Source organism: Elephas maximus, chromosome X (genome assembly GCF_024166365.1).
Source record: "Elephas maximus indicus isolate mEleMax1 chromosome X, mEleMax1 primary haplotype, whole genome shotgun sequence".
NCBI classification, from domain to species: Eukaryota; Metazoa; Chordata; class Mammalia; order Proboscidea; family Elephantidae; genus Elephas; species Elephas maximus.
The window spans coordinates 129855187-129999365 of NC_064846.1; the positions used below are offsets into that span (position 1 = coordinate 129855187).

The following is a 144179-nucleotide window of genomic DNA, read 5'->3' on the forward strand; positions in this document are numbered from 1 at the left end:
GTTGTTTAGAGTCAGGTGAGTTCTCAGGAGAGCACAGCAGGCCACATTCTTCATAGATCAATGTCCAGGCGAAAGGGGTTTCTGCACAACTAGTCCCTCTGAGATAGGGAGAAGGAGCTCAAACCTGGGGCAAGCTCCTCTCTTCGAGTGGAGGCAATATCGTGGGGTGGCCAGTGTTAGCAAAGGGAAACAATAGCCTCAGTGGTCAGGGGATATTCAGGGGAAAGGGTAGGCTTGGCATACAAGGCCCAGCCATCCTTAGTCTTGGTTCCAGGCTAACAGGTCTAGGGTGCCTCAGAGGGAAGGCAGAGGATAATAATAGGAAATCTGGGGGCAGGAAACAATTTCAATCTCAAGCCAGAAAGCCCTACCCACAAGGAGGAGAAGCTGGGCCTCCTGTGGAATTCCTGGGGGGCTGCTGATGGCTCCTGGGCCAGTCCTTTCCCCTGAGGCACCTATCTTCATGGTCTGTACTGGGCATTAAAACTACCCTGTTCTTCCCCACATCTCCCTGTAGGGCAGTGATATGACTGGAGCCCAGCGGTTGCCGATCTCCTCCATTGCTGAATAGGGCCCTTCATACCCCTGCCGAGAGCTGGGCCCCTGAATCCATCCAGACCTGCTTCCTCAGAACAATCAAATCAAATCACCTGCCAGCCCCACCTGGGATCCTGCTGCTTTGCCCTGCCCATCCATTCGGGTCACCCTATCATATCTGTATACGGTGTGAATGTCACTTCAAAGAAGAGCCATGCTGGGCCCAGCTGACTGTCCTCTCCTTGGCTTACTGAAGTAGAAAATTCTGGAGCTGCCAGAAGTTCAAGCCAGATTCAGAAGAGGACACGAAGCAAGCGATATCACTGTTGATGTCAGATAGATTTTGGCTGAAAGCAGAAAATACCAGAAAGATATCAGAAACCTGTGTTTTATTGACTGTGAAAAAGGCATTCAACTGTGTGGGTCATAACAAATTAAGGATAACATTGCGAAGAATGGGAATTCCAGAACATTTAATTGTGCTCATTTGGAACCTGTACCTAGACCCAGAGGCAGTTGTTGGAACAGAACAAGGTGATACTGTGAGGTTTAAAATCAGGAAAGGTGTGCATCAGGGTTGTATCCTTTCACCATTAATGATATTGTCTGATAATTTATGCATTCTGTTGGATCACCTTTCTTTGGAATGGGCACAAATATGGATCCCTTCCAGTCAGATTATCTTGGTGCATCCAATGTAATCACAAGGGTCCTTATAAGAGGGAGGCAGTAGGGTCAGAGTCAAAGAAGGAAATGTGATGATGGAAGCAGAGGCTGGAATGATGTGGTTATGAGCCAAGGAATGCTGGAAGCCTCTAGAAGCTAGAAGAGGCAAGGAACAGATTCTCCCCTGGAGCCTCTAGAAGGAATCAGACATGCCAATACCTTGACTTTAGCCTAGTAAGACTCATTTTAAACTTTTTATCTCCAAAATGGTAAGATAATAAATTCATGTTATTTTAAGCCACTAAGTTTCTGGTAATATGTTATAGTGGCAACAGGAAATTAATACAACCCATTAAATTAAAATGGCTGACATAGCAAAGGTTGCCAGGTTGCTTGTGGGAGAAGTGGATCTGCCCTCATTCCTTTGAACTCTGTGTGAAATTCTTCCAGCTTCTAGGGAACTTGCCTTTGGGATGCACACTCTGGCCTGCCTCTGCACAGTTCAAATACGAGGCCCATCTAGAGGGTCCGCATCTGTATCTCCCATGTTTGCTGATTGATGCTGATGCAATGACCCTTACAGTCTGCTGAATACAAACACTGAGCAAGCACACCTCCTTTGCTCATTTTCTTAAATAGAATTTCCTTTCAGATGTATTAGTGTGTATCCAGCCTGGAGTGGACAGTTTGCCAGCTTAGGTGTTGATCTTTTCGGGGCAGTGTTGCTGAGGCTCTTTCTGTGTAGTTCCACCAAGATCCCATAAGCGGAACAAACAAGACCCTTGGGCACCATTAAAGATGCCAGGCACTATTAGCTGCATTTTTTTTTTCTGAATTTGTACATTCCAAAAAAATCTAGGTTGCTTTAGGGAGCTCTAAATTGGCCCCATGAGGCAGTGATGGTTGAGTAGTAGAATTCTCGCCTTCCATGGGGGAAGCCACCTCCTGTCAGTGGAGGCTTGCATGTTTCTATGATGCTGAACAGGTTTCAGTAGAGTTTCAAGACTAAGACAGACTAGGAAGAAAGGCCTGGTGATCTACTTCTGAAAATCAGCCGAAGAAAACCTTATGGATAACAATGGTCTGATTCCCAACTGATCATGGGGATGGCATAGGACCTAGGAGTATTTCGTTCTATTGTGCTTAGGGTCAATATGAGTGGGGGGCTGACACAATGGCAACTAACAACAAGGTGGTCCCAGTACAATACGATGTCTAAAAGAAACACAATTTTGACTCCCAAAGCTCAAAGAATCATGTTATAGATTGAATTGCGTCTCCTAAAAAGATTACTCTAATCCCTGAACCTGTGAAATGTGACCTTGTTTGTAAATAGGGTCTTTGAAGATGTTATCTGTTGATACGAGGTCATAGTGGAGTAGGGTGAGTCTTCATCAAATCTGAGTGGTACCCTATAAAAGAGGAGAAGAGACACAGAGACAGAGGAAGGATGCTGCATGATGGTGCAGCCGTAAACCAAGGAATGCCTGGGGCTACCAGAAGCTAGGAGAGGGGCATGGGGCAGATTGCCTCTCAGAGCTTCAGAAGGAATCAACGCAGCCAACACCCTGATCTTGGACTCTCAGCATCCACAACTGTAAGACAATAAATTTCTGTTCCTAAAAGTCATCTAATTTGTGATATTTTGTTACAGCAGCCCTCAGAAACTAATATAAGTAATGGCAAGTTTTACTATGCCACACGGCCCCTAGATAAAGTTCCTAAAACCCTCCCCACTTTGTCTACCTAGGTTGTCAAGGAAGCTTTTGAAACCTTCTCTTCCACTGCACACCACAGCTCCAAGCTGACTTTCTGAAACTTTCTCTTCCTCTCCCCAGCCCCTTTCTCCTGCTTTCTCCAGATTAGTTCCCCAGTCCTATCTAAAGTAAAACCAATTCCACGTCTCTCACCCTCCATCAGTTTTCCTCTTCACCCATCACCCAGATGGATACAACAGAGGCTGAAGAATCAAGCCATTATCACAAAGAATCTTCCTGGGAGATTAGGGCAGAGGAAAGACTGTAAATATTAGACACTAATACTTTTGAGCCCAGTCACAACTGGAAAGAAAGTAAGAGAATGCTAGCAAGTGTGTTTGGAGGAAACTCTGGATGGAAGTGGCAACTCTTCACTTCCCCTAGCAGGGACCAAACCTGTTGCCGTCGAGTCGATTCCGATTCATAGCGACCCTATGACAGAGCAGAACCGCCCCATACGGTTTTCAAGGAGCTGTCGGTGGATTCGAAATGCCGACCTTGGGGTTAGCAGCTGTAGCTCTTAAGCACTATGCCACTAGGGCTTTTGGAAGCTCTCTCGAATACGTTAGATTTCCATTGGAAGGAAACTGCAGTGTTTGGCCAGAAGATGGCACTCTTTTAAAACGAATTCAGGCGGCTCCATAAGCACAGGCGAGGAAACCCTGGTGGCGTAGAGGTTAAGGGCTAAGGCTGCTAACCAGAAGGTCAGCAGTTCGAATCCACCAGGCGCTCCTTAGGAACTCTAGCGGGCAGTTCTACTCTGTCCTATTGGGTCACTGTGAGTCGACGGCAATGGATTGGGTTTATAGCACAGGAGACTGGGAGATGGTAAGTCACAGATGAAAGAGATCTCAAAGTGAAGAGAAGGGCTGGGTAGACAGCGAAAGAGGAAAAGACTGGTGGAGTGAACGATGGTCGATGAACAAATGGAACTTAGCATTCAGCACATATTGATGATACCTGTGTTTTTTTTTTACCATTTAGCCATGGCATTGCCCTTTTATTTCCTTTTTCTGTCCTATGCAGTGTCTTTACTGAGTTGACACACACTGGTGCTTATGGAGGCTCGAGGACAAATCCTAGTAACCTCCCCTTGAATCTTACTTTCTCACCGATATTTACTCTGCATTCATAGAATCCTCTGCTCTTTAATAGCACTTACAAAAAAAAAAAAACTTACCAGAGCTATGATTAATGTGCTGCTTGGCGTTTTGCCATAGACTGCGTGCTCCACAATGGTGGGCTCTGTCTTGTTCACTACTGAATCACAGCATGGTGCCTACCTAGCACACAGTAGGTACTCAATAAATGTATTGAATGACTGCAAGAAATTTCAGGTGGATATCTACTCATGAAATTAAAAAAGTGCCTTCTGCCTGCTTCTATTCTAAAAGGTCAATGGATAATAGCTAATATTTGGTGGTACAAATGGTTAACATGCTCGGCTGCTAAACAAAGATGTTGGAGATTCAAGTCCACTCTGAGGTGCCTTGGAAGAAAGGCCTGGTGATCTACTTCCTAAAAATCCGCCATTGAAAACCCCATGAAGCACAGTTTTACTTTGACATACATGGGGTCGCCATGAGTTGGAACCAACTCTAAGGCAACTGAGAAAAAAAATTGAGTGTTTATTATTCCAATACCTTTGCATGCATCATCTTACTTTTCCCAACAACTTTATAAGGGAGGTATAAGGAGTCACAGAGTGCTTATCTAAACCCATTGCCATTGAGTTGATTGTGGCTCATAGTGACTCTGTAGGAGAGTAGAACTGCCCCACAGAGTTTCCAAGGCTGTAATCTTTACAGAAACAGGCTGCCACATCTTTCTCCTGTGGAGCAGCTGGGTGAGTTCCAACCACTGACCTAAGCAGCCAAGGGCTTAACTACTGTGCCACCAGTACTCCTTAGTGGTTACCTAAGGGCACATAAATAGTAAATGACACAAGGTTCAGGAGAGCCCTGTTCACCTCAGTGGTATCAACCCATCAAGATTTCCATCACTGTGTTGCTCTGGGGATCTTTAAGCAATCCTCTCATTTCCCTCCTCTTTGCTCCCAAACTGCCCCCAGCATGCACCCACGCGCCCCGCCCCACACTTCACCACCACTTCATCCATGGATCTTGGTGGTTCTTGGAAAGTATCGGAGGTTCATTAATAGGAAAACCTGGTTCCTACTGAGGTGATTATAAAGGAGTGTAAATAAATAATAGTCCTGTACGGGTCATAAAGGCTTTAAAGGAATCTTGCTTGAGTGGCCTATGGTCCACCTTGAAGGAACTGCAAGTTCCAAAGCTACCTGCAGAAAGCTAGTCCCAGGCTAAGGACAATTTGTTCACACCAGCTGTCACTGAGACCTGCTTTAAACTGAAGGGAATGGCCTTTGCCAAGGAAGGCAACCAAACCCTGAGCTTTGATATAGAACTGTTACTGTTAGTACCTTCGTTTGTTTCTGTAGCCAGCATCTTTAGGCTAAAGGATCTGCCATGCATTTTTACCACCACCTCAGTGTCAAGTGAATGGTATAATTTTTAAAAATTAATCAATTCAATGCTCATGTCCTGTTTACTGGAATTATAGTCAGTACAGATTAAATGCTGACAGAACTACAATTTCTACCTCACTGTGAGCATGCGGTTTTTCCAATAAAGTTTGGCATTGCTCAGTCAATCACGATACTTAAATAGCAGGAGATAAGCGTGCTCTGCAATGGGTTTGTGGGAAGGGTTATTTTTTAGGGAGGTTTCTGGTCTAAGAGGGCTTTATTTTCTGGGTTTTTTTTTTTTTCCCTCTCCAAACCAAGTCTCTTTTGCCTGTTCCAGGTAGTTTTTCAAAATGGTTGGTAGTCTCAGTGCTCATTTCTCAGAAAATCGAAAGCATTCAAAAATAACGTCATTTAAATGATACAAAACGAAACCTTGCGTTTATTTTTCAGGGGCTTGAGAACAATCTGGGCATGGAGGGAAAGCCTTCAAATGTGTTTTGATTGGTCAGTAATCTTTTAAAGACATTTGAACACAAATATCCTTCAGAAGGGCAGATACTAACCAGGTCAGCCAAAATCCCTACTACTCCCTGATGCTAACGCCTGCCGCTGTTCATCTTTAGCTACCTGCTCCTGAAGACATTGGGTGTTGGATTCCTGTTGGTAAATTTTTTCTTTATTAATATTATCTTTCTGTAGCAGGTGTTCCTTCTTTGAGAAGACAGTTAAAATTGTTTCCAGGATGCCTTCCAACTGATTTTTTTTCTTCCATATAAATAATAGTGCAGAAATACAAGCTTTTAAAAGCAGCTCCCTTACCTAATAGGGATAGATAGGTTCAGACATAGTTCCATCCCATCTGTAAAACCAAAGCCCAAGTCCACAATGTCTTTTATGTGACAAAGGCAACTTTTTATTCCCTGGAGTAGAGTGGCTACTGTGGGCCTGTCCTAGACTCCTCAGCCCATACTCTTGGTCTCAGGTCACATCTGTGGTCCCTCACTAGGAACTGGCCTTGGTCATAGGGTCCTGCTTCACTCAAGGTAACATCCCCTCTCAGGGGATGGCTGATGAAGGGATACAGATTCTAGATTCCTTTGCCTCAATGGAAAACAACTCTGAAGGGCCCTCCCAGCTCCCCATTAGGATCTACTGAGGCTTCAGTTGCAATTACCTCGTAACTCAGCTTTTCTCCTGCTTCAACCTGCCTTCCTCACCCACCCCCTTAGGTGTATTTCCTGAGAACTGTTCCCAATAAGCTTTCTGCCCAGACTCTGCATTTCAGAGTCTGCTTCCAGAGAACTCACGCTAAGATAAGGAGTTAACTAGCATACAGAAAGGCCAAGTCTTTTACCCCTGGCCATCACAATAGGCAAAAAATAGGCAGCAATGGCAACCAAATTCATAAATCATGTAATGCTGCCATGAAAAAAATATCCTTAGAGGTTATCTAGTGCAACCCACTCCTTTTCTAGATGGGGAATCTGAGGCAGAGAACCTCAAGGTATTTGCTGAAGGTATCATAGCTAGTTAGGTAAGAAAACCTGAGTCAGAATCCAGATCTTCTGCGGCTCAGTCAGGCAGATTACAATATTCTACCACTTTAATCACTTCCCAGGAAACCTCAGCAACATGTGAGAATCAAACCAAACTTTGAGAATCTGGAGTCAATACCAAGTGGCTTTGGAAGCCTATCCTCCGTGGACAATGCCTCACTGAGACCTCCTGCTCTAAAAAGCCATTTAACCTTCTGACCATCCACTGAATAGAAAAGTCAGGGCTGAATCATGGTGGTAGTACACTTTATTAACAAACAAAACAGTACCATAGGGAGAATCTCACTTTAATGGCAAAACACACACATGTAGAACTGGTGCAATTTCAGACATAAAATACTAGGCGTCGAGTTCACAAGCAAACTAAACATAGTTCACAATCCTTCAATATTTTTTCTTCAATGTAGTATAAGATCTTACTTAACAGTTAAGTGTGACCAAAAAAAAAAAAAAAAAGGTTAACTTTTAAGATCTATTTCTCAGTCTTACTGTGGAGTGAGGCAGATTCAGCCTTCAGAACTGTGAAGTGGATGTCCTAACAGGCCAGGCCCTATTAATTTCTTAAAACAACTTTAGTTTCTCTGGTTTGGACAAAAAGACCTATGGCATCTTCATGTTAGACAACCTCATATACGATAGTTCTCTGTTCCAATTTCATGTCTAGGCACACCCGAACTCGCATTTATTTTGATACCAAATCTGAAGCTTCACAGGGTTGATCTAACTAGGATAAACTGGTTTTCTAAATCTTTAAGACAGTAAATCACACGCCCAGAAGTTTCTCAACATTTAAGACTTAACTATGTTAACAACCTGATTACTATTAAAACTGTTGCCAGTTCAGAAGTTTAAATCAGGATTTTTCAGAAGGTGTGTCAGGGCTGAGTTAATCAGTACATGAACAGAAACAACTGAAAAGGATTAGGAATGAGATTTCTCAAAGTACTTTGCTAATATACAGCAACTCCTTATATACTGGAGTGCACCCAAGACATTACCCAAACTCCCAAGTTAGTGAAAAATCCTGCCCTTTGCTCTTAGGAAAGGCGATGCTTTGGAAGACCTTAAGTCCTCATAGGTCTTAAGGTCTAGTGGCTTAATTTTGGGCTTACGATAAGATTAATGATGCAATAAACTTGGTTGACTGGTTTCATCTGGCAATCATTAATTTCCATTAAATAAAAAAAGGAAATTAGGGCAAGAGGTATTGGGAAATGGATATGAAATAAAACACTGAAAATGGGCTAACATAGAAGGAGCAGTAGGCTTATCAGCTATAAAACAACTTTGGGACATTCAGTACAGAGGCAAACACAAATGGTATCATAAAAGTATAAAATAATTGAGGCACATAATGATTAACCTGAATAATAAAGATATGAATCTAGTTTATTTAATAATGTATGGAAATATGTCCATCAAAATTTGTATTTAAAATTCTTGGCACATAAAAGAGTAAGCTTCAGTTATCTAGAAATTCCATTTAAAATGAAATGCCTCACTCATCAAGGATGCAAGGTTTTACTGCATATATACCACATGTGTACCCAAACCTACTGAATCTTCTCAACTGCTTTATTTGATCCCATTTCTGTTGATTTTTTCCAGATATTTATATTAAAGAAGAATTTTATGGCTGGAACATCTGGAAGGGATTTTTAGAAACCTGACAATTTTTAAATGGGGAGATAAGAGGTGGGCATTATTCTGGGCTCACATTACTCCTGGGATAGAGAACATAGTCTTCATATATAAAACCACTATTTCATGTCTCTTATAAAATTAAATAACTAAAGCAAGTGAGGTTAAACTATAGAACCCTCAGTTTCCTTTCTATATTTGATCATTGCAACAAATAATCAGAAATTTCTTATGTGTGTTTTAGTACTTGAGAGAAATTGGCATGTTAATATTTCCTCAAAGGTTACCATGTTGAAGACATCCAAACCCAAATCAAACTCAGCACCGTCGAGTCGATTCCGACTCATAGTGACCCTATAGGACAGAGTAGAACTGCCCCATAGAGTTTCCAAGGAGCGCCTGGGTGGATTTGAACTGCCAATCCTTTGGTTAGCAGCCGTAGTACTTAACCACTATGCCACCAGGGTTTCTGCTGAAGACATATTTAAGTTAAAATTATCTGCCCACTTCTACTATAGCCATTAAAAAAATGAAAAAAATATATGCCACCAGGGGCCTTCAGATAGCCAGGATTTACCTGAAAAAAGGACAATACTGCTTTCCTGAAATGGGTATAGAATGTTACCATGGACAATGAGGGAACTGATGTCCAGCCACCTTCCATGAGGAAGAGAATATACCTGCTGCAGTTGGTCTCATGCAAAGATAGAGAGGTCTCCTGGGGGCCAGTCCTGGCACTATTTTACTCTGCTCACCTGGGGGCCTAAAGACCCAGGAAGTCAATTTAAGCATTCCAACTTAGGAAACACTTTATGAAGCAAAAGAGGAAAACATACAAATAAGCTGACGTTAAGACTGAATGTCTAGAAAATTCACAGGAATTAGAAGTGGTCAGGATATTCCCGAGGTGGCAGCCCACAAGATGTCCTCCTACTTGGTCTGAGGGTCTGGTAGGACCCCACCTCCAAATGCTTTTAAGTACTATTCCTAGATCCAAAGTGGAGGCTGCTCACCCCAGGAAGCTTGGAGCCTCCAGGCTCTGTACCAACGCATCACCATTTCCTCAGGACTAGGAAAAGCACTCACAGGCTAGGCCTTTAAACCTACTCAGCCTTTACAGAGAGAAAGTTTAATGCTTTATTTCTGAAATCATTAGGTATTTTGCGTTAATGGAGAGAAAAAACAGGACACAGAAATAGTTTCTGATGAGCACTTTAACTTCGTGAAATGAAGATATCGCTCACAAGGTTTTATTCTATCAGCAACGCGAATTATTTTACACAGACTAGTAAGAGATGTAACTTGGTCTTACTGACATGAATTAGGTGATTCTTTTGGTGGTTTTTACTTTAAAATTGATGGAAACTAAATCGATGGGTTAAATCTAGTGCATTTAAAGATGGTCCAAGTAACTGCCTTTGATTTGCCAGTATTTTCCTTGTTAGAAGGAAGGCCGGGGAAAGGGCAGCATAAAGCGTGAGAATGCAGCTTCAGGGGCGGTTCAGCAGTTTGCATTTGTACACCACAACACACATGGCAGTTATTGATGTTGAAAAGCCAATGATCTTCAGCAGGCCTGCCACTGAAGGCAGGTTCCTTTCCCAGAAGGAGTGGGTGATCTCAATAGATGGTACATCCTAGATGAATGAACACATAATATTAGCAGAAATCTCTTGTATTGACACGGAGGAGTGAAACATATCTGTAGAAATAGCACATGGATAGCTAGACTTACAATTGAATCACAGGCCAGTAGAAGAGAGATGAAATTGGAGTTTTATATTTGGTTACTGGTCTATGGAGACAGAGCCACCAAACGTACCTGTGATTCCGGTTCTGGGACCCAGATGTCTTTCTTTGCTACCTTCCCCAGAGCATTCAAGATCTGAAAGAAAGTGATCATGGTATTACGAAATGAGGCTCTGTGGTTTTGACAGATTCAAGGATCTGCTGGACATGGAGAAGCCCCAGGAGTGAGGGGCAGAGAAGTAGACAGATTCTATCAGGGTCAAGAACTAGAAAGACCAGATGCCAGCAGCACTGCTGTGACTCAGGAGCGAGAGGGACTTGGTTTCCTCCTTACCTCTCTAGCTGCCCTTTCCCCGGCCTCGACTGCTCCTTCCATGTACCCGCTCCACTGTGTGGCTGTCTCAGTTCCAGCAAAGTAAATCTTGCCCACTGGTTGTCGAATCACCCTTGAAGGGAACAGACAAGTCACACTGAGTTCCCTGGGAAGGTGCTCAGGGTGAATGAGTTAATCACTGCTTTTGTTTATCCCACAGAAGACATGGAAACTCAAATTGTTTAAAAACCACCCGCAAAGTTCAGCTGAAGGTGAAAAGCTACTTCCTGTTTCCTGGGCCTGCATCCCAGGATCTGAACTTTCAAGCCAGATGGACTCAAGCTGTCAGATCATCAATCACTAAAGGTGATGCTGACCTTTTTCAAGCCAGCCAAATTGTAATATAAGCACATGCACTGAATCTATAATCAGATTTATTTGCTGTGTGCTTCCTGTCTGAGGTCCATTCTGCTCCCTACGCTGTGTCATGCCTGCCTTGACGAGAGCCTCGTCCATCACAAGATCACATCTGACTGCAGATCCCAACCCTGCAGGCCCTCCCAGTGTCAGGAGTACCTGGAGTGGGGGTGGGGAAAAAGGGGAGATGAATTGTCATTTCTGGCAGAGGAGAGACCTGAGGGGTTATATGGGTCTGTCTCCTTAAAAATAGCCTCTATATTGTTAGCTTCCATAAACTTATCTGGGGACTGGATGAGGACAGGGGAATTGTCTTCTTACAAAGAGGTCTTGGCAAAGAGAACCAAGAAAGGGCTGGGCTGAGTGGGCAACTGTCCCCTCCTACCTTCTCAGATTTGCCTCCTGCCATGTCTGCAGTCACTTTTATGAAATCTCCCAAGATGTATACTCCCACCCCAAAGGCCTTCACCTAAACCCCCGGTCACCCCTTTTTCCAATTCAGGAATTCTTACTTTCATCTATTGCTGATCCTAGTCATATCTTTTAGACTTCTACTTTGATTCTAGAGCTAAACCAATAAATCAATCCTGTTATCACTACCAAAGGCTATTTGACTCAATTAAGAAAAAAGGATCTTTAAAAAGCTAATATAGGGAAAAACCCACTGCCGTCGAGTTCCTTGTCTTCCTTCTCTGTGGACAAATTTGACCTTGAGGTAACTTTCTAGCTTTTCTCCTCTGGAAATCTGATAAAGGTATATTGTATCTATGTTACTATACAACATTGCTAATGCTAAAAATGAGCTCCTGCCCCCATTGATAAATTGCATCTGGGCTGGGAGGTCTGTAAAAGATGTAAATGTAAATACCTGGCATGAGGGCATCTTTTGGGGGCTTCCCTGAGTGTGGTGACTCTTGTAACTGGGTATGTCCCTTGTAGGGACACTGGATGCTATGCCTATGAGACTGCTACAAGAGGTAATGGCTCCGAAGGGTGATGGGGCTTCTAAACCAAGGTGGACCTCCCCTGCCCCCTGTGTGGATTTCATTCCCTCACACTTTAACTGTATACAGTGAGGTCTCCTCCCACTGAAGAGGAACATTTGTTGCTGCTCTGTTCACAAGATGTCTTTATACTATATCCTTCTGAGTAGACGGGTACCAAGTAGTTACGTGAGATTTATGTCTAGTTGAGCTCAAGAAGGCCCCTTGGTGGACACTGCAGGCTGCTTCCTTTTCACATGTACTGCTGACGTCTCAAATCCTCTCCAGTGTTCAGCTATTGTTATAGGTACTGACAATAAGTACATACTTAAGTATCTATGGACATCCACTGATATACAAACTATGAAAGATATTAGAAATAGGAATGATGACTACTATTTATAATAGAAATAAGAATGATGACTACTATTTCACTGAACTTTGATTATCTTTTAAATATGGTTCATGGCTTTTGTTAATCAGTGTAGTATTTTGACAGTACCTTCCATATTGAGTCATGATCCCAGGGGGGAAGTAAGCTGTATAGCAGCCCCCAGAGTACTGCTCCTCACACCAGTTCTTCTCTTCATAGTGCACGGGCTGCAGTTGAGTGGGGAGAAAATTCCAAAGGGAAAAAAAGCTGAAATGCTGCCAGTCAACAAGGAAGGCTTTTGTGCATTTTACTTTAATAAAAAGTTCACACTACAAAAAAAGAAGAAGTCCCTGAACTCATTTGAGGGGAAACATGATAGCGCCAAGTAATGGCCTTTTGTGAGGTACCAAGTGATAAGAGATGTACAATTTTGTTTTTCTCAATCTGGTACACATGGAGTATTCCATTATCTGGAAGAAAGGACATCTTTATATGGATTTTAAGGTCTTGGAATCAACTTGACAGCAACGGTTTTTTTTTTGGGGGGGGGGTTATACCTAAACCTACAGGAAGCCCCATCAACAAATAACAAAATATACATCCCCATCTACTCAGGCACTACTGCTGAGCAAATGGTGGGAGGGAGGAAAGAGATGTTAAGCACACTTGTCTGAGAAACGTTTTTTTCACAATCACTTCTCTAAGCAGTAAAAATGAATGATGGGAATCCTGCTAAAAAGTGGACAAGATGAAAAATGCGACATAAGAGAATCTTCTTTGATTTCTCTAACACACTTTGAAGGTTTATTATTTGTAAAATTCACAGATAATGCCCTGACAGGGCATTTAGAAATAATTTCATTCTCATAATTTCTTTTAGTAGTGGACTCAAGCACTGAAATTCCTTAAATGAGTTGTGAACCGAGTCTACAGAAGGAAAAAATTAGTATGGGAAGAGAATCTAGATTCTGCCTATTTTGTTCAAAAAAAAAAAATTTGTTTAGGTATATACTATTGTGCCTTCACTAACAAATGATGATATATCTGGAATTTTATTTTGTAGCAGCCAGTTGACACTGACCAGAGGGCAGAATCTCTGTTCCAGGGAACCTATTTTACCCAAACTTAAGATAATACCTGCAGCTCCAGGCACTAACTACAATTGGCTGCAGGTTATCAGTGAGCATTACAGCCCAAAGGAACCCCTTTATCAGAAATTCGATGCATGTCATCAGCTTTTAAAAGCCTTTTGCAATAGCTGTAGTTAATCCTTCAAGTTAAGCATGTCCCTTTATACCCTCTTCATAAGACAGTCAAGAAACCAGACTGTCTTGCTTTACCACTTAGAGTAAACACAGCAGAACCTGCTGTGTTTGTAAAGCTTACTTGTAAAGCTTCTTGGGATCCCAGTACTTTGGCATAGAGCTCACAGATTTTCCTCTTCCTATGAGAAAGAACAACAAAAAATAAATGCTAAGGAAGTAATAACTGGTGGGTATAGAATAAATACAGTCAGCTCCGGGGCTCCTGCCACACAGCCAAATTTATTAAGGAAAAATTAAAATCAATGGCCTTCTGTAGCTACACAAAACATACAGTTCCACTAATTTCTGCACTCAAATTAACCCTCTTTAATGCAGTCATTTGATTTGAAGATTTAACACATTTTTTTTTTACACTATGCCTCTCTCACTAATCAATGAGATATCTGAGATTAAAATGGGGAAAATGAGATTAAATCAAACTTAGTTTTAGGAAGTGATTCTAAGTCACTTTTCTGGAATCTGTAGAATTCAGAAATTTCTATTTTTGAGCGCTGGTGGTGCAGTGGTTAAGATCTACAGCTGCTAACCAAACGGTGGGCAGTTCAAATCCACGAGGCCCACCTAGGAAGCCCTATGGGGAAGTTCTACTCTGTCCTATAGGGTTGCTATGAGTTGGAATCCATTCGAAGGCAATGGGTTTGGTTTCTGACAGTTAAGTATGAAGGTGGGGGTCTTCTAACAACCCTACACTGGGTTCTAGATATATATGAACATGTAAAGCTCATTTAATCTTTTAAGCATAGTGTAAGATATGCCATGCTAGGAAAGGACTATGGTCAATACCCGTCTAGTAACCTTGCACATGGTAGCATGGTCTATAAAGCACGGTACTCCAAAGGGCATTAGGTGGGTGGGTACAATGCGTTCTGTGATGTTACCTTAAACACAGTCTTTGGTTCCCCTCCTAATTCGTTATTTAAATGACTAGCACAGAACAGGGCACATATTAGGTCTTAAACATTAGTAGCTTAATTTATCTAAGCCCTTTTTGAAACAAGATACATTTTAAACTCACAACCACTCTTTTGTGTGTGTGTCCGTGTGTTATGAGTTTTATTTAAGTCTAGTTGAATCAGGGTTGGGGGAGTTGGGATAACTACTCTTGGCTAAATAAAAAAGTTCTAACTTACTAAAATCACCCATTTTAGAAATTAATGGTTCTATAAAAAAAAATTTTATTATTTCAAGATTTGTTTGAACAGGTTCACACAGATCCACATGTACTTTTCATATTTACCTTCTTTATTCTTCATATAGTTTAAATATTGAAAGTGCTCCAAAATATTTGATAAAGGCTAATAACCAACTGGAAACATATTTGCTAAGAAATATGGCAAAGGGTTTAATTTAAATCTGTAAACAAGCATAAAAGCTGAAGAGACAAGTGGCCAAAAATATGTGTATGTGTGTGAGAGCAGGGTCAGGCTTAGTAGTAACAGAAGAAGTACATTAAAAAAGATAAAATTTTACATTGACAATTACCTTAGAAAGAGGTTTTTAAAACATATCCCCAATTTCTCTGAATAATATGGAACAAAATAAAAACCTTATAAATTTACCCAAATCCTCACTTACACCATTTACATAACTCCCAGAACTTCTTATGCCTATAGAACATTAAGTCAGGAGGAGGAAATGAAATTATAAAATGTTGCTTACTGCTACCATTTTATCATGGAAGGTTTTAAGGGAGAGACAAATGCTATTCCTGATATGATGTCACACAACATTTTTAGGTGGGTATTTAGATTCCAGAACAGTCAGGAAAAGTTTAATTTCCTTCAAAGAGCTGTTTATGCTACAGTTAAAAAATCATAAAGGAAAGAAAGAACTGGAAGAAATTTCAAGACTGCTGTCTGTGTCTGTTTGTCTCTATCTAATCCAAGACACTTACTTCAGAGATGAGGAAACTAAGGCTCTGTGAGCTGAAGAGATTCATCTGACATTGTTCAGCTAATTTAGCAGGGTCAAGGTTCTACTCTTCTTGAGTATCCTGCCCATAGTAGGTGTGCAATAAATATTTGTTAAATCAAAATCAATCTTTAGCCTAGTATGGTACTCTTTTTCCTACACTATGAAGAGATGACTCATTCTTACCTACTTCACATGGGTGTTAGAAGGAATAATTCAGACGTTTTGTGTCAATAAGAAAATAAAAGTATTAATCATTATTCTGAAAAATTTAATGGTGCTTAGCTGATTTTCATACCTTTATACTTATTAAAACAAAGTAAAACCTAAAATCCAATTCACACTTAACTACACTGTAGTTAATTTTTCATTCATAAATGATAAAACCAATTGCAATAGAAATATGTCAGTATTTACTGTATTTCATATTATTAGATGAGTCAAGGGCATGTCTGCACAAATACATCAGGAAATTATTTTCCCCTTACTTTCCTCCCTTTAAAGTCTAAGTTTTGGAAGAGATTTTTAAGAGAAGGTTGTTGGAGCAATATACTGATTGATTAATTTGGCCCTAAAAATAACATAATTTGAACACTGGCCAAAAGACATCACCATGCAAATCATCTTGCAGTTGAATTTATCCTGGTCTCTAAATCTGAAGCTTATCATAATTACCTTAAAAGCTTATTAAAAAATACATATATTCAGGTCCCATCCCATAATCTACAGAAAAATATATTTTCAAAACATTTTTTGGAAGATTTTGATGCAGTCAGTTCTGGGAACTGCTACTCTAGTCAATGACATGCTGAGAGTTCTAAGGAATTGTGAGAAGTTCAGCCACTGTGTAGAAACAACCAGTGTCTACATCTAGGGTGCTGTTTATTTTACTAAAAAAGGGGGGAGGGACAGGAAATCCAAGAGAAAATGTCAAGCTTAAAGCGGTGTTAATTAAAGAGTATGCATGAGAGGTGACTCCTGACTTTGTCCCAAGCCAGCTGTGGATCCTTGGACAAACCACTTCCTGTCACTGGACCCCAAACTTCCCCTCTATTGAGTGAGTAGGTGGACATTAAAATAGTTCCCTTCCTGACATCAAGTCTCATGGTGGCTCAAATAAACAAATCTGTGTACAAATGTGGGAACTCTTCTGTAGTCTTTTCCTGACTTGCAAAATCATCAAAGTAACTTTTTCAAAGCAAGAGCTTGCTAATACATTTGCTGTTTAATTTACTCTGCTTAGAACCTGTTAGAAATAAGTAGGCCTTTGTGTGTACTAAAAACCAGTTGCCTTCAAGTTGACCCCAACTCATGGTGATCCCAGTGTGTCAGAGTAAAACTGTGCTCCATAGGATTTTTAATGGTTGATTTTTTTAAGGTAGATCACTTTTTGAAAGTAGGCCCTTCTTTGAAGGTGCTTTGGGATGGGTTTGAACCTTCCACCTTTCTGTTAGTAGCCAAGTGCGTTAACAGTTTGCACCACCAGGGACTCTTTTGTGTATTAGTCCTCTTCAAAGGTTAGCTAGCAGAGGATTTTTTTTCTAAAATGGGAAGAGCCCTGGTGGCACAGTGGTTAAGAGCTCAGCTGCTAACCAAAAGGTCAGCAGTTCAAATGCACCAACTGCTCCTTGGAAACCCTATGGGGCAGTTCTACTCTCTCCTATAGAATCGCTATGAGTTGGAATTGACTCGAGAGCAACGAGTTTTTTTTTTTTCCTAAAGTAAGAAAAAAAAAAAGAAGGCCTGGAAATTCCCAGAGGCCTCCCCCAACAGTCAAACGACTCTGATATTAAAAGGCTTGCCCTTCTAGGTAAGATTTTATTTGAGCAAAGAATTCCAAGGCAAAACAAAACAAATTCAGCAAGGCAGAAAGAAAAAAAGGGAAAAAGAAAGAGAAGAATGCCACAGTTCTAAAATAACTGTTTTATACTAGGAAGCTTTCAGGAAAGCGGACATCAGTGATGGGTCCCAGATAATCAGTGGGGATTACTTTTACGTGCACACGTTGCTACAGTTAAAACACATACAGATCGATATGCTTAGCACACAATACATGTCAGAGAACCTTTGAAAAGGCATAATGGCCTTGCAAGGGGATCAGGACTTGGTCTCTAAAACTCTTTCCACAGTTAATGTTTTCTATGAATTTTCTCCATCCATCTTACAGGGAAACCTGACCTCTATATTATAGAATGAACACAAATATGGAAAATTAATGTGTGTATAGAGCAAGGACTGGGTCAAGGGGGTCATAGCAAATACAAAAAGGGTATTTTGTTGGGATTTTGAGAATTTTTTTTTTAATGAATTACTTGCTTTTTCAAAAAAAATTTTTTTTTATTATTACTGCTGTTAGTGCAATTAACATAATGTCAAGCTAACCCTTTATATGTTTTTCAGATGTAAATTCTTACCTTATTTCTTTATGGAGTTTAGCGAATCGATGAGATTTTCGGGCAAGGATAAAGCTGAGGAGAGAGGTTACATTTGAATTGTCAGTTTATAGCTGCACATCGTAAGAGTCCCCGTTTGTCTCTGAAGTGTTCTTGCCTCCACCTACTCAGCATTAATGAACTCTCTTCAGGCCCTCCCAGTATTTCCCTCTCTGTGAGCAAATCCATGCTGTCGTCAGTCTGCCTCTGTGTCCAAAAGGCTCTGAAATGGCAAGTCACCTCTTAAGTCTATATTTTATCCCCAAAGTTTACCACAGTTTTTGGCATACAGTAGGAAACCAAATGTTGGATGCTGCATTATTTGCCTTCTGCCAGATACTTGATAAAAGCTGGAAAACAAATGTAAGTGCACGCCTACAGTGGATGCCAGGGTGTGCCACTCAGATGCCCATTCAGGACAAAGGCAATCGAATCGGGTCCCTTAGCTGAAAGCTGAATTCTTTCCTGGCAATTGCATTTGTGGCAGAGATCTGCTTTGTTCAAGGTCCCACCCTTTCCCAGGGGTAGTCCTCACCCAGTGATTGGCCCTGGGGTGGGGTGGGTACAAAGGCCCATCCCCTTGCCTCAGTTAAGGACAACTCTGAAGGGTCATCCTAGTTCCACACCCCCTCATGGACTGCTGAGACTTTGTTGGGACAACAGTGCAGTTTAACTTTCTCCCTCTGGCCAATCCTGCTCCCCTTTCTCTCTCTCACAGGTGGTGAATCTGTGAGCACTTCCCAATAAACCTCCTGCACCCTAATCTCCACCTCAAGTCCATTTCCTGGGAAAGTGACTAAACACAGTCCGGAAATTGAGTTAAGTCAGTACAACTCCATTATAATCTGTCGGCATCTTGTAATCAAACATTCTCGTTGTTGATAGGTGGCACTGAGTTGGTTCCGACTCATAAAAACCCTGTGTACAAAAGAGTGCCACGGCTGCTAACCAAGAGGTCAGCAGTTCAAATCCGCCAGGCGCTCCTTGGAAACTCTATGGGGCAGTTCTACTCTGTCCTATAGGGTCGCTATGAGTCGGAATTGACTCGACAGCAGTGGGGTTTTTTTTTTTTTAGAATAGAATGAAAACGCTACCCGGTCCTGCACCATCCTCACAAATGTTGTTATGCCTGGGCTCATTGTTGCAGCCACTGTGTCAATCCATCTTGTTGAGGGTCTTCCTCTTTTTTGCTAACCCTCTACTTTACCAAACATGATGTCCTTCCCAGGGACTGGTCCCTTCTGATAACAAGTCCAAAGTACTCGAGGTGAAGTCTTGCCATCCTCACTTCTAAGGAATATTCTGGTTGTACTTCTTCCAAGACAGATTTGTTCTTTCTTCTGGCAGTCCATGGTATATTCAATATTCTCCACCAACGCCATACTTCAGAGGTGTCAATTCTTCTTCGGTCTTCCTTATTCACTGTCCAGCTTTTGCATGCATATGAGACAATTGAAAATATCATGGCTTGGGTCAGGCACACCTTAGTCTTCAAGGTGACATCTTTGCTTCCTAATATTTTAGAGAGGTCTTCTGCGGCAGATTTGCCCAACGCAATACATCCTCTGATATCCACTCCCCTGTTTTTTTCATTGTGCTTTAGGTGAAAGTTTACAGCTCAAGTTAATTTCTAATACAAAATTTATATACATATTGTTATATAATCCTAGCTGCAATCCATATAAATGTGACAGCACACTCCCCTTTTCCACCCAGCCTTTTCTGTGTCCATTCAACCAGCTCCTGTCCCTCTCTGCCTTCTCATCCCACCTCTGGACAGGAGCTGCCCATTTAGTCTCATATATCTACTTGAACTAAGAAGTACATTCTTTACGACTACTATGTTTTATAGTCCAGTCTAGTCTTTGTCTGAAGAGTTGACTTCTGGAATGGTTTTAGTCTAGATTAACAGAGAGTCCAGGGGGTCATGTCTTCTGGGGTTCCTCTGGTCACAGTCAGACAATTAAGTCTGGTCTTTTTATGTGAATTTTAATTCTGCAACACACTTTTTTCCTGCTCTGTCAGGGACTCTCTGTTGTGTTCCTTGACAAGGCAGTCACTGGTGGTAGCCAGGCACCATCTAGTTCTTCCAGTCTCAGGCTGATGGAGTCTCTGGTTTATGTGGACCTTTTGTCTCTTGGGCTAACATTTTCCTTGCGTCTTTGGTGTTCTTCATTTTGGATGTTCTGTCCTTCACTGAAAGTAGTATACTGAAGTCTCTCACTATTATTGTGGAGCTGTCTATCTCTCTCTTCAATGCTTTTAGAGTTTGTTTTATGTATTTTGGAGCCCTGTCGCTGGGTGTGTAAATATTTATTACGGTTATGTCCTCCTGGTGTACTGACCCTCTAACCATTATATAGTGTCCTTCCTTATCCTTTGTGGTGGATTTTGCCTTAAAGTCTATTTTGTCAGAGATTAATATTGCCACTCCTGCTCTTTTTTTTATTGTTTCCTTGATATATACATATTTCCATTCTTTGAGTTTTTGTTTGTGTCTTTGAGTCTAAGGCATGTCTCTTGTAAGCAACGTATAGAAGGATTGTGTTTTTTAATCCATTCTGCCACTCTCTGTCTCTTTATTGGTGCATTTAGTCCATTTACATTCAGCATAATTATTAATAGGTATGAGTTTAGTGCTATCATTCTAATGTTTTGTGTGTGTGGCATGCTGTTGACAGTTTCTTTGTTCCACTTAATTTTCTGTGCTGAGTCATTTTTCTTTATGTATTTTCATCGTTGTTGATTTTATATTTGCTGAGTCTTTATTTTTTCTTTTTTCTTTTGATGTGTAGGATTGTTAGTTTCCTTTGTGGTTACCTCAGTATTTACCTCTATTTTTCTAAGTTTAAGCCAATCTTTTATTTCTTTATAACACCTTGACTTCCTCTCTATATGAAAGTTCTGTGAGTACATTATTTAGTTCCTTTTTTTGTTTTAATGTTGTCATCTTTTACATATCAACTTCTCTGTTTCCCTATTTTCAGTGTTTTAGCTTTATTTTTTTTACTTCCCTGTCTGGGCTGGTATCTGCTTGGTCTGTCCTGTGTTCTAGTCTTGGGTTGTTATCTGATGTTATTGATTGTCTAATCAGAGGACTCTCTTTAGTGTTTCTTGTAATTTTGGTTTGGTTTTTACAAATCCCCTAAACTTCTGTTTTTCTGGAAATGCTCTAATTTTGCCATCATATATGAGAGACAGTTTTGTTGGGTATATAATTCTTGGCAAGAAATTTTTTTCCTTCAGGGCTTTATATATGTCATCCCATTGCCTTCTTGCCTGCATGGTTTCGAGTAGTCAGAGGTTATTCTTATTTACTCTCCTGAAATGGTTGAAAGTTGACTATTCTTTTTGGTACAGTGACTCTGTGCATTCTTTCCATCTTCTTATGATGCTTCCTGTGCTGTTCAATATTCTGCCATCAATTCCTTCAATATTGCAACTAGAAGTTTGAATTTTTTTTTTCTTCAGTTCTTTCAGCTTGAGAAATGCTGACAGTGTTCTTTCCCTTTTGGTTTTCTAACTCCAGGTCTCTGCACAGTTCATTATAATACTTTACTTTGTCTTCCTGAGCCACCCTTTGAAATCTTTTCTTCGGCTCTTTTTTACATCATCATTTTTTCCATTTGCTTTAGCTACTCTACATTCAAAAGGAAGTTTCAGAGACTCTTCTACACTGATATCACTAATTGCATGTATATTTTAAAGAATTGAATAGTGACATGAAGTCCTTAATTATACTGTTACTAGAAAGCTTTCAAAAAATCCAAATAAGCTAACAGACAATGAAATTGTTTTCCATCAAAAAAAAGTTTTAAAATTGTATTAATTTTGTTTTAGGCAAGAAAGACAAGTACATCAGGACTTAAAATACAAGGGCTGAAAATGGATACTTCCCTTCCTGCCCCAATTAACTGTTCCTCAATTCAATTGGTAATTCCTTTAGGACTACTATTTGAAAGAATCCTGGGAGGCAAAGATACAAAAGGTATGTGTGCTAATCCAGAGAACAGTATTTCAGAGGAAGCTGCAGATTACTGATTTAAGAAATTCTGAATTACTGAACTTTATGGGATATACTCATAATTTTGCCTAATTTAACATATGTTACAGCTTGCTATTAACGATTTTAGTTAAATTTTGGTTTTTGCAAGAATTACTAATTTTAGATTTATTCAGTGTTTAAATGAAAACGAACATATGATGAAAGATTAAAATACTTCATCTGGAAACCTTTTTAGTCAACTCATCTTGCATGGTTTTTACAGCTCCTTTTTCAAAAGTCTGGCTATTTCTGTCAAATCTCAAATCACAAATGACATAACCTCTTTTATGTAACTATATGGACAAATATTCTTTAACTATCTTTGGTGTTTTATTGAGGAAATTCACACACTGGCTTTTGTGTTGGGTACATGTTACAGTTCTAAAGTACAAGGTCCTTTACAGTTTCCAAAAGGTGCTGGTTATCACAAACACAGTGCTGGGCAATTACCATCCCTATTTTTTTTTTTTTTTATCTTCAAGGCTTTTATAAAGAGCAAAGAGCAGGGTGGAGGCATTTGTCCATATAAAATAGATAAGAATATTTCTTTCTACCAAAAAAAAAAAAAAAGCATTGCCACTGAGTTGATTCTGACTCATAGTGACCCTACAGGACAGAGTAGACTGCCTCATAAGGTTTCCAAGGAGCAGCTGGTGGATTCGAACTGCTGAGCTTTTTGGGGGGAGGGGTGGGGGTTAGCAGCCGAGCTCTTAACCACTGTGCCACCAGGGCTCCTTCTAGGAACTACCTAAATAATGCCATTAATATCTATCTGGAAGGGTTCTGCTATACAATGTCCTAGTTATAAAGCCAAAGAAAGAACAGAAAGGCAGGTACCACTATTATCTAATTCCCAGGACAAGAAGAACATCAATGTTCTTCCATCCATAGTTACATTGGTCTTGACTGATATTTTCTGAAAACTTAAACCTCAATCTCCTGCTTCCCTTTGGCATAAAGTAGGTGGTGTCAAAATGCCAAAGCAACCTGTATCCTTTCTTGCCCAATGGGTTTAGAGGTGAAAAGGATGTGTTGTTTCTATGGTCATTATGTTGTAAGTCTTTGCAGGCAGGCTGGTGTTATTTCCTACATTTTACAGAATGTCTTGTTAGCATAGCAGTGTCACAGCTGCTTTGTAAGTCCCTTGAGACATGGGTCTGCTACTTTGTGCTTGTAATTTTCCTTCAGTAATTCAATGCTCATGAGCTCAACTTACCCTCTGCCCCTGAAAAAGACATGAGGTATGCATTTCCCAGGGGTGGAGGAAAAAACTACTGACCTCCTCAAGTCACTTGCCTGCTACAGAAGCTGTGCTCTTTTGTGGCGTTATGGAGAACAAATAGCCCCTTTATTTGTATGGTTTTTGAGGGGGGCTAAAAGGCTTTTTTTTTTTTAAAGGCAGGGCAACTGGGAGGCTGTGTCACTGCTTAGCAATTCTTTTGTGACGGTCTCACTTCCTTCTCTGGATCCCTAATCCCCAAAGGACAGAGATGGGAGGAAAGGGATAGAGCTCTCCCCCTCCATAAACAGAACTATGCCCTAGACCAGCCTGCACTTCAGACAGAGGGGAAGGAACGCAATGCTGGTCAAGGAGAGCTGCATAGTGACCTAATGGAAAAAGTGCCATCCACTCAGGCCTGGCTTGACTTAGAAGTGTGACTCCTAACCGGCCATCCATCTTATCTCTCAGGGGATCTACCATTTGCTATTTAGCAGATGTTTGCAATGGAGAAAAGGATAAAGCCTAGAAACCCTAAATTCTGAAGGTTTTACAGGATAAAACGGTCAGTTCTCATTCCAGAATGATTGTGGACATTCTGCCTCTAAGCAGGGTTGTCTACCATACTGCCTGTCTAGATGCTTTTTTACTCTATCCTCGACATGTAAGTTTATGGGGGAAAATGGTGTTCATTTTAGTAAAGTTTCCTAGGATTCCTGTGTCACATATAAAACATTACTGCACTACTTTAGTACATGAAAATATGATATATTTTATAAGGTGGTTGTGTCATTGCTTTAGCTTGATGCCAAAAAAGTATTCTCTGCCAGCACCCACACCAGTACCCCAACATAATTTGGAAAATGCAAAGTGCCCAATTCTCACATACCCCATGATGGCAGGCAGCGATCCATCTGGTTTGGTGTCATCCAGGGTTATTGATATTGGGGCTTCTTCATCTTCAATGATCATGCAGCCACAGTAATCTTAGCCAGGAGAAAATCAATAGTAGAATGAGACCAACCTCTTCAGAGATTTAAGGGTAAACACACACACACACACACACACAATTTTGCTATGAAGAAGGCAAATCTTAAACTTTTTCCTCCAACCCAAAAGTTATTTCCTATTAAGCACACACTCATTATACAAGGATGTCTATTCACCCACACACATGGAAAATGATCCATGTCTGTGATCTTTACATAAAGGGCTGATGACCAATACATGAGAAAAATGATACGATGGCTCTCGAGTTCTGGAATACATGGGAAAAGAGAGGGGATATGTCAAAGGGAATTGCCTCCACCCATGGAATGTGTGGTAGGAAGGAATCCTGTGAACATGAACAGAAGGCTTATTAACAGTATCCCCTGTATCCTGAGAGTCTACTATGTCCCAGTCTCTGTCTCATTTACTGCTTGTAACACTCTGCACAGTAGGTATTACTGTCACCATTTTACATGAAAAGACTTTTTTTCTATTTCCACGGTGCCCCTTTGCCTCACTTTGTTCATGAAGAGTAAGTGGCAGGACGTAAGTGAGGAGCCAGGGTAATGGAGGCCCTGCGGTAGGGGTGATCTCTTCCTTCTCCCCATTGCCAACATGTGGTCTTGGGATCATTTTGTGTTGCAAGGAGTTATGAGGAAATCAACGGACTAAGATTTCTGACCCTTTCTCTTTACCAATTTGAAAACACTTATCTTTTTCTTTTCAGTGCTTGACACAATGTTCTTAAAGAGTGTGTTTCCTGCATGTAATACAGTTTAAATATGAACAAGAGCAGCCTACCCTTCTTCTTCCAAAAGGCTTCCCTGTAATACATCATGCACTTAATGATAGACCCCATCGGAAGACGCTGAATTAATTGGTTTCTTTCTGATGGAAGTTCCGGTCTGAAGTGGATCTTAGAAGTCAAGGGTGGCGGGATGGCACTAATTACGTATCTGCACTAAAATACACAGACACACAAAAAAAAAAACACTTCAAACTGTGAGTCTTTGAAGAAGGGCTGAAATATTCTTATCATTTGGAATGACGCGGAGCAGCAATAACATACAAGATGAGACAACTGTCGGTAAACAAAACAGAACACGGCAAGTCAACTGAGGGTGATAACTGGAAGACTGAGTCAGAAACAGGCCAGCAGTAATTCTGCCACTGCTTGGATTCTATTTGGTTAAAAGCTGTTAGAAGACACAATGCCTATTCAATATATACTTTTAACTAAATTAAGTTACCTCGTAGACTTCATGATTTAACGTCTCTATGATGATATTTTCGCCCGACTGATCAATAGAGCTGACAGGGCACCTCAGCTTCACTCGTTCCCCAAGAAGATCCATTATCCGCTCGCTCACCTGACCAGATCCGCCCACAAACTTCCGTTCCTACAGAAGGAGGCAAGAAGGAAAGTAAATTTATTGAAGCCCAAGAAAGGAAAATCATAATATTTGCCACTGCTCAGAACAATCTCCAGAAAGGCACCTCTACTCTCTGCAAACTTAACTGTTGGATTCTTCATTAGTACAGAGGCAGAGTTGGCCAAGGCACTTCAATTATCATTCTCTGCATGGCTTCCAGCAATGAAAAGCCATCGCTAGTTTATAAAATTATAGAACCAGAGGAAAAGTTCACCTATACCATTGCCAGTGGCACCTAACCAAATGACAATAGCAACAAGCCTTGGGCTTTGAATGCCCAGGAGTGCGGTGCATGGAGGGAGGCCTGTGAAAAGGGAGAGTGCTGCACTTCTCCCAGGGGATGCAGTTTCTGACTATCCTTATCTTCTCATAGCCATGGGCTATGGTTGTCTAGGAAGGTAAAGATGGAGACAGCACCATATTATACACAATGCTACTCTAAGATAACAGTTCAGGGTGTTCTCAGGGAGAGTCGACTCTACTAGTCATCACCAAATGATGTTCTAGAAAGGAATCTCAGATCTCAAGTACTCTTGTACAAAAATGTCTAGGAGTTTCACTGCAGAGGCAGAGGAGTGAAGGCTAAGTGCCTGCTTGTCCCTTCAGATACTGTGAATTGGTTCCCTTGAGTAGTCCTCTAAGGCCATGAGTGCTCTGCCCCACTGTGATCTGCTACACTCACCATGGATACAGTTCCAAATTAATCTAAGAAGGTAGGGCCTTAATACAGTGCATTTTGGAAGAATGGGGGAATATTTTTAGCCTGTTGTAGAAGATTTTTTGAAAGGTAAGGAAAGCATGTAGATAGACTGAGGCACATCCCAACATTTGACAAGTAGGTACCACAATCATGCTCCCCTGACAACCTTGCATGAGAAGATACCTTTATTACTGGTTATTGTTTTAATGACACCATCAAGGTTCTTCATAAAATCATTCCTAAAACAGTTCAAACTTAAATTCACCATTTGTTCTTCCTCAAGAAACTAGAATCATTTAATTTACAATGTGACCTATGTTTTCCAAGAGTTACTTTAGATTTTGGTATAGTGGAAAGACCATGAATTATTTCTATCTTGTTCATTGACTACCCCCTTGTGTCTAGTATTTGTTGAATAAAATTATTAAAAGGTAAATCCAAATTATTTATAAAGATATGATAATGGTTTGAGATTTGTAATCTGAACTGTGCTTTCCAAAAGGTCAAGTAGGTTTTGGCTGGAAGTATTCCAGCTACTCTGAATAAAGGATAAAAACAAAAAAGCCCAGTAGCCATTGAATCAATTCCAACTCATGGTGACCCCCATATGTGCTCCATGGGGTTTTCAAGGCTGTCATCTTTTGGAAGCAGATTGCCAGGCCTTTCTTCTGAGGTGCCTCTGGATGGGTTTGAACCACTAACCTTTCAGTTAATAGTTGAGTGCATAACTGTTTTGCCACTCAAGGACTCCAAATGAAGGCTACAAATACCAAATACCAGTCAAGATGCCTCAGAAAGTAAAATATAAGTTAAAAGGTACAATGTAGAATTTCTGCCTGTAAGTACAGGCACAATAAAGAGAATGCAACTGTCCTGCATTTGGGTAAGGGCCAAATGGCCAATAAACCTTGGGGCCACAAGAACAACTGGGGGGCTTCTGGAGATCTCCTAAGGAAAGGAATAGTGAGTCCACTTAGTGGAGACTTTAGACCTTGCATTATACACACTTGGAATTCCGGGATACAGAGAACAAAGCAGAGCGTAAATAAACTGCTACTAATTAAATCTTATCCCACGCAGACAAAATACTCCTAGAAAAGATATACCCACTCTCTTTGGGTAAGGGACAGCCTCAAAACAAAGAATTTCAGAATCTGGCAAATCGGGAAATTAGGATTCTGGCTTCACTGTTGCTTTGCTGGGTGTCCAGCCAAAGTCCACTGGCTTTGCTGACCAAATGAGCTCAATCATTAGTAATGGAAGTGGTATGGAAGCCACATAAAAGCAAGTGGCAGTAAAAGTTACAAATCCAAAATATAGAATCGACTATTGAAAGAGTGGCTAATTCATTTAAGTGTGAATTAGAAGGAAGGCCAATTACTTCCATTCTACAACAGATAACCTAAAAGAATAACTCTGAGAAAAAAAAAATGGGACAAAAGCCTTATATCTGAAACAGAGATGCCTTAAATGTAATAATCTTAAAAGTACTAGAATTTAGAGGGAATTGGTTTATTTTAGGAATTGAGCTTCCCCTACATAAATAGGCTAACTTATTACCTACTACCTAAAGTAAATAACTTAATTTCCAAAACCTAATTAATTCCAAATCAAACATTCTTTAGCTGTAAACTTATTTTCAAGAAAATGAATTGATAAAGCTTTTTTTTTTTTCAGAAAGGTTTTTTGAGAGCATTTCAAGCTGTTAATTATTTGTGTTTCAAAATACTGAAGCAATTATTAAAGTACTGCTTGGGGTGAGGGCAAGATTACAAATTAAGTTAGAATTTCAGCATGAGCACTTCGTACCTGGCCCCCGTTGGTAATCGAGAAGATTCGAGTGGTGCCCCCGCACTGCTTCACGTACCACAAGAACCACAAGGCAGAGACTTCATGGGGCTCGGAGGTCACGTTGATGTTCACGAAGAGATAAGCAAACTGCCTAGCCGTCCTGTTCACAGAACAAGAATGGGAAGTCAGGCACAAATACATACATGCTTAACAGGATCATATGTTTTAGAAACACAAGTTTATACGTTTAGAGTATTTCTATTGCCTTTGAAAAAAGCTCATGGGCTCAGTTTCTGAAGGAATGCATTTTTTAACTCTTGGAGATAATACAGTTTTCCCTTGCTTTTAAGAAGTTATGGGTTACCTCCAAATCTGCTATTCCCAGTGCAGTCTAAGAGAGCAATATGGTTGTCTGTGGTCATTTGGGATATTTACTCCCACTCATTTTAACACCCATACTCTCCTCTCCATCTCCATTGCCCTGAGTTCAGGCTACTACTGTGCCTCATCTGCACTGCAACAATGATGGCTCCTAACTGGTCATCCTACATCCCCTCTTGTATCCTTCTCCACACTACAACCAAAGACATCTTTTCAAAGTGCAAAACTCATCAGTCCTCCGCTTAAAACCCTTCAGTGGCTTCCTATGGAAAAAGGTCAATATCTTAGATGTGGCCAATAAATCTTGCACCTTCTGCCCAATCCTCCAGCCTCCCCTTACACCACTTGCCCACATCATTTCTGTGGTGCAAGTATACCGTCCATTCAGTCGCTAAAACATGCCAATTTCCTTCCTATTTCAGGGCGTTTGTATAAGCTGTACCCTATTCCAGGCAGAGAGAACTTTTTTATTCTCTCTGCCTGGAAGGTACCACCCTCCCACACCATCCGCCCTTCCCTGTCTTCCCCAGCCACTGTGCCTTAGTGCTTAGTTGACTAACTCTAACTCTTTAGGTTTCAACGTAATGATGGCTTTGTCAAGGGAACCTTCCTTTATGCACACCAGGTCGGGTTCCCCTTGTTGCGGGCAATATCCTAGCATTAGTTAATTATGTGTTCAACATCAGTCTCACCTGCTAGAAGAATATCAATTGCATGAAAGAGGGGGCCATGCCTAACAAGTTCACCACTGGCCCTCAGTGCCTGCATATAGCAGGCACAAAAGAAATACATGCTGACTCAATGAATAAACTGTAAGTAACTAAACTAATAACATGGATTCTAATTTAAAACATCATGTAGTTTACATTTTTAAATTAATACAGACTAGCTTTCCTCCAATTTCATATTTTTCTACATCTATCTAGAATTTTTTTTTTATCTAGATAGAATTACTTTTTAAATCTCTTTCTAAACTGTTTCTATAGCTGATGTTTTTATGAGTATACAATTACTCATTTTATTGCAGATCATATAACCCTTTCATTGAAAGTTCTACTTCATTCACCTACTTTTATTTCTAAGTTGCAGACAGATCCATTTTATGCTCAAACCTGCTCTTAAGTATCTACAGTGCCTTCAAAGTTGTTACTAACTACAAGAGCATTAAGTTTTCCCTTTTTTTCTTATAAGTTACTAAGACAAACACTACAGCTCAATACAGATATGATAGGAAAGGAAGACAAAAAGTAAACTTTAAATAGCCCCGTCTACTTTGTCCAGCAGATTTTATCGATGAGATCTTTCATTGTCATCTTGTCCCACTTTTCGGCGTGTGGGGCATCCCAGGGTGCATCAGCTGGAATCTGCAGAGAAAGAAGGTCCCGCATTCATGTGTGATGACCGTCCACTGCCCCTCAGAGAGGCCCTCATGAGAACCTCTGAAAACCAGTTTCTATGTGTCTATGTTGGAAAGTGTGATTGGCATGGACTTCTATTTATAGATGGTGGGGGAGGGTAGCTCCCTGGGTTCTATACCTTAAAACTGTTGCCAATAATAATACTTATTATGTAATTATATAAAATGTCTATATACTTATATATAAATAAAAAATAATATTAATGACATTGATTATTATTTTAAAAGCTAACCCCTATTTTAGGTCCCTGATTCAAGTTAAAGAGAGCAACATTATAGAGACTGAAACTAAGTAAAAAAGCTTTGGAAAAGCAAGTCTTCCTCTCCTTTTCTATCTAAGTGCAATCATGCATGGATAAGAAGACTGTAAGTACAAATACCTGGCGAAAATACTTCACATAAATTCTAAATGGTATGCAGGTGAAGCACACACACATTTGTATCAAATAGATATATGATTTTGAATCCCAGTTCCATTACTGTGTGGTTTTGGGTAAATTACATAACCTCTTGGCACTTCATTTTCCTTATCTGCAAAGTGGTAATACTTGCAGCATTGTTGTGAGCATAAGAAATGACACATATCAATGCCCACAGCAATATTCCCTCCACTGTAGAAGCATATTAAGCAGCTGTTACTGTTATTTCAGTAACGGGTCATGTGCAAGCTGAATACGCATTTTACCTCCTTCCCCATGTTATCCATTGTCCGCCACAGATTGTTGTAATCCAGATATGCAATCGGGTTCCACACTGGAGGAAAGGCACCCCGAAATGGATAAGTTTTCCCCTAGAACATAAAAGCAAAGGGAATACACTGAAATGGACAACAGTTTAAATTTGGATGGCATTCTAAAACCAAAAGCCAACCAACCAAAGATTTTCAAAGTAACAGGATCTTCTACTGTGTCAGAGGCATCACTTCTGAGGGAAAGTGAATATATTTTATTTATACATGCCCTAAATTTCAGTAAGATTAGCAGAATTTCCCCAGTGTCATGTTATACCATGCCACACCCATTGCTGTTGAGTTGAATCTGACTCATAGTGACCCTATAGGACAGAGTAGAGCTGTCTCATAGCGTTTCAAAGCAGCACTTGGTGGATCTGAACTGCAGTTAGTCCCTTTTAACTTAGAGGAAATAATAGCTTTGAACTTACCTCTACTTAGAAAAAGAATAAAGGTAGGTCATCCTAGTATCTAATACAGATGCTACAATATTCTCAACTCCTGAGTTCCTATCGAATCTCTTTGAAGAATGTTCCCAGGAGAAAGCAAGATGATAATGTAGAGGACTATCTTTAGACCACATACAGGACATGAATGGCAAAGTGGAACATCTGTGACTGTGTTTTAAAGTTCACACTGGCTAAATAAAGACTGGCTAGACTACGGACTATGCCAGAAATAAAAATATTAGAAACACAGAACAATGGATATTTGCCATTTTTGACTCCCCAGCATCCATCGCCCTTTCTTAGTGGTATCCTGGTTTCTTTTGGGGAAACTGCCTTTCCTCCTCCTCTTTGTACAGCCATGTAGGTAGGATGTTTCTGGGTACCATCTCCCATTACAGAAGGTGAGGGGCCAACCAAATCCTCCTACCCCTCTTCCCCCACTTTAGCTACTGGTACAGCCAGGCTGTGAGCCTGTGATCTGAGCTTGGCCAATCACACATTCTCAGAAAACTCTAACCCAGAAGTGGGTCACCCAAGGATAGAAGAAAGATAACTGTGAGCTCCTCTTCCTGGTGGCAGCATGGTGAGCAGCTTCTTCCTGCTACAAAGGCCATGGCTGTGATTCTTGCCCCTAGCTGCTCAGAGCTCTCCTAGTCTCTGCCCATTCTTAAGTATGGTCCTTCAGCCTCACGTCAATTCTGTGGGCTCTCTGACATCCTTTCAATAATTTTCCTCTTCTTAGCCCAAGCTGATTTATGTTGCTTGATACTAAGAACTCTAACTCATAGACAGCTAATTATTAGTGAGCACTTACTTCATTTCAGTTGTGTAACAGGCACTGTGCTAAGCAAAAGCAGGGGTAGGGGTGGTGGGTGAATCCTTAGGAAAAGAGACCAGGTCTAGGTAGTTTCTAAGGCCTTATTTGCTAATTTAATTCCTTTGCTTTAAAAATAAAACTTCTTTGTAAACCTTTAAAAGGTCTTATAAACATCTAGTAAATCTACTAATATAATTTTGCATGAAAATTTGATTTCTTAATTGAATAAATATGTGTAGAAAGCTTACTCTACTGTGAGCACTGCATAATATTAAGAGTCATGTTGGATTAAAAAAAGGGGGTTGGGGGAGAGGGGCTAAAGCAAAACTCCTGACCATCAAGCCAGGGACACATGACATAACAGCATGTATGAATGTGCACACACACACCCACGCCTACACAGTAAGAATCTATGGGAGCCATTAAGTGACAAAGAAGTAATTTTCCCTCCCACAGCAGCAAATTCAAATAACCTTGGCAGATTATGTGATCTGATTTCTCATCTGAAAACGCTATGCTCTAATACAACTGTTCAAGACTCCAAATCCTTTATCATCATCACCACTACCATCAATCACCACCATTATCACTACCATTCACTGAGATCTTGCTCCATGCCTGGCACTGGTCTAAGTTCTTCATATGCATTATCTCATGTAATGCTCACTCCAACCCTGTGGAGGCAAGCACTGTTATTACTCCTGTTTTATAAATGAGCAAACCAAAGCCCGGGGACACCAGCTAGTAAATAGTAGAACAAAAATATCCTGCTCTAAAAGCCGTTGCTTTTAAACATTAAGCTTTCCTGCCTTTTATAGGGCTGGCAGGATGCTGAGATGTGTTTGTTTTAGAGATCATCTTAAACTCTCCAACTAAAACAAAGAAAACTTTGAAATGTGAAACTTATACATCTTTCACATGCATCTTTTTATGTTTCTAAGGAGTAAAAATAGACTTAAGACGTGCCGGGGTATGAGATGACTGCTGGGGAAACATGACCAACTTTGGAAAATGCTAAAACTGTTCTGTTCTGAAATGGGCAGAGACAGTTTACACAGAACACAAAAACAGCTATGGAGAAGGGAGAGGCTAGGCTTAAGTAATAGCTCAGTGGCAACCTTTTAAAACAGCTCGTTCTTGTTATAATTCTTCACTGAAATCTGAAAAAAAATCTACATTTTTCTCTGTAAAATGTGTTTTTACTCAACTAATGGCCTCATACAAAAGTATTATTTGCATCGAAAAAATTATCTTATTAAAAGTTGGGGACATTGAGAAAAGTATTATAAATGTAATTCAACAATATGTGTCTCATATTCCCTAATGCAGTTCTTCACAGGAAAATGCCAACCTGAGTATGACTTCATATAATGTCCTAAAGACCTATGATTTCATGTAACGTTCTAATGATCTGGGCCTTGATAAACACACAGAGGGGAAGGAGAAGTAAAGAGTTCAGGGAGACAGGAGAGCTGACAAGCTTTTTAGGAATATAAGTCATAGAATATTTTAAAAGAAGACCACAAAGACCTGCTCTCACATTTTTTTTCCTACTGACAGAGGTACCAAATAGATAAAGGGATCTCATTAATTCCTTTCACCCTTATTTTCTGGCTTCTCTGCTCTCATTCCACAGAAAACCTAAAACTGCTGGAAAAAAAATGTATGGATGTGGGGAACTGGCACTATTATGGATTGAATAGTATACCCCCCAAAAGATATGTTGAAAGCCTAACCCCAGGTACCTGTGAAAGTGGCCATGTTTGGAAATAGGGTCTTTGAAGGTGTTATCAGTTAATATGAGGTCATATTAGAGTAGGGTAGGTGCTAACCCAATCTGAGTGGTTTCCTTATAAAAGAGAAGAGACACAGAGGGAGGATGGTCATGTGACCATAGAGTGATCTACAAGTCAAGGAATGCCAAGGATCTCTGGCCCTCACCAGAAGCCAGGAGAGCAGCATAGAACACGTTCTCCCTGAGAGCCCTCAGAAGGAATCAACACAGCTGATACCCTGGTTTTGGACTCCTAGCCTCCAGAACTGCAAGGCGAATTTCTGTTTTTATAAACCACCCAGTTTGTGGCGCTTTGTTACAGCAGCCCTAGGAAACTAAGACAGGCACCTACATGACCTATTCCTTCCTCACAAGCACCCAGAAGATCTTATTTCCTCCATGGCTTACTTCTAGGCTAGACAACTCAGGACTACTTTGTGTGAGTGTGAATTCCTAATGTCCCTAGGCTGAATGAGAACTGCTTGAGACCAGGACTCTCTCAGTCTCTTAAATGCGATTCTACAGTTTCCTCACAAAGGTTTCGGCAAGTTCTCAATCCTAAACCACCTGTCAGCAAGCAGGAGCTCTAGAAATACTCCCACATGCCTGCAGCTCTTAAAAAAGAAAAGCATAAGGAATCTGAATAAAGGTCGAGTTCATTGTGTGCCTATACCCTGAAACCTAACCCTTCCCAAATGGCCCATTCTCTAATCTTTAAATGACAGTGCCTTTGATACTGCAGAAATTGTTGATGTGAAGCAGAACACGATGTCCTTGGAATTGTGCCCAAAATACTAAAGTCCTTTTGAGAAACCACATCTTTAAAAAAAATCTACCAATATTCATAATAGCAGACTATTGACAGGAGATGAGAGTTTATTGCTCCCACATCGTTCTTTCTTGTTGGACCTATAAGATAAGCCCACCACTCCCCTGTAAGTTTGTCATACTGTGGTTGCTTGTGTGTGGCTGTGATGCTGGAAGTTATGCCACTGATATTTCAAATACCAGCAGGGTCACCCAGGGTGGGCAGGTTTCAGCTGGGCTTCTAGACTAAGACAGACTAGGAAGAAGAACCTGGCAATCTACTTCGAAAAAAATTAGCCAGTGAAAACCTTATGAATAGCAGCGGAACACTGTCTGATATAGTGCCAGAAGATGGGCCCCCCGGGTTGGAAGGTACTCAAAATACGACTGGGGTAGAGCTGCCTATTCAAAGTAGAGTCGACCTTGATGACATGGACGGAGTCAAGCTTTCAGAACCTTCATCTGCTGATGTGGCACAACTCAAAATGAGAAGAAAGAGCTGCAAACATCCGTTAATAATCAGAACGTGGAATGTAGGAAGTATGAATCAAGAAAAATTGGAAATTGTCAAAAATGAAATGGAATGCATAAACATCAATATCCTAGACATTAGTGAGCTGAAATGGACTGCTATTGGTCATTTTGAATCAGACAATCATACGGTCTACTATGCCAGGAATGACAACTTGAAGAGGAATGGTGTTGCATTCATCGTCAAAAAGAACATTTCAAGACCTATCCTGAAGTAAACGCTGTCAGTGATAGGACAATATCCATATGCCTACAAGGAAGACCAGTTAATACAATTATTATTCAAATGTATGCACCAACCAAAGATGAAGAAATTGAAGATTTTTACCAACTTCTGCAGTCTGAAATTGATCAAACATGCAATCAAGGTGCATTGATATTACCGGGGATTGGAATGCGAAAGTTTGAAACAAAGAAGAAGAGGAGATTCAAAAGTTGAGTTTCTCCCCATGGTTGTAACCCAGACAATACTGGGCTCTGAGCTGGAAAGCCTCACTTTGGCTCCTAAACTCTCTGAGCCTCAGTTTTCTCATCCGTAAAATGGGAAAATAATGCTCATTATCTCATAATTGGGAAGCTCAAATGAGGTAAAACATGTATAGGTGTACTACGGATGGCAAGCAACATTAACAGCATGGAGTTAGGAAGGGATGCACTTAGGTGCTTAAAGAACAGAGATAAGAGACACTACACACAACATCCCCACAGGGGCTTGGCACCTTTGAGTTCCTGAGTTTCCTACTGAGAGGGGTTGAAAGTGAAAATACAACTTTCACAGAAAACAAAGTAAATGCCTTTCATGAGTTGGTATGGAAAAGGTGTTAAAATAAGCCTAAAAATAAACAAATTTCCCTATCCAAAAGAAATAATTGATTATAAAAAAGGGGTCAGCTGGCAAGCAGCAACACAAACAACAAATACATCCCCTGTTTTCAACATGGCCTACTAGCTAAAATAAAGGTCACCTCTTAGCAACAACAACAAAGCTTACTTAGTATTCCAAAAACGTATTCTGAAAAGCCTCTGATTTCACCCGTTGGCATAGAAACATGGAGTAAATGGCTGTGGGAAGAAAGGAACCAACACTAGGAAAAATTGGTTGCTTAGCTGTTACTATCAGGAAAGCCTATGTTCTTTTAAATAAATCCTTATCATGCCTTTCTCTGAAAACAAACATGTGGCATATATTTCTCCTTTCTATTTTTATTTAGAGAGGATGTGAAAAACGGAGAAAGTGAGAATACATGAATATGTATATTTCTCCTTCAAAAGCAGCTCCTGGGAAATGCTTTGCTCCATCTCTGGCAGTGTCCTCCCTCTCCACACCCCTCACCCTACCTGCATTATTTATTACAATCTGGCGGAACCCATGAATAGCAAAAAAAAAAAAAAGAATCAAGCATTTCCTCCTTCCTCTCCAAGACGCCGCTACAAGATTTAACAAGAAGTCTCTAAAACGCAATGAAACTCACTCATAAAACAAATTTAATGATGGATCATCTTATTTACCGATGCAACATATAAATCAGTCCAACAAGCATTCAAGTCCATTTGCATCCCCTACACCACCCCAAGGAAAAGAATTGATGAAGAGAATGTTTTAAATATATCTAGCTGGTAGCACTTAAAATCCACCTTTTAGGTTAAGGACAAACATGATTAAATTATATTAATTTCACAGACCCAATATAATCTCCCAAATGAAGCCACATCAAATTCACAACATTTGTAAAACTTGTTTGCTGTAAAACCAAAGGCCTATTCTATAAGAACAGCCAGGAATGACTAAACCAGAATTAGAATGATGATTCTATTCACAAGATCTATGAAGCATAATATTATTTATTGCCGTTGTTGACCTGTCTTCTGCCTTTAGATTGTAAGCTCCATGAGAATAGAAACTTTAACCATTTATTTACCACTCTATCTCCTATCTCCAGTATGGAATAATATCTGGTATACAGTAAATGCTCAGGAAATACTTACTTAACAGATGAATGAATTTAGCATAATATTGTAAACTGTCTATGAAAGAAGCAGACAGGCAGTACTCTCTTGGAGAAGGGATGGGATGGGAAACACCACTAAAAGTGTACCCCCAGGGCTTGGCTAAGAGGCTCAGGTTTGTAATTCCATATTGCCATGTCAAAATGTGCATTATAAACACAATCTAGCAAAGGTAAAGAACAGTTCTTTGGTGAATATTAAAAGAAATCCTAAGCCAAAACTCATTGCCATTGAGTCAATTCTGACTCATTGCTACTCTATACGGGGTTTCCAAGGCTGTAAATCTTTACAGAAGCAGACTGCCACATCTTTCTCCCTTGGAAAGGCTGGTGGGTTCGAACTGCTGACCATTATTGGTTAGGAGCTGAGCGCTTAAGCACTATGCCAAGCCTAGAAAAATGAAATTAGATGCACTACTGACTGCTGACAGAAGAAACCATTTGAAAAACTTGAGAACTGGGGCAGTCTGGATCACAAAGAACACAGCATGGTTTAACAAAACAATGGCAACCTGCTGGTGATTTGCACAGTTCATTTCAGTATTATTTACAGAAAAGAACGCACTGTATTAGGTTACGGAAGTCAGGGTTGACACTAGACAATGCAAAGAGTGTCACAAAGGCAATGTGCATTATTAACACAATATACTATCATTTCGGAGTGTATTTTCCTTGAAATGGATAGAATGGCGAGTGTTGAGATATTTTTAAATAAGATGTATATATATATTTCAAATGTTTTACTAACAGTTATTAGTAGTCTTGCCTGGAATATTTGTTTAACTGAATATCTTCCCGCTTTATTCTGGCCTCCCTCCTTTACAGTTTCCTGTTGTAGTTGCTGTTAGCTCTTGTTAAGCTGGCCCCCAACGCACAGGGACCCCATGCACAACAAAACAAAGGCTGTTAGGTTCTTCCCCACCCCCATGATCAGCTGCAGATCAGACAGCTGTGATCCACAGAGTTTTCACTGGCTGATTTTTGGAAATAGATTGCCAGGCCTTTCTTCCTAGTACGTCTTAGTCAGGAAGCTCTGCTGAAACATGTTCAGCATCATAGCAACACACAAGCCTCCACTGACAGACGGGTGGTGGCTGCACATGAGGTGTGTTGACTGGTAATCTAACCCAGGGCTCCCGCATGAAAAGGGAGAATCCTACCACTGAATCACCAATGCCTCTACGGTTTCTTAGCCATCATAAAACATTCACTACACTGAGTATTTCTCATTACAGAAATGACATGATTTATCAGACACACTAGCAAAACTGAGGCACTCATTCAGGTAAACTAACCTCTAACTGACCCACTACTTTTTTGCCTTAACCTTGTTGTCTTACCTTGGGTGAAAATATGTGTTCTTTGGAAGGGTAAAGTGTGTGAGAGGGTGGTTTAATGTGAGAGGGTGGTTTATTCTCCATCTTTTCCTTACAGGAGATCATACTTTAATGAAATATAATGAAAAGGATAATGTTTAGCATCTTAAGCGGTTATTTGTAAGTACTAAAATTTAAAATAAAGCTTAAACATTCATCATCGGGTACTTAAATGGCAGTTGTACAGTTACTACATCCATAACACAATAACCAAGACACAGTGATCACATTATAGCACGTAATTACACTGCTCTTTCAGGCTTGCAGAAAAAAGGACAAAATGAAATGATCTCCAGCACTGCACACAGGGACAGAGGATACCCTAAGAAGAAAGCCCCAAAGGGGACCAGGACAAGCAACAGCTGTAAGAGCCTCCTAGAGTCCGCAGCTGCACCAAAGTCCCCAGCACCGGAATTGGGCACAGCAACAAACAGCACGGAAAAGTGGAAAGGCCTTGACCTGAATTCCAGCTCAGTGGCCTTACTAGCCTAGGCAGGTTACTTGGCCTCTAACCCTTACTTACTGTGAGGTTCTGTCTTGTAGGGTCTCTTATGAGGGTTAAATGAGCTAATGGAGGTGAAGGCCATGGTGTTAGAAAAAAAAAAAAAACCCTGCTGCCATCGAGTCGATTCTGACTCATAGTGACCTACAGGTCAGAGTAGAGCTGCCCGATAAGAGTTTCCAAGGAGCGCCTGGTGGATTCAAACTGCCTACCTTTTGGTTAGCAGCCATAGCACTTAACCACTATGCCACTAGGGTTTCCCTGGAATGTAACAGGAGCTCAGTAAAGGATAGCTATCATCATCATTACTAAAGGAATGGTGCTGACCCTGAGGGATGAACAACTGTGGTCATGATATAAACGTGTTATTTATTGTCCAAAGTGCAGGGGAAGAAAGGGACCAAGCCTGCCACATCCTGTGTTCCATAATTATGATTTATTATTATTACCAGTGTGATATTCGTGGTCAAGCAATGGCAAAGGTTCCAGAGGTTAAGAAAGGAGCCTTGGGCTACCAAGTTCAATGCCATGGGATGCCTTTCTCCAGTAGGTTATGAGCAGTTCAGCCATATTTGTATTTTTGTGAAAGAAAAATAGGCTAGAAGTTGAGTAGGTCTCCTCTCAGGAAAGCTGGAAGCTATGCTTTTTCTTAGGAACAGTACTACTAGGGATGGTGTGGACCTACTCTTAGAGAGAGGGACTCAGCAGTATCACCAAAGCAAGTGATCCTGGATGCTACACTTAACGCTTCCTTTTCCCTACTTAGGTACCTGATGTACCACACAGCATTTCCTTAAGTCTTTTCACAAGTTCATTCTCTACTAATGCTTGAAGCAGAACAAAGTACTGAATGATCACCCAAATGTCTAGAAAGCAGGATTCCCTGAGAAGCTCAGAAAATTCCAGCAGTGTCAGAAAGCCCCAGCTAAAGACACTTAACTCAGAAGGTACTGTCAGGAGGGCGGAGCAGCATGCCATCATCTGTTGATAACTTTCAGGCAATGTCAAAGTTCTCACACAGCACTCTCTCATCTTAACTCCATCTTGCCTTCATCACAAACAAGAAGGGGTTGAATTCATCACAAAAGCTGGCTACTCTGAACATCACCACTTTCAAAATCTCACCTTACCATCAATGTTTAGAGCAGGCATAGCTGGGAGAGACTAGAAGGCACCTAGTGTGAGAACATACCTACAGGCTTCCGGTTTCTCCCTTTCAAAGAAAAAAAAAATTAGTTGCCATTGAGATGATTCTGACTCATGGCAACCCCATATATAGTCAGAGTAGAACTGTGCTTCATAGGGTTTTCAATGGCTGATGTTTCAGAAACAGACTGCCAGGACTTTCTTCCAAGGTACCTCTGGATGGACTCAAACCACCAACCTTTTGGTTAGTAGCCTAATGCTCAAGCATTTGCGCCACCCAGAGGAACATGAAATTCGGAAAAGATTAAGAAAGTGAAAAGTGCTCTTTCAATAACTGTATCTACTCATAATATGAGTCAGGCTTCAGTGCAAAAGAAGCTGAATTATCACACAATATATATGTGGTTAAGCCAAACAAATGTTGGAGGTCCAGCACATTTCTGTTTTGGACCCTCAGTTTCGTTTCCTAGGCTGTATATGGGGATAATTAAGAGTGTGTATTTTTTTACTCAGGGGTTGGAGTCCCTGGGTGGCATAAACGGTTAAGTGCTTAGCTATTAACCCAAAGGTTGGTTGTTTGAACTCCCCCAGAAGCTTCTCAGAAGAAAAGCCTGGTTATCTACTTTCAACAGTTCACAGCCATGGAAAATCCTATTGAGCTCAGCTCTATCCTGAAACACCTGGGGTTGCCATGAGTCAGAACTGACTCCAGGGCAATTGGCTTGGTTTTCTAGTTTTTATTCAGGGGTTAGGCAAATTGTTACTACTTTTATACCCTTGTCAAGTCACTCTACCTCTCAACTTCAATTTTCTCATCTGTAACATGTGGATAATAATGCCTAACAGGGCAGATAGATGTCAGGATTTAATGAGTCCGTAGGGTCGCTAGGAGTCAGAATCAACTTGATGGCAACGTTTTGGGGTTTTTTTTGGTAATCATAAAAAGCCTTTAGTTGTTTATTGCTAGCCTCCAGGTAAAATAAAAATCTCTCAACACCTGACTTTTAGGAAGGAAGGGATTATAAGCATGAGTCTACTCAAATCCCAGGATAATCATACTCATTTGCTTCCCAGTAAATGCACTAGAAAGTGAAATTTACATGACTTGTTTTGTTCCACCTTTCTTTTGGGGTGTTGGTAGGCCCAAACAGGCAGAGAATACATATGTCCCTTTGGCAGTGGGTAAGTGTTCTCCAGCACCAACTATGTTCTAAACAACGACACTACAGTGTGCACAAACTCAGAAGACACACAAATATGACTACTGAGCCTCAGTGCCTGCCAGCCAACATCGCAGCTCCTCCTAGGGGAGCACTCATCCTGCTAGTCCGTCAGTGACACAGCCTCACAGGAGCAGCATGTGTAGCCAATACAATTAAGTAATTGGAGGCAAAAAATCCGGTCTCTCTTCCTACACTCCATGTGACAACACACATAAAACTGCTCAATAAATCTTAGCTGCTACTATTATTACTATTCTTACTTACCAGTCCAGGGACACAACACCATGCCGTGTGGAAAAGAGAAAGTGGAGAGGCAAGTTTGCTTTCCTTTTTTATCGTGGCCCTATTGAAGTCACCATTCCTAAACACTTTGAATACTCCTTTACACTGTCTTCATTCCTCCCTTGACCTCTGAAGCCAGAGTTTCTCTAAAGGCTCCTGGTTTGTTTTTCCACATTTATCTCCCTTCCATACCCTCCCAAGCATACCAAACCACCTGGTATTAGCGTTTTCCAGGATGCTTCATTTCCTCTGATTGGGCATCAGTGGGCACAAGTATCTCTGAAAGGCCTTGCAGACTACCAAGCCACAATGATTGCCTGGGGTGGGGTGAGGGGCAGAAGTGGCCATTAAGAAGCGGTGTGTGGAAATTCTGATATTAGAATGTGTAAATGGCCCCTGCCCTAGAGACACCAGTTGCAGGAACTGGACTGCAATGTCAGCTCGGAAACTTGATTTCTCCAGGCCCATTTCCAGACTCCAGCTGCTCTATGTTTGGCTTCAATAAGAAAGAATAACACTGGCAACAGCTGCTGTTTCTTAGGTTGACAGCAGCAGCTAGAGTTTAAACAATCTCTTGTTTAAACAGTAGGAAACTACATAACTGATCTAGACTTCCCATGAGTCAAGGCCAAGTGCAGAGGAAATTATCAGTGTTCAAAGGAATGCCAAGTAAGAATGAGGAGAATGAATAACCTGCTCAAAGTCTAAAGAAGTGGGCTCAAATACTGTGTTCCTTGGGGCCTTACAGTTGCCTCACAGATGTCTGAGAGGTCGCCTGGGGCTGGGGGCCAGAGTGTATGTGTGTGTGTGCATGCGCGTGCCCGCACACGCCTGTGTGCTAGCATGCGCATACTCCCGTTATGAGGAAGGGGAGGGAAGGCAGCTGAGAGCCTCCCATCCCTATTCCAGTTGGACTTTGGGTGGGGGTGAGGGTGGATGATGCAGAGGTGGGCCAAGCTGAAACTCTCTGCAGTGATTCTAGCAGTCCACAGGGATTTTTTTGAAAACGAAGAGAAAGACAGAACACGCTTTAAAGCAAAGAGCCTATTTTATGATTGTCTTGAGAAAAAAATAAGAACTAAAAACCAAACTAAATATTTTCTTAAAATCCTCCCACTGGTCACTTCAGTAAAAAGCCAGGCTTACCTTGACATATTGAACAAGGCGTTCACTGACGTTCACTTTGTAAGTCTTCAAGCCCAGTTCCTTAGACAGCCGTAAGATCCTGTTCTGGGTTGGTCCCACATATGCTCCGCCAACATCTACGTAATTAACATGCTCGTTCTATCAAAAGAGAAGAAGTGGTCAGAAGACTTTAATTAAAACTTGAAAAAAATCTGTCTTTAAAAAAAAGTTTTTAAAAACTTAAATGTGCTTTATAAAGTATGACTGAAATAGCAGTTCTTTCTCCCCCACTCAAGAACTGGGGCACGACACTATATGGCACTCATCTCTAAGCAGCCCCATTTGTATGGTTATCGGTGAGGCAGATTCAGCAATAAAATGAAAAAACAGAAAAGAAAACCAAAGTACATCCAGTGGTCTAGATCCTTTTCAAAGCATTTAAGTTATTATACATGTTTTTCTTTTGAGTTACTGTTAAAGGAGACACTCAGAGATAATTAGGCCTAATTTGCTCATGTCCAGTAGATGAAATCTTAAATCAACCCACTATGACAGAGTCTTGGTGGCTCAGTGGTTAAGAGCTCAGCTGCTAACCAAGAGGTTGGCAGTTCGAATCCACCAGTCGCTCCTTGGAAACCCTATGGGGCAGTTCTACTCTGTCCTACTGGGTCTCTATGACTTTGAATTGACTGGACGGCAACGGGTCTGCTTTTTTTTTTTTTTAATGATGGGCTCTTTATCCTATTTTAAAACACTTCCAGGGAAAATGCATTATAGGAAAAGAGTACAAAAAGATTCATGTACCTAATAAATTACTTATAAATATACAAACCATCTTTCATAAACTAAAACTCTTACTTTCCCCTTCTTAAATGTAGATCTACACCTTTCAGCTTTTAAATCAACACATTTCCTAATGATTTAATCAATAAATTGAATATTGGTGAGGTACAACTCCTCCATGTTTTCGTAATAATGTCTATAGATCTGTCTCTATTTTGTTGTTTATATTCTCATTCGTGTTGCCTTTTCTCCTAGTTTGTCTGATTATTTTTTATTGCATGCCACTCAGTGCATTAAAAAACAAACAAAAAACAAAGAAATAGTTTAAATTCTAGGGGGATAACATGACACTATCTTTCTCCGAGAGGATTCATGCTTGCTTCTGCCCAGCACCTGGCCACACTAACAATACTACATAACCTTATTCCATTTTTTTAGACCTGAGATGATTTGAAGTTGGGCTGAGGTACACATGTAGCCTTGTCTTCTTCCAGTTCACCCTTACTTCTATGACACAGCCCGACGCAAGGCGTAAGGAGTTTACCACACTTGGAGGGGAGGGTGGCTCTGGACTTGACCTTTTGTCACCCTGGCTTTTAAGACTATCAAAAGCACTGTTCAGCCTCTCAGCAGCTTCTTCAGTGGTCTTCTTCAGTGTCTCCCACCTTTCCACCCCCAGGAGAAAAGGAGGTTTCACATTCTCTGGATTTCCATCTCTCCTGGATATCGGCCCAGTGATTCTTCGCTATCTCATTAGCTCTCTGATATTTTGAAGGCTTAGGTGTAGGTGCGTGTGTGTGTACAGTGCAATTTCTCTATTCTTTTGGAGTTAGTAGGAGGGTTGGTACAACTTACCTAATGTGTTATTTCCAGAAAATCAAGTGTCTAGTATTATCGAAGGAGCCCTGGTGGCACATGGTTAAAGCACTTGGCTGCTAACCAAAAGGTTGGTGGTTCAAACCTACCACTGCTGTGCAGGAGAAAATGTGGCAGTCTGCTTCCCTAAAGATTACAGCCTTGGAAACCCTATAGGGTAGATCTACTCTGTCCTAAAAAAATGTGGCAGTCTGCTTCCCTAAAGATTACAGCCTTGGAAACCCTATAGGGTAGATCTACTCTGTCCTAAAAAAAAAAAAAAAAAAAAAACAACCCAGTGCCGTCGAGTCAATTCTGACTCATAGTGACTCTCTCTGTCCTATAGGGTTGCTATGAGTTGGAATCGACTTGATGGCAGTGGGTCTGGTTTGTAGTATCGTTGAATCTTACCTTCCTGGGATAACGTGGCCTGGTGTCTTTCTATTGCAGGATATTCTTTGTTAACATTAGTTTAGGATTTTTATATCTGTGTTCGTAAGTGAGATTGAGACTGGCCTATGATTTTCCGTTCTTCTACTTGTCTGCTTTTTGCATTAGTATTGCTAATCCCAGTAGTTAGTGATCATACTCTCTTCTATTCTCTAGGAGTCTGTATATAAATAGTATCATCTATTCTCTGAACATTACGTAAAACACACCTGTAGAGTATCTAGGCTTGGTGTATTCCTTGTGGGGAAGATCTTCTACTACAGATTCAATTTATTGTGCGGTTAAAGCACTACTCATATTTTCTATTTCTTCTTAAATCAGTGTTAGTTTTGATAACCTATATTTTTCTTGTAATGTATACATTTCACATATATTTGTTTTCAAAATAATTGGATTAAAGTTATTCATAACATCCTTTTTATTTGCTTATTATTTATTGCATTAGTAGTTATATCTTCATTTCCACCGCTTTTATTGTTTATTTGGCTCCATGATTTTGCTTTGCTTTGAGGATTCATTTGTTCATTCAACAAATATATCTTCAGGTCCTACTAGGTGTCACATACTGTTCAAGGAGTTTTTGTTATATCATTGAACAAAACAAAGCTCCCTGCCCTTGAGGAACTTTTTCTCTTTTCCTTGAGGAGAAAGAATCCCACATTCAGTGGAGAATGACAGAAAGTGAACACTAGATATAATATCATTGAAGTTGATAATTACTATGAAACAAAAAACTAGAACAGGATAAGGGGGACTACAATTGCTGGGAAGAGAGGAACAGGTTGTAATTTTTAATACAGTGAACAGGTAGGAATTCTTGGAAAGGTGACATATTTGCATAAGGACTTGAGGAAGGTGAGGGAATTATCCACACGCATATTTGGGGGAAGAGCATCCTTGGCAGAAGGGAGACCTAGTGCAGAAGTGTGCATGGTGTGTTCAAGAAATAGCAAGAAGGTCAACGTGGCTAGAATAGATTGAGCAAGGAAAAGAGAATTGATGATGAGGTTAGAGAGGTAAGGGGATGAGGGGACAGCTCATGCAAAGCCTCACAGGACATTGTAAGAACATTGGCTTTCTGGGTGAAGAAGGGTGCCTTTGAAGGTTTTGAGAAGAGAAATGTCAAGATCGGACTTAGGTTTGAAAGGTTCACTCTGGCTGCTACGATAAGAATGGATTATAGGGAGCAACTGTGAAAGCAGGGGAGTCAGTTAGGAAGCTAATGGAGTAATCTGGCTTAGAGATGATAGTGACTCCCACCAGGGTAGTAGCAGAAGTGCTGGGAATTGTTGAATTCTAGATGAATTACAAAGGCAGAGCTAACAGAATTTGCTGACAGAGTAAATGTGGGGTCTAAGAATGCTGAAGATGACTGAGTCTTTTTGGAGTTGTGATCCCTGATATGGGGAAGGCTGCTGAAGCAGCAGTCTTGATGGGAAAGATAAGTAGCTCAATTTTGGATGTGTTAAGTTTCATATGTGTGTTAAACATCCAGGAGATCTTCAAATTTCTAACTTTCATGTCAGGTCAACACAATATATTTTATTCTGCATTTTACTTATTTTAATTGGGAGCTAATCACGGTTTCTATTCTGCCGCGATACCAGAAATGCAGTGCTCCTTTGACTTTAATCTTTCCCTCATATTATCCTTACTTTCTCTTTTTCTAACCATTGGTGTTGTCCTCCAAACCTTCTCTAGTGTCCAACATCCTTTTTGAGTTATAAAGAACAAAACTGGAGTCAGTATGTCAATAAATGCCTAGGCTTTAACCAAGACAGCAAGACGACTCTTGGTAGTTTGTAAACACGATGTCTTTAAACACCGATACTATCTTTACAGTGAATAACCCTAAACGATATGGTAAAAAGTGTAAGGGATTTCACTGAATGTTTATTTACAAAGCAGAAACATTCTAAAAGAGGTACCTTGGTTCAGTATGAAGATACTAGAACCATAATACCATATTTTGCTATGTCGCACCTTAGTCTTTCAGGTCTTAATTTAGATCTTATGACTCAGCCTTTGAAGAGACATAAACACTTAACTATATTAGGAAACAAATACAGCATCCCTGGGGTGGCCATGCAGGCATTTCAACTTTATTAATTTGGCCCTGAAGAATTATGGAGAAATCACATTAGGAAAAATAGGGAAGCTAATTTATGAACTAATAGAAGCTTGATCTGAACAGCTGCCAAGTGAAAGTATCAAATTTGACATTTTAATATTTAAAGATCTACAGCAGCTTGAATCAACTCGTCGGCAGTGGGTTTTGAGAGCAGCTTTTATAGCATCTTCTCTCAAAATTATCCTAATTGATTATGCTATTGGGAACAATTAAAACAATATTCAATTCAGTTTCTTATTAAATACCAGTTTTGTTTCTCCTTAAAGCCTTTCCCCTACATCTATTCATCTGAAATCTGATAAATCTAAGTCCTAATCTTTAATATTGCAGAGATTCCTGTCTCACATACTTCAGGAAGAGTATAATATCATGCTCAGTATACAACAATAGTTTCTGACATATAAATGATACAGCCTGGAAAAGCAGCCTGGGTCAATGGCATAGGTGGGGACAAGCATGTTGGAATTTTCATTTCCCTTTACCAAGAATCGTGTTCTTAATTGAAAATCTGCAACATGACAGATGCTCCTATTTAATAACCAGAAGGTTTTGAAGATAAGAAAAGTAGGGCTAAGGGACAACTTAATAACTATCTCCAAAATGAAGAAATATTTTTCAGAAAGTGACAGAAGAATCTTATCTAACAAGGTCATACAGGCAGAATATGCAACCCTTCTTTTGTACTATAACACATTGCCTTAAATTAAAATTTGAAGTTGGAAGGGAGCTTCGAGTACATTTAGATTGTATCTCATTGCCCAGATGAGGAAACGGAGATGTAAAGTGCTAATAGCACTTACCAAAGGTAAGACAGTGTGTTAGGCCAGTATAGAGGCTAGAACCCCAGTGGAATCCCTAAACCAACAGACTCCCAGTGGACCACATTTGAGGAAGTAACCAGACATTCTCCAAATAAAATGAATCTGGATTTACATTAATTTAAAGCAAAGAAGCAAGCATATACAATAGAGCAGCACTTCTCAAACTTTAATGTGCACGTGAATCCCCTGAGGATCTTGTCAGAATGTAGGTTTGGATTTAGCAGGTTGGGGGTGGGACCTGAGATTCTTCATTTCTAACAAGGTCCCAGGTGATTCTGAGATAGTCAGAATCAGCAGACCACACTTTGAGTAGCAAGGCTATAGTGCACTCTTAGAGCTGAGCAACATGAAAATAGGCTCATGTATCTAAAAAGGTAGGAAGCAAATGACAGAAGGGTAGCATGACACAGTGTGACACAAAGAACTGGTACAATATTCTAGTTCAGATGTCTTTGGTTAGCTATTCCAATATCCATTTATATTCCCTTTTCTATCACCATGAGTTGGAATCGACTCTGCGGCAACTAACAACAACAACAACAACGTGTCTGCTTCTATTATGCAGCTGGAAATGTTAAATACTTGCTTTCCCAGGTCCCTAGCAGCTAAGGGACCCAATTCTGGCCCATGAGACTAAAGCAAACATCTGCTGGGGTCTCCTGCCAAAAGAAGCTTTGTTGTAGGTAGGACTGGTGCTGCCCCTTCACTCTCCTTCCCACCTTGAATAAGGATTTGATGCTTAGGGTTGCAGCATCCATCTTGTTACCACAGGCAATGAGCCAACATGCAAAGAATGGCAGAACAGAAGACAGAGCCAGAAACCTTGATGACAAAGCTAACACCTGAATCAGCCTGGACTATCTACCACCAGACTCTTCTTATGTGAACGAATTAAATCTTTATATTGCTTAAGCCATTGATGTTATCATTGCTTAAGCCATTCAGTTATTAGTCTGATAAAAAAATACATCTTCTAATTAGTTAAATGCTTCCTCACCTTTCAGTCACTTCAACAGTCTAGTATTGTCCTTACTGCCAATTCCCCAGCCTTCAACGCTCTATTTGAGTGCTCTAGCAAAGGCCTCATTAATCTTCCAATCACCAAACACAAGGGCTTTTATCCTATGTCAAATGCCTGTCATTTGACTTGTTAATCATCCTTTCCTCTTTCCTCCACTGACTTGCATAGCACTGTTCCAGTCTCACCCTCCTCCTCTGCATCTATTGCTTCTCTGGCCCCTCTGCCTATGTCCAACCTTAAATCAGCATGTTCCCCCAACTCCCATCTTTGGCTCTATTTCCTTCTCATCCTACGTCCTCTTCCTGTGTACTTTAATCAGCTCCCACAGATTCAACCACCTGCAACCAGTCCCTTGAAGAACAGTAAACAAGCATTAGCATGCATTTTTCCAGAATGGTGATACAGACCCAGGTATAAAAACGTAATGATGTGGCAAGAATTAGGCTTCTTTCTCATATCTAGTTAGATTCTACCTGAGCAAAGCATGTTTTAGGCAGTAGGACACTTCTTAGGGAATAAGGGCTGAAGAAAAAGTTGCACAAAAACATGCTATATTTGCTCCTGCTTACTGTAGCCAGCTCACTTCTGTTCTGTGTCTTTGAATAAATAAAAAAGAAACCCACAGCAAGTATGTGCCATGTGTATATGTGTGTGTGTACACACATACGTGTATGTGCTTCCAGCCAAACAGTAATCCCACCCGAAACACTGCATACTTCATTTAGGCCTGTATTATATAGGGTCGCTATGAGTCAGAATCAACTCGATGGCAATGGGTTTGGATTTTTTTTGTTGTTGTTTTAATATGGAATTATATATACATACACATACACATACACATACACATACACATACACATACACATACACATACACATACACATACACATACACATACACATACACATACACATATATATATGGAAACCCTGGTGGCATAGTGGTTAAATGCTACGGCTGCTAACCAAGTTCGAATCCGCCAGGCACTCCTTGCAAACTCTATGGGGCAGTTCTACGCTGTCCTACTGGGTCGCCATGAGTCGGAACTGACTCGACGGCACTGGGTTTGGTTTGTTTTGGTTTTATATATAGATATATTTAGGCCTCTAATATGGAATTTGGAGCGCTGGTGGCACAGTGGTTATGAGCTATGGCTGCTAACCAAAAGGTCAGCAGTTTGAACCCACCAGCTGCTCCTTGGAAACCCTATGGGGCAGTTCTACTCTGTCCTATAGGGTAGCTATGAGTTGAATCGACTGGACAGCAATGAATTTTGGTTTTTTGTATTAAAGTTATTTGTTTACCTGTTTATTTTCTTCACTAGAATGTAAACTACTGAAGGTCAGAGACTGTCACACAACAATGAGTGCTTGTTTAAGAAAATGGACACTTACTTGGAGTGGTTTAGAGCTATGTTGGGCCAGTGGCTTAACTGAATGAACTCTTGAGATTTCCTCGAGCCCTGTGCCTTTCAATCGTGCCACTTCTAGTTTGTGTGAGATAGTATATGTGAAGTATTAAAATCACTTACCCTCACAGTATATGTTCTCCCTCCAACTCGATCTCGGGCTTCTAAGACCAAAACGTTAACTTCATGTTCGGCCAAGAGTTTGGCAGCAGACAATCCTAAAGGGAAAGCAAAATATAGGAACGTATTAACATATAAATACTAAACATCCAAGATTTAAATATGCAAACAGGTGGCTGAATAACTACACAGAGAAGTGATTTTAAAAATCCAGTAATTTGATAGCTCCTTAAAAAAATTTTTTTTTTTCAAATATGTACCTCAAAGACAAAAAGAACTACAAACAAAAAGTAATCATTTAGATGGTGACGGTATCAGTATCAGTATTGTTATTCTGAGGTTGTTATACATGTTGTGTGGGATACAGCAAAATCAGGCTGGTGTGCTAGAGAACCAGGATTTTTGACATAAGAGTAAGGGTGCTCAGATATAAGAACAATGAGGTTAAATAAAAACCCGGTTGTTCTATATATGGATTGGAATTATCAGTATGATCTCTGGATATATTCTATCCTTAAAAATATATATTTCTTAGTCTTGTCCAGTGAAAACACCTAGAAAAAAATAACCTACTCAGTAGCAATAAATACTCCCAGACTATGGTTTCTAAAAAATCAAGTCACATGAACTGAACCAAGGCTCTTGACCTATTCCAGGATTGGGGCAAGAAATGTACAAGATGAGTCTGAACGTCAAGTAATACCAGAAAGCAAGATGGTTGTCAGAGCCAACCAAGATAGGGTCAAAAAGACTCACCAGCTAACCTGAATAAACTCTCACTAGTTTTTTTTTTTTTGTTAGTCAAGAAGGGAACAAATCTCCTGTGCAGAAAAATTCCAAATAACTGATGTAGCTATTCTGCTCTCAAGGAGGCAGATTTAAAATAGATTTCACTGTCTCCATATTCCAAATGAGCAAATCAAATGCCTGATATGAATGACCACAACAAAAGCTAAGGATTTTACTTCTCATGCCCTCAGTTAGAGCCTTAATAAAATCAAATCTAATGAATAACTCTAAACGAGTTTGGTGAGTGGGGTTCAGTGCCAATAATAAATCCTACTCAGGAGATAAAAGAGAAGGTGGGAGCAGGGCTACCTGAGCCAGTACTATGACCACACCAGTAACAAAGGTCATTTTGCAGTTTAGCGTTTAAGGCTATAACCAAATAAATTAAAAAGCTGACAAAAATGATTATTTATGCATTACAGGAAAATAGCCCTATCTGAGCAAGGAAATTTTAAACTCATAGTTTAAGAAATAAGGAAAAATATTTAAGCCTTTAAAAAGGATTTCAGAAAAATCTTTTTTAAAAAGTATTGCAATTAGAAGGGAGATGGTTTAAGCCATTTAGAAAAATCTACTTATATGCAAATTTCATCTAATATGCTGAATAAATGCAGTGCTAATGTTTCAGTCTGCAAGTTTATTGCGAAGAAGACCCTGATAAGAAACTTCCAGGACCATTTAAAGGCTAGAAAATACACAATATGAAAATAAAAAATAAGATGCTGTTAGGAAAATAGTTATTTCTGAATGCTCAGCAAGTCATAAATAAAGCACAGGCAAACACTTGTGGTCAAGAAAAGCTTTTCTAATATAACAACTGTGGCTGTTGATTCCAATAATAAAAAAAAAAAACGAATATGATGCCTATTAAAGATACGTCTTAGATTATACTCATCAACTCTTTTTTCTACTTAGCCTATGCATCGGTATGCATTCTCCCCCTCTCATCGCTACAAAATTCAATGATTATTTACAGAATAAAAAAATATACCTCAATTGTCAACTCCACAGATCATTTTAAAGGCTTTTTGCCACCATCTTTCAAAAATATTTCTTCTTAGTTATTGGTTTTTGTAAAGGTGGTAAGATTTGTTAGGAAAATGTTTGAAGGCAAGTCACCAAATACAATGTAGCCACCATAAAAATACATATTATAACCAAGTATTTTTTTATTTTTTCATTATGAAAAGAGAACATCTCATATTAGACCTTTTATTTCATCTTGTTCCAAGAAACACAGGTTAGTCAAAACTAAGAGTGCTATGTGTTATAGCTCTTTCTTTCATTTCCCATCATTTAATAGCCACATGGAATCTAGGGGGATAGAAGAAGTTGGCTCCTCTGGGGGAACCCCCATCCCCAAGATAAGAAAAAATAAAAGGATTTTATACAGTGGCATGCCAGTAAATGATTAGCAACCACTGGGGGTGTGGGAACCTGGATTTTTAATTTCTGCAACATATATACACTCCCACCACGGGCAATTTCAAACTACCAGTGTGATTCAAGCTACCAACGTGATGTCACTGAACCTTGAGTTGGGAAGAGACACGCACAGTCAATCCTTGTGAGCCAGTAGGAGCTGGCTCCCATACCCCGATGGTTATAGCGATAGAAGAACTGGGGAGCAGAGAGATGGCCTATGAAGTCAGCAAGTATTTATGATATTCATTGGGCTGTAGGGGATGAGAAGACAACTTGAAAAGGGCCACTGGACCTGACTCTCAAGTGCCCTAGTGTCCAAAGTCTGTTTTTCTTCTGCCTGTGTGTAGAGGCAAGAAGTATAAGCAGGCATTAGCAAAATCTTCCTTCCCTTGCACCTAGAGCTCTTCCTTTCCCAAAGCATGACAGACAGGGCTCATTAGGAGGCAGAGACTCCCAAATACCCTGTGATTTTCTATGAGAATAAAGAGCCTCAAGAAGCTACATTCACACAGATTTTATGAAGGCCTTATCGTGTAAAATGAGGATCCAATCACTTTCAAAATGGAGAAACCTGAAAACAGGGAAATTGTGGGCCATGGCACAGACAAATCTTTAATCACTTTGCAATAAGTATTTAAATAGGGGTGATGAGTTTAACACAGTACAAATCCTTTCCTGATCTCTCTCTCTTCAATCGTTTGGATTTTACAGAAACCAAAATAAAAGATAGGGTAATAGATTTATTTGGGAGGTTAAAAAACAAACAAAATTCAAGGTAAAAAAACCCAGTGCCGTCTGTGAAAAGCACACATCATTTCAGAGCTCAGACAATGCTAGTCTCGGTTATTAGATCAGGGGAGCCTGGGCGAGATGATGTATGCAGCCTACATCTATGTTGCCATGGCAACGTCAAACCAGTTCCAATCCAGCTCCTTAAAGCCACTGCCCATGGAAACTGTTCCCATCAATTCTGCAGTGCTTTCCTTGCCTTCAGATGGATACTGTCCCCATAGAAATGATTTTACCTATATAGCTGGAGGGGCAGTTAATATCTGCAATGAAGCCTTTAAAGAAATGACCCTTGCTTTCTGGAATATAAATCTCAGGCATCCTGTCACTGTGGAACCCAGCTTCCACACTTACCCTTGCCTTCTCTACCTCGCCAAGAGCCCTTTTCTCTACCTTACATTCACATCTACTCCATTATAGGGGGGAAAAAGTTCCTCCATTTGATTCATGCCACCCTTTTGAATTCCTGAGCTATTTCTGATTTTTCTTCTGCAACAAATGATCTGTACTTGGTATCTCCATTTCCTGACTAGAATAAACCTAGATATGTAGTGTATTCTTCATGAAAAATGTCCAGTGATCCCACTGTCAATGTCTTGAACATTATGGTTAATGGTGAAATAACAGTAGCATCAAAGTCAGAAACAAGGAAGAGATGCCTACCATCACTGATTTTATTTAACATCATTTTGCAAGTACTAGCCAATGCTATTAGAGAAGAGAGAGAAAGAAGGCATAAAAATCAGAAAAGAGATAAAATTATCATGGTTTGTAATAAAAAAAAAAGTAACAGAAGAAAGATGAAAGAAGAGAATTCAAGTAGCAAGGTGTCTAGTTTAAAAGTTGTTATTAAAAAAATAAATCACAGCCCTACATACAATCAGTTGGAGAATATAATGAAAGAACTCACTTCTAAAAGTGACATGAATGACAAAATATTAGAAACTCAACAACTCTGCAGAACTCACATGAGAAATATCTTGAAAAATCTGAAAATTACTGAAAGACCCAAAAGAAGACTTGAATGAAAAGATAGTCATTATTTTTGGATAGGAAGAAACAGTATTATAAAGACCTCAATTTCCCCTCAATTTAAATAGTAATTTAAAAATATAATGAAATACCAATAAAAATGTTAATACTATTTTGAGTCCCTGATTCTAAACTTCACATGGAAAAATAACATGGTAAACTTGGCAGGAAATTCCTGAAGAAGAGGCAACCTTTTATTAAAATATATTACAAAGCTCTAGTAAAAAAAAATAGTGGAACTGCACAAAATTAGACAAGTGGATAAATATAAGAGAATATGGTCGAGAAATTACACAAATCAGTAGATAAATCCGAGTTTAGTCAATAAATGGTGTTAGGACATCTGACTTCAGGAGAGGAAAAAAAGCAAGGCAGAATTTCTAATTCTTTATTCAAAATAAATTCAGACGAAAGATTTAAATATAAAAAATAAAAACATAAAAGAACTAAAGCAGGGGAATTTTAGAAAAATAACATTCTCGGAGTAAAGAATGCCTTCTGTGTAAGACACAAAACCCAGAAGCCATAAAAGAAAAAAACCACTTGACACAAGATTGATTTCTGCAAATTATAAAAAGTTCTCACAAGTCAATAAGAAACAAGACCAAACACATTTTAAAAATGGGTAAAGAATTTGAATGTAAGGTTTCACCAAAGAAATACAAATTTCTTTGAATGAAAAGATGCTCACTCTCACTCCTAATTTGTTTCTGATGTTGTTAGTTGCCCCTGAATCAATTCTAACTCATGGCGACCCCATGTGTTACGGAGTAGAACTGATCCATAGTGTTTTGTTGGCTGTAATATTAATGGAAGCAGATCTCCAGGCCTTTTTCTTCCCATAAATTAAAATCAGTGAAATTTTGATTTATTGGATTAAAAATGAAAAAATATTAAATACAGTGTTGACATGGGTATAGAAAACAGAATGTTTCATATACTGTTGGTGGCAAAGAACAGTGATTAAACCTTGCCAGTATTAGTTATTAAAACCGCAAATGCACATCCCTTTGATCCAGCAATTCCATTCCTAATAAGCTCTCTCCTACATATAAATTCACACACATATACATAGGGTCGCTATGAGTCGGAATCGACTCGACGGCAGTAGGTTATACAAAGAGCTCCAAACAAGAATAAGATAAAGGCATTCTGCAAAATACTACATAACTATTAAAAAGAATGAAAGTTTTTGAAATATATAAGGTGAAATAAGCAAGGTTCAGAGCCCTATGTAGTATGCACCCATACTTCCATACTTGAAAAAAAAAAGAAAAAAATTTTTTTTTCTTTTTTTTAAGTAACTTCCTTACAGGAAATAACTGAAAAGATATACAGTAAACTATCATGGTGGTAATCTTTCAGGGTGTACTACTGGGGGTCTAGGATAGAAGATTCATTTTACATTATATACTCGTTTGAGCTGTTTTAATCTACTGCATCTATGTGTTTATACAGACATCACCATATTCACAAAGAAAAAACTACTACACACATTGACATCAAAACGTATTTTTCCATCTAAAATTATTTTTCCCTTTAAAAGGTTTCAATATATAGGTTTGAAATATAGCCTAAAGATATATGAAATGAGGGTTACCTTCATGAGAAGCATCTAGGTAATGAATAGCAACTGAATCTTTTTGCAAGTACTTATTTTTATACCTTCACAAGTATCATTAACCCGACTAAATTCATTAATCTATCCACTCATTCAACAAATAATATTATGCTCCTACTACGTCCCAGGAAACCCTGTTGGTGTAGTGGTTAAGTGCTACAGCTTCTAACCAAAAGGCTGGCAGTTCGAATCCACCAGGCACTCCTTGGAAGCTCGATGGGGCAGTTCTACCCTGCCCTACAGGGTTGCTGTGAGTCAGAATCGACTCAATGGCACTAGGTTTGGGTTTTGATTATGTCCCAGGCACCATATGAGGTGTTGTGAATACAGTGGTGAATATAACCAAGTCCCTGTCCTCATGAAACTTACATTCTCGTGGGGGAGACATAGAGAAATAAATAGTAAGTGTTAGGAAATACTAATAAAATATTAAGTGCTATGAAAATAAAGCAGAGTAAGGGGAGAGTGATAGAGGTTGGGGGGTGCCTTTTTAGATGTGGTCATCAGTGAAAGAATCTCAGAGGTGATGTTAAAGCAGAGACCTTATTGAAGTAAAGAAGTGAGCTATGCCAGTATCTGAGGAAGATGGCAACAAGCTTGATGTGCTCAAAAGAGAGCCACAGAGGAATAAGTAAGGAGCTGATGAGGTCAGAGAACTAAGCAAAAAAAACAAAACACGTAGAGCCTTGTAGACTAAGCTAAAGGCCCTGGGTTTTGATATAAGTGCAATGGGGAGCCACTGGAGGTTTATAAGTAGGGGAGCGAATTGATTAATTTAGCCTTTTAAAAGATCATCCTGGTTTGATGGTTCTTCAAAACAGTTAAACATAGAATGATCATATGATCCAACAGCTTCTAGGTATATGCTCAAAAGATTTAAAAGTAGCAATGCAGATAGCTGTACACCAATGTTTACTGCAACATTATTCACAATAGCCAAAAGGTGGAAACAACCAAAATATCCAGCAGCAGGTGAATGGATAAACAAAATGTGGTGTGTGTGTATATATATATATATGTATATGTATATATATATATACACACACACACACATATACATACAATGGAATATTATTCAGCCATAAAAAGGAATGAAGTTCTGATACAGGCTACAACATAGGTGAACCTTGAAAACGCTATGCTGAGTGAAATAAGCCAGACCCAAAAGGACAAATATTACCCTTCCTATGTGAAATATCTAGAATAGGTAAGTACAGAGAGAGAGAAAGTTGATTAGAGATCACCATGGGCTAGAGCGTGGGGGCAATGGGGAGTTATTGCTTAAGGGGAATGGAATTTCTCTTTGGGGTGATAAAAAGTTTTGTAAATAGTGGTGATGGTTTCACAACATGATAAATGTAATTAACGCCAATAAACTGTACACTTAAAAATGGTTAAAATGGCAAAATTTTGTTATATATATTTTACCACATTAAAAAAACACACTCAAAATCATCCTGGTAGCTGTGAGAACAGATTGTAAAAGAACAAAAGAAGAAAGAAACAGGGAGACTAGTTAAGAGGCAATAAGAGATCATGGTAGCTCAGATAAGGGCAAAAGACCACAACTGCTTGGACAAGGTAGCAACTGTGTGGGAAGCGGTCAGATTCTGAGCGTATTTTGAGGCCACAGCCAACAGGACTTGCCAGTTGAATGTGTTGTATGACGAAAGAGAGGCATCAAAAACGGTTCCAAGATTTTTGACCTGAGCAACTAGTAAATGGCGGCGTGACTTATTAAGTTGAAAAAGGCCAGTGTAAGAGTAAGTTATGGGGAAGTAGCCAGTTTTAGATATATTAACTTTGAGATGTCTAAATGAGCTAAATGTGTATTATGAACCTCTTGGGGACGAAAAAGTATTCTACATCTTTGCAACTCTAGACTAGAGCCTGGCACTCTGCAGGGACTATGTTAATGTATGTTGCAATGATAGACGAACCACATACTAAGAAAACAAAGCCATGCTAATGTGGATGAGGGCAACAGGGATGTTTCTAATGCCACTTAGATTATATATATCTCAAGCAACTAAGAAATACTGAGAAGGATAGGGTGCCATGTCATTTTAACCTTTATGCCTAAGCAAGTCAGCAGATTCTAAATACTACTAATATATTTTACAGACTTTGAACTAGTATTGTGCTTTGTAGCAGAAGAGAACAGAGAATACCAACATGCCCACAAACTTGTCCCCTATGCATATTTATCCATCCATCTGTATTTTGTGCTTCCTTTCAAAGAAATAATTCTGTTTTTGAAAATGCCAAATCTTCTAATGCCTTTGATAAGCTAAAAAAACAATGCTGTCTCAAATAATAAAAACATGAAAGCTAACAATTAACTTCAATTTGCCGTGAATTCGACAGACTGGTGGTCTAGACAGTCCTAATTTATTTGATTATTGTTCGGCATTTATCTTCACTTTTGATAAACAGATCTCACTCAAGTTAGGGAATGCAATTACCCCTTAATTCATTATTTGCTCCGCTACTTCACTGAAACCTAAAATAAACCAGGGTTGCTTCACACTGCTATACTCAGATTCTGCACTCTTGGGAAGGGCTGTAGTTTAAAACAGTAGTTTCTAAAATGTTTTACGGGGCACTAGTCCTCAAGATGCTTTGGGGAAAAGTATCAACATTCATGAAGTTGGAAAACCTTGTGCAGTTTCTCCTGGGAAATGCATGGTGCACACAAGTATATTAAAGGCCCTGAGAAGTCCTGCGGTGAAGAGCCCTGTTTAACTTCACATTTTCCCACCCTCTGCCTTTTTAAATACCTCCAAATATGCCTGGGGAAGGCTGATTGAAACTCTTATGAGATCCTTCAAATATTTACAGTAATAAACTCCTGTGGACAGGGCCCTAGGTAAGCAAGACCTAGAGCACAAGCTGGGTGTGTCAAAGCAAAACTTTAGTGTAGCTATAGCTTGTGCTCTGCTGGCTCTTATCATCTTCTTTGCTTCTAAAAGTGGTATTTTTCTTCAACTCTGATGCTCAATACCACCTAGGAATGTGTATCGTGTACACTACATATTAAATTTTTAGAAAAGTTAATTCTCTGTTAGTCAATGAACTGGTCTCTGGCTAACCTAATTCTTATATAGCTCCATGCTTGGCCTCTTAGACTGAACACTGTCAAAAATAAAAAAAAAAAAATGGTCAAACATCAGATCATGCAGAAGTTTTAGAAGCAATGCTCCTGAAGCAGAAAAACAGAGATTAAAAACCCTAAATGTTAGCCTGGTGAAAAAAAAAAAAAAGGTCTTTAAGTAAGTACATAGTGAGTGCTCAATCAACAAATATTTATTGAATGAATGAATGAATGCATATAAGCATGCAAGAAAAAGGTCTTAAGCCACAGCTCACACCTAACTCATTTAATCTGGAAATGGTCCCCTTAAAAGTCATCTTCACTACATTTCAGAATTTATCCAAAATCAACAACACTTCTATCAAGCATTACTTCTTTCCTTGTCACATATTTCCTCCAGATAGAGATAATTGTTCCCTTTTCTGTGCTGCAAATGATTAGTGCACTCAGCTGCTAACCAAAAGCTTGGAGGTTTGAGTCCATACAAAGGTGCCTGGGAGGAAAGGCCTGGTGATCTACTTCTGACAAATCAGCCACTGAAAATGTTATGGAGCACAGTTCTACTCTGACCCAAATGGGTTGCCATGAGTCAGAGTTGACCCAGCAGCAACTGGTTTTCTCTGTGCTGTCACTGGATCCCTAAACCAACCTCAAGTACCAACAGCATGACAGGCTCATAATTGTAACCCACAGTACACAGAGGGACTCTGTACCCCACCTAGGTCACTGGATAGACAAATGGACTGACCAACTAGGGAACACCCTCAGACCAAAACTTCCCTCTTCCATTTGACCCTAAATTTTGTCAAATGCCTTCAATTACCCATGATCTTTGTAAGTTATTACACATGCATATTAAATCAGGAATGCACACTTAATACCAATGATTTCACTTCAATATGTCAATCTTTAAACAGCAATCTTGGTAAACTGCTAAAAGAAATCATATCACCCACCTCAGCCTTCCACTTCCTTTGCCAATGCTTTCTCCCCCAATTTTTCAAAACATGTGGTTTACTTTTCTATTCACCACAGTCTTAACGTAGGAAATGCAGGTGCCTTATTTTCAGCGTGAATGCTTTGACTATTTTTATCATGGTCTATTTACAAATTCATTACTAGTATCTGTCTAATAACTTTAAGAATCCTTTTCATCCTTATTTTTCACTACTTCTGTGAAATCTTAGTATCAGCTCAAAATATTTACACTTCAGGGCCAGTGACGCCGAATAGGTTTCTAGAACATCTGATGTTTGTATGGCACACACAAAAAAATGTCTTTAAGTGAAAGTATGCATTTATTTGGTGAATAGGTCTACAGCTTTCATCAGATTTTCAAAGGACCATTTGATCTAAAAGTTTAAGAATCACTGACCTAAACAATTAAAACAATTATACATTATCCTAAACATACTAGGAACGGACATTTCAAAAAGGAAATAAATTCTTCATAAGTAAGTTATTTTATCTAATAGTGTGTCCCATATCATTAAATTTAAATGTCCACAGAGCAGGAACATTCCATTTAATATATCCTAATACATAAATTGGAAACCCTGGTGGTGTAGTGGTCAGTGCTACGGCTGCTAACCAGAGGTTGGTAGTTCAAATCCACCATGCGCTCCTTGGAAACTCCAGGGGCAGTTCTACTCTGTCCTATAGGGTTGCTATGAGTCAGAATTGATTCGACGGCAACAAGTTTTTTTTTTTTTATTTTAATATATAAATTGGAGTCCCGAGTGGTGTAAATCGTTAACACTCTCGGCTGCTAATCAAAAGGTTGATGGTTTGAGTCCACCCAGAGGTGCCTCAGAAGAAAAGCCTAGAGATATACTTCCTAAAAATCAGCCATTGAAAACCCTATGGAGCACAATTCTACTCTGGCACACGTGTAGTCGTCACAAGTCATAACTGACTCATTGGCAACCAGTTTTCTAAATATATAAATTACGGTGACCCAATAGTCACCAGATATAGGGCATCAAGCCTCAAGGTAAAGCAGTTACAAGACTCACTGAAGCTCTATGCGTAAGCCTGCAGAGCAAGTTCATTGAGGTGGGGAATGGAAGGAACACTATCCTAGCAGTCAATATTTTAAGAGTTCAGGGTCAAGTTCTGACGCTAAGAATTTTACGGCATTTGGTAATTTACTTGACCCCTCTGAGCCTCCATTTCGGTCCCTTTAATCCCTTACAGGTTGCAATTCTGTGACCCTTGAATATGGTTAATATGTAATTAAGTCAACTCTCAAAGCTTATCATCCGGTTATGTTCTTATTGACACTCTTACCTAATCAATCAATTCCACAGTTATAAAGTGGGGTCTTGCTTACTTTGGCATAGCAACAACTAGAAAAGGGGTTTTAAAGGAAAGCTCAGAGAAGCCATGGACAAGGTGTGAATGAGCACCCGTGGAAAGACCCAGACCCTGGTTTCAGTTAGTGCAGGGAATCAAGATGAGAGAGTATGCAAACCATTTCCAGAATGGAGCCTAGGAAAAAAAGTATTGAAGAGGAGCCTGAAAGAAAAAGCTGAAGAAAGAGACTTTCACAAAGCAGACTAATATTAAAAAAGATATTGGAAATTATATCACATATAACTTAATCCAACCTCCTAATTTTATAGATGACAAAACCATCACACAAAACTTTACCAGTAAAAACATGAGTTGCTGTCAAGTTGATTCCAATTCATGGCAACCCTGTGTTTGACAGTAGAACTGTGCTCTACAGGGTTTTCAATGGTTGATTTTTCAGAAATAGATTACCAGGCCTTTCTTAAGCTGTCCTAATTCATAAAGCTAGATTACAACATAACAGGGAATAGATTGTCCAAAGGAAAATAAAAATTGCTGATAAAAATATAAAATATTTCTTACAATAAGTGGAAAAATACACTCCCAATAATGCTCACATTTAGAAAACATAAACGTCTTTTGATTCATTTTCTCAAGTTCTAATCACTCAAACAAAATGAAAAAAAGTCGTTATGAAATCTATCCATCTTATACGTGCAAGTATATTCTTTAAATAGTCGTTGGGTATCTATACTTTCGATAACACAGGACTGGGTACTCTTACAAGCCTATGTATGTGATATCAAACTACAAAACAACTTCAGTCTTTCTGAATACTGTAGGATCTAAACACTGGTAAGACTTCCATATGTTAAAATATGTGTATGCCACACCTGCACCAAGATTATATGACCAATACTTACCAATAGTAGGCTTTCACATTTCTTTTTCTCAATTACTGGTCTCTGATCCATGCAATTATACTATACTTAGATTTATTGTTAAATATGTCTTTCACATTAGCTGAGGATTACAAATTCAAATCAATTAGTATCAGCTAAATGCTAAAATTGCCCGTTAAATGTCAGCTAAACCCAAAAAACTCATTTATTTTGAAGATTTCAAAAAACCAGAACCCAAATAAATTTACTGTATTCTTTATTCAACATGAAAAAGTTTATAAAGTATACGTATCCTAGTTTATTCTGAGAAAATAAAATGAGGGCAAGGAAATAGCCTAAAAAACCCAAAATTAATACTAAGCCTACCCTGAACCTCCGAGTATTTGAATAACTAAGGCAGCAAGAATAAGTGGCTTTTTTTAAAATGTAAGCTTTTCTTAAATTACTACAAAACCACAGCATGTGCTGCCAACTTCTTGGTTAAAATGCCAAAAAGGGTCCTAGCAGGAATGATGCTAACGGGTGATATATTTCAGCAAATAGGGAAATTGTGGTATGTTGTGAACTCAATTGTCAGAACTCAGAACATTAGTCATTCTTGCAAAATGGCTTTTCTGTCTCAGATGATGAGAAAGATTCGATCCCTGCTGATTTTATACAGCATGGAGTTTTGGGTGGCTAGTGCTTGTGATTCTTTTAATAAAGCTTGGCTTGTGGGCAAAAATATAAAAAACCAAACCCATTGCCGTCAAGTCGATTCTGACTCATAGTGACCCTGTTGGAGAGAGGAGAACTGCCCCGTAGGGTTTCCAAGGCTACAAATTTTTACAGAAGCAGACTGCCACATCTTTCTCCCGCGAAGCAGCTGGCAGGTTGAAACCACTGACCTTTCGGTTAGTAGCTGAGTGCTTAACCACTGCACTACCAGGGTTCTTTCCACAAATATATAAGGAAGTACTACAGGGTTTTTTTTTTTTTTTTGGTTGCTTTGAGTGGGAATACACGGCAACAGGTTTGGGTTTTTGTTGTTGTTTTGGTTTCTTGTTTAAACACGGTTTGCAAATAGCTCTTCTACATGATACTTGGAATTTAATTTCAGAAAACATGAAAATACTCTGTTCACCCAAGACCATGCAGCATTATGACTAAGGAGTTTTCACTGCACTCTCTGACAGTTCACGGTTCACACAGACACAAAAATCATGAGCAGATGTGGCACATGAAGGTCATATCAATAGCTCCCAGGACCCTGTTGCTAGAGTAGCAGCAGGCAGTGATTTTCATTCCTTTGAACTCTCGCCATGGGCTTAAATTAAGCACTACCCATGTGCAGCTCACTCTGCATCAGTGCTCCTCTGGTCTTTCCTGTTCGGTGTGACCTTTTTCCCACCCTCTTATCGCTACCTGTTAAAATCCCATTTATCTCTCAAGGTTCCAGCCCTTTGTTCATATCCATACTACTAATATTCACCTCCCTATATTAATGTCAATTATTGGCCAGCTTGATTACTTCTTCCAAGAGGATAAAGACCACCTGATAGGTAGGGGTACTACTTATTCATTTCTATATACCTCTTTCTCAGTGATTCAGCCACTGCCCAGGATATGACAAAGGTTCCCAAAATGCTTGAACAAGTGCAGAAACCAGAGCTGCCTCTACTTATGATGAGTTGTTTTGCGCATTCATTCCCGTTCCCTGGACGTGTTCAACACTACAGCCATAAAATTACTAAGGAGATGCTATCAAGAAGATTAAAATCTTAGGTGATAGGACTAGCTTGCCTTTTAAAATCCCTTTGGCCCAAAGACCCTGAAATTCCAAAAAGACCCATGAAGGAAGTATCCATTTTCCCTTGGAGCTGTACTTTTTTTCTCTCTCTTTTCCTTTTTTTCTCTCCCTCAAGAGAGCCATTTCAGAAAGTCTTACTTAAGGGCAGATTTTAAAATCTTGTGCTGCTGCTTTTCTGTCATTTGTTACATTTGCATTGGTTCATAAGTAAAAAAAAAAAAAGTAAAAACTAGCACCTAAAATCAGATACTGAATCACTATACTTGAAATAATGTCAATAAATAGAAACTTAGGGGGCAGTGAGTTTATGTTAGCAGGGGAGGAACAATTCTGAAAAGGAGCATGAGAATGGCTGCACAATTCGAAGAATGTAATCAATGTCACTGAATTGTATATGCAGAAATTGTTGAATTGGTGTATGTTCTGTTGTGTATATTCTCAACAACACAAATTATTTTTTTAAAAAGAAATAAATAGAAAATAATTAAGTGTGAATTGTTAAGTACAGATTGCAGGTTCTACAAGAGGAGAGAACAATCAAAGTGAGCCAGAGTAATCAAGAAGATGATCTTCAACCAGGTACTGAAGAATGGACAGGATGTAAAAATGGTCAGAGAAAAGCAGTTCCAAGTTAAGAAAAACAGTAACACAGAAGGCACAAAGGCAAAATAATATATAAACATGGTATAGCACTGAGGACAAGAAAGCAGTGTAACTAAAGCCTGGTTCCATGCTGGGGAATAGTGGGATACGCTACTTGTCCAACAAAGTGAGGCCAGATAATTGGATGTGTGGGTGTGGGGAGCGTGGCTTGAGAGACTGGTAATAGGACACCATTGAAGGTCCTGAGTAGAGATCCAGAGTAATTTTTAAAAAATTAAGTTTGGGAGAACACTGCAGGATGGACACGAAGGGAGAGGCCAAAGTCAAGGGTGGCCACTGAAAAGGTAGCAATAATTATGTGGGTTTAAGGGGTCAAGGGTCTGTCCTGAAGGTGGGGTGGGACTGGAAATGGAGAAGAGAGATAGCCAAAGAAGGAGTTAACAGGATCTGGTGACTGGGTGTAGAAGATGAAAGAAAAGGATGTATTTAAATGATGGAAAAGATGGTAGTGCCAAGAAGAGAGTCAAGCAACTGAGGAAGAGAAGCTGTGTTGGAAGGCAAGGTAGCTTTTGGACATGCTGAATCTACAATGAAAATAAGACATTCAAGTGTGAAATATCCACGAGCAGATAAGCTATCGGACCGGAGTTTAGGAGAAAGAAAAAGATTCAAATTACAGACTTGAGAGCTTTCTACTCATAAGGAAAAGCTGAAGTCCTAGAATGAGAAGGAGAGTGGGAGAGTACATAAGAGCCCAAAAGAGATGAACAGCTCAACCTTGAGGCCATTTCAAAACTAGAAGTTCACAAGAATATGAACACAATGAAAGGAACAGAAAACGAGCAATCAGTCTGGGATAAAAATTCAGAATTTGACATTGTCACGGAAAACATGTATGGAGTTTCAAAAAGAAAAGGGTGTCAAATGATGATGGGTACGGGCCAAAGCATGTTAAAGATGCCACTATACTACTTACAGAAGCCCTGGTGGCACAGTGGTTAAGAGCTACGGCTGATAACTAAAAGCCTGGCAGTTTGAATCCACCAGCTGCTCTTTGGAAACCCTATGGGGCAGTTGTACTCTGTCCTATAAGGTCACTGTGAGTCAGAATGGACTTGACGGCAATGCGTTTGGTTTTGGTTTATACTACTTACAAATGAGCAGGGTTTGCTTCCCCCCCCCCCCACCTACTAACATAGTATATCAAATTATTTAATTGCTGGGTGGACATAAGAGATTTTACGGCTGTAAGACATGCTTTATTATACACTTTTTAATTACAAAAGAGGCAGGGGATATATTAAGATGCTGCTATTTGTGCAATCATAAAAAAAAGAATAACTGTTAACATTGATCAGTTTTGAATAATTTCATTTGGAATTTGTACTTTCCTAGGAGCTATTTTGTTACATAACAGGTATAACTCTGCAGGTTCCAAGTATTTGCCATATATTATAATGCGTGAGTAGCACATCAGAGTGTTTAAGTCCTGATAAAAGTTTCATCTAAATGTGATCCAAGGAGGAGTAACTCACAGGATGCTGCTAAGCACAGACAAAAAAGCTGTTTCTGAGTTCTCAAGACTGCTCCGGAAGTAATGCTGCGTACCTTCTCAAGGAATGCTTCGTTTATGTCCAGGGTTTACTCATGAGCGAGGCTTGCACCTACTTTCATTTTAGCTGTGGACCATCTGGGAAGGCTCCACAGATAGGAAACAATGTTTCTTGTTAGTTAGGGTATTAAAATCACTTGGATCTGACTGATTGGCGATAACCGTAGAGGAAACCAACTGGCTTTTCTGACACTGGTGGAACAGGAAGCTGGTCTCCGGAATAGGAGTGTGAACCACTGTGCAAGAAATTCCCTCTACTTACCCAAAATGGCAATGATCAAATTAATAGTGACTATGGACAGATCTTTTTTTTTTTTTTTTATGGACAGATCTGCTCTCTTTGAGAAACAATGCAAATTTATGAATACAAAATTCCGTACGAAACTGGTCATTTATTTTGAATGAAAACCAGAAGGGGCCTGCAGTTGCAAGGGCAAAAAACCATAAGTTTCATTAGCTACCTGGTAAGCCTACCTCTGGCAGTGACCAAGTACAGGGGGAAAAGTGTGGAAAGGAAGAAAGAGCAGGTTATCAGGTAAAGTAAAAATAAATGCCAAAACACTCCTTAAGAACACTGGAGCTCAAAACAAGAAAAAGTCCAGAAGAAAATCCCAGGAAAAACCCTGAATTGTGGAATATGGATGGGTGTATGGAGATGGGTGAGGAGACAGAACTACTAATCTATCTACACAACACATTATCATCATATTGATGTTCCAGTAATCAACAATCATGTTGCTTCTTTCTAGCAGTCTTGCCTAGGAGGTTCAGGTGTTTGGAAACACCAGTCCACTCCATTGCAGGCATTCAACAAGTGTTTCTTGGGGGAATGAATACATAAATGAATGGCCAAAGGGAAACAAACACCCTTTTTTTCTTACACTTCACCAGGATCTGCTTTCCTCTGCCACTCCCAACATACATGCGTGTTTTTGCTGGCATTGACTGGAGCTGTCAAAGCAACATTTCATGCTCATCTCTGCCTAGTGATTAAGACTGTTTATCCTCAATAGGCCAAGTCAAAAGTAACTTACAAAAATGTTCAGAGCCTCCTCAAAAGAAACATATAAAAGTAGCTCCTCTACTTTCAGATTCTACAGGAATTATTAAGGCCCCCGGGGATAGGGGGCAGGTCACTGTTCTATTCTACCTAAGGCTGAAACATAATTTCTAAACTCATTTTACCAAACAAGAAAACCTAAGTGATAATTTAATAAATTAATCATAGTGAGGCTTCTAGAAAAATACTGAAAAACCTCATGTACCGCTCACTTGGTCAGCCACAAATCCAAGCCAGAATCTGGGAACCCAAGCCCTCGGAGAAGCTGGCTCATCAGAGGACAGGATTCAGGCAGTGGGGGCACTTAGTGAAAAAAGGACACAACAGGTCACTTACTGACCTGCTCTCAGCCCCTGCTTCACAAAGGAATTCCCTTTAGGTAATAAATGCTCTACACTTCCCTGCAAATTCTAAAAATTGGCAGGAGTAGGTTACCTTTCCCTGAACATTTTTGCCACCTTCCTCTTCACCTACTACATTTTCTAAGGAAAAATGCTTCAAGAACAGGAATACTACTACCACTACCTGAATACTACCAAAAAAAAAAAAAAAAACTCATTCGTTAATGTTGTTTTAGGCAAAGGATGGGAAATCAGTGAGGCACAGCAGCCACCTCAGGAATTAGTGTCAGTCTTAAATTGGAGAAACTGGTTCACCCACTTCCCACCTAAGTGATTTGTTCTCAGGAGAGTTATTGAAACTCTCCAGGCCTCAGTTTCCTGGTCTTGTAAAATAGTGAGTAATTACGCACTTCACAGAACTGTTGAGGATTGAGAAAATCCACATAAAGTACTAAATATAATTTCACAGCAAGAGCAAAGTAAATATTAGCATTTAATATTAGCAGGAAAATTATTGTTCCTGCCTCCCCTAGTACACATTACCAACAAAGCCAGCCTGACTCCCACTCCCACCTCACAGACCCGTTACACTCTTGCATGAACGAGACCCCCAAATGCCACCAGCACTCCCCACTCCGGGCCGAGTAGGGCGCCTCAGATGACCGCTACTGTGCACACTGACCTGAGATGCCGCCTCCTATCACGACTACGTCGAACATGTGGCCCGAGATACTCGCCTTCTCCCGACTCTTCTCCTGACTCGCCATGCTCTGCTTGCTACTTTCCAGAGACGTGGGTATAGGAGTCGGGCCGGCCAAGGGCGGAGTGGACATTTGTACTGACACTCCGAGGGAGCTCGGGGGTGGAGCAGATCCTTGTGCGGATAACCGGTGGGAGCCCGGCACTGGTGCCGACACTCCAGGGGAGGCCGAGGGCGGAGCAGACCTTGATACAGACACCCAGGGAGAGCCGGGTATCGAGGGTGGGGCGGGCCCTGGTACCGACACTCCAGGGGAACCCGGGGGTGGAGCAGATCTTGGTATGGATACCCGGGGGGAGCCAGGCACAGAAGGCAGAGCGGACCCTGGCCCTGTTACTGACACTCTGGGAGAGGCCGAGGGCGGAGCAGATCCTTGTACGGATACCCTGGGGGAGCTGGGCACAGAGGGCGGGGGAGACCCTGGTAATGACACTCGGGAGGTGTTCCAGAGCTGAGCAAAGCCTTGTGCTGAACTGCTGGGAGAGCCAGGCACTGAGGGCGGGGCGGACCCAGGAACTGCCACTGGGGAGCTGTTCAAGAGCTGAGCAAAACCTAGAACTGTGCTCCGGGAGGAGCTGAGCACAGAGGGCGGGGCGGACCCTTCTATTGACACTCGGGGGGTGTTCGTTGGTGTAGGAGGTACTTGTATCGAACCCCGGGGGGAAGTGGGCATTGAAGGTGGAGCGAGCCCTTCTACCGACGCCACCGGGGTGTTCATGGGTGTAGGAGGTATTTGTATTGAACCCCGGGGGGAAGTGGGCATTGAAGGTGGGGCGAGCCCTTGTACCGACCCCACCGGAGTGTTCGTGGGTGTAGGAGGTACTTGTATTGAACCCCGGGGGGAGTTAGGCATCGAAGGCGGGGCAAGCCCTTGTACAGACCCTACAGGGGTGTTCGCGGGTGTAGGAGGTATTTCTATCGAACCCCGAGGAGTGTTGGGCATCGAAGGCGGGGCGAGCTCTTGTACCGACCCTATGGTGGTGGAGGTGTTTGCGAGCGTAGGGTGTCCTTGTACTAATATTCTGGGGAAGCCAGGTATCGAGGGCGGGGAGATCCCCAGATTCGCGTTGGAGCCGATGTCTGGGTTGGAGGCTAGGGAGGCCCCATCGGAGACGCGAGGGCTAGGGGTTGGCGACTTGGGGATCCGATCGTTCAGACCGCGGGCGCTAAAGCCCCAGAGGCCAGGCTTGGAGTCGGGGTCAATTCTGGGGCCAGAATTGGAGCTGAGGATGGAGTGTGCGCTAGAGCTCCAGGAGTCGGACATGTACGTGGTGGACGCGGTCGACCTGGAGCCGGAAAACGGTTGGGAAACACTCCATTCGGAGTGACCGCTCCACTCTGTTACAAGGGACGAGTCCGAGACCTGGGCAGCGCTGGCCCTGGCTCCGGGTGCACCCTCCACCTCACGCCCCCGCCCGCCGCCGCCGCGGGAGTCCGCGGAGCTGTTTGTGCTCATGGTTCTCAAACGCCGGGCAGGGATGGGGTGCCGTTTTGTTCTATCCCGCCCTTCCCCCAAGTAAGCTCGCCTCTCCGGGTCCGCTCTGTCTGGCCCGGCGAGTCCCGGGTCCGCTCTTTCGTAGGCCCGCCCCGGGAGCCCGGCCCACTTGCAGGCGACGAGACGAGGGCGTTGGTGTGGCCTGGCTCCGCCTTCCCGTAAGAGCGCTGCGCGCTTTCAGGGGGCTCTCGCGCCTAGAGTGGCCGGGCGACGCCACTGAAGGGGGGGGGACGTAGTGGTCGGCCAAGGGGCGTCGGTGTGAGCGTGGCCGCGTGGGGATGTCAACCTGGCACTTTCATTCTTACGTTTTAACTGAAAGGGGGCTGGGCTGGAGTGGGCTTAAGGAAGCTAGTATTTGAAGGAAGAGGACCCGGTAAAGGCTATGAAATTAATGAGGCCTCTGTCCCATTTGGTAGGGTCCCTTTGTGACGTCACAAGACCCCCCCCATGAGCTCTGCGCAGCCGCGCACCTTTCCTGGGGAGGGGGCGTGAGGACGGGAAAATAACTGTCTTTTTCGGGGGGGGGGTTAGAGTTGGAAATTATTGATTCTAAGATTTTTTTCAAGTTGAGGTACTTAACCAAAATTGATCAAGTAGACAAGAAAAATTAGAACCCCACTAGCACAGATTAAGTGGAATCTGTAGTTTAAAAGCAAAGGTTAAAGGATGGCTAAGGTGCAGAAACAAAAGAAAACGTTTCCCTGTTCTACTGAAAAGAGTGGCTTTTCGTGCTATATTTTACTATGCAGCTTCCTGCTTTCGTAATTACCCCCTTTCTAAAGTTTCCACTTTTACTTGTCATTCTAAAGCTCAATTTGTCATCACTGAAACCCTCAAAACTGGATGTAATTATGGCATGAACTAACTGATGAGAACTCTAGGAAGTTAACAGATATCCGTTCCCATCTATAAACATTTCTCCTGCCCTCCCACTACCCCATTCTGCATCAAACTTCTTGTTGAAGAAACTAAGGAAATGTAGATTTACTTCTTTCTTCTGTTTCAATAGATTTTACTTTCCAAAAAAAAAGGAGTTGAGGCTTGTGATTAAATTGGTATCATTTTTATCTTGTCAGACTTTGAAGCAAAGGGAGGAAATAGTAAAGAATTTAGCTTTTTGTAATACGATTGTGTCCACTTTTATCTTTATTTCTGTTGTTTTCATTTAAATATTTGATCTCATATGATGTGGTAGGCACGGTGCAAGGTGTTGGGAATACACAAGGCTATTATAAACTCACGGAACACACAGTCTAGTAGAGGAGATAGACAACCTCACAAATGATGTGTAAATACTAATTCCAGTAAATGTTATGATGGGAAGGTTCATAGTGACAAGAAAGTGTTAGGGTACCCTGATCCCTCTGAAAGCAACTTTGGGATGGAGAGTGTAAAAATATTCTAGAAAGAGGGAAGAATGTGGGAAAAGTTCTTGTGGTAGAAAGAAGCATGACTCAGAGCAATTGAAAGCTACGTGGTAGAGCTATAAAAAAAGAGCTATAGTAAGGGAAAAAGTACAAAAGACGAGGTTGGTGAAGTAGGATAGGCTGATAAGACCTAGAAAGGCCAAGGTAAGGAAGATCTTTGGTCTTTGTTCTAAGAGCAGTGGAAGCCACTGCAAGATTTTAAGCAAAAGGTAACATGATTATATTCCATTCTGAAAAGGTCTATCTGCCTGCCATGTGGATAATGGGATGAAGGGGGTAAAAATAGATAGATCCAGGGAGACCAAAGTTGGGAATTCTTTGAAGAGTTGATGGTGTCTTGTACTAAGGTAGATGGCAGCAGTGGGGATGGAGAGATGTAGACTTATTAGAGACGTTTACATGTCTTAAACTTGGCTGTGGACTTGGTTGTGGCTAGCATATGGAAGACCATGAGTGTGTTTTTGTATACGTTGAGCTTCAAGCTCCTTAGAGACATCCAGATGAAGGTTATAGAGTAGGCAATTGGGTGTAAGACCTGAGACTTAAAGGAGGAATATGAGCTGGAAATAGGCTGATAAGTAATAATAAAAAAAAAAGTAATAATAGATGGGTAGAATTATGGTGATTTTTCTCTATTTTGCTTGCTTGTGTTGTATACTGGTATATCTTTAAAAAAAAAAAGACTTTTTAAATAAATAAATAATCATTAAGAAATATCTCAACCTTTCCTCCCTTGTGTGACCTTGGGCAAATTACTTAACTTCTCTGTGTCTGCCTCAACTGTAGAATCTCATAAATTGTATCAATCAGAGTTCCAGCAGGAAAGAGCATACTCAAATTAGGTAGTTTTTAAAGCTCTTGATTGAAATTGCCAAAGTTCTTGCCCTAACTTAGACTTTATCAACAACGTCTAAGAATGGCTGTCTTCCTTGCCACATCCACTTCAAAATTAGGCAGGTTAACCTTTTAATCTTTCTTAACTTGAAAGGTGAAAAATCAGCCTGGCATTGCTATTTTAATTAGTGTTTCTTTGATTACTAATAAGATACTTTTTCATGTATTTATTAGCCATTTCAATGTCTTCTGTTGTGAATTATCATTTCATGCCTTCTGATCATTTATCCATTGGAGACTTTGTGTTTCTGCAGTTGATTTCTATAAATGCTTTACATAATAAGATATTAACCCCTTGTCTGTTACTTTCACTGAAGATAGTTTATTCAAAGTTATATTTTAGTATTAGTTATGACATTTTTGATAGGCAGACATTTTAAATTTATGCACTTGTATCTACTCTTTAGTGATTTCTTCCATTGCTTTTAAGCATAAAGAGTCCTTGTCCTTCAGAGATCTGAAGGACAAAAATCTATTCTTTTGTTTTTTGATGGTTTGACATTTTTTAATTTAATTATTTCATCTTAATTTTCCAGAATGTATTTTGTTATGTGCTCCTTTGGAGCTACTATAGCCAGCCATGCCTTGAAGAAGGGCCCCACTGGGAAAAAGAAGGCACACACAAATTAGGATAATTTGAGGCAGGTTTAGTAAACAGAATGTTTACAAAGGTGTGGGCAGGGTACAGAGAGACCAAAATAGGATAGTGAGGTACCCCTGAGGAAGTAATAGCAAAACTGTTAGCACCCCTAGGTCGGGCCAATAGGAAGAAGGTGAGGAAGTGGTTACTACAACCTGGAAGGATAAAGTCATATGAAGAGGGCCGCCTTGAGAAGAGCTGCCACCACTGGTTGGGGAACACGGGTAGGCCTGGGGACCTCACAGGGAGGGAGCCATGGAACAAATACTCTGAACTTACTTGCCTCCCCCGTCTTATCTTCTGGCAGGTATCTCCATTGGATGAACTCAACCAGATGCCAGAACATAAGAGGGCCAGTTATACACAGTACGAAGAATGTTAAGGCATTCTTTGGCCTTGGCTGCTGGCCCAGTCATCCCCCTCCCGCCCAAGTCCATCCTAAATTCATCCCCGGCATGTTTCGGGGAAGAGCAAAGCTGATTTCATTAGGGAGGGGATGCATATAGCTGAATAGCATTGCCCTACAGTCCACCCCTGCATACCCTCCTAATGTCCTTACAATCTTACCGCCCCCTTTTCCGCGATAGCCCTCGGACTTGGTGTGCAGAGGAGCATTGCAAAACCAGATCACATACTCAATATAACAGCCTCTCATAGCAGAAAACAATGTGGAGAAGAGTGGGAAGTAGATCTGGAGGGGCAACTGGAAGATACAGGTAGCCTTCAATTAAAGCAAGAAGCAGAAAACAATGTGGAGAAGAGTGGGAAGTAGATCTGGAGGGGCAACTGGAAGATACAGGTAGCCTTCAATTAAAGCAAGAATATGAATCAAATACCTTTATTTTCACAACAAAACCCCATCTTTGCTATTTTCAGGCCTAGTATCCAGAATATGTGCATTTTTTAATAAACACATTTTAGCTTGTAAACAACTTCAGTCTCTGATTTCCTGCCATTCATTTTCTATAACGATCTTAGCTGGCAAAAACAAAATTTCTAGGTGAGACCAAATGGTGTATGCTAGTACTGAAGGGGACATGAACCTGTTGCCATGCAGTCGACTCCAACTCATAGGGACCCTATAGGACAGAGTATAACTACCCCATAGGGTTTCCAAGGCTGTAATCTTTAAGGAAGCAGATTGACCCATCTTTCTCCCGCAGAGCAGCTGGTGGGTTTGAACTGCCAACCTTTTAGTCAGCAGCCTGAAGCTTAACAACTGCACCACCAGGGCTCCTTTACTGAAAAAAAAAAAAAAAGGGGGTAGTAAAGTATATATTAACCATTTCTCAGGATTCCTCAGTAATCTGCTGTTTGAGGTGATTTTTGATTTGGTCTTTCAGAAACAGAAATTTAAGCGTGCAGTGAAAAGTTCCTTCACCCCTGCATGCAATGAGTTTTCTTTTATATGGCCTTTCTGGTCCTGGAACCGTAGGGCCAAAATGATTGGTTGGACCACAATCTTGCAAGCAATTTGTTGGTTTACTATCCGCATAAGCGGCTTGTAGGGATTGGTTGGTTTATAACGGGCCTAAGTGATTGGTCAGTTTATGAAAGCCAAGCCCTGAAATTGACAAGGAGTTTTTTTTATATGTATGTGGCCAGTTTCACAGAAGTTTTGGGGGCTTTCTGATCCACAAGAGCCAGGAGGGAAGCACATTCTTTGCACTTGGGGCCCTGCAGCGAGAACCTCCTAGAAAAGCTGTAGTACAGGTCAAGGGCTGTAACACTGAGCTGGTAACACTGAAGACTGACAGCAATGGCGGCAAGCACAGCAGAACTGAGTGGCAGAGAAATGACAGCAGCGGTGCGAGTGGCAGGAACCAAGAGACCAGCAGACGATGGCAGTGGGCAGAATTGGCCCATGGAGCAGACAGTAGTAGTGAGCAGGGTTGACCCACGGAGGAGAGCTGGGCACCTCTAGGTATGAGAATGCCAATGGAAATAGGCGCCTCTGGGCAGGAGGTTGCCAAGAGAGTAGAGGCTTGGGTATACATCATATAAGGATTCCTCGTAATAGTTTTGCCTCAAGAGCTTTTGTAATGCTGGCCTAACGGTGGCATTGGCCCAAGGTTGTCCTGAAGCTACTGGTTGAGAGATGGACCAGCAAGCACAGGGAGCCAGATCTCACCAAGAAAAGCTGCAGAGAGAGTCACAGAGAGAGAGAGAGAGGGAGATGAACACAGCCATGCCATACCCCACCTGACCTGTTGACACACCTGCTGAGAGAGAGATACCTGCTGACACCTGGTTCGTGGTGTGCCTGCCCAGTGACACAGAAATGGACAGTTTGGGAAGGGTGAGTGGGCTCCTGTCAGCAGACAGCCCCAGCAAGGAAGAACCTTACTGTGCGTGCTGGCAGATAATCCGAAGAACTGACACGTAGCCTTTTTCAGATCCATATGTTTATTCAGGGAAACTTACATGGGCAAGCAGCTGCTTTTTCCAGTGGCAGCCAGCTGGAGTATTTTTCACAACCACCTAGCAAGGGACCCAAGCCTATATACCATTTCAGCAGGGACCAAGGCTCATTGTTTTCTCCCACATCCTTGGGCAGTCAGTGTTCCCAGGGACTTCACGTCCAGGCCCAGATGTTTTCCTTCTTGTTGCTAAGGTGTTCTTCGGCCTTGGCCGCTGGCCCAGTCATGCCCCTCCCGGCCTTGTACCTTAGCCCAAGTCCATCCCAAATTCATCCCCAGCATGCTTCGGGGAAGAGCAAAGCTGATTTCATTAGGGAGGGGTTGCATATAGCTGAATATCATTATCCTACAGCCCACCCCTGCATATCCTCCTAATGTCCTTACAATCTTACTGCCCCCTCTTCTGCGATAGCCCTCGGACTTGGTATGCAGAGGAGCATTGCAAAACCAGACCACATACTCAGTATAACCAGCAACACAGGAAAAGACATAGTAATAAGAGTCCCAATATCATCCAGAAGGCTGTCCGCCAGGCAGATGGGAGGGATTGCAGCCAGCTGGAGACAGGGTCAGCGGCGTCTTGTTTGATAGAAGTGTGGTGGTACAGCAAGTCCCGTAGAGCCAAAGACACATTTTTAGAGGCATCAGGGCTATACATGCAACATTCAGTTTTTATCACGGCACAGGTGCCACCCTGGGTGGCAATCAGAATGTCAAGGGCCATCCTACTCTGAAGGACAACCTTCTGTATTTGTTGAGTCTCCCCATTCAGAAGGGTGATAGCCCACCTGGTGTTAAGTCCAGCTGTGGTGTGTCTCGCTAGCACCTCTACCTGCCGCTACACGTCTATGGTGGTGGCCTGGGGCAAGAACAGGGACAAGGGGCAAAACCACCATGATGTGTGCTGGTATTTGTGCTGGGCTGTTACAGTTTACCAATTGCTGGGAACACTGGGAGGGTGGTGTAAATATTAGCAGCTATGCATAGCTGCCCCCAGGTGCAGCGCCCCACCCAGTTGTAGGGCAGTTATGGCCACCCATGGAAGCCACATGTCCAAAGCCACCCCTTAAGCGATGGGTATGCCCCTGCCCATAGGCTTTGCTTTTGCTTCCTTAACCAACTATTGGCGACAACTAGCAGGGTTCTAGCACACTGTTGCAGGGGTTCCAACCCATCACTCCGACGGGACAAGAGGTATTAGTCCTGTTCCGACGCGCTCCCAGTAAAGGGGAACTTGGCCCTTTATAAGGACTTGCTTCTACTTGCAGTAGGGCATTATACACTGCGCATGACTTTCTCCAACATGCTGTACTTCTCTTCTGCTCCTTGCCACAACTGGGACCAAATTCCCAGTGGCACTCTCTTGTTGCTTTGCCGTGGCCACAGGCCTTACCCGTACCCCTCGGGGTAACAGAATATGTCCAGTTGGCATGGTTGACCTTGTATTAACCCTTCTAAAGCCTGTATTTGTTTTACAGTGACCTTCGTCTGCTGGAAGGCCTCCTCTTCCTTTGTCTCTCAATCACACACTGATTCTTTTTTCACATTCTCTGTTTCTCTTTTTGTGGGCTCTTTCTTCTTTTCTCACCCTTACTTTGTAGAACTCTCCCCAGTTTTACCTGTCTCTCTCACTTATTCTCATTCCCTCTAGCACCCCTTTTCACTTTCTTATCCAATCTTCTTGTTTCTCTTTCTTTCAGTATCACTTTTTTTTTTCACTAACCCATATGGGGGCCATAGGATGTGGGCTACATGGGCTAGTACCCCAGGAGCCCAACAATTGCCTGTAGTTGCTTTAGACTTTCTGCAGTGGGGTAGGCTTGGACTTTATCTATCACTGCTTCAGGCATCACTTGCATCTTACCCGACCAGATAACACCCAAGTACTTGACCAAGAAACCAGGCCCCTGTGTTCTTCCCTCGTTCACTGCCCATCCCCGCAACTAGAGGCGTGTGACTACCTCACCAGCTGTAGTCTGCAAAGAAGCAAACAAGTCAGAGGTCAGCATGACATCATCAATATAGTGGAACGTGGCCACCTCAGCAGGGGGAATCCACCGCTTGATGTCAGTGGCAACCATGCCGTGGCGTATGCTGGGACTATGCAGGTACCCTTGTGGGAACACCGTGAAAGTCCGCTGCCTCACCTCCCAACTGAAGGCAAACTGGTCCTGGCTGTCTGAGTGTAGAGGGATGCTAAAGAAAGCATTAGCCAAGGGGTAAGTGCCCAATGCCTCCCCCATTTGCCCCATCATCTGCGCCATGTTGGGTACAGCCGCAAACAAGGGGAGTCACCTTATTCAATTCCCAGTAGTCTGCCTCCATTCTCCAGGAGCCGTCCAGTGTGCTCATTGGCCGGTCAGGACTATTGAAGGGGCTCTTGGCCGGTCTCAGAATCCCTACTGGGTGTAGCTCCTGCATGGCCTCAGTGATTTCTTGGTGCCCACCAGGGAGGCAGTATTGCTTAAGGGCCATGACCCGAGTTGGGGAGTACAACTGCACAGGGAACCATTTAGCATTACCTTGTACTATAGTTTTTATGGCTCTTGCAGGTGGAACTCACTGGAGGTTTGCAGCTCCAGCCCCACAAGATATCTCTGCCCAGAATGTATTCTGGTATCGGGGCTATGTATACTTTGTAGGCCTTTGGGAGTAGCCTTCTAATCTGCAGCACTAGTTTGATTTGGCACACCCTGACAGCCCCACCCCCATACCCATCAATAGCTGTTAGTGGCCCTTTAAACCTATTTGGGTTACCATACTTCAGGTTGCATTCTGCTCTGGTGTCCACTAAAGCCAAAACATGTTGCTTGTTAGTGGGGGTCCAGTGTATAATCATTTCAATGTGCGGCCTCCAGTTCAGTCACCTAGCGGAGAGCTCCCTGCACCTGCAGTGCACCTTGGCCACACCCCTAGTTGAGGGGTGAGGGAGACTCCCACCCCTCAGCAGTGGAGCTGTAGGCTTGCCCTCCTCTCATGGGCTGTGGTCAGTGCCTTTGTGAAACCCAGATCTTTTGTCGGGAACAATTCTACACCAAAGAAACACATTTTATAGAATAGACAGTTTGATCAAACATATGGCACAAATAAGAAATGCCCTTGTGAAGAACTGCTGCATTGAGACCCCAGACTGTTTGTCTGAAACGCATGGTTCAGGCTGGGGTTGTCTTGTTCCCTCCCATCAGCCATTTAAACCTGTCCATTGAAGTGCTCAATTGCCCCTATGTCTTGGGATGATAGTGTGAAGAGTTCATTCAAGATCCAGTGGAAGCCTCTGTATAGGACAAAAAGCCCCAATATGATTTACCTGCCGAGAACGCCCTGGCCTGTTGGCTTGGGAATTTGTCCCTGCACAGGTTTTAGCCTTGGCCAGGGTCTCGTAGGTGGGTCAGCTTTCCTGTGCTTCCCAGCATTTTCTGATGACAGTGGCAGTCCATGCACATAGGCCCAGTCTGAGATGGTGTGTGATTCTCCATGGACTGTCCTCTTTTAAATCCAGGGGGTGGTTGATTGCACATCTCTTTGCTCTGGAACAGACAATGCTTCAGCCTCTGCAGTCAGCTCGTACGAGCAGTCTGTTCGTTGACTGTTTTCCACTCTCAGCATAGGGGCTTTTCTGATGACTACCCACACAAGTAACAAAAGCTTCTCAGGAGCAGAACTGATTTTTTTTTTGTCCGGATGCCTTATTCCTATAGGGGCTTGCATTATATGTCAGTTCGAGGTTGTCAGCAGCCAGACTGAATGGCTAGGCTGTTGTTAGCTATAGCCCATGTCACAGTTTCCTTGTGCCCCTCTAAAAATGGCCCTAACTGCAGCAATTCCCATCAGGACTTGGAGGCAAAAGTCTACAAAGGTGTGCATTAATACATCAACATCATCAGTACATACAATAAGGATTTGTAGGGGCCCCACGAGACTTATCCATAGTCAGGCTGGGGCAAGTGTCTCAATGATAGTGACCTCAGACCCAAAGTATACCTCACTGGACTTTAATCGTAACACAAAGCCTTTGCTTCTCGCTGGTGACAGAGAAATTAGGCTTAATTCTCAATTAAGAAATAATCATTCTTAATTATTTCTGAAAGACGATTTGGGCAAAGTTGGCAGAGCCCTCACTCATTTGTGGGGCCATGCCTCCACCACACCAAGCGCAAGCATAGGTCCAGCCCAGTCGCCTGGTAACCTGGAGGTGGGCCCCCCTCTTTTAGTTTTCCCCTTACCATTGCAGCTGCAGCTAGATTGTTGTTTAGTTACCTTGGCAGGGGCAGCTATCAGAGAATTCTGAGGTCTCTTCAAGGTTGCTCAACACAAGCTACCTTGAAGGGCTTTTTACTCCTTTTTTTTTCCCCTGCTGTTTTAACTCTTGCTTTGCACTGGGTGTTACAGGGTGTTCTCAGCGCCAGGAACCTGTTTATCCCCTCCAGCTAGCTCCAGTCCCGTGCTCTACCGATTGAGCTAGCCGGGCTTCGCTGGCCACCCTGGGATTTCTCCCACAGAAAAGCATACGGGCCAGACCTCCCCACGTTGAGTCCGGGATTTCCTCCGAAGTTGCCTCTTGCTTCTGCAAACAGGGCACTAATGTTTCAGTAGAGGAGGAATACGCTGCATACAAATCCTCCAGTTGCAGCTCCGCCTCCAGCTGCCTAATTAGGGCCCTAGTGGCTGGCTCCGCATCAGACACCCCTCTCAATGCTGCCAGTGGAAGCCACCCCATACAAGCCGCCTCAGCACAGCAATCTGGCTTTTGCTTTGGGGCCTTCCATGAATATCACCATTCCCACAACGGTGGCCACACGACTCCCACAACCAAAACACGAACATCCTTCATTTCTTTCTCAACTTGCAAAGACTCTTGTGAAACTGCAACAATCCCCGTGGTGTTTTCGGGGTGTTCCTGCACTCACGCACAGGTCCCCAGGCATCAACAGCCTGGGCTAGTGGTCCCAGGGCACGCGTCCCTGGCCGCTCTGGGATTTCCCACAATGAAGCCTGCTTTTCCCCAACGCATGTGGGAAGGTATGGTGTGCCCTTCGGATCCTGCTGACTACGCCACTCGTCAGGGGACAGCCCCAGCAAGGGCTGTGCATCCTGGCAGGTAATCTAAAGAACTGACACGTAGCCGTTTACAGATCCATATGTTTATTCAGGGAAACTTACATGGGCAAGCAGCTGCTTTCTCCAGTGGCAGCCAGCTGGAGTATTTTCTGCAACCAACTAGCAAGGGACCCAAGCCTATATACCATTCCAGCAGGGACCAAGGCTCATTGTTTTCTCCCACGTCCTTGGGCAGTCAGTGTTCCCAGGGACTTCACGTCCAGGCCCAGATGTTTTCCTTCCTGTTGCTAAGGCATTCTTCAGCCTTGGCCCCTGGCCCAGTCATGCCCCTCCCGGCCTTGTACCTTAGCCCAAGTCCATCCCAAATTCATCCCCAGCATGCTTCGGGGAAGAGCAAAGCTGATTCCATTAGGGAGGGGATGCATACAGCTGAATAGCATTACCCTACAGTCCCCTTTAAAACATGGAGAGTCCTCCCCTACAATGCTAAGTGGGGTACTCATAGGAGTGGAGGGGACCAGTTAATCTCAAATCTGTTCCCATCATTTACTGTCTGGTTTTTATAAGTAACCTGTCCTTGTGGTGTACTGTTTAAATCATAATAATGGCTTTCAATTGCTGACACTGTGTGAGTGTCTTGGGAGTATGGCCCAATCGGATCGGAGAGTGGAGACCTCATCCCAGAAGTCTTTTCACTGCTTTTAATTTTGAGGCAACTGGCATGTGTTTATGCATAGTTTCACCCCTAACTCTTAAGAGGGTGGATTGGTACAAACTTATTAGAAAAACAATTCCGTGATGTGTATCAAAAGCCTAAATGTTTACTCCTACTATTTCCATTCCTGAGACACATAAAAATATAAATACAGATGAAAGATTTATGTACAAAAACTATTGTCAATAATTTTTATAATAAGTCCCTCCAAAAAAGAACCCCTAAAACTTGGAACAGCCAAAATATGCAACAATAAGGAAATGGATAGGAAAAATGTTATAAAAATGCTGTTGGAGATCATGCAGCCTTCAAAAATTATATTTACAAGGAATATTTTCATGGCATGGGAAAATAATTATGATGCAAGCTTGAGTGAATAAAAAGCATGATAAAAATTTAAATGAAGTGCGGTCTCATTATATAAAGTAAAATCTATAGATTGAGGGAGAATTATCAAAACATTAAGCTAAAAATTTAAGTTTTTATTTTTAAATAATTATAGATTCATAACCCATTAAAACCCATTGCCGTTGAGTCGATTCCGACTCATAGCAACCCTATAGGACAGAGTAGAACTGCCCCATAGAGTTTCCAAGGAAGTTGTAAAAATAGTACAGAGAGGTCCTCTGTACCCTTCCCCCAGCTTTCTCCCAGTAGTAACATCTTACATAACTATAGTATATTTGTAAAACCAGGGAATGTACTTGCATAGTCAGTATGTGCTCGCCACAATCACTGAAGTTATTTCTAAATGATAGTCCACATAAGCCATTAACAATTATATACATACCACTATCGAAATGCTAACATTGCAATTTTAAAAACATCATTATTTGATAAGATATCTATAGTCTAGTTAATAATGTGCAAGTGTCAATTTCCCATTTCGGGTCCCACTCACCTCTCCACCCCATCTTCCCCTCACCCCTGACCCCAGCCACACACACACATTTGATACACCAGCAATAACAGCATGATGATTCGTGATGTCACCCTTTGCTTGTGCTACTTCCTGGAGTTCATTCTCCCTCTATATGAGTTTTCCCCTGGATGTCCCCTATTTATTCTTCTAGACTAAATTAAGTATTATCTCTTAATGAAGCTGTTCCAGGTTGGATTCTCTGGGAAGCTACCACTGAGATGGAGTTAGGAGTGCAAAAGTTTTATGGGAAGAGCCCTGTGAAGGAAAAAGGGGAGTGAGCAGGATTGGGCAGGGGCAGCCTTCAGACCGAGCAAAGGGTGCCCATTAGGGGAGCCCCATGTTGGGTGGAAATGGCCAGGCCCCAGTACTACTGCTTTGCTCAGTCATTCACTGGGGGTTGCTCTACGAAGTGTGTCCCCTTGGCTATTACTGCTTTGCTTAGTCATTGGCTTGTGCTACCCCAAAAATACTGTGACTTTGACTCTGAAGCTAAGGCAAAGCCTGGAGAAAATCACAGCTGGAGGCTGTCACATCTGGTCAGAGAGTCCTCTCTTGATAAATATGAATGGCATGTCACCATGTAAGCTGCTGTACCCCAGGGCTGGGTTTGTAGCTATGTGACCTATGCATTCACACAGGGCTCTAATCCATGCTCAGAAAGTCCCACCCAGGCTTGGTTTAATGCCCTGCTGTCACCATGTTGAAACTCTTAATCATTTTATCTTTGAACTTCTGTTTTGTAAGTTAAGTCCAATGAGACAATGGAACATTCAGATGAGATAAGAAGATATGTGCAATGTGTGTGCACTCTGCTCTTTGTCGTCCCATTGTTGCCTCACTTGCAAAGAGCATTCTGGATACCCTTTTTAAATAAGGGTGCCTTGCATTTCCATTTTGCACTCCTTGACCAGGCTCCGACCCCTTGCCGTTGAGTCAATTCTGACTCATAGTGACTGTATAGGACAGAGTAGAACTGCCCCATAGGGTTTCCAAGGAGCAGCTGGTGGATTTGAACTGCTGACCTTTTGGTTAACAGCCAAGTTCTTAACCACTGTGCCACCAGGGCCAGTCCTGACTAAATGCGTATCCCTTGGTCCTACTGTGTGCTTACATCTTCTGCTGCATGTAGCACAAATAAATATTAAAACTTCATTTTCATGTATCTATCTCCCTATTATGGGGGACTGATTTTTTTAGTGCAATTCCAATCTTAGCATATATCTCAAGAAATCACGTATTATTTTTGTTCTTTTATTCCTGTTTCTTCCTCTAATGTTCTACCCATCTCCTACTCCATTGAATGTAAAGAAGATCTTTGTGGTTATCTTTGTGGCAGAGACAGTTATTCCCCCAGTATCTGTTTTCCCCTTCTTCCTCAGGAATACAACCCATAGTTCTTTGCTGCTCAGAATAAAGACTAATTTCCCAGCCTGCCTTGTAGCTAATTGTGGCATGTGACTAAGTTCTGGCCAATAGAGGTAATTCGAACTGTCACGTGAGACTCTCAGGAAGTTTTCTTAAAGGGAAGGATTGTCCCCTCTTCTGTCCTTTCTCCTTCCTGCTGGCTGGAATTAAAACATGAAGGCTAGAACTCAAGTTGCCATCACGGCTGTGAAATGGAAGGAGGCTGCCAGCGTAATAAGATGGAAGGAGTATGCATTCCTAGACTTCTTTTATAGGACAGATAAGTAACACTTCTTTTTGTTTAAACCATTATTATCTGAGGTTTTAAGTCACCTAATCATTCTTTTTTTAAATCATTCTGAGGAAGCCCTGGTGGCGTAGTGGTTAAGTGCTACAGCTGCTAACCAAAAGGTTAGCAGTTCGAATCTACCAGGCGCTCCTTGGAAACTCTACGGGGCAGTTCTACTCTGTCCTATAGGGTCGCTATGAGTCGGGATCGACTCAACGGCAACGGGTTTGGTTTTTTTTTTGGTTTAATCATTCTGAACTTAATCCTCCTGAACCTAATCCTTCTTTAAATGAATGTGGAAGAGTAAAGGTGTGTCTATTGTTATCCTGCTCAAGGAGGGTATTCCCAACTGGTCCTGTTTAGTTCCTTCCATCTTACCAGAGGCTGAGGTTCTTCTTTCTTACTTCCCATCTCCACCTTAGTGTATGTGTGATGTGGGGCGGGGGGAGGGACTTAAGGTATCCAAGTTGTTGAAAGTTGGGTTGGCCATAGATTATGAGTTGGTGGGGGTTGAATCCCTTTATTCTTCTCTCTGGGTATTGTGATAGGAAATTTATTCTTCACATTCTTCTGTCCTTTCTTTTCCACCTGAGTCTTTACTTCTCCATCTTTTCCTATATTGAGTAAATTTTGTCTTATCTAAATCTAGAGAGGAAAAGCTAACATACACACACCTGAGAGTCTTCATTGGGCAAATAAGTTAGTAATTTCTTTGAATCTTTTTTCTGCGCTTTTATTTCATCTTTAATGTAGACTATAAAAGTGAAATTGGCCCTCAATATACCAGTGAGAGAGAAGAGGGATCAGGGAAAAACCAGAATAATGCTTTGTAATATAATCCCATTGTGGGAAGGAGCTACACTGGTATCACTGAGATCTGATACATGTGGACTGAATTAAATTCTCTGAAGAGATCCCCAGAAATAAGAAGAACTATAAATGCATGTAGTTTAGTTCTGTAACTGGAGACTTAAGTTCAGGCAGAGGCACAGAATTTATGGCAGTGAGGTGGGAATTACATCATCCCAGCTGCTCAAAGGTAAAGTTTCTAGATTCTTACCACAAGAACTGCTGGCCACTTTAAAGAAGTTCTTGTGTGCAGTGAGAGAGCATGAGGGAAAGGTAGGCTTTCCAAGCACGTTAATATCAGCTATTTCCCAGACTTCTGGTCAGCAATGATATTGAATCAAGCCCTTTGGATAATTTTTTTTAACCTGGGTCTGGCTGTCTGCATCAATAGCCTCTACAGAGGCCATGTCTGACATTTATAAACGTGTTTACTCTTCCCTTCACCTGAATAGACAAGAGTCGGAGAATCCTCTGAGTCATTCGGCTCTAGGCAGTCCTCAGTCCAGTCTCTTCTTTAAATCATCTCTTTAACTTTCAATATTCCATGACACAATTTGAACAACAAGAATGATTAAAAAAAAAAAAAGCCAGGTAGTGGCCTCCTTTGAGCAAATAAGCAATTAAGCTCACTTAAGAGGTACAACTCCAGCCATTTCCACTGACTGGGACTATGAAGGTAAAGTAAAATGGTAAGGTAAACAAACAATTATCTACACAATTTGATCAATATGGTGCACCAGGCAAATAAGACCTTCCTTGAAAGCATCGTCTTAAGAGGGACTTGAATTTTAAGCCAGATAACTGCCTTCAATTTCCACAATCTGTATTTGTACAAACACTGACCAAAAGGCCTGAGGGTGTATGCCTCTGGTTATTCTCCATTCCTTTTTCCTAAACTTTGATTTTCTACCCTTCTCTGCCCTGCTCTGACCCCCATGGAATGCAGCACCTGGGCCGTGGGGGTGGGGACTGGCAAGAGACTGAAGGGCAAGAGAGAAAGATCAGGGTGTTTATTCCATCACCATCAGTCCTCCCTTCCCTGACTTAATGAGGTTATGGCCATAGTTGCTTCCCTGTAACTGAAGCTTTTGTCCTGCCATCTCCCACAGCTCCAGCTTTCAGGCAGGATCCTTAATGCCATTTTCTCCTCATGTTCTGTCAGACCAAGTCATGATTTCCCACCATTGTTAATCTCTGAGTGCTTCGGCATCCCTTTAGTTGCCTTAAACCAGCCCATACCTTTATAAACATTCCCTTTTTAAAGTCTCTTCAAAAAAAAAACCTCACCTGAGATTTTCACATGTTTCTTATCAGGACCCTGATTGATGGTCCACTGTGTCAATAAAACCTACTCTGGTAACTGACAAAGGAGACTCGGGGCACAGTAGTTAAAGTGCTCAGCTGCTACCCAAAATGTCAGTGGTTCGAACCCACCAGCCACTCTGTGGGAGAAAGATGTGCCAGTCTGCTTCCAAAAAGATTTTCTGCTTGCAAACCCTACGGAGCAGCACTACTCTGTCCTATAGGGTTGCTATGAGTCAGAATCTACTTGACAGCAGTGGGTTTGGTTTTGGTTTGGTGGCTGACGAGCAAGACTTTGGTGCTATGTCCGCTTTCTATGCTGTATTTTTGAACGAGTCATTTAAAAATATTCCCCAGATGAGGCTGTAATCACAGTGTATATACAATGTTGAATATAACTTCCTGAATTTGCTGAACCAGAAAAGAATGTTTAAAATGAAAAGGTTTCACCTAATATCTGTTATTAGTCACTATGATCCTATGCGTAGGGGTGAGAGTTTTGAAGAGCAGTTTTGGATTGAGAAATAGCAGCATGAGCCAGCCTCGTTATTTTCAATTGCTTTTGCATTCTGAATAAAAATTTGGAACTAACAGCTCTTGCAATATGTGCAGAGCATCTGTATCCAAGAACATCTCTCCAGTTTACAACTGTGATATATTAAGATTAAAAAAAAAAAAATTTTCCCCAGAGCAAACTAAAATCTTAAACAATACAATTTAAAAAAAGAGGGCAGTGAGAGAGTTCCAGGGATATCAGAGATGGAGTAAACAGAGAGATTTCTGGATAAAAAAGACATGATCAAATACTATGGGAATAGCAGAGTTGCCAGGTACCACCCACTCCCTTGTCTACTTATCTGTGATTTGAGGAGGGAAAGGGGGATCTGGAAAGGCTTGACTCTTGTCTCTAAGAACGTAGTTTGGTGTATAACGGTTTTCTCATGACACACTAACAGATCCAGTGTGGGGGTGTACAATCAGATCACAGATTTTTAGACCAGGGATTCATAATGAATAGAATTAGGGGGAGGGGCTATCTGTGATCTTGAAAAGTAAAAAAAAAAAAAAAAAATTACATCTTCATTTTCACTAACCTCTAACTGAAATGAGCATGCCCTTCAATTTTGAATGCAGGTAACAAAGCCACAGTAGTTTTAACAGTGCCTGTGATTTTATCACCAACAAAAATCACAGGTATTTTCATATTGTATTGTATAGCAGAGTCATCGGTCATAGAAACCTTGAAATATCCTTTATGTGCATCACAATTCAAAGTGAGTCATAAAGCCCACTGCTAGACCTTGTTATTTAATGTGCTAATAAAGAAGCACACATATTACTCTGTTATAATTTTTTAGTATTTTGATAACCTTGCTTTAGTGTAACTCATTTCCTTTAAAATCCTAGATAATTTATTCATTTAGAAACATTATAATCCAGGCTGCCACAGAGTTTATGGCACTAAAATCTTTAAGATAATCTGCCTTTGACAACTGGCCCTGACTTAGAAATCATTGGGATTTCTCTAGTCGCTGTTGAGCTTTAGATCGCAGTGACCACTTCACTCACTGCCCTTTGAGTAATCACAATAGATTTTTGGCTTCTGTTGAGTCCAGGAGGGAGTAACTTCAGTGGAAAATCCTCCCAGAAACACTGCCCTCTAAGGACAAAGGAATCCATTCCCCATTATTTTTCCTGTTCCCATTTTCTAACCCTCATTTGCCCTCAGTTGAAAAGCAAAGGACAAAACTGCCAAGTAAAACAGGTCAAAGTCACAGCTTGCTTGTAAATACCTCCTTTCCCAACAGAAACAGCAAGCAACCCTTTCAACACTTAGATCTATTTTTTTTTTTCTGTTGTATTACCTTTTGGATTGCATGAAGTCACCACTGCAGGCAAGTTTCCCATTGTTGCAACAGGACTGCTTCCACCTTGAACTTTTACTAACAACTTGAATTGTATATTCATCTCTGTTTGCATTGTCCAGTTTCCCAACTGGATTGCACACTTCTTTAAGACAGGGCTTTCTCTGTGTTACCCTTATTGATAGATGCAGCACTGTATCTACCAATAAATGTTGTGGGATCCCAGGCATTCCAAGAGATTGCCTTTCAGGCAATCCAATTTCCTTTCCTTCTCCTACCCTCTATCACCTTACTTAGGGTCTTTCTTCCCTCCTCTCATCTCTTCTTACATTCTTTGTTATTTCTTTTGTTTTATTTTCTCCTCGCCTTCTTGTCTGTTTCACACTCATGTTACTTCTAGCACTGGCCACTGTCCATGTCAGAATTTTGTAAGCTTACTCCTTCTGTTCACAGGAAGGTCATCAAAAACAAGACCGGAAGCCCATTTTCACCACTCGTATCTCAAGGATTCAGAGAAGATTTGGGGTGTAACAGCAGTTCCAAAGCAGCGTCAGAGGGAAGAGAATCAATAGGATTACTCCCTAGCTCTGAAGATGAAGGCAGATCCAATATTCCTAACTCAGTTAGGATATCTGCTTCCGTGGCACATCAAATCAGGGACAGCAGACCCCCAGGCCTCTGGCCTTTCTTTTCTATCACTCTCACTGCTTCTCTATTTACTTAGCTCATCCCTAAGTGAAATGTAAAATCTCTCAATTGGGTTTAAGTTTTAAATACTAATGGATGCTTGGAGAAATTGGCCATGGGTGGAATTTCATTAGAAGAAGAGATTCTGCTGGGTGATAAGTGCCCTCACATGCACTTCCTAGCTACCTTTTATGGCTTATGGCCCCACCAAATAAGCTATAATTTCTCAGGTGAGTGGCCCTCTGTTTATTCTAATTGCCTTTTTATTTTTTTATCCCTCTCCCTTGGATGGAGGACCTTTAGATTATATTTGGACCAGGATTTTATTTGCTTGGTATTATACATTGCTCTCCCTAACTTTCTGATTGTTGGTTTTTTTTTTTTAATAGAACATCTGTATCTGTCCCAGAAGTACTATTATTACATAGCTGATGGCCTAGTGAATAGAAAGTCACTTAGTGACGGTCCATCCCACAGGATTTTTCTATTTCTACTGCTAGTCCTTATGCAGGCTCCCCAAGCAAGTCTTTGAAAAATAGGCTCTGTAAAATTTATATCCCCCCATTTTAAAAATAATATTTTATTGTTTTTTCGGTAGAAGTGTGCACAGTAAGATAGGTTCTCGTTCAACAATTTCTACACATATTATTCAGTGATATTGGCTACATTCTTCACATTATAGCAACATTCTCATTATTTCCATTCTAGTTGTTCTGTTTCCATTAACCTAGCCTCATAGCCCCCCGCCCCAAATTTTTCATCTGTGTGTTAAAATATTTGTTGACCATTTGGTCATATCCCCTTTCTAAAAAATTCTGTCACCACATCTTATTTTTTTATAACCTTTGTTTAGTTGAATAATTTACTTTTATGTTATTTCTATATATTTATTTTTATAACTTTATTGATATATAATTGACATACAATAAAGTACACATATTTAAAAGGTGTAACTTGATAAGTGTTGACATGTATACACTCCTGAAAACATCACCACAATTAAGATAAAGAACATATCCATCAGCCCCAAAAGTTTCCTTGTACTCCTTTGTCACCTCTCCCTACTGGACCTCCCTACGCCTAACCCCCAGGCATCCATGATCTGCTTTCTGATACTCTAGATTTTTATACACATGGAATTATCTAGGACTTTATATATATGGAATTAAATAATACGTATTGTTTTTCACCTGGCTTCTTTCACTCAGTATAATTGTTTTGAGATTCATTCATATTGTTGTGTGCATCAATAGTTCATTTCTTTTTTAGTGCTGATATAGGATATTTGTGTATACTGGACAATTGTGGATATACCACAATTTGTTTATCTGTTCACTTTCTGATGGGCACTTGGGCTGATCCCACTTTTTGGCTATTACAGACAGAGCTGCTATGAACATTCCTGTACATGTCTTTGTATGGACTTATGCTTTCATTTCGTTGGTTAAATACTTTGAAGTGGAATGGCTGGATCACATAATAGGTATATCTTTAAGTTTTTAAGAAACTGCTAAACTATTTTCCAAAGTAAACCCATTGCCATTAAATCGATTCTGACTCATAATGACCCTATAGGACAGAGTAGAACTGCCCCATGGCGTTTCCAAGGACATAATCTTTATGGAAGCTGACTGCCACATCTTTCTCCCATGGAGCAACTGGTGAGTTTGAACTACTCATCTTCCTGTTAGCAGCCAAGTGCGTAACCGCTGTGCCACCAGGATTCCTTTGTTTTCCAAAGTAGTTATGCTATTTTTACATCCCCACCATCAATGCATGAGAGTTCCAGTTCCCACATCCTTGCCATCTTCTTGGAAAGATGGATTTGCTATAGTTACACCAAAAGAGAAAAGCTTTTTTTTTTTTTTTTTTTTTTTAAGGAATGCATGTAAATCTGTATTTGGGACAAAAAATAATAATGTTGTTCTAACAAATGTTACTTTCTCTTAAAATTTTGGTCCTTATTATGCTGTTATAGAAAATCATGTCCCACTGAAAATAAATAAAGCAATAAAGTTCAAATATAAAAAGTAAGAAAACCATTGGCTTCATTTTCCTACAGCTGAATTATTTTAACATATTAGGAATAATTTTTGCAAAGTTATATGATAAGAAGACAGATGATACATTTCTCACCACATTGGTTTGAAATGTAAAAATAAACAAACATTCAAAGTGTTCAATAATGAGCACATTTCTTGGTAATATGTAAGTGATTTCCCAAGTACAGCTCTGGTAAAGGAATAGACTTGTATATGTATCAAATTCATCCAGGGCAATGAGGCTAAGGAAGTAAGTCACAGACCAAGTCATCTGATGAGCATTTTGTCCCTCAAGAATTATGGTTCAAGAAATGCAGAGAAATGTAATTGAAGCATTTCTATATTTCTAGTAACTCACTGTGGATTTTACTCTGGAATATTTGTACAAAACATAAAGCCTTTACCTTCATTTATGGTTGCACACTGCTTAACTAACATAGGGACTAGCTGGTTAATGAGGCATTGGTGGTTCAGTGATAGAATTCTCACCTTCCATGTGGGAGACTGGGGTTTGATTCCTGGCCAGTGCACTTCATGCACAGCCAACAAGCCTCTGTTGGTGGAGGCTTGTGTTGCTATGATGCTGAACAGGTTTCAAAGAGCTTCCAGACTCAGGTGGACTAAGAAGAAAGCCCTGGAGATCTACTTTGGAAAATCATCGAATGAAAACTCTATGGATCACAATGGTTCAATTCACAACCGATCATGGGGATAGCGAAGGACTGGGCAGCATTTCCTTCTGTTGTGCATGGGGTTGCCATGAGTTGGGGGCCGACTTGATTGTAGCTAACAACAAGCCAGCTAATGATGAAGTGCAGCTCCTCCTGCCAGAGCTAACACCAGAGGGTACAGCCACTCTGCCAAAATGTCCTTGGGCTTTACCGTTGATGCGTTTATGGGCCAAGCAACCTTGAGGCAAAGTCCCTTTGTTCAGTAAACAAAGTCTTTTACTGCATTTACTAGAGCAAATACAGTTAAGACAATGATCCAGGGCTTTGGGCTGTTTAATAGTCCTAAAATTCTTGGAAACAACTGCATGGTGGGACAGTGTTTTAATCTGCTACAATATTGTGTTCCATTCAAAGTTTCAGTGAGCCATTCTGTCCAATTCTGAGAGAAAACTCATAGGAATGAATCATATCCAACATGATAAGGATCATCTTAGAATTAAGTAAAATTGATATAGACAATATCTTTTCAGTATCTTGAATTTTGGAAGAAAAATATTTTAAATGGAGGATGTAAGTATTTAAAAGTGGTATCAGCTGGAAGAGAAATTCTCTACTCAACACCAGAAAGGAAATACAGAATGCATGTATTTTTTTTCTTTCACTTAGCATCAAGTTACGAGTAGTTTCCAAATTTTTATGAATTCTTTGTAATAACTTTTTATGATTGCTTAACAGTCCATCAGCTGTATATAATGACTTATTTAACAAGTCTCACATGTATTTGTTTTCATGTTTTTGCAACTTGAATAATGCTGGGATTAAAAAAAAAAGCAGGACAGTGTTTTTCCCATTAGGATAGATTCCCAGAAAGGAATTACTGTAACAGGGAATAGAATATTAATCTCTAGGTTTTAATATCAAATGTTAAAGTGCTTCTCAAAAAGACCGTCAATTTATACCCCACTGGTAGTAAATAAGAGTGTGTTTCATCGAAACCTTAGCAGGGTTAGGCTTTTTATCATTTTTGAGTGTATCCTAATTTAACAGGGAAAATATTGGTTTATTCCAATTGCATTTTTTGCAACTCAAAAGCAAGCAAATATTAAGAACGCTATCATACCATTGATCATTTATATCTTTTGAAGTATTTATGTTTTTCTTTATTGATGCATACGTGCTTCTTAGACATTCAAAACATCAGCCCTTGGCCTATCCATGCCAAATTTACCACAACTGTAAGTTCAGCACTTCTGCCTGGGTGTCCAATTCTAAAATAATCACAGACGAAACACCCCTAAAACTGAAACTGAGTCTAAACTAAATCTTTTTTTGAATCTCAGTTTCATATTGGCCTCTTTTCAGAATGTCTCAGTTTACCACCTCTAAAGACATATATTCTAAGGAAGATATTTTCTAGTGCATTCATATTTTAGCTATTTGTACTCATGGCCTTCCTGTTTCACAAACTTAGAACACTTTTTGTATTTCGTAAAGAATTGTTTTAGGTCAGGTTCTCCATTTCTCAGGAAATCGACTCTAAACCAGAGCTGAGAGTATAGGAAGTTTATTAAGGCTCATCCTCAGGATCAACATCTGTGGGAGTGAAGGGAGCAGAATCGGTAGAGGTGAACCGCAGTGCAATTACAACCAAGGTCTCAGTTGGCCTCATAGGGAGCTCTGAAGCTGGGGTGGCCCTTCAAAGTTGTTCCACCAGGAGGCAAGGGGACCAGGTTTTACAGCATCCACCAGTCATTTGGTGAGTTCTATCTTTTTTATCCCTGGAGAAGGAGCACAACCTTGAGACGGTTGGCTCTTTTTGGCCTGTGGCAATTCCTAGAGAGGGATGAGTCTGAGAGTTATCAGCTGGGGTAACGAATGTCTCAGTCATGAAGATGAAATCTGGGGTGATGTACCACAGTATCTGCGACAAGGTTGAAAACACTGGCAAAGGTTGCAATTCTTTCAGGTGAGTGATTCCTTTTCTGTCATATATGGTCTGGTTTTCCACAGGCCTGGGAGTTCGAGTGGGTTTTTAAACATAATTTGGTCTCAGAGTTTCTCCCAATTCTGAGTCTTACCTGGAGCTTTACCTTGGAGCTTTGGATCCAGTTCCTACCTTTCTTGGTATTTACAATTGCCCGTTCCAAAGTTCATATGGGACTCTATAGCTATGTGGGCTTTATCTGAATCATACATACTCAACTTGCTGGCCCAGGAAGAGGCCTGAGCCAAGCCCTGCAGATCTGATATGACTCTGACCTTCCCAGGACCACTATACAAACGTCCTGGGTTACAAATGTCCAATTTACTGACAATACTTGCCCTTTAATGTTATGTAAAGTTGCCCCCACTTTGAAATAACTGAACCAACCCCTACTCACACCAAATTCTTCATCACAATCACCTTCACAATCTTCACATGCAGCTTTTAAATCATTGAGAAGGCTTCACACCTCTTCCTGCGCTAAAGTAAGTCTAAATAAGAACCATATGTACCTGTTTCAACTTAACTACAAATTCATCTTAAAGAAACACTTAGGAATGGATCTCGTTCATAACCTGGGAACAGTCTGTATACCAGAGTGGGCCCCATTTCTTCCTTTTCCTCTAATGCACCACATCCTCCCTATGACTGGGTCATAAGCCAATCAGCTCTCGAACTTTGATATTGAAGGTATGGTTTCCTGGACATTGGCTTAAATGCTTTTATCTGCTTTGAGGTGAAATTTCTTGACCCCAGCAGAATATAGTCATTTGGCAGAGTCAGTTCTGTTTATATTGATTGTTATCTACAACCAGAGAGTAGATATACAAAAATCCCCTAGAAATGAAGGATGGCTCCATTCAGAGCCCCGTCTATATCCAGATTCAGTGAATACCTGTTAAAGAATCATAGTTTCATTGCTGAAAATAACGCCAAGTATCACATGGAAATGAGGAAGAGTCATGGGAGTTGTTAGGGGAGTCTTGGAGATGGGGGCCACTCACAAAATGTTTTCTTAGCAGACACTTCTGCCTGAGATGGCATCAACATCAATGGCTCTGCTTCTTCCCTTCCAAATTCCCTGTACTCATGCAATGAGTAGTAGGAAGCACAGTGTGCCGTTCTTGGAGTCAGACTTGACTCTAGCTTTAGAGAAACCACTTTCTGCATGTGCAACTATGAAAAAAATCAAGTAACCTCCCTGAGCCTTAGTAAAATGGGGACGATAATCCTGGTCTAGTTCTTGTGGTTGTTCTAATGTCATTAATATATTTAATACCTTACTTCCTTTTTAAAAAAAAATTATTTATTTTGTTGTTGAGACTATACACAGCAAAACATACACCAATTTGACAGTTTCTACATGTACCACTTAGTGACGCTGATTACATTCTTCAAGTTGTATAATCATTCTCACCCTCCTTTTCTAAGTTTCCTCCCTCATTAACAAAAATTCACTGCCCCCTAAGGAGCCTATCTAACCTTTCAAGTTGCTGTTGTCAATTTGATCTCATCTAGGTAGTTCTTAAAAGAGTATGATGCTCAAGGCAGACATTTTTTACTAGTTAAGCTAAACTATGGTTTTAAGAAGTCTTCAGAGGCTATACTTGGTTTAAGGTTTAAAGATTACCTCAGGACAATAGTTTCAGGGGTTCATTCAACCTTCATGACTCCAGGGAGTGTGGAGTCTACGAGAATTTGAAATTTCATTCTGCATTTTTCCCCTTTTGATCGAGATTCTTCTATAGAATCTTTGATCAAAATATTCAGTAACAGTAGCCGATCACCATCCAGTACTTCTGGTCTCATGGCGAAGGAGGCCGTTGTTCGTGGGAGCAATTAGCCACGCATTCCATATTCTTCTTTTCCTCACTCTCTTTTTTCCTCTGTTGCTCCAGGTGAATGGAGACCAATTGTTGTGCCTTGGATGGCTACTGGCTAGCTTTTAAGACCCCAGGCACTATGCAACAAACTAGGAGGTAGAACAGAAACACTAAAGCTATTATTCGGCCAATTAACTGGGACGTCCCATGAAACCACTACCCTAAACCTCCAAACAACAACAACAACAAAAAAACAAATTCCATGAGGTTTTTGGTTGTACATAGGCAGCCTCACCAGCTGCTGTTTTTTTTTTGTTTTTGTTTTTGGTAACTATACCTATCGGGGTTTTTGGGGGGGTTTATATCTATCACAGAACTTTTGCCAATTCAACTTTTTATAGGTGTGCAACTTACTGACAGCAATTACAATAATCGGCTGTGCAACCCTACCCTTAATTAACACTATATTTCCATCACCATTAAACCCTCCTTTTCCCCTGCCCCTGGTAACTGCTAATAAACTTTGTTCTCTATATATTTGTTTTTCCTTGTCTTTTCATATAAGTGAGGTCATACAATATTTGTCCTTTTGTGACTGACTTATTTCACTGAGCATAATGCCTTCTAGCTCCATCTATATTGTAGCATGTATCAAAACTTCATTTTTCCTACTGGCTGAGTAGCATTCCATTACATGTATGTACCACATTTTGTTTATTCATTTATCTGGTGATGGACAGTTAAGTTGTTTCTATATTTTGGCTATTGCAAATAGTGTTGCAATGAACATTGGTGTACAACTCTTTGTTTGAGTCTATGCTTTCAAGTCTTTTGGGTGTATAGCTAGGAGTGGAATTGCTGGGTCATACAGTAGTTCTATTTTTTAGTTTTTTTGGAAACCATCACACTGTTTTCCACAACTATTGTACCATTTTGCATTCCCATCAGCAATGGATAAGGGTTCCAATTTCCCCACATCCTCGCCAATATTTGTTATGTTCTGTTTTTTTTCTTTTATCTTAGTGGGAATGAATTGGTATTCATTATGGTTTTGATTTGCATCTTTCTGATGGCTAATAATACTGAGCATCTTTTCATGTATTTGGTGGCCATTTGAATTTCCTCTTCGGTGAAATGTCTATTCAAGTCCTTTGCCCATTTTATGATTGTCTTTTTTTGTTGTTAAGTTGTTGAAGTTTTATATATATTTTGGTTATTAGGTTCTTGTCAGATATATGGTTTCCAAAGACATTCTCCCAGTCAGTAGCTTGTCTTTTCACTTTTTTGGCCAAGTCTTCTGATGAGCAAAAGTTTTTAATTTTTATCAGGTCCCATTTATTTATTTTGTCTTTTGCTGTTTGTGCTTTCGTTATTACAGTAAGCCTCTTGTTAGGAACTTCAGACTTACCAACCACTTGAGCTTGCTCTTTAATATTATGTAAATTTGCCCTCACTTTGAAATGACTGAACGAATCCCTACTCTCAACAAATTCTTTGTCGCAATCACCTTCACTTGCTAAACATTCAGCTTTTAAATCATTGAAAAAGGCTTCGAGTCTTTTATTGCACTAACGTAAGGCTAAATACAAACCATATGCACCTGTTCTGACTTACGTACAAATTCGACTTAAAGACACTTAGAAAAGTATCTTGTTTGTAACCTAGGGACTGCCTGTATATTAAACTGTGTATTAAATTGTTAAAAGCTAGGCCTGACAGAGTTGCCCCTGCTTTTTCTTCTGAGAATTTCATGGTTTTAGTTTGCACATTTTGGTCTTCAATCCATTTTTAAAGTTATTTTTGTGTTTGGTGTGAGGCGTGGATCCGTTTTCATTTTACTGCATGTGGAAATCCAAATTTCCCAGCACCATTTATTAAAGACTCTTCTTTCCCCATCGAATGGAATTAGCACCCTTGTCAAAAATCAGTTGACCACAGATACGTAGGTCTATTACTGGACTCTCAATTCTATTCAGTTGGTCTATGTGTTATTGTTATACCAGTACCAAGCTATTTTGATTACTGTAGCTGTATAGTGTTGTTAGGTGCCGTCGAGTCAGTTCTGACCCATAGCAACCCTACATACAACAGAACAAAACACTGCCTGGTCCTGCGCCATACCCACAATAGTTGTTATACTTGAGCCCATTGTTGCAACCACTATGTCAGTCAATCTCGTTGAGGATCTTCCTCTTTTTTGCTGACCTCTCCTTTATCAAGCATGATGTCCTTCTCCAGGGACTGGTCCCTCCTGATAACATGTCCAAAGTATGTGAGATGAAGTCTTACCATTCTCACTTGCAAGCAGCACCCTGGCTGTATTTCTTCCAAGACAGACTTGTTTGTTCTTCTGGCTGTCCATGGTATGTTCGATATCCTTCACCAACGCCACAGTTCAAAGGCATCAATTTTTCTTTGGTCTTCCTTATTCACTGACCACCTTTAGCATGCATATGAGGCTATTGAAAATACCATGGCTTGGGTTAGGTGCACCACAGTCCTCAAAGTGACATCTCTGTTTTTTAACACTTTAAAATGTCTTTTGCAGCAGATTTACCCAATGCAATACACTGATTTTTTTCCTTTATTTTTATTTCTTTATTTATATTTAATTTTTTATTGTACTTTAGATGAAGGTTTACAGAGCAAAAAAGTATCTCATTAAACAATACACATATTGTTTTGTGACATTGGTTGCCAACCCCACGGAATGGCAACACTCTCCCCTTCTCGACCTTGGGTTCCCCATCACCAGCTTTCCTATCTCCTCTTGCCTTCTCATTCTTGCCCCTGGGGCTGCCATGCCCATTTGGTCTTGTTTTGTTTTATGGGCCTGTCTAATCTTTGACTGAAGGGTGAACCTCAGGAATGACTTCATTTCTGAGCTATAAGGGTATCCAGGGGGTCGTACTCTTGGGGTTTCTCCAGTCTCTGTCAGACTAGTTAAGTCTGGTCACTTTTTTTTTTGTGAGTTAGAATTTTGTTCTACACTTTTCTCCAGCTGTGTTGGAACCCTCTATTGTGATCCCTGTCAGAGCAGTCAGTGGTGGTAGCTGGGCACCATCTAGTTGCACTGGACTCAGTTTGGTGGAGGCTGTGGTAGTTGTGGTTCATTAGTCCTAATCTTTCCCCCGTGTCTATGGTTTTCTTCTTTCTCCCTTGCTTCAGATGGGGTGAGACCAGTGTAGTATCTTAGATGGCTGCTCACAAGCTTTTAAGACCCTAGACACTATTCACCATAGTAGAATGTAGAACATTTTTTTTTATATAAAATATGTTATGCCAGTTGAACTAGATGTCTCCTGAGACCATGGTCCCCAGAGCCCTCAGCCCAGTAATTTGGTCCCTTGGGGAGTTTGGATGTGTCTATGCAGCTTCCATTACCTTGCCTTGGACAAGTTGTGCTGACTTCCCCAGTATTGTGTACTGTCTTACCCTTCACCAAGTTACCACTTACCTATTATCTATTTAGTGTTTTCCCCTCCCCACCTCCCCTCCCTCATAACCATCAAAGATTTTCTTTTTGTGCGTAAACCTTTTCATGAGTTTTTATACTAGTGGTCTCATGCAATATTTGTCCTTTACTTATTTCACTCAGCATAATGTCCTCCAGATTCATCCATGTTGTGAGATGGATTGTTTTTTATCATTGTGTAGTATTCCATTGCATGTAGGTTCCATAGTTTGTTTATCCATTCATCTGTTGATGGGCACCTGGGTTGTTACCATCTTTTTGCTATTGTGAACAATGCTGCAACGAACATGGGTGTGCATATGTCTGTTCATGTGATGGCTCTTATTTCTCCAGGATGTATTTCTATGAGTGAGATTGTTGGATCATATGATTTCTATTTCTAGCTTTTTTTAAGCGCCATATCATTTTCAAAATGGTTGTACCATTTTGCATTCCCACGAGAAGTGCATAAACGTTCCAATTTCCTTGTAGCCTCTCCAACATTAGTTATATTCTGTTTTTTTGATTCGTGCCAGTAATGTCAGGGTGAGATAGTATCTCATTGTGGTTTTGATTTGCATTTCTCTAATGGCTGGTGATCACGAGCATTTCCTCATGTGTCAGTTAGCTGTTTGAATGTCTTCTTTGGTGAATTGTCTGTTCATATTCTTTGCCCATTTTTTAAGTGGATTACTTGTCTTTTTGTTGTAGAGGTGTTGGATTTTCCTGTAGATTTTAGAGATTAGACCTTTGTCAGATTTGTCATAGCCAAAAATGTTTTCCTAATCTGTAGGTTTTGTTCTTACTCTTTTAGTGAAGTCTTCCAACGAGCATAAGTGTTTAATTTTTAGAAAATCCCAATTATGTAGCTTATCTTCTGGTGTCTGTGTATCGTTAGTTATGGTTTGTATCCTGTTAATGCTATTTTATTAATACCTGTAGCATTGACTGTACTTTTTCTTCTATGACCTTTATAGTTTTGGGTTTTATATTTAGGTCGTTGATCCATTTTGAATTAGTTTTTGTATATGGTGTGAGGTATACGTCCTCTTTCATTTTTCTACATATGGACATCCAGTTTTGCTGGCACCATTTGTTAAAAAGACTGTCTTTTCCCCATTTGATGGACTTTGGGCCTTTGTTGTCAACCAGGTAACTGTAGGTAGATGGATTTACATCTGGGTTCTCAATTCTGTTCAGTTGGTCAATGTGTCTGACGTTATACCAGTTACCAGGCATTTGGTACTTAGGGTTCTAGGACTGACGTTTGTATCTGTTTTACTTAGTATTTGGGGTTTGTGCTGCCGAGGGACGGCATGGTGCTTCTGTCTATCATACCATGTTGGCTCCACCTCCCGTTGTTTGATTTCTTGACTGCTGCTTCCATGAACGTTGACTGTGGATCCAAGTAAAATGACATCCTTGACAACTTAGCTACTCCTCATTCAAAAGCAAGTGTCCGAGTCTCTTTAGACATCCATTTTGGCATTTTCTTTCTTTCTTCTCTTTTTAATGACCTTTGGCTTTCTTCATGTATGGTGTCCTTGATGTCATCCCACAACTTGTCTGGTCTTCAGTCATTAGTGTTCAATGCAACCAATCTGTTCTTGAGATGGTCTCTAAATTCAGGTGGGATATGCTCATTTATTTAAATTTTCTTCTTTAATCTCTTTCAGCGTTGTATAGTTTTCATTGCATAATTACCTTACTTCTTGAGCCCATTGAAGTACACGATGTTCTGCTTAAGTGAATTTTTCAGCTAATAGATCTATATAGGCATCATAATTTTAACTATTTTCAGTGAAAATCTTAAAAAAGTATGTAATGTATTTGGAGTTTTTAAAATAGTTCACACTAAACATAAAAATGGTGCAACCTCTGTGGAAACAGCTTGGCAGTTCCTCAAAAAGTTAAACACAGAATTAGCGTATTATCCACCAATTCACCTCCTAGGTATATATACCTGAAAGACTTGAAAGCAGGGATTCAAACAGGTACTTGTACACCAATGTTCATTGCAGCACTAGTCACAATAGCCAAAATGTAGAAAAAACCCAAGTGTCCATCAACAGATGAATGTATAGACAAAACTATGGTATATGCATACAGAGGAATATTATTCAGCCATAAGGAGAAATGAAGTTCTGATACATACAACAACATGGATGGACCTTGAAAACATGCTGAGTGAAATAAGTCAGATGCAAAATGTTATAGAATCCCATTTATATATGAAATATCTAGAATAGGCAAATGTATAGAAACAAAAGTAGATTAGTGATTATCAAGGATTGGGGGAAGTTATTACTTAAGGAATACTTAGTTTCTGTTTGAGTGATGAAAAACTTTTAGAAGTAGATAGTAGTGAAGGTTGCACAACATGGTAATGTAATTAATGCCACTGAATTGTACACTTAAAAATGGTTAAAATGGCAATTTTTTGTTGTATATATATTTTATCATAACAATTTTTTTATGTAAACACATAAAATTATTACAGATTGCCCTAAGGGTTATGCTAGGAATCATTAAAGTGCTGTGATACAGAGTAAAGTGGAAGCACTTTTTTTTTAATAATTTTTATTGTGCTTTAAGTGAAAGTTTACAAATCAAGTCAGTCTCTCACATATAAACTTATATACACCTTACTACATACTCCCATTTACTCTCCCCCTAATGAGTCAGCTCGATAAAGTGGAAGCACTTTTGATGGATTTTCCAAGGAAGGTCTTTCTCAGGAGGGACATTTAAGTTGAATGATAAGAGCCAGTCATATAAAAAGCCAGTGAAATCATGCTCTAGGCAGAGGAATACCCAAGTTCAAAAGCCTTAAGTTGATAAAGGGCTTGGTATATTTCAGGAACTAAAATGGGGTCCATGTGGAGGAAATGATTTGAACAAGGGAAACATGGTAGAAATGAGTTTGGAAAGGTGAGCAGGAGAATGTTCATGTAGGGTTTTGCAAGGCATAATAAGGATTTTGAATTTATTTTTCAAGCAGTTGGGAGCCTTTGGAGTATTTTAAGCAGGGGACTATAATGATCCATTCTATGTGCTAGCTGTTATGTAGAGAATGGCTAGAAAGGAAGAAGAGTGGATATGGGGAGGAGACAGAAGGCTAACTGCAATAGTCCAGGTGAAAAGTGCTGGTGGCTTAGAAATAGTCAAATTTCAGACCTGTTATGGGAAGTAGAATTGACAGGACTTCCAGGTAAGTTAGATATGGTGCATATGTGTTGGTGCCCTGTGGTGGCAGGGTACAGGGTGAGTGTCGGGAGATTGGTGAGGGAAAGGGAGGAATCAAGGGAGAAACCAAGACTCTTGAGTTTCTTCTAGGAATAATTAGATGAATGGTGGGACCATTTACTGAGAGTGGAACTTTTGGTTTTTTCCTCACCTGTTTATAAAATTAAGACAACATCTTTTTCATTGAAGTAGTCCCATAAAAACTATTATAGTGTTAGGTGGATGTTCGTTAAATGAATGAATCAAATATTCTTCATTACTTTTATGACTGCCAATGTACTTGCCTCCAATAATTCCACACCTTTTGTTTTTAAGCTTATGTAGCTTAGGAAACCAGATAATGGAATTGTCTGAACCCCCCACAATCAAATCTACACACTGTTATCAGTTTTTTCCTCATTCCTTCCAGTTACAATAGAACCTGTACTCCTTAGTATTCTTATCATTTCTGTCTATTTTCATTCTCTCTCTTTCTCCTGCTTTTATTTTTTAACCCCTTTTCTACACTTACTTTACCATCAAAATATAACTGTGATCAAGTTTCTCCCAGTAAAAAAAACAAAACGAGACAAAAAAGAAAAAGTCTCTTTTTGTCCTCCACTCCATGCCCCGTATTGCTCATTCAATTCACTCTTGGTTTCTTCCTTTCTCCCTCTCTAGCTTTCTCAACCCCCTTTCACAGCCAAACTTCTTGAATGAGTTGTCTATAATTGTTGCCCCCAACTCCCAATCTTTGTTCTTGTTGTTAGGTGCTGTTGAGTCAATTCCAACTCTTAGCGACACAATGGGACAGAGTAGAACTGTTCCATAGGGTTTCCTAAGCTGTAATCTTACGGAGGTAGATCATCAGCTCTTTCTCCCACAGAACCCCTGGGTGGGTTTGAACCGCCAACCTTTCAGTTAGCAGCCAAGTGCTTTAACCATTGCGTCACCAGGGCTCCCTTCCCACTCCTTAATGAACTCCAATCTGTATTCTGTCTCTGCCACTCTCCTCAAACTGGTTTTGCCAAGTTTATCAATAAGCTGCTTGTTGCTAACGAACAGTTCTCAGTAGTCATTTTATCTGGCTTTTCACCAGCACTCAGTGTTCCCTCTCTCCTTGAAACACTCTTTCCCCTTTACTTCTGGCACACGACACTCTTTTGGATTTCCTTCTGCTTTTCGGACAGCTCTTTCTTTGATTCCCTTTCTTCTACCTTGTCTTTCACGGTTTTGCCTTAGGGATTCTCTCTTCTCACCCCATGCCCTCTGCCAGGGTAAGCTCATTTATTCCTCTGACTGCCTTTACCATCCACACTATGAAGACTTCCAAGTGAGATGTCCCTTGTGAGCTCCAGACAAAACATATCTGATTGCCAACAAAATATCACCATTCATGTGAAGGCACCATAGGCTCACTCAACCAGTCTGCAACAAAATTTTTCACGTTTCCTGCCGTAACTGCCTCTCCTCATCCATTATTTTACTGAGCAGCAGCATCTTCTACCTGGTTGAATTACCACTCCGTATAAGAAAAAAAAAATAATAATATTTTTTTTATAAGAAGTCTTCCCTGATTACCTTCACTTTTTTGGGCCTCCCTGCCATGTGCTACTGTAATTTCCCTCTAATAAGGGCACTTGAAACATCTTATCACAATTGTTTGTTTAATTATCTATATTCCTATACAATGTAAGATTCATGAGGGCAGGAATTTTTTATATTTTGCTCACTGTCATAATCCCAACAACTACCAAAGGGGGCTAACCTATACTAGGTGCACAAATATTTATTTAATGAATGAATGAAATATGTTAGAATTGTAACTAGGCTCAGGGTGATAGTTTAGGCATTAGAGATAACTTAAATTTTAAGGAAAACTCAATATGCTGTTCTTTTAATAAGCAATTCTGCTAATTAGTCAGTTCTTCCATTTTCAAAACCTAGTATCGTGAATCATAAACACTATTCCTGTGTTTAAAGAGTTTTACATTACTAAAAAGTCAATTTTATTATAATTTTTCCTATAATTATTCACGTGCATTTTTATTTGCTGATTTGTTTCTGTCTCTCAGCAAGTTGTAGAGGTGAAGTGAGAAAATAAATACTAAAAAGTCAATACTGAGATGGCATTGTGCAATACTGGTGGAACCCTGACCCCAGAATATCACATGGGGAAGCTTTCTAATCTAAGACTACTAATTCTTTCGGAGCACAACAATGTAGCTTTTATTTCATCCTCTTCATTTTCTATACTTTTAAATCTTAAACATGTACAAAAGATTCATTGCAATATGAAATTTCCTCCATTAAAAAAAAACTACAAAAGTAGCTCTATGTGATGCACATTTTTTTCACACAGAAATACTTGAACTATTATCTCAACACTACAGCTATAATTGCTTTCATGGAATATATTTCCTAAATATAGGATAATTATTAATTACAAGACAGATGCATACACTGTGCAATTGTATGAAAAAGGAAAATGAGACCAAAACACATATTTGACATTACAAATATGTCACAACTTGGCATATAGAAATACTTCCCAAAATACACAGCAAAAGAAGAATAATCTCAGAATTAAGGCTAATCCTGAAACTGCAGTACCTTGACCTTTCTCAGTGATTTCTAATTAATAGTAAGGCATTCCTACATACACGCAGGCATAAACCAATAAACCAGTTGCTATCAAGTTGATTCTAACTCATGGTGACCTCATGTGTGTCAGAGTAGAACTGTGCTCCATAGGATTTTCAAGGGCTGATTTTTTGGAAGTAGATCGCCAGGGCTTTCTTCGGAGGTACTTCTGGGTGGACTTGAACCTCCAACCTTTTGGTTGGCAGCCAAGCCCATTAACTGTTCCCACCACCCAGGGACTGACACAAATGCATAACCCACCCTTAATAATTACACATTTCACCTAGAGCTAGGTATCTTGTTATATCAAGGTGTGAGTTATTCACTTCTGAAAACTTCCCAGGAAAGCCTAATCACTGATAAAAATGTCTTTATTTATTTATTTTTTTAGACTTCAGGACTCTCAGACTTGCCAAATTCTAATGCCAGTCCTGGACTCACAGAAACTTGTCTTCCTTTTCTGAGAATGTCTTCTTGTTCACTACCAAGTTTGTTCCATGGTACTCTAGGCAGGGGAAAAAAAGCACAACCACGTTTTCTCTGTTTATTATACTCCCAAACTATAATGCCTTCCGCCTAACCAACACACAATTCCATTTGGATATGTCTAAAATAAGAGAGATCGTGCTGTATATATAACTTCTGAATAGAGATCAATTGATTTTAGATTAATGATGGTTCACCATTAGCGTATTAGCAATCTATTGTTGTGTAACAAATTACCCCAAAATTTATCAGCTTAAAACAACAAACTTGTATTATCTCACAATGTCTGTGGGTCGGGAATCCAGTGTGGCTTAGCTGGGTCCCCTGTCTCAGGGTCTCTCACAAGGCTGCAGTCATGGTGTCAGCTGAGGCTGTGGTCTCATCTCAAGAATGAACCGGGGAAAGATCTGTTTCCAAGCACTCTCACTTGGTTGTTGGCAGGATTCAGTTCTTTGTGGGCTGTTGGACTGAGGGCCTCAGTTCCTGGCTCGCTATGGCTGGGGGCTGCCTTCAGTTCCCTATCACACAGGCCTCTTCATAGGACTGCTCACAATGTGGCAGTTGGCTTCATCAAGCAAAAAAGAAGATACAGAAAGAGCCAGCAAGGTGGAAGTCACAATCTTATCACTCTAATTTCTGGGAAATTTCCTCATCTTTACTTTCCAAACCTTCTATTGAGTTTTTAAACTTTTCTATCATGTTTTCGAGTTCTAATAACTTCCTTTGCTTGTTGTTTTCTGAATGTTCCTTCCTTTATAATATCCAGATCTTGCTTCATGGGTACAATATTTTACCTTTCTGAGGACATTAATAATGATCATATTTGTATCAGTCATAGTTCAATTAGAAAGGGAAAACCACCAGGATATGTGCACATGTGTGAGTGTGTATTATATAAGGTAAAATTTATTTAACATTTTTATATAATATATATAACCAACCTTATACTATTGCAGGAGCTTGTTACTCAGTCTCTATAAAGCTGTTATCTTTGTATCTTATGCTAGAACTTGAAGTTCACAGGGCAGGCAGCCAGGAAGGGAACACAGATGTAAAGTGAGAAAGAGAAAAGCAGGTTGGAACCCCCGAGTATGAGCTGGAACCCCACTAGGATGGACTAAAAGTCATGTCACTTCTTGCTGCTTTTGACCTTAGTGGTATGGTCTTCCTGCTTTCTCATGGAGCTAAACATGCACACCTGGCCCAGGAGTTGGAGTAGCTGAAGGTAGATCCAGGGAAAGGGAGAGGAGTTGTAGGTTCAGCCCCTGCCTCACACCAGTAAGGTGAGTCAGCACATTAATAACAATGTGTGTGAGCTACAGAATGCCCACTGCTCCCCTTCCACTCTCCAAATCTCCCAAGAATCTCCTTTGTGGAAAACTGTCTGGAAACATACAAGAAAGAGAATTCTTGGAAATGCAGTTCAGCCTGGGCAAGTTGGCTCATTATAAGGCCACCGCAAGTACCAAACTAATCCTATAGCTTGCTAGTTAATAAATAACACCATAACATTTAAAAATGCACCTGTCATGGATTGAATTGTGTCCCCCAGAAATACGTGTGTCAACATGGCTAGGCCATGATTCCCAGTATTGTGTGATTGTCCACCATTTTGTGATCTGATATGATTTTCCTATGTGTTGTAAATCTTACCTCTATGATGTTATTGAGACAGGATTAGAGGCAGTTATGTTAATGAGCATATTTCTGTTATAGCAGCACTAGATAACCAAGACAGCATCTCATAGCAATTTATTTATCAAACATTTATTGAATCCCAGTAGGTACTAGTCATAGTACCTGACTTCACGGAATTCACAATTGAGTGGGAAAAACACAAATCAAGGGAGAGCAAGAGTCCACAGGGATTTCCAGAGCTCCCCATTCTCTGGCTACAATCATCTATTTCTTGGTGTCTGAATCACCATTGGCAGGAGTGAAAAGGGAGCCCAGAGCTCTGTATGTTACTGACAAGACTCCCATCGTCTCACCTCACCTTCGACACTATCGCAGCCTTACCACCACTGTTTGCCTTGAGAGCATCAGGAATAATCTCGCCATGACTTTTATATTTGTTTATGGCAGTCCCCACAAGAAACCCATCATTTCTTTCCTTTTCCCTCAGATCCTAATTCCCAGTGACAAACCTCATCTCAACTCCCATCTATCTTCCTTGCTCTGTTTTACTCTATAGCACTTATGACCACAGATACTATTTTACTGAATTATTTGTCAATCTTAACTTATTAGACTATAAGCTCTAAGTGAGCAGGGATTTTCTTTTCTGCTATGATCACTATTTTATCTCCAGATAAAATGGCCTTGCACCTAATAGATGTTCAATAAATATTTGTAGAGGGAAAGTAAATCAACTATCCATTTCCAGGAGGTAACCTGTGGTACCTATTAATGTATCATGGATTCATTGAATTGAGAAAGAGATGGAATGAATGAAAAGATATTCAGCTGCCACATCTATCCATGAATTTAGATGACATGAATGTGTTGGAAACATTCTGTGTATTCAAAAATTTTTTTTTTAGGAATAATTCACAGAAATAACTTCTTAGAGTTACTTTCTTTATCTTACTTTCCAAGAGAAAATACAGACAAATGGTTACTTTGCTCCTTTGTGTTTTGAGGGAGCACCAGACGTCTATTGATTCTGGCTTTCTTCAAATTGTGAAGACTATTTCTAAATTACCAGTTGAATATGAACATATTAACGTAGTTTTTCAGTAGTACTCGTCACTCATCATTTTTATTCCCTGACAGTTTCAAGGTTTAAAAATAAGGTAAGGCATTAGTCCCGGAGTACCAATTTGTCTCAAAAGTGTAATTTCACATCCCTTTCCCAAATGTAGTTGTTCTTTGTTGCCGGTACTTGGTCCAAAATCTGGGATTATTTAATCCAGAGAAAAGTAAGAGCAACTGAGAAGGTTTAAATGTCACTAGGCTTTTCTGCAGAACAAGACAGCCAGCTGATCCTCATTGTGACAGAGACAATGCTATGTGCTCACCAAATCCCATTTAATTTTCTACTATGTGGGTAAATAGGAAGGTTACATTCTCCCTTGCAAAGAGGTTGCAGCCAGTTGACTGGATTTTGGATAATGATTTGTGCATGGAAGTGGGTGGAGGCTATGTTTTCTGAATGGTATAGCTACAAAACGGTGGCACTTCCATGTCTGGCTGCGTGATTGTGTGGAGCAGTCTTTCATAGACTCTGTTGATTCTATAATGTGAGTGAGAGATAAATTTTTGTTGTGTTAAACCACTGAGATTTTACGGTTTATTTGTTACTGTTTCTTGACTAATCCACCCACTATTGATTAAAAAAATTCAGGATTTAGGTTAGAATTATATTATGGTTCCAAGGTAAACATTTTAGAAAGAGCTACTTTATTTCAATGCAGAAAGTTTGTAAGCAAACCAGGAATGGCCTGGGGTTCCTTCCTTCTTTCTTAGGAGGCATAATTTGCTAAACCATAAACATAGCCCAAAAGTTTGGTCTTATTTACTGCATATGTTCTCTGCAGAACATTTTCTAGAGGCTCTAGAGTCTTGTTTCTTCCTGCTGCTTCTGGTTTAACTTTGGAAAACTTTCCAAAACTGGAAATCACTACCATATTCTCTCTTCAAGATGTGGTTCACCCGGCAGCCCCTTGAAAGCTGGAGCAAGGGATGGGGGGATAGTGTACAACAGACTCCATTTCCCTTACCACCCTGTCCCTACATCATGTTCCTGAAGGGATAGAACATTTTTAGCAAAGAGAGAGAGAGAGATTAAAAATACAAATTAAAGTTTTAGCTACATTTGACTTCCCTTCCTATCTCCCAAGAAATGCACTCAAAGACATAGGTCTTCCCTTCAAGAGGATTACTGTTTCCCAGCTTTCCCTGACACCTAATTGGTTTTCCTTTCCTCAGATTTGGTCTCTGCCTCACAAGAAGGCTTTCTTTCAGATTCATCAATCTGAATACTCTCTCCTCCCTATCAGGAAAACTACACTCTATCCCACTGGGAAAGATCTATCTTGCTCTGTATTAGACACAGAAATATTGCCAACCAGATCCTCCTTCAAGGAAGGAATTGCTATTCAGCTGTGGCGAGTGTAGTCAGTAGACAGCCTTCACCTATCTGCTCCTTCAGAGTCTGCCTCAGCTGTAGAGAGCAGCCTCACCTGAGGCACCACCAGGGCTCCTTTGGCGACACTCGGTAGGGTCCAATCCTAGCTTCACATGTGACCTGCCTAATAAATACAAATAAAATGCATAGCTGTTCAGCAGGCTCATTGACAAGCTACAGCTGTGGCCAGGCATATTTGTCCCTGCATCGCTGCAACAGAGCAAGTGTGTGCCATTGGTCCTGAGCATCTTCCATTGTAGACCCCTTGCTCAAAAATCTCAACTATGGCACTTCTACTACACGATCAGCTGGGAAGGCAAATCTGGGGGAGACAGAGAGGTAAGAATATTCTCAGGATTCAGGTGTGTAGTCCTGTCTTACTTGTCGTATCCTAAGTGTGTTGAGCATCTGGTTCTCCTTGTTTCTCACTGTGTTTTTAAGTTGATTTAATAAATTGTGCGTGAATCAAACATCTTAATTTGGTCTGTGAGCCTTTCTGTTCTGTGATCACTGGGATAGCTTGCCTAATAATGATTTTGTAGGACAACATTGCATCAAAATGGTTTCCGATATGATAGAGTGAGTCACCATTATTTTGTTTTCTTACTAAGAAACTCATCACTCTTAACTGTCAATCACAAGGAAGCACCACTAGCATTCAATAGAAACTTTCTTTATTTCCTGAGGAAGCACACTAGCTTTTCAGTTCGGGGGTTGTGATAGTTTTAAAATAAATCCATAAATTCTCTGACGCTCCTACTTAATTCTCATCCCTTCTAGTGTGGACTGGACTTGAGACTCACTTCCAATGAATAGCACATGTGGAAGTGTTGTGTGTAACTTCCAAGACTAAGTCATAAAAGTGTTGTGGTTTTCTCCTTGCTTCTGTCTGTCTTGAAGCCTGAAGTAGAGAAGGGCTTACTCAAAAGATTTGTGGGTGTGGCTTTTGTTTAATGAAGTGAACTTAAGGATGATTCATGGGAGACCCACAAAGTTTTCAAGAGATTGTATTTGCAAAAACACTGCCAGCTTGGACTGAAAGGAATAACCCCAAACCAAACCTAATGCTGTCAAATCAACTCCAGCTCACAGCAACCGTGTAGGACGGAGTAGAACCACCCCATAGGGTTTCCAAGACTGTAAATCATTAAAGAAGCAGACTGCCACATCTTTCTCCTGTGGACTGGCTGGTGGGTCTGAACTGCCAACCTTTTGCTTAGCAGCCGAGCACTTAACCACTGTGACTCCAGGGCTCCTTGAAAGGAATAGAGAGAGTATAAACTTTTCATTTTCAAAGATGACTTTTGCCTTGGTTATCTAGTGCTGCTATCACTGAAATACACAAGTGGGTGGATTTAACAAACAAATTTATTTTCTCACAGTTTAGGAGGTTAGAAGTCCAAATTCAGGGTGCCAGCTTCAGGGGAAGGCTCTCTCTCTCTGTCAGCTCTCAAGGAAGGTCTTTGTCTCTTCTTTTTTTCCCCCCATTTAAAAAAAAATTGCTTCATTTGGAAGTTTACGGAACAAATTAGTTTCCAATTCAATAGTTTGTACATAAAATGGTTCATGACCTTGGTTTCCTTCCCCACAATGTGTCAGCGCTCTCCCCATTTCTGCCCTGGTTTCCCCATTTTCTTTTGTCCTGATTTTCTACCACTTCCTGCTTTCTTGTCTTTGCTTTTGGGCAGATAATGCCCTTTTGATCCCATACTGTTCTAAAGATTGTTCCAAGGAATATGTTACCCTCTGTTGTTATTGTTCATCTTATGTGTTTGTCTATTGTTTGGTTGAGAGGTGGTCTCTGGGAATGGCTTCTTTTCCAGGTCAGAAGGGTGTCTTATAGCCATAGCCTCAGGGGTTCCTCCAGCCTCTGTCAGACCAGCAATCCTGGTCCTTTTTGTGAATTTGATCTTTTGTTCTACAATTTTATCCCACTCTGTTCAAGACCCTCTATTGTGATCCCAGTTAGAGCAGTTGGTAGTACTAGCCAGGCACCATCTAGTTCTTCTGGTCTCAGGCTCATGTGGTCCTTCGGTCCTGTGGACTAATTTCTCCCTTGAGTCTTTGGCCTCCTCCGCTATCCATCACTCTGGATGGGAAGAGACCAACAGTTGTATATTAGATAGCCACTCACAAGCTTTTAAGACCCCATACCCTACTCACCAAAGTAGGATGAAGAACATTGTCTTTGTATACTATGTTGTGCCAATTGGCGTAGATGTCCCCCGAGTCTATGGTCCTTTGTCTTCCAGCTGAGAAACTTCATTCTGCGAAGTGTTTAATTATGTCTAAGGGGTTTCCCTGACTATTCCACTTGTGTGCTCTGTATGATCTGCACCACAGTCATGTGTGTAGAAATATCCACCAAGAAATCTATATTTGTCGGTAGGTGTGTTCCCTTACATCCTTCCATACTTCTTGGCCTATCTATCTACCTATTTGTCCATTTGTAAATTATTGTTTGTTAATACTATTGCTGCAGGATTGTCTAAGGTATAGTAGTTACTGTAGTTGCCCTTTATTTTTGCGTTCCTCTTAGTGTCCTCTCTTGCCTTGGTCATGTTGTGCTGACTTCCCCCGTATTATGTATTGCCTTTTCCATTCACCAATACTTCTGTCTTCCTTCTAATTGGTAATTTTCCCTCCCTCCCCTTCCTATCCTTGGTAACCGTCAAAGAATGTTTTTTTTTTCCTGTGTGTAAACCTATTGTTGTTACTTTACAACGGTGGTCTCATAAAATTATTTGTCCTTTTGTGATTAACTTATTTCACTCAGCAAAATGTCCTCCAAATTCATCCAGGTTGTGAGATGTTACACAGATTTGTCATTATTTATTGTTGTGCAGTATTCCATTTTGTGTATGCACCACAGTTTGTTAATCCGTTCATCTGTTGATGGGCACTTAGGTTGTTTTCAATCTTTTTGCTATTGTGAATAATGCGTCAGTGAACATGGTTGTCCATATGTCTATTCGTGTCATTGCTCATATTTATTTAAGGTATATACCTAGGAGTAGGATTGCTGGATCATATGTTATTTCTATTTCTGGCTTCTTGAGGAAGCACCGTGCCATTTTCCAAAGTAGTTGTACCATTTTACATTCCCATCAACAATGTCTTAGAGTTCCAATCTCCCCACAACCACACCAACATTTGTTATTTTCTGTTTCTTTTGATTAGTGCCAGTAATGTTGGGGTGAGATGGTATTTCTCTAATAGCTATAGGGTCACTATGAGTCAGAATTGACTCCACAGTGACAATTTTTTAATAGCTAATGATTGTGAGCATTTCTTCATCTGTCTGTTAGTTGCCTGAATGTCTTTTTTGGTGAAGTGTCTGTTCATATCCTTTGCCCATTTTTAAATTGGATTGCATGTCTTTTTATTGTTGAGATGTTTAAGTTTTCCATAAATTTTAGAGATTAGTCCCTTGTTGGATATATTGTAGCCAATTTTTTTTCCCAGTCTGTAGGTTCCCTTTTGGAGAAGTCTTTTGTTAAGCATAAGTGTCCTTGTCTTTTCTGATCTTCTGCTCCTGGGCAATCTTCATGTGGCTTGGCATATCTCTTCCCCTTCTCTCCTCTGCTCACTTGTTTAATCTCTTATATCTCAAAAGAGATCGACTCAAGATATACCCTATACTAATCCTGTCTCATTAACATAACAAAGACAACACAGGCATAAAGGTTAGGACTTAAAACACATATTTTGGGGGAACATAATTCAGTCCATAACATTCCACCCTTTGGACACCCCAGATTCATGTCTTGCCCACATGCCAAACACATTTGCCCCATCACATCATCTCAAAAGTCTTAAATCAACTGCAAGTCCAAAATCTCAACTTCTGAATCATCTAATTCAGATACGAGTGAGACTTTAGGTGTATTCCATCTGGGGCAAAATTCCTCTTCATCTGTGAACCTATGAAATCTAGAATACAAGTTATCTGTTTCCGAAGTAAAATGGTAGAACAGGCTCAAGGTAGACATTTCCACTACAAATGGAAGAAACTGGAGGGAAAGAAGGGATAACAGGTATCGGGCAAGTCCAAAACCCAGCAGAAAAAATTGCATTATCTCTCAAGGCTTGAAAATAATCCTCACTTCTCTGAGACCATCCTGGCAAAGGCCCTGCCTTCCAAACTCTGGGACTTGGCCATGCCCTCTGGATTCTGGGTGCAGGCCCCTCGGCACTGGGCTTCAGCTCCACCTTCCAGACCGTCTGGGTTGGCAACTGTGCTCCCTTGGCTTTAGGCAGCCCCATTTTCCTAGTCCATCTGCCTGATGACCCCACCTTCTCAGCCCCAGCAGGCCCCTTTCTTCTGCTCCTTGGGTGTGGCAGCCCCACCCCCTCAGCTTTGGGTGGCGGACTCATGCCCCTGGCACACCTTAACGGCACTCCCACACCATGAAACTGAAACCAAGTTGGTGAAGATTCCAACTCTGAAACCTAGGAAGCTGTACTCTCACCCTTTGACATTCAGAAGACTGTGACCCCACCCTTTGAAATCAAGAAGACCCTGTTTCCTGTGCTCCTTCCAACAGTTCTGCTGATCTTCAGGCTGCTCCAGGGATGGTCCTTTTCTTTTCTTGGAGGACAGCAGATGTAGCTCCTTTTGCTGTAGTATTCCAAGAGGCCAACAGCATTCTTTCTTTTTGTTCTTCCTCTGCCCCCTTTAGTCGAAGCTGTTGGGTTTTCTGCTGGGGTAGTTTGTTAGATCCATCAGTCATAGGCTTAATCTCTTTAACAAAAGATTGTGTAGCCATATCCTCGGTGAAAATTCTAGGACATGTGTCCTTAGTTTGTACAACAGAATCTTCCAAATCTTTAAGTTCTGTTTTCATTTTGCACAGTTCATTTTTAAGTCCATCTCTTTCCTCTCACGTTTTACTACAAGAGGCAAAGAGAGATCACGTGGCCTCTTTAAGATCTTGCTTACAAATCTTCTCAGCTAAAAATCCAATATCATCACTTACAAGTTCTACCTTCCACCAAACATTTGAACATAATTCAGACAAGTTCTTTATCATTGCATAAAAAGCATTGCCCTTCCTCCATTGTCCAAACACATGTTCTTCATTTTCTTTTAAAGCCTTACCAGAAACACATTTAACATCCACATTTCTAGCAACATTCTATTGCTGGTGCCATGTGTCTTCTCTAAGACAATAGAGACTTTCTCTATAGCTGTCCTCACTTCCTTCTGAGCCCTCACCATAATTGCCTTTGACATTCATAATTCTACCAACAGTCTCTTCAAGGCAATCTAAGCTTTACCATTAGGTACCATAAAACTCTTCCGGCTTCTACCTGTTACCCAATTCCAAAACCGTTTCCACATTTTAGGTATCTGTTAGAGTAGCACTCCACTCTCAGTACCAAATTCTTAGTTATCTAGGGCTGCTATAACAGAAATAACACAAGTGGGCAGCTTTAACAAACAGAAATTTATTACCTCAGTTTAGGAGTCTAGAAGTCCAAATTCAGAGTGCTGGCTGTAGGGAAGGCTTTCTCTCTCTGTTGGTTCTGGATGAAGGTCCTTGTCTTTCTGAGCTTCTGATTGTGGGAGATCTTCATGTGGCATGGCATTTCTCTTCCTCATCTCTCCTCTGCTCACTTGTTTAATCTCTTTTATATCTCAAAAGAGATTGACTCAAGATATACCCTAGCTAATCCTGCCTCATTAACATAACAAAGACAACTCACTCCCAAATGGGATTATAACCACAGGCATAGAGGCTAAGATTTACAACACATGTTTTGGGGGGGCAAAATTCAATTCATAACATCTTTGGACTCCCAAAGTTTTACAAGGAGTTAATTGGCTGAGAAAACTACTTGCTACAAACATGTGCTCCCTGCCATCAAAAAGAAGAACGACTTAATGGGCAGAACCAAGAGCCCATAAGGCAGAGCCAAGAACCATGGAGTGTTATTCCCAGGCCTTGAATTGTAAAAAAGAAACTGCCCATCTATGCTCAACGGTATTTCAGAATTGCTATGGACTAGTGACTGTCTTCTGTTTTTTCCCCTCTTTGAACACGAATGTCTGTGTGATTAGTTTATTCATGTGCAATAATTGTATGTTGGGTGTGTGGGGGCAGGGGTAAGGTAATTAGTTTATTTAATTCACTGTTCTTCAGAGGCACTGTATTTGAGGAGCAGTAGATAAGGCACCTCATTCAGTCCTGGACTTGATTTTATGATAAGACCCTGGGCTTTGTCCTGCTGCTATAAATGAATGAGACTTTTGGGGTGGGGGAGTCTTGGGAAGGCATGAGCCTATTTTATATGTGAGAGAAGTATAAATAATTTGTGTCCAGAGGGTAGAGTGTGCTGGATTAAAGTATCTCCACAAATTCTTTGATACTCCTTTCAAGAAGTGGAGTTTAAATCCCTCCCCTAAAATGAGGGCTGGATATAATGACTAATGTCTAACAAATAGTATGTGGCAGAGTAATGGTGTATAACTTCAGAAACCAGGTCATAAAAGGCATCATGGCTTCCTCATTCTTTCTTGGGATAAATAGAAAGCTGCCTTAGCCTGAGGAGGCTCAAGCAGCAGTATGGAGAGGCTCACATGGTGAGGAACTGAAGCCTTTGGCCAATTGCCAGTGGGAAACTGAGATCTTCCAACAATCAATGAGAAACTGAGGCCTACCTATAGTCATATGAGCGAGCTTGATATTGGATCCCCCAGCCCAGTCAAGCCTTCAGATGTATACAGCCTTATCCAACATCCTGATTACAACCTCATGACAGACACTGAGTCAGAACCACCCACTAAACTACTTTCAAATCCTTGATTCACAGAAACTGTGAGATATATCACTAAGTTTTGAGGTTTTCACTCAGTCGTAGATAACTAATACAATGATCCACCATGATGGATAGGTGAGGGTAAGGCATTCTTCCATGTGAATATTCAGGGGAAAGAGGTCTTTCATTTCCATCCAAAAGTCTGACTTTATCTTGTAACACACAGAGAAAAAGAAAACCAGCAATTTGTGGGGAATGAAGAATCAACATTTCTAGGTTTTGTGGAAAGAATTACAGGAAACCCTGCCTTTAAAATTGTTTAATTTTCAGAAGGTTGTGCCACATTCATGATATTAAAAAAGGTTGAACTAACTTGCTTTGCCCTTTCTGTGTTCGAATGATGAATGGTATCTCCAAGAAAGTCAATACCTTATCAGAGGCAAAAACCTCATATGAATTTAATGCCTTATCGTTACTCCTTAAAATTGTATTTAACCTAAAATTGTATTTAGCATATCAAAATTCAAACTTAGCCCTCCTTGCCATGGAAAATTTTATTAATTTTTTATTAGGCTTAAGCTAAGTTTCAAGGAACCTCAAAGATTCAATCCTTGCAGCAAAACTGTAATTTTCAGCCGTACAGCAGCATTAGCTCACAACATAATTTGGAAAATGCATTTCCTATTATCAGGGCTTGTCTGTCTTTTGGTAATGCCAAAGTGATATGTACTCCCAGGCGGACTTGATAAAATGTCCAAAATGTTGGGAGAAAAATATCTCAGCCTTCAGACTCCTCTTTTGCATCACCTCTTCCACAGCCCTACCTTCCCATCAAGGACCAGCCAAAAATTGTGGGAATGACAATGTGCCTTCATTTTCTCTACCAATGCAATTCGGATTGTTTTTGAAACTTGTTTATATCAAGTATAATATTTTTAAAAATTGTAGCTTATATCATATTTTTGTGCCAACTTCTAGTTTGTGAACTTCTGGTAGGCAGCATGGAGCACAGGAGAAAGCAGAGAAAGACTTTGAAACCAGAAAGACGTAGGTTTAAATTCTTGTTCTACTGTGTATTAGCAACATGACTTGAACACAGTGCACAATGTTATTGAACTTTGTTTTCATCATCTCCAAAATAAGCATAACTATCCTATACTCACAGTGGTGTTGCAAGGGCTCAGTGAGATAATGTACACTAAACTACACACATACATATATATATGTGTGTATTGAATTGTGTCTCCCAAAAAGAAATGTGGAAGTCCTCATCCTGTACCTGTAAATATGACACTGGAAATGGGGGTTTTCTTTTGTTATATTACTGAGTTCATACAGAGTAGGGTGGGTCTTAAACTTAATTACTTATTAATAAAGGTATCTTATAAAGAGAGCAGAATAGACACAGAGACACACATACAGGGGCAAGACAGACTCCATATGAGGACCTGTCTAAAAGCAAAGGAACACCAAGGATTGCTGACAGCCACCAGAAACTAGGAGAGAGGCCCACAGGAGGAATTGACAGAGATCATGATTTATATTTTTAGTCTCCAGACTGTAAGAAAATAAATTTCTATTCTTTAAGACCACTGTCTTGTAACTAAGACACACACACACACACACATATATATATACACACACCCTGATACATCCTTACCCACACAAATCAGTACAGAGAACCATAGGAATAGAGATTATTCTTTCCTTTAGAAACTGCCACTTGCCTTCCTTCTCCCCCAGGCATCCAATTTATCTATTAGAAATATATTTTGTTAGAATATTCACAAGTTCTTTATCACTGATAACTGAATAGCATTTTCGTAGTAGCTGGAAATAGTGGTTTCAATGAACTTGTAGGTAAATCTGATTCATTATCTATTCCTTTAAAAAAATTGCCATGCCTGTCCATCTCATAGTTTTTACTTAAATTGGTGACATTCATTATGTTCATCATCTTGCTCAACCCTCACCATTATCCATTTCTAAATGTTTCCATCCATCTTAACAGAAGCTCAGTGTCCCCTAAGCAATGAGTCCCCCCTTTCCCCCTCCCTACCACCTACCCCTGGTAATCACTAATAAACTTTGGTTTCTATGCACTTGCCTATACTAGATATTTCATATAAGTGGGATCATACAAAGTTGTCCTTTAGAGACAGACTTATTTCACTTAGGATTAAATGTTAGCTTTTATACATCACAAATTTGAGGTAGGAACACTACAACAAAGAAAAAAAAATTTTTTTTAGGTGTAAATAATCTACTGTCTATAAGGAAGTAACTGGCTAAAGATTACCCAGAAGAAAAAACCCACACCTATATAGAGACCAATTAATTATATTATAAATCCTCAGCTGGAGTGCCTCAATAAAATAATGTCAAGGACATTGCTAAGCACCTCTTTGCCTAAATAGAAACTCCAGCCATCAAAACACACTGCCAACATGTGTCAATGGCGTGCTCTCTCTCCACTTAAACTGGCAGCATTCATCACAAATGCCACTAGAGTAGCAGATGAGCTTTCTTGAAAGGAGCATTTGCATGAGGAAAGCAAGTGTTAACAGACTCCCCAGTGTAAGGTGTTCCCCAACAGTCATATTCCTCCTGAGGCCCTCTTGATGGACTCCAGAATCCAGTCACTGCTGGAGAAGGGCAAAACAGGCAGTGACAAGTCCTGTGGAGCACCTTGTTCTCTCCCACCATGAAAAGAGTTCTGCCCCTGGAAGTATTCCCCCTTCTCATCAAAGAAGCTGTATTCCCAGAGCCTAAATGCAATCTGAGCTGAATGCTGCCTGAAAAGCTTCCTTATATTCCAGAATTGACTCACAGAAGCTGAACAGTTGATAGAGCAAGGGTCTACACAGCTTTTGAAGGCCATCAATCTCCTTGCAGAGCACAGGGGTAACAACAGGCTTTTTGTTTGTTAATAATTTAAAAAATAATAATTTTAGATTTACAGAAGAGTTGCAAAAAACTTCCCATATACTCTTTTTTTTTTCATTTGCATTCATTAACCATTTATTGAGTGATTACCTGTTTAGTGCCAGGTACTGCGTTGGGCATTGGACACAGAATGATAAATTTCTTGTTCCTGTCCTCGAGGGACTTTCTGTTGGGCAGAGAAACATACTTGCACGCTTTGAATTATAATGCCGTGATACAGATGTGCCCATATTCATTCCATAGGCATGGAGTGAGTATAGTCTTAAGTGAATCCAGGAGGGAAAGTTGGAGAAATGTATCAGTGGACAATAGTGAGCTACGGAAGGTTTTGCATTAGGAAGTAACATAAGTAGGTGAATATTTCAGGATGGTATATTTCTTTTTTTTAACTCCTTTTTTTATTATGCTTTAGATGAAGGTTTACAGAGCAAATTAGTTTCTCATTAAACAATTAATACACATATTGTTTTGTGACATTGGTCGCCAACCCCGTGACGTATCAACACTCTCCTCTTCTCGACCTTGGGGTCCCCATTTCCGTTTATCCAGCTTTCCTGTCCCCTCCTGCTCTCTCGTCCTTACCCCTGGGCTTGTGTGCCCATTTAGCCTTGTATACATGGTTGAGCTACATGTATTATTGTTTTATGGGCCTGACTAATCTTTAGCTGAAGGGTGGACCTCAGGAGTGACTTCAGTAATGAGTTAAAATGGTGTCTGGAGGCTATAGTCTTGGGGTTTCTCCAGTCTCTGTCAGACCAGTAAGTCTGGTCTCTTATTGTGAGTTAGAATTTTGCTCTGCATTTTTCTCCAGCTCTGTCCAGGACCCTCTATTGTGGGTGGTAGCCGGGCACTATCTAGTTTGTTGGACTCAGTCTGGTGGAGGCTGTGGTAGTTGTGGTCTATTAGTCCTTTGGACTAATCTTTCCCTTGTGTCTTTGGTTTTCTTCGTTCTCCCTTACTCCAGACAAGGTGACACCAGTGGAGTATCTTATCTAACATAAGATAAGCTGCTCACAAGCTTTTAAGACCTCAGATGCTACTCACCAAAGTAGGATGTAGAACATTTTCTTTATAAGCTATGTTATGCCAATTGAGTTAGATGTCCCCTGAGACCATGGGGGGACTGAATTACTTTTCATCATCCCAAACAAGTTCTACCCATTAAGCAATGACTCCCATTCCCCCCATCCCAGTCCCTGGTAACCTCTATTCTACATTCTGTCTCTATAAATTTGCTTATCCTAGATACCTCATATAAATGGAATTGTTTAGTATTTGTCCCTTTGTGTCTGGATTATTTCACTTATCATGTTTTCAAGATTCATCCATGTTGTAGCATGTATCAGGATTTCACTTCTCTTTAATGGCAGAATAATATTCCATTGTGTGTATATATACATATATATATATCACATTGTGAATAATTCTGCAATGAACATGGGTGTGCATATGTCTCTCATGTCACGGCTCTTATTTATTTAGGGTATATACCTAGGAGTGGGATTGATGGACCATAAGATATTTCTATTTCTAGCTTTTTTTGTCCATTCATCTGTTGATAAACACTTGGGCTGTTTCCATTTTTTGGCTATTGTAAATAGTGTTACAATGAACATTGGTATACAAGTATCTGTTTGCATTCCTGCTTTCAATTCTTTTGAGTATATACTTAGAAATGGAATTGCTGGGTGATAGAGTAATTCTGAAGTTCTGGGGTGGTTGCAAACAGTTAACTCACAGCTGAAAGGTTGGCAGTTCAAATCTAACCAGAGATGCTGTGGAAGAAAGGCCTGGAGATCTACTGCAGAAAAATCACCAAAGAAAACCCTGTGGAGCACAGTTCTGCTCTGACACACATGGGGTCACCATGAGTCACAATCAACTTGATGGCAATTGGTTTGGGTTTTTTTTTTTTTTTTTTGGATGATAATGTTTAACTTTTTGAGGAACTGCCAAGCTGTTTTCCACAGCAGCTGCACTACTTTACATTCCCAGCACAGTAGGCTTTTGATGGTAGTGATTTTCTAGAAGCAATAGCTCTGAGCCAAAATTTAAAAGGGAGCACCTGGTAAAATATGAGTTCCAGATGTCATTATGTCAGGAAGCCAGCCTGTATCAAGAGAGTAGACAAATATCATTAAAGTTTCCTGAATGTGGTCAAATTAGTTGTTTTTTCTCTCTTAATTTCTTTAGTCTCTTGTTTAGGAGCTCTCTCTCTAGTTAACCTTTTTTTTTTTTTTTCTGTTTACTGTTTTCTTCTGTTAATGCCTAAACTTTGGGAATTGATGTAACAAAGTAGTCTATTAACCATTAGAGCAGAAAGCTAATTTTACCTTGTCCTTGGTCAAAATGTAACATGTAAGTTTTGAAGTGTAGTCAACGTGTGGCAATTATAGCAAATAACTGGAAGTGAGTACAGTTAGAATAATTTAACAGAGAATACCTAATCCAGGCATTTGACTCTCTCCTACTCTAAATTATTTTATTCTTAAACCTAATTAAGTTTCAACATTTAAATCTGGTGTCTGCTCTTCAGTTCTAAACAGGACTTTAATTGGTTCATTCTAGTTCAAACCCCTACTGAGAATTTTCATTTCTAACAAATTCCCTGCTGAGAACTTGCATTTCTAACAAGTTCCCAGGAATTTATACATAAGAATCACCTGGGAACATTGATAACTGTAGATTCTGGTTCAGTATATCTGGGGTGGAAATACAAATTCTCAGCAGGGAACTTGTTAGAAATTAAAATTCTCGGCTGGGGTTCAAACTGGAACAAACTGGTTCAAAGCCCTGCTTCTAAAAACTCTGCTTGATTAATTTAACTATGTGGGCCAGATGAGAAACCAGACACTGAAATTTGATTTGCAGTAGCTTGTATTTTAGAGACCATTACTGCATGGGACAACCATAGATCAAGGATTTGAGACACGCCTTACATTCTTGTTTGCTTCCCTTTTTTGCTCCCTCACATGTCAATTCTCTTCTGAATACATTAACTTTCAGTGCTATAGCTATGAGTTTAACTGAGATTCTCAGAAAACACTCTAATAACTTTAAAAGAAGTTCACAGAAAACACTCCAGCAACTTCTAAAAGTTTCCAATTACATGTCTAGAGAGCTAAGGGGGAAAACCCTAGGGCCCCACCATTAGATTATCCTTGTCACAGTAGGACTTACCTCTAAATTGGTCTTTTTAGCACTAACGCTTGCCTCTCCAATGGACTGTGCGCAATAATACTTTACACTTGTGTAACGCTTGACAGCTCACAAAGCTGACAGCTCACAAAGTTCTCTTTTTGTCCTTAGGCATGTCATTGGTATCTATACTTCATTAATCAAACAACTGAAGCCTTTGACGAGTAGTTGCCGAAGGACACAAAGTCAGGAAGTGACTGTGTTGGGATGAGACTCTGGGCTTATTTATTTATTTTTCCTATCCAAATAAGTTCAGTCTTAAAACAAACGTGTGATAGAGCAGTACTGACCTTCATGCTCCAGAGAGCCTTTGTGTGCTTGCTGACCTCAAACAATAGAAATGGCCTCAAATTTCAATAAAGTTCAAATGTCAATGACTATAAAATGTAATTTTTCTTTGGCTCTGAAATAAGTTGGCCAAAACTAATAACATGGGGCTTCCTTTGTTTAATCAAATCATAACAGAAGCAATAATAAAGGGCTTTCTCAAATTGTCAGCTGGGGTTAACTTTTTTAACTTGTTTCCAGTGAAAGTTTTTGCTGTTGTACAATAACTAGAAAATCTAGTTCTCTCTTGACTGGCTCTGCCTTTTCTAGACTCTTGCTCAATCAGTTGCCTTGATGACTCTTCTCTAATCTAACTTTTGTTCATGTATGAGCTTACCTTTCTGGTATAGTTAGGACTTAAGAGAATGCCTTTTATCCTGGCCTACCTATTGTCCATTGTTGCAGCTATTGTGCAGTGCCTTCCAACCTAGGGGGTCACTTATTCTAGTACCATATCAGATAATATTCTGTTGTGATCCATAAAGTTTTCACTGGCTAATTTTCAGAGGTAAATCACCAGACCTTTCTTCCTAGTCTCTCTTAGTTTGGAAGCTCCACCAAAACCTTTCTACCATGGGTAATCCTGCTGGCATTTGAAATACCAGTGGCGTAGCTTCCAGCATCATAGCAACACACAAGCTACCACAGTATAGGCAGTCCCTGGGTTATGAATGAGATCCATTCCTAACTGTGTCTTTAAGTCTTTAAACTGAATTTGTAGGTAAGTCGGATCAGTTGCACACAGTTCTTATTTAGCCTTACTTTAGTGCAAGGGAACCCTGGTGGCATAGTGGTTAAGAGCTTGGCTGCTAACCAAAAGGTAGGTAGTTTGAATCCACCAGCCCCTTTTTGGAAACCCTGTGGGGCAGTTCCACTCTGTCCTATAGGGTTGCTATGAGTTGGAATGGACTCGCTGGCAATGGGTTTGGTTTTCTTGGTTTAGTGCATGAAAAGGCTTGAAGCCTTTTCAATGGTTTAAAAGCTGCATGTGCATCAAGTGAAGGTGATTGTGATGAAGAATTTGTTGCAAGTAGAGGTTGGTTCAATCCTTTCAAAGTGGCAACAAATTTACATAACATTAAAGGGCAAGTAGGAGTTGTCCATAAGTTGGACATTTGTAACCCAGGGACTGCCTGTACAGCAAACTGACAGACAGTGGTAGAGATTCTCTCATGAGCAAAGCATCAATAACCTCAGTATTTCCTGCTCTTAGTACTATCACTCTACCTCAGAACTTTTTAGACCTAATCAGAGTTAGACAAAGACTTAATTTCAAGAAAACACTTGGTGGACAAATCATGGGCAATGGAAAAGCCCTGCTTTCATATGATACAGTAAAAATTACCTTAGATTGGGAAGGTAAAAATCTGTCCTGCTATTCATCAAGTTGGAGTAACAGATAGAGATGAAGGAAGCTGCAAAATTATCAGGAAACAATATTTGTCTCCAGGTCATTGCAGCTATAAAGTGTTATGACAACCCCGTTCTTTGAGTGTCTACTGCTTTTGTACTCCTAAGAAACTCTGTTCTCTAAAAGCACAGACTATCCAAAACTTAGCTGTTTGAAATTTAATCAGTAAGATGAAATCTTTCACTCTTGTCTGGAGGATCTAAGTCATTGTGACACAGAAGCAGCCTTAATTTCCATCCCAGGTACAGATAAAGGGTTTCTGGACACAAAGTTCACATCTATCTTAATTTTGTAATTCCCAAGGACACAAGAGCCTGGGTCTACTTTGCAGTCTTAACCCCTTTATGCACAGCCCTGCTTTGCTTTGATCCCATCCTTTACCTAAACTCCACTTTTTCCAAAAATCCTACAATAACTACCTTTGTTTGTTGAAACACCCTATGTCTCCTGTGTAGCGCCACTTCCCTTATTGCAATGGGTCAATATAAACTTGACTTTGTCAGGCTACAGGATTGTCCCTGGTGGTCTTAGGCTGATTGAGGTAAAATAGATGGTCAATGATTTGGCTAGTTTTCCAGGAAAATATTGTTCGCTCAAAAGGCATCACTTTAAGAATATTTCCGAGGGAAAGAGAAATGAGTTCGTTGAGTGTTACAGCTTTGGGTTGTTTCATAAGTTGCCTATGGCTAAGATTTTGCCCAAAATGCAGCTCCCCAGGGCCTCCTCATGATTTGCTAGCACTTCCTCCCCGATGTGTGTCCCCTCTACCCTACATGCACAAGGAGCTCAATCTTCTGGTTGAGGATGAGGAAGAAATTCAAATACCTGTATGCTGGCTTCTAGACGTAGATTTCTTTTAGAAAATGGCATTCTTCAAGAAACTGCTGTCTTTGCTGTCACCTGTTGAGGATCTTCAGTAATCAAATGAGTTAATCTTTAGAGGGAATTCTTCACTCTTGACATACCAAACAAAAACCAAACCCGTTGCCGTTGAGTCAATTCTGACTCATAGCAACCCTGTAGGACAGAGTAGAACTGCTCCATAGGGTTTCCAAGGAGCACCTGGTGGATTTGAACTGTAGACCTTTTGGTTAGCAGCTGAGCTCTTAACCACTACACCATATGAAAAGCAGCCTGAATTGATTTTAGACCCAATAGTCTCTCCTTGATTATTTACCACTTGTGCACTATTCCTATGACTGTTAAAAAGCTGAAGTTCACTGTTGCCAATCTCTTTGTTCTTCTCTGTTCTGCCTTATTTTTTATCTCAGTTCTGCAAGTCAGGGAAACAAACTATAAAATTTAATTGCTTTTCCTTTTCTTCACTATTTTAGACTCTTTAAAAGACTTTGATCCAGATTCTGCTTTTTACCCATAAGTGATTTTTTCTATCTCTTTTAACTCTTACATGTTATTCTAAGATACCTAAGCAACTAGTTCTGGAGAAAAATTGAGCCTCAAGTTATTGAGTTAAATCACATCCTTTGCTTTAAGTTACTAGGGGCTTGATTTTGACTCTAACTTCCTGTGTTACGTCTTTTTCCTTCTCAGTTTCTCAGTCTGTAAAAGGTGTGGGGCAGGCATTTTTCTGTTCTGTGTGTGTAATCTCTGTTGGAGCCAGGAAGTTTGCAGACTTTCCTGTTTGATTCCCAGAAGAGCCTGGGGCTCTGATCTAGGCTTTATTTTGCAAAGATTTGCCCATCTGCACCACTACTCCATTCCATATGAAGGCACTGTGGCTGCAGTTCCATTTGAATCTCACTGGGCAGTCACATAAGTCTACTCTCTCAGTTAGCCAATAGCACCTGCATGGATGTTAACATATTGGTAGCCTTGTCTCAGAACAGGGGCTCAGCTCAGCTATGGTCTTGTGATAGCCCTTGGGGCATAAAACCAGTAGAAAGAACCCTAGTAATGGAAGAGACCTATTGGGCTGGATAACAAGGAAGATATGGAGATGGTGATTGTGGAGGTGAGGATGGCCAGTAAGCCAGAGTAGCTCCACAGGAGGGCCAGATGCTGTTGGAAGCATGACTGAAGTCATCCAAGAAGCAGAGGGAGTCCTGGACTAGTAAGCAGCAGTGCTTCATCCTGTAACAAACTCATATGTGAGAAATCTTAAAGGCAAGTGGGAAGTTGAAAAGTCAAGTTGTCAAATTAGATGGAGGATAATTCACTCTGTCTACAAGAGTAACTAGTCCAAAAAGCAAGGAAGTCCTGAGCAACAGAGCCTATTAATATGAGGAAGCCAAGAGACTCTGGTGGCAGGTAGGGACGTTTAGGTGCTATGATATTGCAGAAGAGAAATATCCCTCAAGTACTGTCCATTTGATGAACATTCAATGGTAGATGTCAGAGGGTAGAAGTTGTATTTGGTGTAGAACTGTTTTGGAGGTAAGCAGTTGCTCACTAAAGTAAAATAGATATAACTTTTGTGTTCTTTTGGGGAAATAGCATGGACTGGGTATTCCTCAAATCCCACTGATATACCTTAGCTGCCTGAGAGTGATAGCGGGAGGAGATATGAGCCTTGAGCTTATCTTCAAAATATGGTATAGAATGGAAAGAAAGTGGTTTAGTCCATAGAATTGTGACATTTTACTAAGCAATGAGAGGATAACTCTGAGCATTAGAATCAGCACAAAGTTGGTTCCTATGAGGTGGAGGTCAAATATATTCCTCCTCTCCAGCTTATCCACCACTTCCTTCTGACACCTGCCATCTCATGGTACTTTTTCTATACTGGGCTTGATAATTTGTCGCAGTGGTCACAGAGAACTCACAGAAATGCCATATCTGTAATAACAACTTTAATATAACAGAGATGAATATAAACCAAAGTGGAGATATGCCTTCGGGAGGGGTCTCGGTACAGGGCCTCAACATCTCAAAAGCTGATGCCCATTCTCACCCATCAGGAATCTTACAAATAGGAAAGGTGTCATTTGGCAGGCTCAGATATTGGGTGCTCCTCTTAGCTGGCTCCAGGCTCCTCCTAGCCAGCTCCAGGATAGCTCTTGGATGGCCTCTGCTCCGTGGGCTTCTGACCTCAGAGTGTTACAGCTCTCAGCCAGGGTTCAGTCTTCACACTCAGCTGCCACCATCAAGATCCACTCATTGTCTCTGCCTTTTCTGGTCTGTCACAGCTGCTGCCTCTGTCACCATCATAGCTTTACCCAGTCTGGGAGAGTCTTAACACAGGGCCACCATGTCCAAAAGACCACATTCCTCTCCTGACTCTCATCAACCAGGAGACCCCCTCAGAGCCTCTGTGTTCTAAGGTTTTTATTAGTCACCAAGCAGGTCCCCCAGCCAATCTGGGTAAAGGTCAGTTACTTGGTGGAGCTCAGAAACCAGTACCGAAAGGCCAAATTGCTTTTTGGTAATGTGATTCTACACCATGCAGCAAGATGCTGGTGCCTGGAATAAATGTGATACATGTGCTCAGTGAAGAGGAAGGTGTCTCAACCTGAGCAAAAGATGTAGTTGAATACATTTAAGAAACAATAAGCAAATGTTCAAAACAAAAATCAAATAACTGTACTTATAGACAATTTTAGCTACCAAACCAGAAATAACAGCCAGGAGTGGCTGTTACTGAGTCAGGCAGCCAACAGACATAACATACTACTTTTTTCCACAGGATCTAGACTGAGTACTATTCCCTAAGGAATTTACCTTTTAACATAGTGGTATGACACCTGTATGATAGAATGTTTAGAACCAGGTGCCATGAAGATGAAACAGGGTGATGTGGTTGAGAGGGGTGTCTGTCTTAGTCAAGATTATGAGGGAGGCCCCCCTATGGATCGACACTCATGTAGATTCCTGAATAAGAAGGAAGCAGCAGAATGAATACCTGGGGGAAGAGGTTTCATTCGAGTAGAGCTATAACTGCTATAGTTGTTATTATATACTACCGAGTCAGCTCCGACTCATAGCCACGCTATGAACAGAGCACTACCCAGTCCTGTGCCATCCTCACAATCACTGGTATGTTTAAGCTCATTGTTGCAGCCGCTGTGTCAATCCATTGCATTGAGGGTCTTCCTCTTCCCCACTGACACTCTACCTTACCAAGCATGATGTCCTTCTCCAAGGACTGGTCCTTCCTGATAACATGTTCAAAGTACGTGAGACGATGTCTCGCCATCCTTGCTTCCAAGGAGCACTTTAGCTGTACTTCTTCCAAGACAGACATGTTCGTTCTTTTGGCAGTCCACAGTATATTCAACATTCATTGCCAACACTGTAATTCAAAGGCGTCAATTCTTCTTCGGTCTTCCTTATCCATTGTCTAGCTTTCACACGCATATGAGGTGATTGAAAATATCATGGCTTGGGTCAGGCACATCTTAATCCTCAATGTAACGTCTTTGCCTTTCAACATTTTAAAGAGGTCTTTTTTTGCAGCAGCAGCAGCAGCTTTTCTCAATGCAATACATCATCTGATTTCTTGACTGCTGCTTCTATGGGCGTTGTTTGTGGATCCAAATAAAAAGAAATCCTTGACAACTTTAATATTTTCTCTGTTTGTCATGATGTTGCTTATTGGTGCAGTTGTGAGGATTTTTGTTTTCTTTATGTTGAGGTATAACTCATACTGAAGGCTGGATAAAAATGTGACCAGTGTGTCTGGAGAATTGTTTTTCTTTTTTATTGTGGTAAAATGTTAGCAACATAACATTTTCTATTTTAACCATTTTCAAGTGTACAATTCAGTGACATCACACTCATAATCACAGCTGCCATTGTTCTTTGTTTCCAATTTTTTTTTTATCACTTCAAACAGAAGCTCTGTACCCATTAAGTAATAATTCTCTATGCCTCCCCTCCAACCCATGGTCACTAATCTACTTTCTATTTCTATGCATTTGTCTATTCTAGATACTTTATATAAATGGGATCATATAATAGTCCTTCTGTGTCTGTCTTATTTCACTCAGTATAATGTTTTCAAGGTTTATCCATGTCATAGCATGTATTAGAACTTCATTCCTTCTTATGGAGGAATAATATTCCATTGTACATGTATACTGCATTTTTTTTATCCATTCATCTGTTGATGGACACTTGAGTTGTTTCCATGGGGAATTTTGAATAAGGAAAAAGTGGAAAGAAATAAGGCAGACAGGGACTGGATTATACAGAGCCTTGTAGACTACGGTTAAGAGTTGGGATTTTTTTTTTAAAGCTTATTGTGAAATCATTGGAATACTCAAGCAGGGGCATGATATTTGACATATGGTAGTAAGGTCACCCTGGCTCATGTAGGGATGAGAGTGAAACAGATCCAGTTAGGAGGATTTGACAGTAGTCTACCAGATGATGGTGGCTCCAGTGGTGGTGATGGGAGATAGTGAGAAATACATCTAATTTTGAATATTTTGAAGCTTGAGCTTCCATGACTATTGATGGATTGACTGTAGGGTAAGAGAAGAATCAAGGATGACACAAATTTTTGGCCCCAAAAACTGGGTGGATGGTGACATTGACTGAGATAAGTAACACTATAGGGAGGTGGGCATGGGTAATCTGAAGAGTTTTATTTTGAACATGTTAAGTTTGATATGCTTAAATATACCAAATATCAGATGACAAACCCCTTGAAATCAAGAGCAGTCATTTGTCTTTGTATCTGCAGTGTCTAGCACCTGACAAACTTTGTCCTCTCTGACTAGTTCTCCTTGTCTCTGAGACCGTGGAATGGGGATGCTGTCAATTAAATTATGCAGCCACATCTCTTCAATGTACTGAAATATCAGTATTTATCCTGTGTGTTGGAGTCCAGGTCCTGGGGCTTCCCCAAACAAATCACCTGTAATTCCCAGCTTTACTAGGCACAGAGCAAAGGACCCAAGGACTATCATGCTCTGCTCTGAAAGGCTTTTACTGGGGCAGGGATATTCAGTTAAATGTCTTAGATCCCAGCGATTTTGGCTTATATTTCTATTACAAGACTTAGTTTGAAAATCTCATTCTGCTCACATCCATAAGACAACAGTGAAGATTTACAGACTCACATAAACTCTGCTACCCACAGTGATAATGCTAAAGAAAGCTGAGAAGGCTTTTCTGAAAAATAAAACACAGCTCTGCAGACATTGCCATTTTAAGTTGGTCTAAGAATCTGCTTTACAAATTTGCTTGTAGCAATCACAAACAAGCTATTCCAGAAATGTCTATTTGTTTGCATCTTTAAGGGTTAAAGACTTTTTATATAGAGATGCCAAAAGCTTTGTCTTTCCCTTTGCTTCCAACTAAATCAGCAATATTGGCTGTTCTCCAGCATGCAGTATCAGATTGAGGTAGGAAAATGCCAGAGACTCACTGTCACTGGCTGTATTTTAGTATGGCATTAAAAAAATGCTGCAGTGATTCCTCCTGCCCTTTGGAAGGTATGTTTCTCTCTGCATTTGCAGCAGTGGCTCTGTTTCTTCTCCCCTTCCATGGATTACTTTGGCAGTCTGAAATCTGTGGGCACTTCAGAATAATGTGTATAAAGGTATAAAATAAAACACATGAGATTCCAAAGGAAAAAAAAAATTGAAAGGGTATCCATTTTAAAACAAACTTGTAATATAAAAATATATGCCTTAATACATTAGGTAATACGACAATACATTTAAAGCACAGGCATGTTAAAGTTAATTCTAAAGACATCAGTATGAAGGCTGCTTAGCTTGAATCAGAACATTTAATTAGAGCAGTCTTTGGACAAGAGGAGCCCTGGTGGCACAATGGTTAAGTGCTTGGCTGCCAACCCAAAGCTCAGCATTTTGAATCCACCAACCGCTCCTAGGAAACACTACGAGACAGTTCTTCTCTGTCCTATAGGGTTGCTATGAGTCGGAATCAACTCGACGGCAAGGGTTTTTCTTTTTTTTTTTTTGGTTTTTGGATAAGACAATATGTGTGTCATATTGAACCATCAGTTCTTATTTTTTGTTTTGTTTTGTTTTAATGGATACAAGGGTTGAAAAAAATCTCATTTCATAAACATGTTGTTTCAAAAGGAATGAAAACTCCCCTAGTTCATATCGCAAAACAAAAGCACTTAAATTCTCCAAGATTTTTTGAGTTTAAAGTCTAATTGTAGTAAAACATTTGAGCTAAGATCAATAGGCTCTTTCACAATTCAACAATCTACAAATAACCCACTTAAAAAATAGACAAAGCCCTTGAATAGGTAGACATTTCTCTGAAAAAGATATACAAATGGCTAATAAGCACATGAAAAGATACTCTACATCATTAGTCATTAGGGAAATGCAAATCAAAACCACAATGAGATACCACTCACACCCACTAGAATGGCTAAAAGAAAAAAAAGAGTTAATAACAAGAGTTGGTGAGAATGTGGAGTAATTGGTACATACATTGTTGGTAAGATTGTAAAATGGTGCAGTCACTTGGAAAACAGTTTGGCAATTCCTCAAAATATTAAATTTAGAGTTACCATATGACCCAGCAGTTCCACTCCTGGGTATTTGTCCAAGGGAGCTGAAAACATATGTCCATACAAATAACCTGTATATGAATGTTTACAGCAACATCATTCAAAATAGCCAAAAGGTGGAAACAACAAATGTCTATCAACTAATGAATGGAAAAATTGTGGTATATTCATACAATGGAATCTTATTTGGCAATAAAAAGCATGGATGAACCTTGAAAACATTTTGCAGGGTGAAATGAGCCACACACAAAAGGCCACATATTGTATAATTCCATTTATATGGAATGTTTAAAATAAACAATTCCATAGAAACAGAAAATAGATTAGTGATTGCCAGGGGCTAGAGGGAGAAGAGGGTGAGGAATGACTGCTAGTGGGTACAGAGTTTCTTTTTGGGGTGATGAAAATTATTTGAAATTACTTAGTGGTGATAGTTGTACAACTTCATGAATATACTAAAAACCACTGAATTGTACACTAAAATGGGTTAGTTGGGTTTTTTTTTTTGTACGTGAATTATATCTCTGTAAAGCCATTATTGAGAAAAATAATAGGCTCATCTTTGGCTAGGCCAAAGTCTTTGATACAGATTTATATTTAAGAAAAGATTGTGAATCCATGGTTCAATTCTTCTGTCTAGAAAGAGTTCACATCTATCTTTTGTCAGAGAAGTGGATGGAAATTTGAATGGATTACAGCTTCATCCTAGTAAAGCACTTTTTTCTCCCAGCATTGCAGTTATGTGTCTGTGCTTTCCTAGAAAAATGGTTTTCATGTGTAATAGATTTTCTTGCAAGAATTGTTTTTTAAATATGGGTGTTTTCACAGACTGATACATGGGTACTCCTTGTAAAATATATGCCTATTCATGCCTTCATTGCCTGACAGTGTACAAGAAGAGTGTGAGGATGCTTTAACAAATTTGTAGGATGATAAGTCAAGCGTGACATGGGAAAGCAGTCAGGGAGGCCATAAAAATTACTAGGTTTATTATACTCACAGTTCTAGAGAGGTACACAGCATATCCTGAAGGGCCACACGGCAGCACAACTGGATGCAGGACAACTGCAAGAGGAGAGCAGGAGAGGGCAAGCATGGTGGGTACCTGACTTGATTGGGGTTTCACGGTGGGGCTAAGCAGTTAGCTGTGCTGGTCATTGGTTTGCTAGTTAAGTTTTAAAGTTCACGCCTGTTGTTGTTGTTAGGTGCCATCAAGTAGGTTCCGACTCAAAGCGATCCTATGTACAACAGAATGAAACATTGCCCAGTCCTGCGCCATCCTCACAATCATTGCTATGTTTGAGCTCATTGTTGCAGCCACTGTGTCAATCCATCTCACTGAGGGTCTTCTTTTTTGCTGATCCTCTACCTTACCAAGCACGATATCCTTCTCCACAGACTGGTCCCTCCTGATAATATGTTCAAAGTACGTGAGATGAAGTCTCCACATCCTTGTATCAGTCTGTGATACAAGGAGCACTGTGGCTGTACTTCTTCCAAGATAGACTTGTTCGTTCTTCTGGAATTTCATGGTATATTCATCGCCAACACCATAATTCAAAAGCATCAGTTCTTCTTCGGTCTTCCTCATTCATTGTCCAGCTTTCACATGCATATGAGGTGATAAAAAAAAAACATGGCTTATGTTAGGCGCCCCTTAGTCTTCAGGGTGACATCTTTGCTTTTCAACACTTTAAAGAGGTGTTTTGCATCAGGTATGCCCATTGTGGAAACCCTGGTAGCGTAGTGGCTAAGAACTACGGCTGCTAACCAAAAGGTCGGCAGTCCAGGTATGCAAGGCTGGTTTAATATCAGAAAAACCATTAATGTAATCCATCACATAAATAAAACAAAAGACAAAAACCACATGATCTTATCAATTGATGCAGAAAAGGCATTTGACAAAGTCCAACATCCATTTATGATAAAAACTCTCACCAAAATAGGAATTGAAGGAAAATTCCTCAACATAATAAAGGGCATCTATGCAAAGCCAACAGCCAATATCACTCTAAATGGAGAGAACCTGAAAGCATTTCCCTTGAGAACGGGAACCAGACAAGGATGCCCTTTATCACCGCTCTTATTCAACATCGTGCTTGAAGTCCTAGCCAGGGCAATTAGGCTAGACAAAGAAATAAAGGGTATCCGGATTGGCAAGCAGGAAGTAAAGTTATCACTATTTGCAGATGACATGATCTTATACACAGAAAACCCTAAGGAATCCTCCAGAAAACTACTGAAACTAATAGAAGAGTTTGGCAGAGTCTCAGGTTATAAAATAAACATACAAAAATCACTTGGATTCCTCTACATCAACAAAAAGAACACCAAAGAGGAAATAACCAAATCAATACCATTCACAGTAGCCCCCAAGAAAATAAAATACTTAGGAATAAATCTTACCAAGGATGTAAAAGACCTATACAAAGAAAACTACAAAGCTCTACTACAAGAAATTCAAAAGGACATACTTAAGTGGTAAAACATACCGTGCTCATGGATAGGAAGACTTAACATAGTAAAAATGTCTATTCTACCAAAAGCCATCTAATCATACAACGCACTTCCGATCCAAATTCCAATGTCATATTTTAAGGGGATAGAGAAACAAATCACCAATTTCATATGGAAGGGAAAGAAGCCCCGGATAAGCAAAGCATTACTGAAAAAGAAGAAGAAAGTGGGAGGCCTCACTCTACCTGATTTCAGAAGCTATTATACAGCCACAGTAGTCAAAACAGCCTGGTACTGGTACAACAACAGGCACATAGACCAATGGAACAGAATTGAGAACCCAGACATAGATCCATCCACGTATGAGGAGCTGATATTTGGCAAAGGCCCAGTGTCAGTTAATTGGGGAAAAGATAGTCTTTTTAACAAATGGTGCTGGCATAACTGGATATCCATTTGCAAAAAAATGAAACAGGACCCATACCTCACACCATGCACAAAAACTAACTCCAAGTGTATCAAAGACCTAAACATAAAGACTAAAACGATAAAGATCATGGAAGAAAAAATAGGGACAACCCTAGGAGCCCTAATACAAGACATAAACAGAATACAAAACATTACCAAAAATGATGAAGAGAAACCCGATAACTGGGAGCTCCTAAAAATCAAACACCTATGCTCATCTAAAGACTTCACCAAAAGAGTAAAAAGACCACCTACAGACTGGGAAAGAATTTTCAGCTATGACATCTCCGACCAGTGCCTGATCTCTAAAATCTACATGATTCTGTCAAAACTCAACCGCAAAAAGACAAACAACCCAATCAAGAAGTGGGCAAAGGATATGAACACACATTTCACTAAAGAAGATATTCAGGCAGCTAACAGATACATGAGAAAATGCTCTCGATCATTAGCCATTAGAGAAATGCAAATTAAAACTATGATGAGATTCCATCTCACACCAACAAAAAGGCTGGCATTAATCCAAAAAACACAAAATAATAAATGTTGGAGAGGCTGCGGAGAGATTGGAACTCTTATGCACTGCTGGTGGGAATGTAAAATGGTACAACCACTTTGGAAATCTATCTGGCATCATCTTAAACAGTTAGAAATAGAACTACCATACAACCCAGAAATCCCACTCCTCGGAATATACCCTAGAGATACAAGAGCCTTCACACAAACAGATATATGCACACCCATGTTTATTGCAGCTCTGTTTACAATAGCAAAAAGCTGGAAGCAACCAAGGTGCCCATCAATGGATGAATGGGTAAATAAATTGTGGTATATTCACACAATGGAATACTACACATCGATAAAGAACAGTGACAAATCTGTGAAACATTTCATAACATGGAGGAACCTGGAAGGCATTATGCTGAGCGAAATTAGTCAGAGGCAAAAGGACAAATATTGTATAAGACCACTATTATAAGATCTTGAGAAATAGTAATAACTGAGAAGAACACATACTTTTGTGGTTACGAAGGGGGGAGGGAGGGAGGGAGGGAGAGGGTTTTTTATTGATTAATCAGTAGATAAGAACTGCTTTAGGTGAAGGGAAAGACAACACTCAATACATGGAAGGTCAGCTCAATTGGACTGGATCAAAAGCAAAGAAGTTTCCGGGATAAAATGAATGCTTCAAAGGTCAGCGGAGCAAGCGCAGGGGTCTGGGGAACATGGCCTGGGGGGACTTCTAAGTCAATTGGCAAAATAATTCTATTATGAAAACATTCTGCATCCCACTTTGAAATGTGGCGTCTGGGGTCTTAAATGCTAACAAGCGGCCATCTAAGATGCATCAATTGGTCTCAACCCACCTGGAGCAAAGGAGAATGAAGAACACCAAGGTCACACAACAACTAAGAGCCCAAGAGACAGAAAGGGCCACATGAACCAGAGACCTACATCATCCTGAGACCAGAACTAGTTGGTGCCCGGCCACAATCGATGACTGCCCTGACAGGGAGTACAACAGAGAACTCCTGAGGGAACAGGAGATCAGTGGGATGCAGACCCCAAATTCTCATAAAAAGACCATACTTAATGGTCTGACTGAGACTAGAGGAATCCCGGCGGCCATGGTCCCCAGACCTTCTGTTGGCACAGGACAGGAACCATCCCCGAAGACAACTCATCAGACATGAAAGGGACTGGTCAGCGGGTGGGAGAGAGATGCTGATGAAAAGTGAGCTAATTATATCAGGTGGACACTTGAGATTGTGTTGGTAACTCTTGTCTGGAGGGGGGATGGGAGGATAGAGAGAGAGGGAAGCTGGCAAAATTGTCACGAAAGGAGAGACTGAAAGTGTTGACTCAATGGGGAAGAGCAAGTGAGAGTACGGAGTAAGATGTATGTAAACTTATATGTGACAGACTGATTGGATTTGTAAAAGTTCACTTGAAGCTTAATAAAAGTTAATTAAAAAAAAAAAAAGGTCGGCAGTTCGAATCCACCAGGTACTCCTTGGAAACCACATGGGGCAGTTCTACTCTGTCCTATAGGGTTGCTGAGTCAGAATTGACTCGATGGCAACAGGTTTGGTTTTTTGCGTTATGCCCATTGCTATACATCGTTTGATTTCTTGACTGCTGCTTCCATGGCCATTGATTGTGGAACCAAATAAAATGAAATTGACAACTTCAATGCTTTTCTCCATTTATCGTGATGTAGAGGAGCCCTGGTGGCACGATGGTTAAGAGCTTGGCTGCTAACCAAAAGGTTGGCATTTCGAATCCACCAGCTACTCCTTGGAAACCCTATGGGGCAGTTCTACTCTGTCCTATAGGGTTGCTATAAGTCGGAATCAACTCGACAGCAGTGGGTTTGGTTTGTTTTTTATGATGATGTTGCTTATTGGTCCAGTTGTGAGGATTTTTGTATTCTTTATGTTCAGATGTAACCCAAACTGAAGGCTTTGGTCTTCGATCTTCATCAATAAGTACTTCAAGTTCTCTTCACTTTCAGCAAGCAAGGTTGTATCGTCTGCATATCACTCATTGTTAATGAGTTTTCCTCCAATCCTGATGCCACATTCTTCTTCATGTGATCCAGCTTCTCAGATTATTTGCTCAGCATACAGAGTGAATAAGTACAGTGAAAAGACATAGCCCTGACACACACTTTTCCTGATTTTAAACCAAGCAGCATCCCCTCGTTCTGTTGGAATGACTGCCTCTTGATCTATGTACAGGTTCTACATGAGCACAATTAAGTGTCCCGAAATTCCCATTCTTCACAATGTTATCCATAATTTGTTATGATCCACACAGTAGAATGCTTTTGCATAGTCAATAAAACACAGGTAAACATCTTTCTGGTATTCTCTGCTTTCAGCCAAGATCCATCTGACATCAGCAGTGCTATGCCTCATTCCACATCCTCTCCTGAATCCGGCTCGAATTTCTGGCAGTTCCTTGTTGATGTACTGCTGCAAACATTTTTGATTTATTTTCAGCAAAATTTTTCTTGCATATGTTATTAATAATATTTAGTTCATGTCTTAGAGAAAGGAAATGTCTCAAGTTCCCAAGAGCACTATTGAATGGGCCATGGAGGGGTGGGGACAGGAAAGGGCATGAGTCACAAGGAGCTTATCAGATGCGACCACATGGAAGGAAGAAATGTGAGTCCTAAGGGGATTGTCAGATGGGACTACATTGGGGGAGGGGATGGGGCCACGTGGGAGGAATGGGTGTGAGTTCCAAGAAGACTATCAAATGGGACCACGGAGGAAAAGTGGTGGGAGTTTCTAAGTGGATTATCATGGGAGACTACATGGTGGTTGTTCCAATGTGCCAAAAGGGGCCTGAAACTTGTGCAAAAGGGCAAGGGCCTACAGCAGGGTTTGAGACCCAAAGCTTTGCCCTCAGAATGTTGGTGTATCAAAGAAAACAACTGTTTAAACTGTTAATGCAGAGGAGAAATAAAAACACCTGTTACCACATTTACACTGTGGTAACATTGCATAATCCGTTAGTAATAAGTGTTTAAATGTATTATTTACAGTTAGATATGTTTGAACTTGACAGTTCACCCTTGTACTGTTACAAGTCATGCTGCCTTTGGGAGAGTTCTCATTTGAGTCTTTTGGTTTTGCAAAAACTTTATGAGAATAACTTGTTATTTTCCTGTATAGATTGAAAAATAATTGTCCATAGGGAATAATAGAAAGTAACATGACTATCTTGGTAACCCATGAAATAACTTTCTACTTTATTGATAGGTAGCTCAATGTAGACCTGACCCCAGAGTTGGGCAGTTGCCTTGTACTGGTATTTGTAGACACAAAAAAGACAGCAGTCATGTCAGATCTAATAAACCAAAACCAAACCAAACTCACTGCTGTCAAGTCAATTCCAACTCATAGCAACCTGACAGGAAAGAGTAGAACTGCCCCATGGGGTTTTCAATGAGCAGCTGGTGAATTCAAACTGCTGACCTTTTGGTTAGCAGGCGAACACTTAACCACTGGACCACCAGGGCTCCATGAGATCTAATGGCTATTCTAATCACTACCATAGTTTTGAAGTAGTGATAAACATAAATTATAATTTGAGATTTGCAACAAGGTAATGTGAAATGGAAATGGTTGATTTCTCTTGGTGACAAATTTATAGGTTCTGTTAATGTTGCTGTGGTTTAAATGCATTAGTTGAAGGAAGCACAAAACTTAAGCTGATGAATGCTTTTCCAAACAAGTTCAAGGACCTCATGAATATCATCTGTGGACTCCAAGTTAAGGACCCCTACTTTAAAGGGTAGATTGCTTATTTTGGCCTGTAACACATGTGTTGGGGTGATCCCCACTGTGGCAGCATATTTCATCAGGCTAGCTAATGCAGAGAAATTATTCTGTCAGGCCTGGGGTTTAATTACAAGTTTTCAAAAGATCAATGACCTTGGGCAAGATCTCTGGGACTCCTTTACTTCATTTTTTAAAAAGTTTTATTCTAAAGTGCACAGGAAGTTGCAAAAATAATAGAGACACATATAACCGTTACCCATCTTTCCCCAATGGTAACATCTTGCCTAACTATAGTACAACGTCAAAACCAGGAAATTAATATTGATACCATTTTAAAATTGGGATATTGAGCTGCCTTGATCTAAGGAAATTAATCTCTTAAGTGCATGAACATCTATTGTTAACCCCACATGAATTTTCGTAGTTGCTTTTCACCCTGAAAGAGTACTTGCAATATTATGTTGCATGGACCAAGCTTCTACCACTGGAGAAGGAATAGAATCCCAAAAGTTGGGGTGTTCCAAGCTGAGGTACCCCCCTTCTCAGAAGCAGCTCTCTTCACCGGCTATAGCCTTGGGCTTGCCAAGTCTATTGCATTTCATCTTCACCAAGTAGCGTTCAGCTGTTCCCTTCAAGTATTTATGGTCCAAACAGAGCTCCATGGGACCTTGGGCAAACCAGCCTCACACTCCCAAGATGGAATGTTAACAGTGACTGTTTAAATTCCTAGCTTTTCTGACTTAAATTGTCGTTGAGTCGATTCCTTCTCATAGCCAACCTATAGGACAGAGTAGAACTGCCCCACAGAGTTTCCAATGAGCGGCAGGTGAATTCGAACTGTTGACCTTTTGGTTAGCAGCCATAGCTCTTAACCACCGTGCAACCAGGCCTCCTCCTTTGAGATTACTGGAGACCTTTTACTGTTGCCTTTGCCCCCTCTCATATTATCAGTTGCTCTGTCAGGGGAGACTGGATCATCAGCATCAGCCAGTTGTTTCACTTTTGTGAAATCGTAGAATACTGTGGCAATGCTATGATGAGAATGACATGTTTGGAACATTGATAAGCCTGAAACTAGGTAAACTAGCATTCTCGTAATAAAGGATAATAAATAAAAGATAAATAAATAATAATAAAGGATGAACCTATTAGCTTTGCTCTCAGGTAAACATTTCATATCATCATTCTTTCCACAAACTTTATTTCTATCAATACAACATGATAAAGGACATTACTGATAGGATGAATATCCTACCAGGACACTAGTTATTCTTTCTCTTCATTCTTATAACTTTGAGTTAAGGACAATAAAAATTGCCACACTTTTTAGCAACCTTCCACCCCAAGTGAAGTTTGGTGTGAGTGCAAGAATTCAGTAACAAGGTTGCAGCAAAAACATTGTAACCTTTAAAAAAAAATCAAATAGCTCTAGGTCTCAAGGCAGTGATAGTCTAACTCATAATGGGATGGTAACCTAATTTGTCTACTGGTGTTTTGAAATGTATCTGACATACAACAATGCTTTACAAATAATCAATCTTCAAAAGCAAGGCTCACCCTATGCCCGTTAAAATGTCTAGGCTGTAGAGAGCGCTAAAGTTTTAGAAGAATTAAAATACAATTTAAGAGCTGAGAAGGGGACTCTATAGACCTGACTTGAAAAACTTGGCACAAGATTGAAGCTTCACGTCCATGTATGTCTCATTTTCTGAATCTAATGTGTTCCCGAAAACATGATGGTAGCAAATTTTGGAAGTGCAGGAATAATTACTTTAAATGGGAAACACATGTTCCCATTACATTCCTAAACCCTAGTCCATTCCCCCAAATTTTGCTAAAAACAAACAAATCAAAAAAACATAACAAGACAAACAAAAAACCAAACAGAAAAAAACTCCTAAACACCTATAGAAATTCTTAAAGGGTTTTTCATAATAGCATATTAAATCACTATTTCTAAACTTAATACTTAGTGAACTCATTATCTGCATACATTTGTTTGCAGGATTCAACAAATATGTATATATTTTTTTCCTTCTATGTAGCAACAAACACATAATGTAAAAAGTGAAATATTAGCTAAATGCAAATAACAAGTCAATGTAAAAGGGTTGAAGAGTTGCCTGAATGAAGTTTGATGAGAGGAAGAAGATGTTCAGGACATGCGCATTATTTCTCACAGATTTACTTCCTGCCCTTTCTCTGCTCTGCCTTGTATCACAGGAAACTGGTCCCTATAGGCTGCATTTTCTTGGTTCCTGTAAAACTGGCTCCTGGCTGGGTTTATCCAATGGGAGACATTGGCGACGATCAGAGATTGGGGTACAAGGAGAAGGGAGAAATTAGAATATTTCTCCTTCTCTGCCTTAGGAGCTGCTTTGGCATTGGCGCCATCTCCTCCTGAGATCCAAATCCTGCTGTGGTCCAGCTTCTGCCAGGTGGCCCTGGCCCCAGGACTCTGGGAATTCTGCTTCTTTCCTTTGACACTCTAGGCTAAGGGTTGTAGTTGGTTCTTGTTTTGCTCATCTCTAGGTTGCCTCTCCATTCTCATATCTGTTTCTCATTTCCTCTATCACCTGTGTGAACAGTTCATTGTTTGAAATATCATCTGTTGTAAAACCTTGAAGTGACTTCTGTTTTCCTGTTTAGACTCTGACAGATGCACTGTGCTGCTTGGTGGATACAGATTAGAAAGCCTGAGCTGGTGAAACAGTGAATGAGACAGTTAATGACTACAGTTCAACAAATCTGAATCAAAGGAATTAATAAAACTCTTGTTCTTTTAGTACCCAGGCTCTGCATATAGATTATTATAAACCATCGTGGAAAAGCCATAGGTAAAGCAATGAGATGGAAAAACACCAAAATTAGACACCTGTTTGTATTTCCCTTGCTTGCAATGACACTGCTCCTGATAACAGGATTGGATTTATAATTGCATTTTGGAATGTGTTGATTTTGTTCATTATGGTTACATAGACATGATTGCTACTAATAGTAAACCTTAAAGATTTGACACTAAATGTCTGTGCCTCTTTCTTTAATTAACAGAATCATGTTGAACAAACCCTTTCTTCAAAGGTTTTTCCACTTATTCAGAAGGTTTCACACAATGTGGGAAAGATAATGACCATAATACAGATATGTTTAAACAGCATGAATAAAATTCTCAATCCTATGGGGAGAATGATTGACATACCATTGGAGCAAACTCCCTACCATCCAAACTTGTGACCAACTTGAATGTTTTCACTAGCACACACAGGAATTATTAAAGATTTCCAATTTGAATAACAAATTCAGGGAAACAATTATTATAACAAATATTTGGATAAAGAGTTCAGATAGTGAGGGATGCCTTTTATATCCTTGATAAGCCTGAAATATAAAAGGGGAGAGTTTTTTTTCACTGCTCCCCAGCCCTCCTCTCAAAAAGTCAGCTTTGAAATGAACTGTTTCCTGCTCTGATGAGAATTTTTTGATAAGCTCCTATATCAGAGTTCTACCAGAGAAATAGAACCAGTAGGATATGAAGAGATTTATTTCAACGAATTTACTTACATGATTGTGGGGACTGGCAAGTCTGAAATCCATAGGGCAGTTCGGACCTTGGAAACCCTCGGGCAGGAACTGATGCTAAAGTTCACAGGTCGAATTTCTTCATCCTCAGGGAAAACTCGGTTTTACTCTTTTTTTATTATTCTTTTTTTTTTAATTTTTATTGTGCTTTAAGTGCAAGTTTACAAATGAAGTCAGTCTCTCATACAAAAATTTATATACACCTTGCTATATACTCCTAATTGCTTTCCCCCTAATGAGACAGCCTCCTTCTTCCCTCCACTATCTCTTTTTGTGTCCATTCAGCCAGCTGCTGACCCCCTCTACCCTCTCATCTCCCCTCCATATAGGAGATGCCAACATAGTCTCAAGTGTCTACTTGATCCATGAAGCTCATTCTTCATCAGCATCTTTTTCTATCCCATTGTCCAGTCCAATCCCTGTCTGAAGAGTTGGCTTCAGGAATGGTTCCTGTCTAGGGCCAACAGAAGGTCTGGGGGCCATGACCACCGGGGTCCTTCTAGTGTCAGTCAGACCATTAAGTCTGGTCTTTTTATGAGAATTTGGGGTCTGCATCCCACTGATCTCCTGCTCCCTCAGGGGTTCTCTGTTGAGTTCCCTGTCAGGGTAGCCATCAGTTGTAGCTGAGCACTATCTAGTTCTTCTTGGCTCAGGCTGTTGTAGTCTATGGTTTATGTGGCCCTTTCTGTCTCTTGGACTCATAATTACCTTGTGTCCTTGGCGCTCTTCATTCTCCTTTGGTCCAGGTGGGTTGAGACCAATTGATTCATCTTAGATGGCCGCTTGCTAGCTCAATTTTACTCTTAAGGCCTTTGAACTGATTAGATAAGTCCCATCCAGGTTATTGAGGATAATCTCCTTTACATAAAGTCAGCTGATAGTAGATGTTAAGCTCATCTACAAAATACCTTTACAGAAACAGATTAGTATTTAATTGAAAAATTGAGTACTATAGATTGCCAAGGTGACACACAAAACTAACCATCACAACTATTAAACATTGTACACCTCAATAATTGACCCTCCTTCTTCCCCTGCCCCATCCCCAGGCAACCACCAGCCTGTTTTGTGTCATGTTAGTTTGCCCTTTCAACAATTTTATATTAATGGGATAATAGAGTACGTGCTCTTGGGGACACCTGGCTTCTTTTACTCAGCATTATTATTTTGGTATTCAGGTTGTTGTAACAAGCATTGATTTATACCAGTAGTTTATTCCTTTTTATTGCTGAGTATGAATATACCACATTTTGTTTATCCATTTATTAGTTGCTGAACATTTGGGCTGTTTCCTTGTTGGCTATTATGAATAATGCTGCTATGAACATTCACGTGCAAGTCTGTGTAGATGTATGTTTTCATTTCTATAGGGTAAATACCAAGGAGTGGAATTGCTGTATTGTATATCGATTCAACAGCACTGGGTATAGTAAATTTGTTTTTAACTTTTTAAGAAACTACCGAACTGCCTTTCACTTTGGATAGCTTATATTGTTGTGTCTTCAAATTCACTAATCTCTTCTGCAGTGTCTGTTGTTGCTGTTGTTAGTTGCTGATGAGTTAATTCCAACTTATGGTGACCACATGTGTGCAGAATAGAACAGTTTCATAGGATTTTTAAGGCTGTGACCTTTTGAAAGCAGATTGCCAGGCCTATCTTCCAAGGCATCTCTGGGTAGGTTCAAACTACCAACCTTTCAGCTAGTAGTCCAGCGCTTAACCATTTGTGCCAGCCAGGGAGTATCTGTTGTTAATCCCATTCAATGTATGTTTCACCTCAAAATTTGTAGTTTTCATCTCTACAAGTTTGATTTAGATGTTTGTTTTATATCTTCAATATCTATACTTAACATTTTGAACATATGGCATAGAGTTATAATACCTCTTTTAATGTTCTTTTCTGCTAATTCTAACATCTGTGCCAGTTCCGGGTCTATTTTCATCATTACGAGTCATATTTCTATGCTTCCTTGCCTGCCTGATAATCTTTGACTATATGCCAGGCATTATGAATTTTACCACATTCAGTGCTGGGTATTTTTGTAGCACTATAAATGGTTGTCAGAAAAGACACTGAAACTTAATCATGAACACACAGTAGCTAAAGCTAATGGAAGGAATGATGAATTAAAAGAGCTGAACAGAAGATTTCAAAGGGTTGCTAGAGAAGCAAAGTAAAGCATTATAATGAAATGTGCAAAGACCTGGAGTTAGAAAACCAAAAGTGAAGAATGCGCTCATCATTTCTCAAACTGCAAGAACTG

General features: G+C 40.4%; 1 protein-coding gene across 1 annotated transcript; it reads right to left on the reverse strand.

Moving 5' to 3' along the window:
• Positions 1-7236: 7236 nt before the first annotated feature.
• Positions 7237-69078, reverse strand: MAOA (monoamine oxidase A). The gene is made up of 15 exons (XM_049871276.1): positions 68512-69078; positions 50481-50575; positions 42911-43048; positions 30807-30911; positions 29977-30068; positions 28342-28483; positions 25650-25799; positions 25201-25360; positions 24299-24395; positions 18128-18181; positions 13864-13921; positions 12607-12704; positions 10726-10837; positions 10465-10527; positions 7237-10279 (listed from the first exon to the last, which is right to left on the reverse strand). The coding sequence occupies exons 1-15, from the start codon at positions 68660-68662 to the stop codon at positions 10133-10135; spliced, it is 1662 nt and encodes a 553-aa protein (XP_049727233.1). The 5' UTR covers positions 68663-69078; the 3' UTR covers positions 7237-10132.
• Between the last annotated feature and the right edge of the window lie 75101 nt (positions 69079-144179).

Bases quoted from the DNA above. Each gene is read 5' to 3' on its own strand.
- MAOA (XM_049871276.1), bottom strand. From the start codon at position 68,662: ATGTCCACTCCGCCCTTGGCCGGCCCGACTCCTATACCCACGTCTCTG. The intron at 12,705-13,863 runs GTAAGCTTTACA...ACTCAACTGCAG, and splicing joins GATCCCAAGAAGCTTTACAA to CCCGTGCACTATGAAGAGAA. The intron at 10,838-12,606 runs GTACTGTCAAAA...GTTCCCTTCAAG, and splicing joins ATCATGACTCAATATGGAAG to GGTGATTCGACAACCAGTGG.